The sequence below is a fragment of the Lepidochelys kempii genome, chromosome 1 (assembly GCF_965140265.1).
Source record: "Lepidochelys kempii isolate rLepKem1 chromosome 1, rLepKem1.hap2, whole genome shotgun sequence".
Lineage (NCBI taxonomy): Eukaryota > Metazoa > Chordata > Testudines > Cheloniidae > Lepidochelys > Lepidochelys kempii.
In genome coordinates this window covers 118,086,723-118,200,029 of record NC_133256.1, presented here as the reverse complement: position 1 = coordinate 118,200,029, position 113,307 = coordinate 118,086,723, and the positions used below count along the sequence as shown (strand labels likewise).

The 113,307-nt window shown below is 41.4% G+C and overlaps 1 protein-coding gene across 17 annotated transcripts; it reads right to left on the bottom strand.

Moving 5' to 3' along the window:
- Positions 1–2,079: 2,079 nt before the first annotated feature.
- On the bottom strand, positions 2,080–97,765 carry REV1 (REV1 DNA directed polymerase). 17 transcript variants are annotated; one of them, XM_073352291.1, is made up of 24 exons: positions 79,919–79,988; positions 78,422–78,557; positions 74,520–74,688; positions 69,100–69,252; positions 66,208–66,929; positions 64,400–64,507; positions 64,123–64,254; positions 62,231–62,347; positions 59,089–59,241; positions 57,253–57,382; positions 54,417–54,545; positions 53,515–53,669; positions 50,562–50,681; positions 47,739–47,959; positions 37,568–37,740; positions 35,345–35,447; positions 33,841–34,006; positions 33,012–33,214; positions 30,277–30,510; positions 18,061–18,181; positions 15,267–15,487; positions 14,836–14,992; positions 12,926–13,028; positions 2,080–2,512 (listed from the first exon to the last, which is right to left on the bottom strand). In XM_073352291.1, exons 1-24 carry the CDS (start codon positions 79,973–79,975, stop codon positions 2,401–2,403), a joined length of 4,095 nt encoding a protein of 1,364 aa, XP_073208392.1. In that variant the 5' UTR covers positions 79,976–79,988; the 3' UTR covers positions 2,080–2,400. The 17 variants fall into 17 exon arrangements, 16 of the variants coding, with proteins under 16 accessions (XP_073208392.1, XP_073208293.1, XP_073208283.1 ...); XM_073352192.1 differs by lacking the exons at positions 59,089–59,241; positions 64,123–64,254 and adding an exon at positions 97,524–97,765 and having other exon boundaries at positions 57,253–57,385; XM_073352182.1 differs by lacking the exons at positions 59,089–59,241; positions 64,123–64,254 and adding an exon at positions 97,524–97,765 and having other exon boundaries at positions 57,253–57,385; positions 79,919–79,985.
- Positions 97,766–113,307: the final 15,542 nt, after the last annotated feature.

Genomic DNA, 113,307 nt, shown 5'->3' with positions numbered 1-113,307 from the left:
GGGGCCCTCAGGGCAGGTGAGGCTGCCCCATTTGCACCCATGTAACCTGAAACCCAGGAGGAGGAATGTGACCATGGAAACAAGACAAAGAGATGGATGAGGAGCAACAGGGGTGTGGTGGGGGTCGGATGGCTGGAAGTCTGCGTGGGGGGGGGACTGGAAGGGGGAAGTCCAGGGCATCTGGCCCAGGACTCCCAAAAAGGACTTAGCACAGAAATCAGTGACTTTCTACCAACAAGTTCTGTCCTACGCTGTGTTCCCATCGACGAATAAACCTTCTGTTTTTACTGGCTGCCTGAGTCACATCTGACTGCGGAGTTGGGGTGCAGGACCCTCTGGCTTCCCTAGGAGCTCCGCCCAGGCAGACTCCCTGAGGAAGGCGCACGGTGTGGAAGGCCGAATGCTCCGAGGTCAGACCCAGGAGGGTCGAAGCTGTATAAGCTTCTTGCCCTCGAGACAGTCTGCTCAGGAGGCATGCTCCCCCCGAGTCCTGCCTGGCTTCATACGGAGTAGTTTCAGAGCACTCCATGACAGGGAGTGGGGAGGGCTGTGCTGCCCTTGACATTATTGTGCAGCAGTGGGCACATGCAACACCTGGCCAGATACCACTGAGGGAAAAATCTCCTATGCTAGCGTATCTTTTAGAAAGTTATATATACACTATCTCCAACAAAAGTTATGGGCTGGATGCAAAGATCTCCTAAAAGATATGCTCTAGGAACTATTTTGGGGAAGTTCTAGGACCTTTGTAATACAGGAGGTCAGCGTACATTATCACAATGGTTCCTTCTGGCTTTAGGGTTACTGAGTGAGGTTCTTTGGCCTGTGTTTCTGCAGGTGGTCAGACTAGACGATCATAATGGTCCCTTCATAATTTATGAAACTATGCTGCAGCAACTGAGCAAAAACAGTAGTAAACATTTACTAAGCACAATGCATCATATGATTGCAATTCAGGGCTGAAAACTAATACTGATATTCTTTCCCTTTAAATTGTTATTTGGGTCAGCTTCTATATAAAACATGTTTCAGAGTAGCAGCTGTGTTAGTCTGTATCCACAAAAAGAAAAGGAGGACTTGGGGCACTTTAGAGACGAACGAATTTATTTGAGCATAAGCTTTCCTGAGCTACAGCTCACTTCATCGGATGCAACTGATGCATCCGATGAAGTGAGCTGAAGCTCAGGAAAGCTTATGCTCCAATAAATTTGTTCGTCTCTAAGGTGCCCCAAGTCCTCCTGTTCTTTTTATATAAAACATGTTGTTTTAATTGCTGCAGTCAACTACCATTTTGTGCTCACTGCATGCCTTTCACTCCCCAAACAAAGGAAACATGCCACAGCTGTTTTAATGTAACATACTCCATAATATTGTAAATTTACTGAAACCCCACAGTGGGCACGTCCCACCTAATGAAAAACCCGAGAAGTGATCAGGGTGGGAGCGGAGCTTGACAGGAGCTCTCTGTGCTCTTCCAGTTTTTTTCTGAGCCACCCATGCATGCCTCACTCTTATCCTTCCCCATCATGGGAAAAGAAGCGTGCAGCAAGGTCCCCAGTACGCAAACCCTGGATTCTGCAAAATAGGTAACAATGTGAAATGTTAAAGGAAAAACATACATGCAAGTAATGTAAAACTTTGTGACCACCCATCACTACTGTAACAGAGATTTTCTGAATGGGGCCACAGAAATCACAACAGTTTTATGTTCAATGTAGTTAAGAGTGTGCTACAGAGTGTATGGGACTTATGCTTTCATACTTTGTGGATCTACAAATGTACAGAACACAGTTTATGCATTAGTTCAATGGGTACTGGCTTTATAATCCCAAAGGCAAGAAAGATAAATTATTCAACCCAAAGCACTGCCTGTAGTTTTAAGCTGTCACACTCAAATGTATTCTAGACTACTGTGTACAAACAGGTACAATGATTCAAGGATTTTTCTCACAGAAATTTTTTTGAGAGAGCTAAATAAGCGCTTACCACTGCAGAGATTAGTAAAATGACTCAAAGCTACAGCTTTAATAAAGGGTTAGCTATATTCAAACTGAAGCATTGACAAAACGGAATCAGTACAAAAATATACATACAGTTCTTTATTAAACAACTGTAAACACTTCACTGTAAAAATCCATAAAACTTTATAAACAAACATTTTGCAAATAGATTCTATACTACAATAAAAGAATTTTAACACAGTTATTTACATGCAATACTGACAAATTTGGCACTTTTTGAAAAGAAATGTACAAAACACTTTTTTGTTTAAAAAGAAATTGAAAATTATAAAAACTCAGAGCCTTACTATCATGCACTTTGCAAATACCTCACAAGCACTTATGGCACAGCTAGCAGAGAGCTCCAGGCTCCCACCAAGCTCTTTATTACAAGTTAAGTTCAGATAACTTTTAATGTGCTTCCATAAGTTTGTTGTAAAACCACCTGAACATTGTCAAGAATGAAGTCAAATGCCATATTCCAAACGGATTCCACAGACTGCTGCATTAACCTGGGGGGGGGGGGGGGGAGGGGGTGAAAAAAAGGAAGCCATGCTTAGAACAATAGAACAGTCATCCTTCCCAGGTCGATGTGTATTACAGTACAGGATGCTTTGGGAAGAATTTGTTTCCAATATCCAAAGTGAAAAAAAACCCACTAGAAATGAATCACAGCAGCGCAATATAAACAGTGTTTGGATTAGTTTTTAGTAAAACAACACACTAAAAATTATGATAAAGATTATTAAGAATTAAGAATTAATAATTATGCCAGAATTATGCCTCTACAACCTTAATTTGGCCCCTTTATGCATATGCATTACAATATATTCTTTAATTATATGATTGCTGAATTAAAGTTGCACAAACAACCTTAATTCTGGCATTTCCTAACTTTGGAGTTTACTACCTTAATAATGTTCTCCTAATGTAGTTTTTGTGTGTGTAATTTGCTGTGTTTTAAAAAAAGCAAAACCAACCAAGCCAACCCCCCCCGAAATTCCATGATGTGGCATCATACTGACATACCCCTGGGGCTCACCAACAGCAGTGAAACTTTTAGATTCATATAGACCTCTGCCACTGAGCTAACTGGATACCTGATGAGAGTGGCAGGTTGCTATCCTTTATGAGGCCCAGCAAGGAGAATGAGAGACCCTGCTAATGGGTTTCACAAATATTTGCTGAGACAGAGGAACGGTGACACTGATTCAGGGATCTTGTGTTCCATTCCAAACTCTAGGGGGGAGTGTACACTCTAATGGACATAGACTCTTCTGCCCATTTACCCCACACTTGACACCTTATGCACCATCCCTTCCAACCTGCCTCTATCCCGTCACTGACTCCTCGTCCCATTCCATTCTCCTCACCTAGTTAGTCCCAATCTCCACTCCCCAAGTTTCTGACCCAGTCTCCTTGCCCAGTAAGTCCCAGTCCCTCCCACTTCCCCGCTCAGCCAATTCCAGTTCCCTCCCCCACCTCCTGATCTCTCCCGCACTGAGCCTCCAGACTCCTGCCCCCCTCACCATTATGCATCCTAGTCTCCATCCCCAGCCTTCTCATTCAATCTCACTATCCTCATCTCCCTCTGCTCCTTGGCCCAGTGTTATTTGCTCAGTCAGTCTCAGTTCTCTCACTGTGCCCCAGCTCGTCAGATTTGTCTTCCTCCCGTCCACCTCCTTCAACCTGCCCCACCGGTTTCCAGCTCCAGCTTCCTCATTCAAGCTTCTTTGCTGCCATCCAGTCTTCTCACCCATTCCCCTCCTCAGCCCGAACTTCCCTGCCCAGCCAGTCGCAGCGCCCCATGCTTGCTTCCAGTCCCAGTCTCCACTCCCCATCTGTCTCAAACCCTCCAAACCCTCCCCTGCAATGCCAGACGTCAGTCTCTTATCCCCTCTGCATCTGAATCAGATGGCTTCCTCCTCCCTTCTGCCAACAGGGGGTCACTGAATGCCCAGAAGAGACAGTCTCAATGCTCTCAGTTCCAGTGCCCACTCTGGCCCAAAGCAGCCATTATGGAGAAAGTCCAGTTTTGGAGAGTCCCTAGTCTGGAGAGGGCTTACTCAGTTGCTCTGTGGGGCGACTCATGCACATTTTGATCACACACAGGAGCTGTAAGAGGCCCAAGCATGCTCAGTGAGGACGGAAGCCCCAGAGAACTTAGTTAAGCTCTAGCAAGTCTCTACTGAGCACCTGTGAACTCTGCTTTTTCAAAGGTTTATAAACTTGTCCTTATTTGGGCAGATTTTCACTAGAGCTTAAAAAAAAGTTGCCAGAATATTTTCAACACCGAAGAAAAACTTATTTTCCCCTAGCCTTGTTCTTGGAAACAGATGAACTGTTTTGGCTGAAATTTTCCAAAAAAATTCAGCCAGGGGCAGAATGGAAAATTTCAGCCTGAATGGTAAGTCTGTCGAAGTTATAAGCAACTGAAAACAGAGGTGCCACTAGTCCAGTCTATAATCAGTACAATCTTAGGTAATGCTCAGGCTGTTCTGAAGTTCAGAGGACTATATTTCTCCAAATATAAAGAACTTCCCAGCAACTTTTACAAATGTCAGTATTTTTACCATTAGGATTACAACATACAGATAAACAGGTTAACTGGTGACTCTCTCACAACCTTACCCCCAATAATGAAGGAATTTAAATGATAAATTTTTGGATTTTGACACTTCCCTCACACCAAGACATTTGGGCTGCATCTGTCTTCCTACAAGAATGCAATTCAGACATTTACACAGAGCTCTGGCATGTTACATTGGGTGCTTGGCTGGAGGCTGAAACATCAGTGCAAGGGCAGAAGAGGCATGTCCAAACCTAGAGATCCATGGACTTGTACCAGCTGCCTCTCTAGTATTTAAAATCCAGGAAGAAAGGTGTAAACAAAGGTTAGGACCCAGAAAACTGTCCAAAAATCAAACAGTGAGATTCTGTGCTGCATCTGTAAGAGGCGCTGCAAACAACTCAGAGCCTGGAGGAGGGAGCAGCCCCTACGTGACTAAAACTTTCTGATTCTGGGCTGCTACAGGGGTCAGAGTGACTTTCAGTGTAAACTTGGACAGCCCTGGAAGGCTGCCTAAATTACAGGTTGTATGTGGGCAAGCTGCGACTCTATCCCACACTTTCCCCACTCCCTGTCTTGCTCTGGTATACTCCCTATGCCAGGATTTGCGAAGAAGTCCTTTAGGACATCCTGACGCTGTCTTCCTCAGCTCCTCTGCAGATTAAGAATCAGGGCTCTTTATGTTGTTGTCTCCTTTACCTGGTGTACAGGGGCCAGAATGGGGGTGATAATGTCACCAGCTGTTTTTCCTTAAAAACTTAATGGGATTTTATGCCAGTTTAGTTCAGAATCTTACATAAAATACCCATCTGCTCTGTTAATTTCACAGTATGACTAATTATTTCTTATTAGTTTACAAAGGCCCAATGACATACAATAATGCATAGGCATAACTGAATAATATTTTGCATTTCTTTATGCCTATCTGATGATATCAACCCTGTGAAGTAGGTACTATTTCAATTTACAGGTGGAAAAGTTGAGGCACAATTAAGTGACTTGCTCAAATCACAGAGTTAATCAGTTGGAAATCCACTTCAGGTGACTCACAAGCAGTTCAATCCAGAGGTGGTTTAGAGTTCACCTGAAAAAAGATTCAAGGACATCAAATCTGAATCTGGCATTATCTCTAGAATGTTGAGATATGGCATAATGAGGTGCAAAGGCATGTACTGATGACCAAACTTGCAGCTCTGTGTAGGCACTTGAGCTAGAAAAAGCTGCAGAAGCCACCTGCAGTCTCGTCGACTGTGATACCACTCGGCTTAGTGGAGACACATTGGCAATGTCATGGCATAAACATATGCATCAGGAAATGCATGGCGAGATTTTGAATCGAGACTAGAAGATTCTTCATCCTGTCCGTAACGGTCATGAACAGTTTTGAGGATGACTTGAATGGTTTAGTCCTGTCCAAGTAAAAATAGAAGATTCTCTCTGCACATACAACGTATGGCATCTCACTTTATCCTTATGAGCATCAGGCTTGGGAAAGAAAGTTTGTAAGTATATTGCCTGATTGATGTGGAAAATGAGACACTTTAGTCAGAAATTTTGGATGTGATTGTAAGTATACTTTGTACTTATAAAAGACTGTATAAGGTGGGACAGTTACCAGGTCTCGCAATTCTCCCACTCTCCTCACAGAGATAATCACCACTAAAAAGGCTACTTTCATCAAAAGATGAAGCAATGAACAGGTAACCAGCAGTTCAAAGTGGGGACTCACAAACCTTGTTAACATCAGATTTAATCTTCAAGGGGGACAGGTTCCTTTACTTAGGGATATAACCTGTCCAGATCTTTCAAGAACCTGAGTGACATCAGATTGGAGAAAACTGAGTGATGAGCAACTAGAGGGTAGAAAGCAGAAACAGCCGCTAGCTGAACCCTGATGGAACTAATGGAAAGTCCTTGCTGTTTCAAGTGGAATAAATAATCCAGAACTTGTTGCATAGACGCCTGGATCAGTGAAACACCTTTGTGCTGAGACCATAAGAAGAACCATTTCCACTTCAACAGGTATGGGTACCTAGCATAAGGTTTTCTGCTATTCATGAGGATGTTTTGTAAATCCTTTGAACAGACCTCCTCCTCAGATGTTAACCATGGAGCATTCAGGCAGTAAGATGAAGAGCATCCAGGCTAGGATGAAGGAGATGTCCATGGTCCTGTGATTATGTATGGATATGTATTTCCCATACATATCCATACATAAAGGCTTGGGGGCGGGGGTCAGAGGTAAAGAAGGAGCTGAGGAATAGGGAAAATTGCTGGGGAGGAGCCTGGGTCTGAACTTGGAGGGCTGTTGGGTGTGGGTGGGAGAAGTATGGAACAGGGTTTTTGGGGGTGAAGGTGGGGCGGGAGGGGGAACTGTTAGGGAGCCTCTCCCATGCAGACCCTGGCTGATCACTAGCCTCTCTGTCAGGCACATTTGCCCCTGTCCCCATGTATCCCTATACCCTCCTCTGTCCCCATGTGGCCCTGTACCCCCACTCAGCCACCCCTCTCCCACCATACGTCTCTGCACCCTCCTGCTCCTGTGTTCCTGCACCCCCACTGCCATTCAGCCCCCGCCTCAGTCTGTCCCCTCCACTAGCCCTTCTGAAACGTATGTGATCCCCACAGAAACCCATGTACCCCACGCTGTCCATCCCCCCATAGCCTGTGCATCCTGACCTGGCCCAACAGGCAGGGCACTGTGAGGAACGCAGTCTCTTCACTTCCCTATCAGCAGCTGGGGCTGCTCCCACCTGGAAGCAGATGCTCTCTGTTCTGGTGCCACAGTAGCCCCTGGTGGGTGAAGGGCAAAAAGCGTAACTGCAGCACTGCTCCAGCAGAATGTATTTTCTGCAGAGAAAAAAAAATTCTGTACGGGACATGAATTCTGTACATGTGCAGCGGCACAGAATTCCCCCAGGAGAAAGCACTGTTCATAAGCACTCGTAAATTCTTTCCCCAATGTTGGTGAGGAAAGCCTGACAAGCTAGATGCATGGATCTCAACTCTCTCACATTTTTGTGGAGAGCTAAATCTTGGACAGACCAGAAAGCTTGAGTCATGGATTTCCCAGGTGAACCTAGAGAAGCATCTGTACTCAGAGTCAATGTGGGTTGTGGGGGGACAAAGGGAACTCCCTCACATATGTTGGCTGGGTTCATTCGCCAGTCCAAAATGGCTAGGACTCCTGTGGGCTCTTGAACTAGCATGTCCAGTGGGTGACAAATCAGAAGGTACATCAAGCTCACCCACATCTAAAACTTCCTGAGATGAAGTCTGGCATGCCAAACCACACATGTACATGAGGCCTGAGACAGATCCTTACAGTCATAGTGGGATGGACATTTAAGTCTAAGAAAATGGCTAACAGTCTGAAATCTGGTTTTTGTGGGAAGAAAACCCCGACTGCTGTAGAGTCCAGGACCACTAATATCTTCTGATCGGGGGAAGTGCTGACTTGTCCTTGTTGATTGGCTGCCCCAGAACTCTAAAGGACTAGATCATTGCAACACTGAATTTTACTTGGCTCTTGGACTGACCTCCCACCAACCAATTGTCCAGGTATGGAAATATTTGTACTCCTGTTTTCCTTAGGAATGCAGCCACAACCACATGCATTTTGTAAATACTTGCAGGGTCATGGACAGACTGAAAAGTAGGACTATAAACGGATAATGGGAGTCACTGACCATAAATCTTAGGAATTTTTCTGTGGCTTTGAGGATAGAAACACGAATCCTTCAAGTCGAGGGCAGTGTACCACCTGCCAGGATCCAGGGAATAGATTAGAAAGGCTCCGACGATCATGCGAAATTTTATTTTCTTTACATATTTGTTCAGCTCTCACAGGTCTAGTAAGGGCCTAAGACCTCATTTTGCCTTTGGAATTAGAGAGTAGCATGAATAAAACCCTTTCCCTCTGTATAAAGTAGGAATCTCTTCTACAGTTCCCAACGTGAGACTGGACCTCCAGAAGGAGGACCACTTTGTGAGAGTGGTCCCTGAAGACGGACTGGGAAGGGAGGGGAGGAAGGGTAGAAACACAACCTTCAGTTTATCCCAGTTCCACAGTGCTTAGGACCCACTACTCTATGGTAATATGGGTCCAAGCACATAGGAAGTGGAATAGCCTGTCAGAAAAAAACAGGGATAGGAGAAGCTGGCATAAGGCAAACTGGTAAGCTATCCTCAACAGGGCAGTCAAACAGACTGCTTGGTATATCCAGGCTGTCTCTAGATGAGCTCACTGTAGACAAAAAGTGATGAGGGGGTGGTCTTATATGACTCTTCCCTTTCCTCCTGGACTGGTCAAGTAGCCTAAATATAAAGGGCTGGTAACAGTGAAATGACTCAGGGCAGAATTGCTTTTTTCGTGTGGAGTGGAGTATAAAACCTCAAAAGACTTCAATGTAGCTCTGGAGTTCTTCAGACTGTGGAACTTATGAACATTCTTGGGAAAAGAGGGTCGGTATCTCAAAAGGGAGATCTTGCATATTCTGCTGGACCTCCTGTGGAAGACCTGATGATTGAAGCCACAAACATCTCTGCTCAGTCCTTTTGGCTGTTGGTGGCAGAGAAGATGGTTTTTGCCAACAAACCCTTCTGAGCTCTAGAATGACCTCATTTATAGGCAGAGCAACTCAGGAGGGCCTGGCTGAACACCAAAATTCCTCCAATCATAGAATATCAGGGTTGGAAGGGACCTCAGGAGGTCATCTAGTCCAATCCCCTGCTCAAAGCAAGACCAATCCCCAACTAAATCATCCCAGCCAGGGCTTTGACAAGCATGACCTTAAAAACCTTAAAGGAAGGAGATTCCACCACCTCTGTAGGTAACACATTCCATTGCTTCACCACTCTCCTAGTGAAAAAGTTTTTCCTAATATTCAACCTAAACCTCCCGCACTGCAACTTGAGACTATTACTCCTTGTTCTGTCATCTGGTACCACTGAGAACAGTCTAGATCCATCCTCTTTGGAACCCCCTTTCAGGTAGTTGAAAGTAGCTATCAAATCCCCCAGTCTTCTCTTCTGCAGACTAAATAATCCCAGTTCCCTCAGCCTCTCCTCATAAGTCATGTGTTCCAGCCAGCTAATTATTATTGTTGCCCTCCGCTGGACCCTTTCCAATTTTTCCACATCCTTCTTGTAGTGTAGGGACCAAAACTGGACACAGTACTCCAGATGAGGCCTCACCAATGTCAAATAGAGGGGAATGATCACGTCACTCGATCTGCTGGCAATGCCCCTACTTATACAGCCCAAAATGCCATTAGCCTTCTTGGTAACAAGGGCACACTGTTGACTCATATCCAGCTTCTCATCCACTGTAACCCCTAGGTCCTTTTCTGCAGAACTGCTGCCTAGCCACTCAGTCCCTAGTCTGTAGCAGTGCATGGGATTCTTCCGTCCTAAGTGCAGGACTCTGCACTTGTCCCTGTTGAACCTCATCACATTTCTTTTGGCCCAACCCTTTAATTTGTCTAGGTCCCTCTGTATCCTATCCCTACCCTCCAGCGTATCTACCATTCCTCCCAGTTTAGTGTCATCTGCAAACTTGCTGAAGGTGAAATCCACACCATCCTCTAGATCATTAATGAAGATATTGAACAAAACTGGCCCAAGGACCAACCCTTGGGCTCTCCGCTTGATACGGGCTGCCAACTAGACACGGAGCCATTGATCACTACCCCTTGAGCCCGACGATCTAGCCAGCTTTCTATCCACCTTATAGTTCATTCTTCCAGCCCATACTTCTTTAATTTGCTGGCAATCTGTGAGAGCTCTCCTGAACTACCTCCACTGTGTGTCCAGGGAGGAAGACACCCTCTTCAACAAGTCTTGATAGGACCTTATACAACCTGATGAAGTGAGGATACACCAGATATCACCACCTCATCAGGTGATGAGGAGGAGGAATACAAAGCAAGCTGCAGTGAAGCTTTCTGGAACTCCTCCAACGGAGGTCTTGCTGAGGCAGTTTACTCTTGCTCGGCACCCAACTTGGCACCCAGGGTAACTTCATGAGCCTCCTCATGTGAACTACCCCGGAATCTACTTGGAGATCTGGAGGAAGAAGGGTTTGCAGGGAGGATCTGGGTGTGGAAGGAAATCTCCACAGATTCCAATACGGCCACTGATAGGGCACTGGACCAAGGATCCATGTCCCTTGACGAACATGGAACCTCTGCTAGAAAACATTTTGATGACGGAGAGCAATGCCTCCTATCTCGAGATAGACACACATTAGCCAACTTCCAATTCTGAAAATGAGCCTGAGTCACCCAACCAGGTGCAGAAGAGCACTGGCAAGATTCCAGAGATGACAGTATTGAGATAAGCATACTGGGCTCACCTCAAAATAGCACTGGACAACAGTGTGCAGAAGGATCTAAAGCAGTCAACGGTATTGAAAGCTGACCTATATCTACAAGTAAGTACAATGCAGTCTATGGGGTTATTGGTACTGGACAAGATGTCTCCTATACTACTGGAGAGGCCAGTACCAAGAGACACAGGAGATCTCGTGCTGCCGTATATGCCTCCAATGTCATCAACATGGAGGGGTTCTCCTTATGCTGCTGCTGTTGCATTGAAGAGGTTGGTATTACAGCATCAGTCAATCGCAATGACACAGACACCAGTGCTGATGATCCCAATTTAGATGCTACTGGCACAGGTGAGTACCTCCTCTCCAGCACTCTACTCTACTTCCCAGCTTGTTTACTGGTTGACTGTGCCGGGGACCTTGATCTCTTGGAGGATGAGTCCTTTGCAGCACTATGCCAATGTTTTTTTCTCCGTACCAGGGAAGGAGAGCTGTGCCAAGACTCTGCAACGTGCAGAAGGGCATTTCTGACAGAAGTAGATATGCTTGGTAAGGCTCTAATGATAGATGCAGGGCAGCCTTTACTAGAAGGCGACAGAGCTTCACTGCCCTAAACTTTTTGGGGCTTAAGTCCCTGAAGATCTTGCACCTGTCCCAGACATGACCCTTGTCAAGGGACTTTAAACTCTGAGAAGGATGGTCACTCACCAACATGGATTTCCTGCAGTCAGTGCAAGGCTTAAAGCTCGGAGACAGAGGCATTTCCTGGTACCAGACATCAGCATCCAGAAGAATCAGGAAGCAACAGTTCACCAAAGTACAAAACAACTAAGAAATGTAACATACACTAACCTAACTATGAATGAGTACCAAACTATATATAAGAGTACCAAACTATATACATTGAAAAGGACAATACTTGTAGAAACAAGCTAATACAATGACTACAAAACAAGGGTGATAAGAAGGAACTGAGGAGGATTGTGGATGTCTCCGCCCTTTATACTAACAAGCAACAGCATGAGGCAGCAGAGGGCACATGTGGCACCCGACAGATACCACTAAGGGAAAAGTCTCGGACTCTGGTGCACTGGGCACGCACACCTCTGAAGTGGAACGGACATGTGCAATCACTCAGAAAGAAGTCCATCCTTTGTTCGAAAAGCATTCCGCTTTTTAGCTAATGCTACTGTCATAAATATAAAGGGAAGGGTAAACCCCTTTAAAATCCCTCCTGGCCAGAGGAAAAATCCTCTCACCTGTAAAGGGTTAAGAAGCTAAAGGTAACCTTGCTGGCACCTGACCAAAATGACCAATGAGGAGACAAGATACTTTCAAAAAGCTGGGAGGAGGGAGAGAAACAAAGGGTCTGTGTCTGTCTATATGCTGCTTTTGCTGGGGATAGAACAGGAATGGAGTCTTAGAACTTTTAGTAAGTAATCTAGCTAGATATGTGTTAGATTATGATTTCTTTAAATGGCTGAGAAAGGAACTGTGCTGAATAGAATGACTATTTCTGTCTGTGTGTCTTTTTTGTAACTTAAGGTTTTGCCTAGAGGGATTCTCTGTGTTTTGAATCTAATTACCCTGTAAGGTATCGACCATCCTGATCTTACAGAAGTGATTCCTTTACTTCTATTTCTATTAAAAGTCTTCTTGTAAGAAAACTGAATGCTTTTTCATTGTTCTCAGATCCAAGGGTTTGGGTCTGTGGTCCCCTATGCAAATTGGTGAGGATTTTTACCAAACCTTTCCCAGGAAGTGGGGTGCAAGGGTTGGGAGGATTTTGGGGGGAAAGACGTGTCCAAACTACGTTTCCCAGTAAACCCAGTTAGAGTTTGGTGGTGGCAGTGGATATTCCAAGGACATAGGATAAAATTAATTTGTACCCTGGGGAAGTTTTAACCTAAGCTGGTAAAAGTAAGCTTAGGAGGTTTTCATGCAGGTCCCCACATCTGTACCCTAGAGTTCGGAGTGGGGAAGGAACCTTGACAGCTACTATTAAGGTTGAGAATGAAATTAAGCTACCTTTTCATGTACTTGATGACCAGATCTAACTTTTCCAAATCCTTTTCTTCTATCAGATCAGTACAATACTTCACAACCTGTAGAATGTCTTCCTCCATGGGATCTGTAAGGAAAATATAGATACAGTAGGGAACTTTTCTTCAAGTATACTTGGAATCAAAGAAATTCTGCAGTGACTAATATTTCAGAGTCTGATCTTGCAGCCCTTGCATTTCCACATCTCCCACTGAAGTCATCTGAAGTTTTGCATATGCAAGGACTGCATGATCTTGAGAAATCTGGACAGCAGACTTGGTTTTTTCCTGCAAGAACAAGTGACAGCAAAGCTATTAAAAGAAAGGGAACAGACATATGCATTTATAATGGAATAGCTGTTTCAAAACTTTGGTAATGAAGGCAGTGATGTCCTGCAACATCAGAGAGACCAAAAAAACTGCAGTTCTAATTTTTCAGGACATCAAGGAGGCAATAATTGTCTCAAATTATGTTAAAGTACAATGCTGCCTTCAGGTTTTAACGATTGTTTTATACTTTTGTTCTTCTGTAATTTTATAAAAGAATTTTAATATATCTATTAAAAAACCTTTCAGTTCACCTTTCTGATAAAAATGCTTTCTATAGAAGATGGTTTCACTTCTGTTACTTTTAACTTTGGTAGCTGCAACATGTTGGACAGAAAGAAGACTAGCTACAGTAATTTAGCTTGTACTAAGGCATGAACAAGATATAGGACAGAAAAGGGTAGCTTTTAGAAATGTTATAAAAAGAGATGCAATAAAGTTTGGCAAAAGCATAGATGTGAGAAAGAATGAAAGTATCATAGAATCATATAACTGAAAGGGACCTCGAGAGGTCATCTAGTCCAGTCCCCTGAACTTGTGGCAAGACTAAGTATTATGACTATTCCTGAGAGGTGTTTGTCTAACTTGCTCTTAAAAATCTCCAATGATAGAGATTCCACAACCTCCCTAGGCAAATTTATTCCAGTGCTTAACCACCCTGACAGCCCAGAAGTTTTTCCTAATGTCCAACCTAAACTTCCCTTGCTGCAATTTAAGCCCATTGCTTCTTGTCCTACCCTCAGAGGTTAAGAAAAACCATTTTTCTTCCTCCTCCTTGTAACAATCTTTTACATACTTGAAAACTTATCATGTCCCATCTCAGTCTTCTCTTTTCCAGGATAAACAAACCCAATTTTCCCTCATAGGCCATGTTTTCCAGACCTTTAATCATTTTTGTTGCTCTTCTTTGGACCTTCTGCCATTTGTCCACATCCTTCCTGAAATGTGGCACCCAGAACTGTACTCCAGTTGAGGCCTAATCAGCGCAGAACAGAGTGGAAGAATTACTTCTCATCTCCTGCTTACAACACTCCTGCTACTACATCCCAGAATGATGTTCGCTTTTTTTTGCAATAGTGTTACACTGCTGACCTGTATTTGGCTTGTGATCCACTATGACCCCCAGATCCCTTTCCGCACTACTCCTTCCTAGGCGGTCACTTCTTATTTTGTGTGTGCGCAACTAATTGTTCCTTCCTAAATGGACTACTTTGCATTTGTCCTTACTGAATTCATCCTATTTACTTCAGACCATTTCTCCAGTTTGTCCAGATCATTTTGAATTTTAATCCTATCCTCCAAAGCACTTGCAGCCCCTCCCAGCTTGGTATTGTCCGCAAACTTTATAAGTATATTCTGTATGCCATTTTCTAAGTACTCCAATTATCCCAAGGTTGTGAGGAAGAGAGAGATCAGGACGACTGGAAAAGAAACCAGCAAGAGAAGCAGGAGTACACAGAAGATATGGTATAAAAAATTCAGTTTTTCCCATTTGGTTTTCCTTGTGATGTATGCAGAATCACCACGGGTATAATATTTGAAAATCAAATGATCTGAATTACAATTTACCTGAAATAGTCGTAATCCATTCTTTGAGCAAGGTCTTTACATCACTGAATTCAACAGCTCCAGCTAGATTTGGTACCCGTGATGTAATTGAGCCAGACTGTGCTGTCTGCAAAGCTGATGGGCCTGAAGTATTTGAGGTTGATGGAACTGGTTCCACCTATTCAGAAAAAAAATAATTGATATTGTTCATATGCTTCAATGTTTGTCAGACTGATTTTCAAATTTGTAACACCTATGTTTTCTGAGAAAAATACTGAAAAACAAGTCTTAATACTTTGAAAAACAAATACAAGAGGCAAGAAAAGCAGCGCAAGTCCTATTTAGTACATTAAGCAGCTACAATAACAACTGTGATTAAAGACTGATTCTAAGGAACAGTCATTAAAATAAAAAGATAATTTACTGAAAACTTTTAGTTTTGTTAAAATTACCTGAGATTTACCAGTGGCTGTACCTTCCTGATTTAAGAAACCATCTATTAGCTTCTGTGGGCTTCTGGAAGAAGCCACCATGTTTTTTGCAGGGCTATCCAAGAGTTTGTTTTTCAAAGGACTTTGAATCTTTTTCACTGGACTGATTTGATTTTTTTTCCTGTTTTTTTTCTTAGTTTTCACGGTTGCTTGCTTCAACTGTAATAAAGGATTCTTTGATACTGAAAAAGCAGGAATAATTAGTGGCCATTAACTTTCTAGTATTTTTTTCACTGAAAGCAAGAATCATAACACTTATGTGAAATCTAAGACCAATCATCCAATTTATCATAGACAAGACCCATTGTTTTTGGTTTTTACCAAAAAAATCCCCAGGTTTTACGAAAGTTATGATTTGTTTTTTCCTGATTTTCACCCTAACTTTGAACGACTCAAGTACATGAAAATAGTAATATTAAGACATCCTCTACATTACATGTAGTAGAGGTGGTAGTGGTTTTGAGTTCAATTTAATTCACATTAAATTTTGTTTGTTACAGTATCTTGGGGCTCCGATAGTGCCACTAGGCAGTACTGAACCTATGTATTAAGCAGCTAAACACAGTTCATTAAATGAACCACAGCATTAAATTGCTTTTACCTTCACTATCCTTACTTTTCCCTATTTGTTTCTTTTTTCTGTCCTCCCATTTCTCCAATATTAACCCCGATATTTACCCAGAAAACTGTGAATTTAATTTTTTGCACTGATTTTCACCCATTTTAAATTTTTTATAATGAATACAGATTAATTCCGGGAAATTATAAACAAAATAAAACACAAAAATGAAGAGCTTTATTCTTAGACAAGATAACTTATTTGTATCTGTCATTCCAGTCACTGACAATGTTTCAACAAAACTTTTTAAAGGATATTTTAATTAAGTTAGTGCATGGGGATGACACCCAGCTTAATATTCTTTTTAACAGCAAACATTCTAGTTCCTGAATGAGAATAACCTGTTGAACCTAAATCCAGTCAACACTATAGCAGTTTTAGTCAGGCACACTGCTTCACTATTCTCAAAGCCGCATGCAACCTAGAGAACTCGTGAACACTTATAATGCCCACCAGCTAGAAACAGCAGCAAAAAACTTCTTCCACCTTTGACTAGCCAACAAATTATACCCCATCCCATTAGATTCAAACCTATCTACAATGACCCATGAATTGTGAACTCCAAGTCTGATTATTATAATGTACTGTGTAATTTGGAATGAAACCAAAGACACACACAAAATTCCAACTGGAGCAAAATGCAGCAGACCAACCAATGGTCACCAACAGGGCGACAGAAGAACATCGCTCTGATGCTTTGGTCACTTTACTTGATCCCCACAGAATATTGGATCAATTTTAAGGTGATGGGGGGTGTAATCCAGACCCTACTGAAAGTCAATGGCAAAACTGCTATTGACTTTAATGGGGACAGAATTTCACCCCAGTCCAGATGATTTTACGTGAGATTTGAGCAAAGCATACCACAAGAAAAGGGAAGCGGACAAAAGAAGGGAAGGTGTCCAATCTCTAAATGAAAAGCTGGGAAAGGCATTTTTCAAAATTGAACTTCTAGATCCTTGTCTTTACTCTCAAATTCTAACTGGAAATGTATACACACGCATGTCTCATGGAAGAAATTGTATAAAACCCAAAACATTTGGTGGCATATGCCACAGAAGCAATGGAAATACTAAGTATTTTGTAGCAGTTTTCATCAGCAGATCTCAAAATGCCTTTTAAACCCATTAACCTCGTTTTAGAGAAGGGGGAAATGTGGGACAGAGAGCTGAAGTGACTTGTCCAAAATCATCCAGCAGGCCAGAGGCAGAGTCAGGGACAGAAGCTAGGTCTCCTGAGTCCAAGTCAGTGCTCTATCCACTAATAGGCACTGAACTGAACATTCAGCTTAAACTAAACAGTGAGTTCTATCTTCAAGTCATGGGAAATGCAAAGTTGACTCTTAAATTAGGGCCTCATTCTGCAAACACATTTGTAACTAGTCCCATGAAGTCAACTGACTAGCAAAATTACATGCATAAGTATTTGCAAAATGGTATATTAAATTTGGCAAAAACTGACAGCCTGCGAAAAGCAAAGGCAGTGATTCAACTGAAGATACAGTGGAACAGTGACAGTGTGAAAGTCACTTCTCACGATACAAACGACTGTCTTGACTACTCTGCTTTGTCCTCCAATTTGCTTCTTTGGGCACACTTTTTGGAGAAAGCTGGCTTGTTCTACCTAGTCACTTTGAGATCAGATAGAATAGTCCCTAACAAAATAGTTGGAATGTAGAACAGAAGTGACAGTCCTGTAGCAGCTCTTGGTTATCTCAGATTTTAGGCACACATATGCATTCAATCTATACCTATACCCACCCACTATTTTACCTTTGTATTGTCAGAAGACTAGATCAACCAATATAACAGAGCCATGCTCCTTGGAAGAACAGGGGAAGAGAGGATCTTTAAGTCACTTTTATGCTGCCTTGATCCTGGGACCATACAAAAAACAATAGAGTCCCTGGCATAATTTAGAGCATACTTATTCTTAAACCTATCCCCAGAACAACAAACCTGGATTGGACAACAGGACTGGGGCCAAAATGTGTAACAATGTTCTTAGACTGTGGTATTTTTAGATGCATTAGTTGTATTTTGCAATTTTCTTTAGGATTGCAGAAAGTCCCTTCAAATCTTAGAATACTCCAGATACAAGACTGACGTACATTTAAAAAAAATTTTTATGACTCACCAAAGGTGCTAATCGGTTGCTGATAAATTATGTTCTCTGACTCCTTTTGCCTTTGATCATATGCATCTTTAAGTTCCTCTTGCAGCTCAGGAGGTAGAGCAGCAAAAACCTCTGGGTCCACCTGAACAATGAGAAATAGTTCATTAGAGGTTTTTCTACTGGTGACAACAGTGTTTGATGTTTACTTTTTATTGTTTACCCACATGAGAAAGGGATTTGCGTTATGTGTCAATCATATTTAGATAAATTTAAAATATTGTAAGATATCTTCTGTTTGCATTTATATATTTATATACACACATATACACACACACATATCTGTCAACAAGTGAAAAGCTTAAATTATTTTCCTTTCAATATTTACATTTTAAATACAATTTATTTTACAACTAATTTGCTTAACAACATTTATAATAAATCAACTCGATTTAAATAACATGCTCAGAGGTGCCAAATCAACAATTGTTTTGATTATTTTCATAATATATTTAATACACACTTGCTGAATATTGTGGGCAAAGCTGTGCCTTTAAGACACACATACCCCTGTAATGGGAGCATGTGCAAAACAACTCCTTCCCAGGGAGAGGCACCCAGAAGCATTCCCTCTCCACCCTTATCCTCAAAGACAAGTAGGATTGACATCTGGCTCCTTCTAGTTCTTGCACCCAGCAATTTTTTTAGGCTGGTGCTTCCCGAATGGAGCATCTTGGAAGCAGCCTTGCACCTCCTTGAGTGCAGGGGCTACAAATCTAGTTAGATGAGTTATGCTGGATTTGGAGGGGAGTGGGGTGGATAGGAGCCTTCCTTCTTCCCTATGCTAGTACCCTTTGATTGTACAGATTTTCACTTTTGGATGAATAATCTTCTGTCATTCATCATCATCTTGACTGGGCCAGAGCTTGAGTACAGATATACAGTATACACACCTGATTATCCGAATAGAAAGGACGACTTGGATTTTATTTGGCTAATTGGGAGTTTATAACAGAGAGGGCAGAAGCAGCAGCGCAGCAAGACCTCTGCAACTCTGATGTCATGTCCCCAGTCACTTACTCCCATGACAGCAGGACTGCAGAAGGCTCCTTGCACTGCCACTCCTGCGCGTGCGTGTGTGTGTGTGGGGTTGTGCTCCTAGGGGGGCAGAAAGGATACTGCTTGGCCAGGATACTACTTTACTCTGCCAGGACCCTGCCTTCCCTGCACGTTGGGCTAGCAGGGATAGGGTGTCACCGGTCCCGCATCAGTACAAGGAGCCCTCTGCAGCTCTGCGGTCATAGGAGTGAGTGAGCAGGGCTATGGTGGGGGAGCTGCAGCGGGCTCCGTGTGTTGCCGCAGGAGCCATTCAGCAGCAGCGTGGCCTCACCATTGCTGGGGGTCTCTTGTCTATTATCTGAACCTCTGCATCTGTCCTCTATGGGAGACAAGGAAGGGATTCAGAAAACACAGAGATTCAGATAACAGGATTTCAGAAAATCAGGATTATACTGTAGTGTATTCTAGATTTTTCTGGAACATTCAGATGAAGTTTCATGAGCCAGTAGAAATACTGTATGTGATATTATTCTCTAGTTTTGAGTTGCTCAATGTTTTAAAAGTTTCAAATATTTGCCTTCTTAAGTTTTCAGTGCAAAAAAGTGAGTGAACTATTTACGCTAAGGGTGAAACGTATACTTTCCTCCATTATAAAAAAAATCTTGTGAACTTTCTGACATGCTCTAAAAGCTAAAATGGGTGAGTGCAGAAAGTAAATTTGGCAGGGAGACGGACTTTACTAAGAATTGTTTTTGAGTTTTCCAATGAAAATGGTTAGATTTTGGCAAAGTTATGAGGCGTTCAAAACCAACCCGTACATGACGATTACATGTTATTTATAGGCTTAGAGGGTTAGATTTTTATTGATAAATGTTGGTAAACCAGTGATTTCTCTGTACACACACACAAACTGACGAAATTATACTTCCATAGATAATAACAGAAACGTACAGATAGGAAAAGTAAGAAAAATGGTGCTTGAGAACTTATCGAAGTTTGATTTAAGCATATTAAGTGTGTATATTTTGACATGTGATGTTGACAATTTATTTTTTAACAATTATCAAGCTTTAAACTCTGAACAACATACTAATCCACAGAGACCTCCCTACCAACACTACAGAAAGAGGGATTCTAGGTGGACTCCTCCTGAAGGTCGAAACAGCAGACTGGACTTCTACATAGAGTGCTTCCGCCGACGTGCACGGGCTGAAATTGTGGAAAAGCAGCATCACTTGCCCCATAACCTCAGCCGTGCAGAACACAATGCGATCCACAGCCTCAGAAACAACTCTGACATCATAATCAAAAAGGCTGACAAAGGAGGTGCTGTTGTCATCATGAATAGGTCGGAATATGAACAAGAGGCTGCTCGGCAGCTCTCCAACACTAGTTTCTACAAGCCATTACCCTATGATCCCACTGAGAGTTACCAAAAGCAACTACAGCATTTGCTCAAGAAACTTCCTGAAAAAGCTCAAGATCAAATCCGCACAGACACACCCCTGGAACCCCGACCTGGGATATTCTATCTACTACCCAAGATCCATAAACCTGGAAATCCTGGGCACCCCATCATCTCAGGCATTGGCACCCTGACAGCAGGATTGTCTGGCTATGTAGACTCCCTCCTCAGGCCCTACACTACCAGCACTCCCAGCTACCTTCGAGACACCACTGACTTCCTGAGGAAACTACAATCCATCAGTGATCTTCCTGATAACACCATCCTGGCCACTATGGATGTAGAAGCCCTCTACACCAACATTCCACACAAAGATTGGCTACAAGCCGTCAGGAACACTATCCCCGATAATGGCACGGCTAACCTGGTGGCTGAACTTTGTGACTTTGTCCTTACCCATAACTATTTCACATTTGGGGACAATGTATACCTTCAGATCAGTGGCACTGCTATGGGTACCCGCATGGCCCCACAGTATGCCAACATTTTTATGGCTGATTTAGAACAACGCTTCCTCAGCTCTCGTCCCCTAAAGCCCCTACTCTACTTGCGCTATATTGATGACATCTTCATCATCTGGACCCATGGAAAAGAAGCCCTTGAGGAATTCCACCATGATTTCAACAATTTCCATCCCACCACCAACCTCAGCCTGGTCCAGTCCACACAAGAGATCCACTTCCTGGACACTACAGTGCTAATAAACAATGGTCACATAAACACCACCCTATACCGGAAGCCTACTGACCGCTATTCCTACCTGCATGCCTCCAGCTTTCACCCTGACCACACCACACGATCCATCGTCTACAGCCAAGCTCTGCGATACAACCGCATTTGCTCCAACCCCTCAGACAGAGACAAACACCTACAAGATCTCTGTCAAGCTTTCTTACAACTACAATACCCACCTGCAGAAGTAAAGAAACAGATTGATAGAGCCAGAAGAGTTCCCAGAAGTTACCTACTACAGGACAGGCCTAACAAAGAAAATAACAGAACGCCACTAGCCGTCACCTTCAGCCCCCAACTAAAACCCCTCCAACGCATTATTAAGGATCTACAACCTATCCTAAAGGATGACCCAACACTCTCACAAATCTTGGGAGACAGGCCAGTCCTTGCCTACAGACAGCCCCGCAACCTGAAGCAAATACTCACCAACAACCACATACCACACAACAGAACCACTAACCCAGGAACTTATCCTTGCAACAAAGCCCGTTGCCAATTGTGCCCACATATCCATTCAGGGGACACCATCACAGGGCCTAATAACATCAGCCACACTATCAGAGGCTCGTTCACCTGCACATCCACCAATGTGATATATGCCATCATGTGCCAGCAATGCCCCTCTGCCATGTACATTGGTCAAACTGGACAATCTCTACGTAAAAGAATAAATGGACACAAATCAGATGTCAAGAATTATAACATTCATAAACCAGTCGGAGAACACTTCAATCTCTCTGGTCACGCAATCACAGACATGAAGGTCGCTATCTTAAAACAAAAAAACTTCAAATCCAGACTCCAGCGAGAAACTGCTGAATTGGAATTCATTTGCAAATTGGATACTATTAATTTAGGCTTAAATAGAGACTGGGAGTGGCTAAGTCATTATGCAAGGTAGCCTATTTCCTCTTGTTTTTTCCTATCCCCCCCCCGATGTTCTGGTTTAACTTGGATTTAAACTTGGAGAGTGGTCAGTTTGGATGAGCTATTACCAGCAGGAGAGTGAGTTTGTGTGTGTATGGGGGTGGGGAGGATGTGAGAAAACCTGGATTTGTGCTGGAAATGGCCCACCTTAATTATGCACATTGTAGGGAGAATGGTCACTTTGGATGAGCTATTATCAGCAGGAGAGTGAGTTTGTGTGTGTGGTTTTTGGGAGGGGGATGAGAGAACCTGGATTTGTGCAGGAAATGGCCCAACTTTATTATCATGCACATTGTGTAAAGAGTTGTCACTTTGGATGGGCTATCACCAGCAGGAGAGTGAATTTGTGTGGGGGGGTGGAGGGTGAGAAAACCTGGATTTGTGCTGGAAATGGCCCACCTGATAATCACTTTAGATAAGCTATTACCAGCAGGACAGTGGGGTGGGAGGAGGTATTTTTTCATATTCTCTGTGTATATAAAGTCTGCTGCAGTTTCCACAGCATGCATCCGATGAAGTGAGCTGTAGCTCACGAAAGCTCATGCTCAAATAAATTGGTTAGTCTCTAAGGTGCCAAAAGTACTCCTTTTCTTTTTGCGAATACAGACTAACACGGCTGTTACTCTGAAACCTGTCATTAACTAATTATTGTCTGACTTCCCTCCATAATTTCCCACAATTGTGAAAATTTATAAATCAATAAAAATAGAAAAATGCTTAAAAATAAACACTGATAGCATTATCCATCAGATTATAAAAAAATAAAAACAGAATTCTGCCAAGCCTGGTAGTAGTTTTAACAACAATGGCATTTTTTTCTTCAATTGAGATCTACAAATATTTGTATGGAAGACAGGCTGCACAGTTCACACATACTAATTTACCTCTCTAATGAATACTCACTTCATATAAATTGTGCATCTGCTTACAAAGGTAAATCTTGATGCACCTGGCACAGATTTTTTCAGTTTTGAAAACTCTTCATGCCAAGCACAAAGTTTTCAACACATAAGACATGCAGTAAATAAGGTAAGTTTTGGACGGAGTCTGGCCCTACTGAATGCACACCTTGTATTTGATAGCACATTACAGTGGAATCAAGCCGAATATTTCCAGAACTTGGAATGATTTTTAAAAACACAGGTATTTCTATTAAAAATATATTTTTTTAAAAAGTTAAAGCTGAATGCTTAAGCACCCAAGAATCAGGAAATTTGCACATGCAGTATGAACTCGGTCCCTTTGTGTACATGCATTGCAACAGTCTAATTATATTCTCTCATAACTATTTCTCAAATAAAATCATATACAGAATATTTTATTTTTACCTGTGCGAGAGCACACCCACCCTCAATTGCTTAAAAGGTGCACTTTGTAAGTTGCACTAAGAGACAGTGATCCAAACTAAAGGTTGAATGTACAAAATTAACTAATTTCCTGACTCTTAAGTAATTATCTGTGCAACCATAATGTCTTACATGTAGCTTTAAAAAAAACTGAACAAAAAGTGAACCTTGTATATTTTACATAAATAGTTCTCAAACTTTCTGATGGTATTTATGCCTGTAATAAATTATTAATAAGGTGATTACAATATACGGCGCTTTCAGGCAAAACGAATCTATTGTGAAATTAAGAACTCATAAGTGACCTCTCCTTATTAACTCATCATACAAAACATCAGTTTTTTTATGTGCTGTTTACATTCTCAAAGTGATTTACCATTTGAAATCACAAAGTAGGAGGTGCAAATTTGCTAATGATAAAAAAAATGTTACTAACCTTTGTGTAACTGGTTTCAGAGTGGTAGCCTGTATCAGCAAAAAAAACCGAGGGGTACTTGTGGCACCTTAGAGACTAACAAATTAATTTGGGCATAAGCTTTCATGGGCTAAAACCCACTTCATCAGATGCATGCAGTGGAAAATACAATAGGAAGATATATATACTCAGAGAACATGAAAAAATGGGTGTTGCCATACTACTCATGACAAGACAAATTAATTAAAGGTGGGTTATCATCAGCAGGAGAAAAAAACATTTGTAGTGATAATCAGGATGGCCCATTTCAAATAAACAGTGACAAAAAGACGTTAGTAACAGTAGGGGGAAAAAATTAGCATGGGGAAATAGCTTTTACTTTGTGTAATAACCCATCCACTCCCAGTCTTTATTCAAGCCTAATATAATGGTGTCCAGTATGCAAATTAATTCCAATTCTGCAGTTTCTCGTTGGAGTCTGTTTTTGAAGGTTTTTTGTTGTTGGAGAATTGCAACTTTTAGGTCTGAAATTGAGTGACCAGGGAGGTTGAAGTGTTTTCCGACTGGTTTTTGAACGTTATAATTCTTGATGTCTGATTTGCGTCCATTTATTCTTTTGCGTAGAGATTGTCCGGTTTGGCCAATGTACATGGCAGGGGGCATTGCTGGTACATGATGGCATATATCACATTGGTAGATGTGCAGGTGAACGAGCCCCTTATGGTGTGGCTGATGTGATTAGGTCCTACGATGGTGTCCCTTGAATAGATATGTGGACAGAGTTGGCAACGGGCTTTATTGCAAGGATAGGTTCCTGGGCTAGTGTTTTTATTGTGTGGTTGCTGGTGAGTATTTGCTTCAGGTTGGGGGGCTGTCTGTAAGCGAGGACTGGTCTGTCTCCCATGATCTGCAAGAGTGAGGGACTGTCCTTCAGGATAGGTTGTAGATCCTTGATGATGCGCTGGAATTGGTCTTGTTACAGTTGGTATGGCAACACACATTTTTTCATGTTCTCTGTGTGTATATCTCTCTCTCCATATATATTATATCTATCTTCCTACTGTATTTTCCACTGCATGCATCCGATGAAGTGGGTTTTAGCCCACGAAAGCTTATGCCCAAATAAATTTGTTAGTCTCTAAGGCGCCACAAGTACTCCTCGTTTTCTTTGTGTAACTGTTGTTTTTCAAGATGTGTTGCTCACGTCCATTCCACGTTAGGTGTGTATGCGTCACGTGCACAGTTGCTTGAGATTTTTCTCTCAGTGGTATCCACTGGGCTAGCTCTAGTGCTCTCTGGTGCCATGCGCTCCTGTGCCAGTGTAAGGCGCCCAGCCGGCTCCACACCCTCTCAGTTCCTTCCTCCCAGCTAACTCTGGCAGAGGGGCAGGAGGGTGGGTCATGGAATGGACATGAGCAAGACATCTCGAAGAACAGTTATGGAAAGGTTAGTAATAGCTTTTTCTTCTTCGAGTGCTTGCTCATGTCCATTCCACATTAGGTGCCTCCCAAGGTGGGCTCGGAGTTCAGAGACATACAGATTGTAACACTGCTCTACCAAACTTGGCATCATCTCTAGCTTGCTGGGTGATGGCATAATGAGAGGAGAAGGTATGTATCGATGACCATGTCGCTGCTCTGCAGATGTCTTGGATCGGGACCTGGGCCAGAAACACCACTGATGAAGCCTGAGCTCTTGTTGAATGGACAGTCAAGATGGCAGGAAGCGGGACACCCACCTGCTCATAGCACATACAAAACCAGGAAGGGATCCAAGATGAAATTCTCCAGGCCGAAACTAGTAGGCCTTTCATTCTGGCTGCTACTGCCACAAAGAGCTGTGTGGATTTACGAAACAGCTTGGTCCTCTCAAGGTAGAAAGCCAGGGCATGTCTAATATCCAGCGTGTGGAAACGCTGCTCCTCCGATTTTGTGTGTGGTTTTGGGGAGAAAACCTGATTACTATGAAGCTGCGAGACCACCTTTGGGAGGAATGCTGGATGGGGGCACAGTTTAACCTTGTCCGTAAAAAACATTGTATACAGGGGTTGTGACGTAAGGGCCCTCATTTCTGATACCCCTCCTGGCTGAGATAATCACCATCAGGAAGGCAATATTCCAGGAGAGACACAACAGAGGGCATGATGCCAGTGGCTCAAAGGGAGGGCCCGTGATTCTGGACAGGGATGAGAGTTGACTTGCCCATTTATCAATACGCCCAGGGCTCAGAAGGTAGCTTGGACCAGACTGATGCTGGCTCTCACATGGGCCTCCGACCAGCTCTTGATCAGCCAGTTGTCGAGGTAAGGGTAGACTGATACGCACCGGGATCTGATGAAACATAGGTTGGGTACTGGTATTGGCCCCTTGATTGGGTGCTGACTTCACCTCTGATCTTGAGGACAAGTCAGTTTGGAGGGATTGTAGGGGGCTGGAACCCCTTGCCTCTGTCGGCCAGTGCCAAGGGTCCAGGGAACGGTGCTGGAGCAACAAATTCTTTGCTGACATCAGCAGGGTCAGTTTCCCTCTGGTTGGTACCAGTGGACTCAGTGCCGGATAGGAGCTCAAGACAACATGCTCCCTTCTGCTCGATGACCTCGTCGGTGCCAGAACTTGCTCTGCCAGAGTCGGCAGTACTAGGAGAGCCATTTGGTCCCTGGCCACTGCAAGTGTCTCCAGGGTGGACAGCACTGAGATCCTGCTGGTGCCATGATGACCTCCTGGTGTCGGTGGATGGTCCTGTACCAGACTCAGCGGCACCTGTAAGCAGGATGGAGTCGATGGTGTCACAAGCAGAGTGGGGGTAAAGGAGTGGCCAGACACAGGTTGCGCACTGCTGCACTCTCCATGTTTGTCCTTCCTCGATTCTGGGGAATGTCCCCTCTTGGATCGTTGTTTCTTGTGTTTTTTCCTCAGCACTGGTGAAGGGGAATGGAGCCAAGAGACCAGTGCCACTGGAGGAGCACTCCACACCAATGTCTGACCAGCTTGGCTTTGATACTGGTCTGAGCCTGGCTTCCATCAGGATAGAACTTAGCCTAACATTCCTGTCCTTTTTCATATGAGGCTTGAACTGGCAGTAGATCTGGCAATGCTCTCGAATGTGATCCTCCCTGAGACACTTCAGACAGCTGGAGTGCTGGTTGCCCACCGGCATGGGCTTGCCACAGGAGGCACAGGATTTGAAGTCCAAAGACTGGGGGCGGAGGATGCCCTTCTAAGCTAAATGTGGAAGGTTTAACTATATACACTACTACTAAAAGAAATATCTGTAAATACCTGTATTCTTTACTACTTAAATGCTCTGCTTTAAGCTTCAAATCTTGCTAACTTTTATAGCTTTTTCTCTATTCCAAATGATTACTACAGAGGCTAATTGAAATGAATTAAACCTATTTGGATTCTTACAATACGAACCTTAGAATTAACAAGTGAAACTTACCACAAATTTCCCAATGAACAAATCAGTCACCTTATTAACCAGGCACCCAACTCATATAAAAGCAATTCAGACAAAAGTGATGTAGAGTTGAAAAAAATTAACCTAATTAAGTAATAAGAAACTGCAGTGCGTAAATTGTGTAATAATTTACATCTGCTGAGTTGTTATAACTAAAATCCTTCACACTTGCAGCAGAATGACAGTAATATTTCAATTTATGGAGTGTACTACTGTACTAATTCATTAGTAGTTTCAAATATAAATAGCTTTTTTTTTTTTTTCACACACATATGGACAAATTGGAAAGGGTCCAGAGGAGAGCAATAAAAATGATAAAAGCTTTAGAAAATCTGATTTATGAGGAAAGGTTAAAAAAATTGGGCATGTTTAGTCCTGAGAAAAGAAGACTGAGGAGGGACCTGATAACTGTCTTCCAATATGTTAAGGGCTGTTAAAAGAGGACGATGATCAATTTTCTCCAAGTCCACTGAAGGTAGGACAAGAAGTAATGCACTTAATCTGCAGCAAGAGAGATTTTGGTTAGATATTAGAAAAAACTTTCTAATGGTAAGGGTATTTAAACTCTGGAAGAGGCTTCCAAGGGAGATTGTGGAGTCCCTGTTATTGGAAGCTTTTAAAAACAAGTTGGACAAACACGGTCAAGGATGGTCTAGGTTTACTTATTCTTTCAGTGGCAAAGGGGATTGGACTTGATGGCTTCTTGGGGTCCCTTCCAGCCCTACATTTTGTCTATGATATATTCTCCCATAATGATGTAGTTTATGACATGAAGACCTTAGGAAAAGACCATATATTGTTTTAAATTAAGCTACCACTTCAATAGTAACGGCTTTAAGATCTGTTGAACTCATGTTACTTTTAGTTTGAGAACTTAGACTTGGATCTACAAAGGGACTTTGCCACAATGCCTAACTTTTAGATGCATAGAAAAATCACTGGAATCCACAAAGCCTGAGTTAGGCACCTAAGAATGGGATACACAAAAGCCAGGCCTCTAGGCGGGGCCACCTAAGCTAGCCAATGGGAAATAGTGATGAGAGAAGTATGTCCTAAGCCCTGTTCCTCTCACAGATTTCAGCACCTAAATCCAGGCTATAGAGAGGCACCTACTTCTGTTTGCAATCCACAACCGGAAACCCATCTCCCCTTTCTTGGAGTTAGACAGCTTAGGTGGCTAAGCTGTTTTTGCAATTTCCCACAAAACAGCTGGGGGGATAGGCCTCTATTACAACCTTTAACCCAGTGGTTAGGGTACTCAGCCAGTGTGTGGGAGATCCCAGTTCAATTTCCTTCTCTGCCTAATAGGATGTTTAGTCGAGTATAGTGTCCTGAGAACATTGAATGGAGAATTAGCTCCCTGTTGCTGCGAATGAATTTTAAATGAAGTCTATAACAAGATCTTTCAGCATCCATCTCCAACATATCTGATCCGCTGAGACTGAAGAAAGGATGAACAGCCTTGGATGAATAGCATCCATCCACCACTTCAAGCCATCATGCTATAAACCAGAGGTGGAAAAACTACGGGCTGCGGGCCAAATCCGGCCTGTGGGACCGTCCTGCCTGGCTCCTGAGCTCCCAGCCAGGGAGGCTAGCCCCCGGCCCCTCCCCAGCTGTCCCCCCTACCCTGCAGCTTCAGCTTGCTGCACAGGCAGCATGGCTAGCGCACGCCCACTTCCTACGCTTTCCAATAAGCCTGTCCTGCCACTCTGAGTGGCATGGTAAGGGAGCGGCGGGGGTGGATAAGGGGCAGGAGGTCCTGTGGGGCAGTCACAGGACAGGGGCGGGGATGGGGCGGAGGTGGTCAGGAGACAGGGAGCAGGGAGGCTTGGATGGGGGTAGAGTCCAGGGGGTCCTGGGAGCAGGAGGGGTTGGATAGGGGGTGGGGTCCTGGGGGGACAGTTAGGGTTGGGGGTCCCGAGTGGGAGGCCTGTTGTGGGGCAGGGTGTGGACAGGGGGTGGGGTCCTGTGGGGCAGTTAGGGGCGGGGGGTCCTGGGAGGAGGCAGTCAGGGGACAAGGAGCAGGGGGGGTTGGATGAGACAGGGGTTCTGAGGGGGGCAGTCGGGGACAGGAAGTAGGAAGGGTCGGATGGGGGAGGGGGCCAGGCTGTTTGGGGAGGCACAGCCTTCCCTACCCTGCCCTCCATACCGTTTCGCAACCCCGATGTGGCCTTCGGGCCAAAAAGTTTGCCCACCCCTGCTATAAACCACTTTTGCATTCCCCGAATCCCGGTCCTGCTGTGCACCAGTTCAGTAGCCTCAAGCAACTAATATGGCATCTGGGAATTGCTGGGACCCATGGGAGCTCCTGTCATGCCTCCCCCGACAAACACACACTAAACTGGCAGGCACATGTGTGGCATGGGAGCTACCACGCTAGCTTTATGCCTTAAAAAGATTCATCTCTAATGGGGTGATTCTCCAGTGGCTAGCTAAGCTGATTTTAGGACTGCCTTGCACTGCTGGTGCAATGTAACAGAGCTGCAGTGCAAGGAAAAAACTGTTCATACATCTCATTTTATTACAAAACGAGGGATAAATGTAGAGCCTTTTCATCATCAACAACAAAAAATAACTTTTCAAGACACGGATGTAGAAATACTGGCAACTATAAATCTTTAACATGTATTATACTTTTGCTGAGTCCAGGATAAAAATTCTAAAGGTGCAGAGGCCAGTACTTAGTGGCCCATGGGTCGGATCTGACTGACTCACAAATTCTAATAATTTTGCCTGGACAAATGAAGTTGTTAACTATTTATTTCTACAGATTCAAAGCTCATATTTGTTGATACCACGTTAAAACCCACTTATTTTAGAGTAAACTCTACCTGCGAGAATGCTGGCAGGGCTATTACATTAATTCCTGCATCACTGTTTGGTTCTTGGAGGTCTGGTATTTGTAAGAGAACTGTTCCAACTGGCTGTGGCAGAAACTCATTGTTACACCCATTCATGGGCTCTTTTTTGCTATCACCATAAGTCTCTCCCTGTTGAATTGCGTACATTTGCTCTACTTGTTCTCTGAGATCAGATGGCAGTGCTTCCAAGACAGATTGATCTAACTGCAAATAAAATAAAATAAAAAGGTCATTAGATGTTTGGAGAACCAAGAACATAAGAACATAAAAACAGTTAAAGAGTCACAGTACTTATTTTACAAACTGAAATTAGAAGAAATTAAAACTCAACAATGGACATCCTAATTTGTATACACAAGCTGACTTGGGAATCTGACAGTACTGAATGTTGTAGCACAGTGGTTCTCAAACCTTTATACTGGTGACCCCTTTCACATAGCAAGCCTCTGAGTGCGACCCCCCCCTTATAAATTAAAAACACTTTTTAATATATTTAATATCATTATAAATGCTGGATGAAAAGCAGGGTTTCGGGTGGAGGCTGACAGCTCGTGACCCCCCCACGGGTCCTGACCCCCAGTTTGAGAACCCCTGTTGTAGCAGCTGTATTATGTAAAAGGCAAAATTAAGTTAGTACACATAAATGCTTAGTCTTGTATTTTTACAAATAATATTTAACATAGTAAATATAAATCCTATATAAACTTTCCTTCACATTCATCTAACCTTCATTATAATCCTAAATAACTAATATGAATAAAATATTGGCAACATATATATTGATTTGAACATAAGTCTTCTATCTGGTCTAAAGCAATTGACTGATCATTCAGCAATACAGCAACTGATGATCATTCAGTTTAGTACCAGGATATTTATATATATGCTCCAATTTACTTTGGTGTTACTAATCTGGTGTATTTACCGCAAGATGAGACTTCTCACTGCCATATTTGTAACATAGGTTTTGTTAGTACAGTCAGTAAATTTAGGATATGCTCTTCCCCCAAAACCATAAACACCATTCAATAATCAAGTCAGTTCTCAACAGTTGGTCCCAGGGGTAGATTTCCATAAAACATAAAATTACTAACATCAAACAAATGAAATGGTGCATCAGATTCCAAAAGCTGAAATATTTAATTGCAGCTCCCTGAGTGACAGAGAGTATGATTGATAATCACAATAGGAACATCTTAAATGTAGATTTGAATCCATGTTGCTCAAGATTATTATTACTGTAGCACCTAGGAGACCCAGACATGGACAAGGACTACACTGTTGTATTTGTAGGCCAGTGGTGGGCAACCTGTGGCCCATCAGGGTAATCTGCTGGCGGGCCAGGAGACAGTGTTTACATTGACCGTCGGCAGGCATGGCCGCCTGCAGCTCCCAGTGGCCACAGTTCACCGTTCCCAGCCAATGGGAGCTAGGGGAAGTGGTGCAGGCCATAGGGCCACTGGGAGCTGTGGACCGTCAAAGAAACACTGTCTCACGGCCCACCAGCAGATTATCCTGACGGGCCCTATGCGGCCCGCAGGTTGCCCACCACTGTTGTAGGCTCTGTACAAATACAGAACAAAAAGAAAGTCTCTAAAATGAAAGGCAAATAGCAATCTGTACAGAATGAAATACTGTATTTGCTGGTAAGTGTTGCAAATACAGGTTTCAGGGGAGTATTCCAGATGCTTTCTTCTACTGATTATCCTTAAGAGAAATTTTAAAATCTCATACCCAGGGCACAGCACAGGGGTATATAATTGCAGGATTTTAACAACAAAAGGAAATATAACATTAAATATAGGAACTTATTTTGTTAGGTCACTGTCTATTTTCTTCACCATAAATGAGGTTGGAAAGAATAAAAGGAGAGCAACATCTGCTTCTATGCTTTGGTTCATTGGGACAATTTTGAATTTCTGAATAATCTAACCACTTCTAAACATACTGAATTATAGTACAAGAAAAGGGGGCTTTTCAAATTCTATTACTTTTTTATTTTGTTTAATATAGTAAACAAAAACAACACGGCAAAATCTGAATTACATCATTTGAACCTTTTGAATTAGTTGTGTTACTAATTAATTAGTAAGGTAAAGTGTATCCTTGTGCGGAGCAGAATTCTTATTTAGCTCTAGTCAGGTATTAGGATGAGCAAGTGTAAATATCAGGACTATAATAAAAGGATAGTAACAGTGCTTAAGAGCGCTACCTTCATGAAAAACATAAATGGTACATTGTAAAAGTCCCCTTTAATAGTTCATTAGTAATTAGCCTATATGGAAAATAGTCCCTATTAATAACAATAATTAAAGCTCAGCACATACTATAGAATTAAAAAAATACATATTTAAATTCCTAACAGAGTATTGCTATTTTTATTATATAAGAGCATTAACACAAAAAAAGTGTCGTAACTCTGAGTTAAGTTTTTAGAACGTCATGATTTTTAAAACCAAGGTTTGTATTTCTTTAAAGAGCTTTAGAGTTGCTGGGTGAAGGGTAATCTATTCAATACTCTGAGATCAGAGTATCTTCTCCTTTTTAGTCCCAGTTCCGTTCTCTGACACTGTAAAAAGGAAGAAAAATACTGGAAGAATGACAGTTTTTCCTGTTGGGTATTTACCACCAAAAATAGGAACTGCATTCCTGTACAGTAATTACAAACAAATATGTATCAGAAGTTCCGTACCCCTCACATTTACCTGGGAAGGTGAAGGAACCTCAATACTTAAATTAAGTCTTGATTTTACGCTGATAGGAGTGTGTAAACCATTCCATTTGACTGCAGACTCAGCCTTGCTGGTAATGGGATTGAGACCAGATGTCAGATGGGTAGTGAGAGATGGCAGAAAAGTGCATGTTCTTGATGCAGACGATATTTCGAGATCCATAGCAGCCACAAATACTATAAATGTAGAAAACAATATACAGAAAAATTCTCTTAACAGTTCAAAAACAACTTACTTTTCACATGGTAGGAAACTTTAGTTACCCTATGCTTCTACTGAAAAACATTTGGTAGTTTGTGCAATAATGGGAATTGTTAGTGAGAACCTTTTTCTACTTTAAATATCTACCTTAATTATCCATCTATCTTTTCAAGATTTTGTAGAAGTTCCGATTCTAAACTAATTCATACATCCCTCTTTTTCAGGTGGGATGGAGCAGCAAAACATGCACACAAAGTCTGATTGCTTACATAACTTGAAATGAATTTCTGTTGAAAAATGTTCAGACGCAAAATCAAATTAAAATGAGTTGTGTCTTAAAGGAAGCCAATACGATCACAAACCCAAAATACAACTGACCATGGCAGTTTAAAGCATGCAGTGTTGTTGTCGCCGTGTCAATCCAGGACATTAGAGAGACAAGGTGGGTGAGGTAATATCTTTTCTTCGACCAACTTCTGTTGGTGAGAGAGACAAACTTTCCAGTTTATACAGAGCTCTTCTTCAGGTCTGGGAAATGTACTCAGAGCATCACAGTTAAATACAAGTTGAAACAGATTGTTTAGCAAAAGTAGTTACTGACCTTCTTTATGTTCTTCTTCTGAAGATTTCTTAGTTTTTTGAACATGTAGAAGATCGATAACTGAATGTGATCCCCCAGGTAAATGTCCAGATGGTACTGATGAGCGAGAGGAAACAGCTGAAGTGGTTTTATTGATGGGAACTAACTGATGCACCTGAATTCCAACCTCAAAACAAAAACACATTTTGTATCCTTATTTCTAATCACAAAGTCAAGAACAGTAACAAATAAGGGCAATTTAAACTGACAAATTTTATGGAGTTTTTTTTCTCTTTTTTCTTTTAAATATATAAACTCTCCCAACCCGCCTGACCAAAACCATCCACCTACTACTAGAGGAAAAATATTTTGCAGGCACTAAAAATAAAATCAGCCCCCCAAGTCAACAGCTAAGAAATTACAAAAGTGCCACCCTTCTTCATTTCTCTGGGGTAAAGTAAAGAAAAAGTGTGTGTCAACAGGATCATATGAACAATTTATATAACTGATATTGGTTTTACTAAATTATACAAACTCCCCAAACTCAAACAAGTATATATGTTGCAACCAGGATTAGAAATTTATACTAACTCAGAGAAGTACCCATGACAGCTGAAAGATGTATCGAGTGAGGGATACTATTTTTTTCTCCCAATTCACTGATCTAATCTATACTACACTTACCACTTCAGTATCTGAATATCAGACGAACAGTGAAGGTCCATGCCAAGTGCACAAGGGCAGGGTTTCCCCCAAAGTGCAATAGAAACAAACATACTTTCATTTTCTACCAGATACATTTCCTGCCCAGAAAAGCTTTCCTCACCTTTAATTTAGTCCAAAATCATATCCAAAACAAAACAGCAGAAGTATTTTTAAAAATTATTTTGCCCAATTCAATGGTGCACCTGGGTACCATTTGCAGGCTTATCTCCAACTTTCCTAAAATCTTGAACGGGAAATCCTGAGATAGAGTACAACAGGCCACACCAAGCATGAAATAAGCGGTGGGTGGATGGCTGCTAGGACTTTTTCTATGTTTATATAGCTAGGAAATTATTCACTGCCAATTAGTTTAGCTGAAACTGTGATATTAAACTGTGAAACCTCTCTCTATAAAAATGGCCTGTTTGGGCTTCCACATTTCTATTCTAAAAAGATTACTAAATTAAGTGTACTCAGTTTACAAATAGGCAAGTTGTACTTTATCATATGTAAAAGTGGCAAAGAGTTCTGTGGCACCTTATAGACTAACGGACGTACTGGACCATAAGCTTTCGTGGGCGACACACGAAAGCTTATCCTCCAATACGTCTGTTAGTCTATAAGGTGCCACAGGTCTCTTTGCTGCTTTTACAGATCCAGACTAACAAGGCTACCCGTCTGATACTTTATCATAAGTGAAACTATTACCCTGTTAATGTCAATCCAAATCTGTGCAGCCTAATAAAGTTAATAAAATATATCCATGTAGAGCAGGAAACGTAAAAAACAGAAACTTGAACTCTTTGTTTTATTAACTCACCCCTCGCATATCTGATATATTCAGTTTCATTGTGTGAAACATGTTTAGTGTTTCTTTCCCGATTACTTTTGCACTATCTGTTGCATGGTCAAGAGTTACAGTTCTGCAAAGAATAAAATACATTTAAAGAAAAGATACATTACAAAATTGCAAAGACTTTACATTATTAATTCCAGACATCATCTCAAAGAAAGATATACTACTTGATTCCATGGAGGAAAATAATTTCTAAGTCTACAAAATTGGATTAACAATTTTTAGGAAAACTAGGACAAATACACTATAGAAACATTGATTAAAATCAATACTTATGAGAGATGATTACCAGTCTAAGACAATTTTAAAAAATTCTGGATTATTAAGTTTATAGGGAGGAAGGGAGAAACATTTTTGTCCTCAATAATTAACTAATATTAATGATCTGATAGGTGAGAAACCAAGGTTTTACTGAAACCATCCGAATACCTATATAGCAGCCAGAGGTGTAGAGGAGTCTGTAACTACACTATTTCAGTTTCAGTCTTCTTTCCTTCAAACCCTGAAGGATGCACTGGTGGCATCAAGCTCATTCTTTCCCACTCCTGCTTCATCTAACACCTCCTATCTTCTCCCAATATTGTCTCATTGTTTCTGTTGCTTGGTCTGTATCTAGCTGTTGTCTTGTCTTATACTTAGATTGTAAGTTCTTTGGTGCGGTGACTATATTTTTATTTTCTATTTGTACAGCACTTAATACAATTGGTTGCTAGTCCAAGACTAAAGCTTGTAAGTGCTATAATAAAACATATAATAAACAACATGTCTCACAACTTTCTAACCTCTGAAGTATATTCTGTTCACCTTTCCTCTCCTTTTCTGTAAGTGCAGCTGTCATTTATTGTTTTTCATATTCCTTGTCCTTTCTTTCTAATTTGGACACATTTGGCTCCCCTTCCTTTCTCCTCCCATATTCTCCATTTTTATCCTGGATGAGTTCAGTTTTCAGACTGATGATTGATTCTGCTGCTTCTCACTTCTACTTTACTTCCTCCTCTAGCTCTAGATCTACTGCTCAATACACCTATGAAAGGGATCAGTACTAATACTTTTCTTATGGGACAAATCTAAGCAGTAATAATTGATTTGTGTAAAGCATTTGTACAGCATGCTATTTTACTTTACTTAACAGACTTAACAGAGACTATTAGCTTTGCAAAAACCCTATTGCATTCTATCTATATCAACAGTATTACATCAGATAGTTTTACTACATAAACAGGGTGCCAGAGCTTCTCTTAGATCTAATCTTATTTTCAGCATGATACAAAAAGGTGCATGTTCTCAAGGTCACCTTTTATAAAAAAATTAGTATTTATTCTGTGTATTCTTCTCCGAAATCAGTTTGAGAGTGTACTATCGTAGACTTAACCAAAAAAACAAACAAAAAAAAAAACCAATCATTTTTGGATTTGCTAAATTCAAGGAACCGTACACTTTAATAGATATGTGGCAGGCAATTAGTGCTACATACCGGAGTAGTGTGTCAGTAAGTATTACCAATTATTATTTTCTTGTTTCAAACAAGAAAAAAGCATAAAGCCTCACCAAGGCTATTTTTTTTTATGGTTTGTAATTAGCCTTCTGGAATCCCTGAAAAGATTTATTGGAAGCTGAACATCACATAAAGATTAGACTGGGGTGCTCTTCTGATTGGTGCTGCTGACTGTACCACAGTGCTGAAGAAAATTAACGCACAATTGTTAGAATTGTGTCAAGGTCAGTATTTGCAGCCAGCTGCTCTTCCAAAAGTGATTTTGACTGACAAAGCCTTTTCAGACCAAAAGGCTTTGCAGACCAAACCACCCCTGCTTATTTCAAGACCATCACAATGAAGTTCCTTTTCTACTTCTAAAGGAGACTGGAAGGACAGATATTAGTCTCTAAACTCCTCTAAGATTGTAAGAGGGACATGTATTTAAGACATTTTCCCATGAAAATCCTATAGTCATGTTTCTATAGGAAAACAAGAACACCTGGGACTATATTAAGCAAAATGTATAGGAAGTTTGAGAACACTACTGCAACTATTATATAGTTATAGATACTATATAAAGTCCAATTTTGCAAGGCAAAAAGCATCTTTAATGCCCTTTATGTTTTACTGGGAGTTCACAGGGCTCAGCATGCTGCAGAAGTGGGTCCATACCTACATAATGATAAGTTTTTAATTCTATGCAAGGTTACCTGGCAATGTTGTCACAGATTCCATGGCCTCCAAATTTTGCAGGTTCTACAGGGGCCCCAGCCTTTCTGACCATTATTTTAAGAGTTAATCGTTTACCCTTCATCCCAGCAGCTTCAAGTCTATGTTGGATCTCTTCTGAAAGACTCAGAAGGAAAGCTTCTGCTTCCTTAGGCTAAAAGGAAGAGAAAAAAAAAGCTCTTTATCACTCTCTGTCATGTATCTGATGTAGAGAGCTAAAATGTCTTTAAAAATTAAAAAAGTACTTTAGTTAATTTATTTCATGTAGTTTTGGCACTAACGGGTACACTATAAAGATTTTAAAAATAAAAAAGAGCACAGCCAACTGACTGCAGCAAGAAAACTCATAGGTAAAAGTGCCTCTTTTTTAACTTGCTCTGTTTTGCCTCTGAATAGAAGGAGAATTTTCATTGCATGCATACTGCTATACTAATGTATGACAAATCTGAGGATACAAATTTCATATAATTTTGTCATTTGTAGTCAGAGGAGCATGTTCTGGCAACATCTGAGGTAAATCACACACTTTTGAGATGTGGAACATTGAAAAATTAGTTTTATTTTTCTACAAAAAAGTGCAACTTCTTTGTAGAGTCATTTGAAGAACAGCCTGATGCACAAACTTCAAGTTGTTTTATTCAAGAGATTTTGATGACAACTAGTACGAACTCTGAAAAGAGGAAGTTACTCACCTTGTGCAATAATGATAGTTTTTCTAGATGTGTTTCCCTATGGGTGCTCCACTATAAGCTTATCTGCACCTCTAATCAGAGATTTTAGGTAGTGGTGTCAGTTCAGCCTGCACCTGTGCTCTCCCTCCCATGCTGCTTCAAGGCTATCTACATTGTCAGGGTGAACCCCCCCTCAGTTCCTTCTCTACACAGAGTCCCTTATAGGGAACACCGAAATAGAGGGGAGGAGGGCAGGTTATGGAGCACCCACAGGGACATACATCTCAAAGAACCATTGCACAAGGTGAGTAACTCCCTCTTCTTTGAGTAGTCCCACTGTAGGTGACTTCACAGCAATATCCTCCTTGGAAGGCTGAGGCTTTGGAGTGGAGGTGGTTACTATAGAGAGTACTATGGAGCCAAAGACGGCAGCGGAGGCTGAATCTCCAGTCATCGCATAATGATCTATGAATGTGTGGACAGAGGCCCAAGTTGCTGCTCTGCAGATTTACAAGATAGGGACATCTTTAAGGAATGTGACCAATGTAGAAATTGACCTCATGAAGTGTGTACGATTCCAGACAGAAGCAACAGGTTGAGCCCTTGATAAAAGTGATTAATGCAACTTGAGACCCATTTGGATAGAATCATAGAACTGGAAGGAACCTCAAGAGGCCATCTAGTCCAGTCCCTTGCACTCAAGGCAGGACTAAGTATTATCTAGACCATCCCTGACAGGTGTTTGTCCAACCTGCTCTTAAAAAATCCCCAGTGATGGAAATTTCACATCCTCCCTAGGCAATTTATTCCAGTGCTTAACCACTCGGATAGTCAAGAAATTTTTCCTAATGTCCAACCTAAAGAGGTTAAGAAGAACATTTTTTTCTCCCTCCTCCTGTCACAGCCTTTTACGTACTTGAAAACTGTTATGTCCCCTCTGTCGTCTCTTCTCCAGACTAAACAAACCCAATTTTTTCAATCTTCCCTCACAGACCTTTAATCATTTTTGTTGCTCTTCTCTGGACTTTCTGTAATTTGTCCACATCTTTCCTGAAATGTGGCGCCCAGAACTGGACACAATACTCCAGTTGAGGCCCAATCAGCGCAGAGTAGAGCGAAATAATTACTTCTCGTGTCTTGCTTACAATACTCCTGCTAATACATTCCAGAACGATGTTTGCTTTTTTTGCAACAGCGTTACACTGTTGACTCATATTTAGCTTGTGATCCACCATGATCCCCAGATCCCTTTCCGCAGTACTCCTTCCTAGGCAGTCATTTCCCATTTTGTACGTATCCCATTTTTGGATAGTCTTTGAGCTGATATGGTGGAGCCTTAGATTTTTCCGTGAATGAAAGGAAGAGTTTAGGTGACTTCCTGAAGTCCTTAGTCCTCTGCAAGTAGAATCCTAGTGCTCTTCTAATATCTAGCATATGCAGAATCACCTCCCTGTTGCCACAGTGTGATTTTGGGAAAAAACCAGGAGGATGGATCTGTTGATTCATATGGAAAGTGGAGGCAATTTTAGGGAGAACTTGGAATGCAGCCTTTAAAAAGCCTTTGTCTTTAAAAAACGACAGCATATGCTGGGTGTGCCATGAAGATCACTATTTCTCCTACGCTCCTAGCTGAAGTAATGGCAGTTAGAAATGCTGTCTTCATGGACAGGTGTAAGAGAGAGCAAGTTGCCATGGGATCAAAGGGAGGTCTAGTCAAAGCTCTGAGGTTAAGATCCTAGGTTGGAGAGGGTGGTCTCATATGTGGAAAGAGATTCCCAATGCCTTTAAGAAATCTATGAGTCAGCGGGTGAGTGAACACTGTGTAACCATCTACCAGATGGCAGAAAGCCGTTATGGCTGCAAGTTGTACTTTAAGGAAGCTCAGAGTTCTGACCTCTTGAGATCTAAAATGAGAGGGAGAGAAGACAAGGTTGGGTATTAGAGTAGCAGCCGTGTTAGTCTGTATCCACAAAAAGAAAAGGAATATACACAGAAAACATTAAATCTCCCCACGGTATTTTCCACTGAATGCATCCAATGAAGTGAGCTGTAGCTCACAAAAGCTTATGCTCAAATAAAGTTGTTAGTCTCTAAGGTGCCACAAGTACTCCTTTTCTTTTTGAGGTTGGGTATGTGTACTCAGAATGACACCAAACTTGGAATCATTTCCATTTTCGTAGGTAAGTATGTCGAGTGGTTGACTTTTGGCTGTGAAGCAACATGTCTTTCACCTAGTCAGAGCATTCTACCTCTAAGTCTTGGAACCAAGAAGGAGCCAAGACAGGAGGTGGAGGACCCACAGGTTGGGATGAAGAATTAGCCCGTTGCTTTGAGAGAGCAGGAGGGGAATGGGCTGAAGAGGAACCCGAGGAAGTATTGCCATCTGTGTCAGGTAAGGGAACCAGAATTGTCTTGGCCAGGAAGGGGCACTCAGAATAACTCTCACTTTGACTCTTTCAACAGAACCTTGGACAGAAGAGGAAATGGGGGAAAGGCATACAAGAGGTTCTTGTCCCATGGGAGGATGAGGGCATCTCCCAGTGAATGTTTCCCCAGGCCAGCCCTGGATCAGTAACAAGGACATTTCTTGTTCCGGTAAGTAGCAAAAAGATCTGTAATTGGGGTGCCCCAAAGGGCAAATATGTCTTGAAGCACCTCTGAATTCGGTTCCCATGTATGGTTATGAGAAAAGTTCCGACACACTGTGACCTGTCACGTTCTATATCCCTGGTAGATTGACAGCTGAGATGAACACGTTGTGGTGGATGCACCAATTCCAAAATTTGAGTGCTTCCGTGCAGAGGGAGGGAGATCTGGCACTCCCCTCTGGCGATTTATGTAACACATATAGGTCATATTGTCCATCATGACCTTTGAGTAGGTGTTCTTGATGAAAGCAGAAAGTGTGCACAGGGCCCTTAGCTCTAAAAGGCTGATATAGAAGGTTGCTTCTGTGGAAGACCACTTGCCTTGAACCTTATGGTCGTGTAGGTGAGCTCCCCAGCCTATTAGGGAGGCATCTGTTGTTAGAGTCAGCGTTGGTGGCGGCTGCACGAAGGGAATGCTTGCTCAGACATTGGATGGATCTCTCCACCAGTCAAGGGAGTGCTTTACTGCGGAGGGCAGTGATATCAGTTTGGTTAGTCTGTCCCTGTTTGGGGAATATACAGAAGTGAGCCACATCTCAAGACATGTCAACATCCAGCATTTGGGGTGACAAAGGTGCATGCTGCCATATGACCCAGCAGCTGCAGGCAGTTTCTGGCTGATGTCTGAGGGCTGGCCTGGACTGTTGCATGAGACTAGTCCGAGTGGTGAGTCTGTGTAGCAGAAGGAAGGCTCTCGCTTGTACTGCATTGAGGTCGGCGCTGATAAACTCCAGGTGTACCAGGGTCAGTGTCAATTTCTCTAAGTTGAGCTGTAGACCCAGCAGCATGAAAGTGCGCATGTCGTCTGGATGGCAAGTACAGCGTCTTGAAACAAGGGAGCCCTGAGGAGGCAGTTGTCTAGGTACAGTAACTCCTCAATTAAAGTTGTCCCGGTTAACATTTGTTTCATTGCTGATCAATTAGAGAACATGCTCGTTTAAAGTTGTGCAATGCTCCCTTATATCATCGTTTGGCAGCCACGTGCTTTGTTCACTGCTTGCAGGAAGAGCAGTCCATTGTAGCCAGCTGGTGGGGGCTTGGAACCAGGGTGGATCGGCAGCCCCCCCCATCAGCTCCCCGTTCCTCTAAGTTCTCTGTGCAGCAGCTGCCCAGAAGGCTATCAATTGCCGGCATTTCAGCTGTCCTTCCCCTCACTGCTGTGTGCTGCTCTTGCCCTCTGCCTTGGAGCTGCTCCCCGGAGCCTCCTGCTTGCTGTGAAGGGCAGGGGATGGGGGGAAAGAGGGGCTAATGTCAGGGTGTCCCCCTCCCCCATGCTCCCCGCTTAGGCTATTTCCATAGAGCATGGCAGGGCTCAGGACGGAGGGAGCTTCCTGGCAGCAGCTTCTGTCTCAACTTGCTGATCTACTTAAAAAGGCATTGTACTTAGAGTGGCATCAGTGTACTTAAAGGGGCCATGTGCATCTCTCTCTCTTACACAAACGGTGTGTGTCTCTGTCTGCCATGCTATTCCCCCACCCCCCACCCCCCATTTGTGCTGTCTTGTAGAGTGTGAGGCTACATTAAAAACAATGGGTTAACCCTTGAGGGCTCAGCTGATTGCTAGCTCATCATTTAGCAATAAGGCATTCCCTGGGAAATATCCCACCCTCTCACTTCACCAGGTCAACCAAGATTCATAATCATCATCCCTGTGTACCAGTATTAAATTGTTTGTTTAAAACTTGAGTGTGTGTGTGTGTGTTTTATATATATATATATATATATATAATTAGTCTTTTGTCTGGTGAAAAAAATTTCCCTGGAACCTAATCCCCCTTATTTATATTAATTTTTATGGGGAAATTGAATTCGCTTAACATTGTTTCGCTTAAAGTCGCATTTTTCAGGAACATAACTACAACATTAAGCAAGGAGTTACTGTACAGGTAAATCACATTGCCCAGCGTTCACAGGTGGGCCCCCTACAACGGAGAGAACCTTGGAGAATACTCTGGGTACAGATGAGAGGCAGAACTGGAGCACCCTGTACTAATAATGGTCCTGCTGGAAGTAAACCATAGGAATCTCCGGTGTGATGGTTGTATCAAGATGTGGAAGTAAGCATCTTGTAGGTCGAGGGCCAAAAACCAATTTTCTTGCTCTAGAGCTGGAATAATGTCTGCTAACATGACCATCTTGAACTTCTGAGCCTTCATGTATTAGTTTAATGCTTTTAGATCTAGAATGGGCCTTCAAACTCCCTTGACCATGGAGATCAGGAAATAAAGGGAGTAAAACCCTTTGCCCTTGAGTTGTGCTGGGACTGGTACTATGGCCCCTAAGTGTAACAGATGATCGATTTCCTGGCAAAGCAGGTTCTCATGAGAATGGTCCCTGAAGAGGGACAAGGAAGGAGGGTGGGAATTGGGGAGGGAAGTGAACTGAATGGCATAACCCTCTGAAATAATCTCCAAGACCCATCTGTTGCAGAGGATCCTCTCCCAACTGCTGGGAAAGAGGGCCAGGCAAATTCCAAAGGGGCATGACAGGTGTGTAGATGGCACCTGACATTGCGGTATAGTTGTTTGGGCCTTCGACCAACCCATCAAAAGTGCTTAGAAGAGGCAGTCTGAGAGGTCACAGATTGTGGTGCTGACTGCTTCTGATCCCTGAACCTCTTACGTTGTGGCTTGTAATAGTGCTGAGTGTGGTTACTGAGGAGGTCATGCCCTATGCTATGTCTGAGAACTATATCTTCTCTGTCCCGCAGAGTAGATTCCCAGGGAGCATAATGTGGCCTAGGAATCCTTCAAGGTGCAGAGAGAAGAGTATCTTCTCCGCAAAGAGCTTGGGCCCTTCAAATGGGAGATCTTCCACTGTAGTCTGCAGCTCTTTGGGCAACCCAGAAAAGTGTAGCCAATAAGACTCTCTCATTACCAGTGCCATAGAGACAGAACAGGCCATTGTATCGGCTGCGTCCAGTGCAGTCTGTAACACCGTTCTGGCTACTAACTGACCTTCTCTGACAATCGCCTGAAACTGTTCCTTTTGTGTCTCCAGTAAATGTTCCAGAAATGCATTGAGTTTCCCACAATTAATAAAATTATATTTGGCCATGGAAGCTTGGTAGTTTGAGACTCTAAACTGCAATGTCGCTGACAAATATGCCTTCCTCTCATAGAAAGGTAGCTTTTCCAATCACAACCATATGGGTCGACTTGGTGTGATGCTGCTTGCCTCATGCATTAACCACATCAACTACCCACGGAGTTGGGTTGTGGATGTTGAAACAGAAAGTTTGCCTGTTTGGGAGGGATGCAGAATTTTTTGTCGGCTCCCTTGCCAGTTGGTGTCTTCCAGATGGACTTTGGCAGGAACTAAAATAGACTCATTAATTGGGAGGGCAATTCTGGGCAAGTAGGAGTTGTGCAGAATATCCACCAGTTTGTGATGTGCATCTACTACCTCCTGTAGGGGAATCTGCAGCTGGTCCACCACCCTCTTAGTAAGGCCTTGCAAGTTCTTGAAATCATCAGCTAGTGATGGGGAAAGGGCATTAAAGCCTCACCTGGTGAAGATAGGGAGAAGTTTGCTGGAGCGAAACTTCCCCTTCAAGACTTTCCTCCTTTTCCTCCTCCTCTGGTTCAGGGGCTCTGGACAGTGATGCTCTAGGAGACCATCAGGCAGACTCTTTCTGAGAGACACTAAATGCCCGTGAATTATGGTATTTGTATGTTGCCTAAGGATCCCAATACGGCCCTGGGGAAGGGGGATGAGTGGTGGGAGTGCCCAAGGGGGCCCATAGATCAAGGTTAGTTTGATAGACTTGAGGAAGACCCATGATGGTGGGCCACGATGAGAGGCCAGGGAAATGACCTCCTCCTGGTCACTGTCAGACTTGTTATCAAGTAAGGGTGGCACTGGCTGGGGCATTTGTGGTACACAGCCTGGTGCTGAGGGCGAGTCTGGGTGCCAGGATGTGCTCGGTAGCAGAGTCCTGGTACCAAATAATGGGGATTGCGGTTCTTCCCCAACTGTCACATCTCTGGGATACTGGAACTCTTGTGGTACAATTGGCTCACTTGGTACCGTGGAGGAGTGTCCCTGGTACGTTGTCCGTACTGACAGTTGTGAAGGTGCAAAGCGTTCCCTAGACGGGAGCTTTGTCTCACCCAACTGAAGGTTTTCTCAGTGCTGCTCCTTTAGAGGTGGTAGAGTGTTGGTCTTTGTCCTTCGAGGGAAGTACCACAACCTGACAGCTTGAGCTCCAGGTGCATGTAGGTGGTGTGGCAGAGCTCATAGCAGAAGCACCCTGATGTTTCTAGGTACCGTGGTTCGGAGTAGCCAGTACCAAGGTGGCCACACTGGGGAACCCCTCTGACTGGCCAATGACTCAGTTTGGGGCCTCTGAGCCCTTTCTCTCGAAACTTTTCAGGAGGAATCTACTGGTCTTTTCGTGACTCTAACCCCTTTGAAGTTGAAGGCTCCAGGGATGATCCAGGGTCAGCACCGGAGTCCCCTGGATGGCTGAAATGTCTTCTCCATAAGGAGAAGTTTTAACTTCAGCTCCCTGTTCTTGCAAGACCTTGGCTTTAGCTAGAGGCAGAGGGAGCACTTCTAAGGGATATGGGACTCTCCCAGGCACTCAGAGGCAACTCTAGAAGCTGGGCATTCCCCTGGGGAGGGAGGTATCACCTTCTAGCAGTGAGGAATGCAGAAGAAAGTTCTTCTTTCTTCTCTTCTTTTATTTCCCCTGCCCTTCTTTTTTAACTGAAAGAATGTAGAGAGTTGTCTAAAGGTGCCTGGGGCAGGAAATATAAGCTAAAGTTCTTTTCTTTTTTTAATCCCAAGGGGATAAAATGGAAACACTTACTACTAAGGAGAACAAAAGAAACAAAAACAACTACTACTTATACTAAGGACACAGATAAGGAAGGGACAACTACTGGCTCCTTCAAGGCCAAAGGCAGTCAAGAAGGAACTGAGGGGGTTTCACCTGTGCAGTGCTAGACAGCCTCGAAGCAGACCACCAGGGAGGGAGAGTGCATGGGCAGGCTGAATGGACACTGCTACCTCAAATCTCCAATTAGAGGCACAGTGGAGCAGATACACCTGCAGCGGAGCACCCATAGGGGCAATACTTGAAGAAATTCAGAAGATAAGATTTTCCTTGACACACATGGGAGCCTAAGCTGTCAATTTCTAAGCAATTTGAGCGTTCATTTCTCTCTCTTATGATTGTGGCTCTAAACTTCCAAGTGAACTTCTGAAGCAGCTGCAGTACTTTTGCTGAGGATCATCGCCAAAGTTGTCTATACTCCTTTTGGCAAGCTGGACCTAAATTCAGTGGCTTTACTTAAGGATTCCTCAGTGACCACTGCTTCACAGTTTGGATCAAATAACCCCACACTGCATTTAGCAGCATTTCATCCCTTTTTCTTCATTTAATATTATGAAATTAAATGAAAAACTCCCAACTTTGATGCAAGAAAGTTTGAGAAATCAAGCACTCAAAAATCAGGAAATTACAAAAGGAAAAGTTTTCTATTGCACTCTTAGACCTTGGCCATGAGGCCGCTACCCATTTCATTTTCTGATTTCCAAGTGAAAAGTAATACATTAAGGTTTACTTAATATTAAATTTAATCTGTACTATAAATTATGAATGGTATGCAATGTGATCAAATTAGAATTTTGGTAGAAACATGGGTTCAAAGTTTCAAACTCTAGGTTCTGAAGTTAGGTTCCTAGGGATTGCCTAAACAAACATTTAGGTGTAAGTCTGTCACACACAAGTCTGCCATGCAGTAAGTGCCCATGCAGACTCTGTCATGCACTAGAAGTTCCCCAGTGTGCTTTAATGCAGTGGCTCTCAACCTTTCCAGACTACTATACACCTTGCAGGAATCTGATTTGTCTTGCGTACCCCCAAGTTTCACATCACTTAAAAACTACTTGCTTACAAATTCAGACATAAACATAAAAAAAAGTGTCACAGCACACTATACTGAAAAATTGCTTACTTTCTCATTTTTACCATATAATTATAAATAAATCAATTGGAATATAAATATTGTCCTTACATTTCAGTGTACAGTATATAGAGCAGTATAAACAAGTCATTGTCTGTATGAAATTTTAGTTTGTACTGACTTCACTAGTGCTTTTTATGCAGTCTGTTGTAAAACTAGGCAAGTATCTCGATGCACCCCTAAAAGACCTCTGCATACACCCAGGGGTACGTGTATCCCTGGTTGAGAACCACTGCTTTAATATACCCTCCTTTAAAATGGGAGTAGATTAAGAGCTTGTGTAGACAAACCCCTAGATTGTTGTTTTGATTCTAAAAATCAATGAAAAAGGCAGAGGCTCCCTCCCTCTCCAATATGGCATTTTGTTTAAGAACCTTAAACAATATGTTAAAGAGTCTAACTTTAGGCACCCAGGTATGAAAATGTTGGCCTTCATTTTTATAGTTTTCATATAGTATTTAATTTCTCACTCTTACCATTGCACTAACTTCCTTTATGAAAGTAATAATTTTAACATAGTTATAATTAATAAAAGATTTTAAAAATGCAGTATTTTAAAAGATAGAAATTGGTTAAAAATTTGCACTAGTCTAGATATGGTACTATGCATTGCCACATGAGTAACCTGCATTTGAATTTCAGTCTGGTGAATCGTTCCCGGGAATAGAATGTTATGTTGAGAATGATGGATTATCAATAAGACTGTTGTTATTGTGGCTGTAACAGAGCGATGTCTTAAAAAAAAGATTAAATGAGGGCATTCAGAATATCCATGGGAAACAAGGAGGATCTTCTGCTGTGGGAGGAAGTCTTTCAAATATAATATTTAATCCTCCAAAACGAAAGACAGTTTTAGTTTACCTGAGTAAACCTTATACCATAGTTGATCTCAGCTGAAACAGATTTTCTTTCCTTTTCTGTTCGAACAGGTCTATCATCCAAGCCACGACAGAATCTGTAGAGCATCTGTCCTGTTTTTGGACCAAATTCCTTCTGGAGTTTTGACATAGTAAGATATTGTAAGTCTCCACAAGTTTTAATTCCCAAAGATGCCAACTTGGATTCCATTGACCTACCAACTCCTAACAAGAGAATAAGTAATTTTGTTCTGTTAAGTCTACACAATCCAGACAAAGTTCATTATTTTTAAAGCACGACCATTCTCTTTCAATCCTAAAATGCCCGGTATCCAGTTCAAATTTTAAGGTGGGATTGGGGGAAAAAGCACATTGGCTGCATTACGATTGACCAGAAACTTTTGTATCGTGTACAGTATTTGTTTAGTTTGTACCAAATTTTACAGTTACTGATGTTTGTATGCTTGTTCCAATGTCAAGACTTGCTAACTTGTGCTTGCAAGACATTGCTTTTAACTTGTAACCCCATGGATAACAACAGTGTCTTCTACGCTTTGTACAACAACTGAGCACAAGGTCAGTATTAAGACAGTAGTCTGATTAATACATTTTATCAATCCAAAAAAGCTCTGAAGCCTTACATAATCAGAAACAAAATAAGTGAGATATATTTGCAACTGTACACAAAAGTGTTTGCACCTAAAAGGAAACCTGTAAAAATTCTAGCTATTTTCAATTGCTACTTGGTTGGAAACATGTTATTTCAGAGAGGAAAGACAGCTCAAATTATGAGTTACGAACCACCTGAAAATTGTAAGTATCCAAGTATGTTAATTTTATCTCTTTTTAGTGAAAATACTGATTTATAAAAAAAGTAATAATTTACAAATTAATCATAACTTACGCATTTACACTACTGTAGATAGCTAAAGTTAGAATACTCTGAATCAGATTCCATCTTTTAGGATCTCCATTTTACAATTTAAATGATGTACTAACACTGAAAACATTAAATGCAAGTGACATCAGAAAACTTTAAAGGACTTTTAAGTTAAAGCATACTACGTTATACTATAGAAAATTAAATTTAATTAGATAAAAATGGACAGATAGTACAGGTTAGATGAAGAGGCCAAACCAAAAAAAGTTATGTATCAAGAAAAAAATCAAGCTTCTAAAACCTAATTGCCTTGGCAATCTATAGTGAGCTACAGTCAGAAGTGAAATAGACAAATTAAGTATTATTCTAGATTTAGAATTATACATTGAGGAACATATGGATAATGATGCTATTTTCAAATATTTTATATGTCTACTACAATATCCTTCTGTTTTGTTTCCTTATATGAAAGAAATCTTTTTGGAACACATATTCCTAAAACAGCTGTGCATACAGTTTGAGCAAGATTAAGTACCCATTTATGCTCTGTATTTCAGTTATTCATTAATTTCAGGGTCTTCCCTCTCAAACTGTGTCAGGTGCATACAATATAAAGGCAACATGCTATCCTGTTACATACAAGAAAGCACTTTGGCTTACAATTGAATAAATACAGTTGCCACAATTGAGCAAATTTCTACTATTCTTCCAGGACACAATCCACACAGATTCCTGTACCTCAAGTTTAATGGTACAATAAATTAGAGATCTTTACATACAGTAATTCAATGAAAACAAATGTTGTCAGTCCTACTTCTATGTCCATTATGGCAAGATAATGTACACAGAAGTGTTAAGGTGTTGTAGTCCTATTGTAGTTTCCTTTTCCATTGTATTCTCCACTCACCATTCCATCCTTGCGTTGGCTAATTTCAAGGAATACTTCCTTCTTTCAACCCAAGAATGCTCAGGTTTTCCCGTATCTCCTCCTCTACATTCCACTCACTGACTTCTACTTCTCCACCTTCCTCATTTTTCTCCAACCCTTCTCTCACTGGGCATTACCTAATATCAACAAGTTTTAAGAAAACCATCCATCTTTTTACCCCCTTTCCTCTCCCATTTTTCAGTCATGTCTCTTTATCCTTAGTAACTCCCTTTTTCTGGTGCCTTCCCAAACTTCAAAATTCTGTCAGTGCACACGCCTTTCTAAAAAAATATTCCCTTTATCCTGACACCACCTACAATATGATTTTCAACCATTCATAACAGAGCCAACTAACCAATCAGGCAAGCACATTATACTAAGAGAAAAGGAGTACTTGTGGCACCTTAGAGACTAAAATTTATTTGAGCATAAGCTTTCGTGAGCTACCTAGCTTATGCTCAAATAAACTGGTTAGTCTCTAAGGTGCCACAAGTACTCCTTTTCTTTTTGCGGATACAGACTAATACGGCCGCTACTCTGAAACCTATACTAAGAGACTTTTTCATTACATTCCTAACAGTAACTACCCAAGTATAGTGACTCAGCATGAATTCTGCTGGAGATGTAACACCCAGAAATTAGCAATGCAAAAGTATTCAGGCTGCCTGAAATACTAAACTGAGTCCATCCCTTGCCAACTCACCATACTATATGGCTTTGTAAGGTCTTTAATAAGGAATTTATTTTTAAAGAAGATACAAAGAAAATAATGTAAAATAACAAGAGAAATGAGAAGGAGCATTCCAGTATTCAGCAGATAATCCTAAACATGAAATATCTTCATTTTCCAGATTACATAACCTTAAATAATGGCGAACCTCTTTTATGTGAAATTTGGGAAAAATAATTTGACCCTTGATTGATACTGGACACCAATTTGCAACATATAGCAAATTCTAATGTCAGCCTGAAAAATCCCTGTAAAAGAAGGACATCAATAATTCAATTTAAAAATGTACCTGGAAGATTGCTAACTAGCTGACCTCTAATAAAATCATCCACTTCCTCCGGTTTTAAGTGATATTGTCCATCTGGTTTTGCTTTGCGGGTTGCCATTCTGGCCAGCAGAATATTGGAACCTGTAAAAGTGAACAAATAATTAAAAGATGCCTATGCTGATTTCTGCCATCACAAACAGCATTTTCCTAGTCAGAGGATGAAGAGAAAGGTGTAGAGAGGTATAGCCACATTTTAATCCCTCTCCAAATACTGCTTTGGATTTTTTATTTAGTATTTGTTTCTGCAGTCCATGCTTCCACTCCACAATTGGTAGGGTTTGAGGGAAAAAGGGTATTTTTGCAACACTAACTTGTACTTGCTAAATTAAAATAAAAAACACCCACTACAAAATACTTTAATGTATTAGTCTCCAGTGAATGTTCTACACATGTAGAAATAGACATAACAGCTATCAAAATCGCTAAAAAGTAAAATTTCAGCATCTTTATACTGTAGATCAGAGATACTCAGACTGAGGCTCATGAGCCACCAGTGACTCTTTAATGTGTCTCCTGCAGCTCTTTGCAGCACATTATTAAAACAGTGTGATTTAATTATTTATCAATCTAAGTTACTATCCAATCAGGATACTTTTAATATGTAATTAACCAATTGTAGCTAATAAAAAAAATGTGGTCATTTTGCTGTGAGAATTATATAGTATATGAAACAATGAATTCTCACTACTGTGGCCCTTTTGGGTAATGGTGATCACTAATTTGGCTCCTGAACCCCTGAGCTCTGAGTATCACTGCTGAAGATCATTCTGAAAAAAGATGTTGCGTTCAACGTAAGTATAATAAACTGTCAATTACACTAATCATACTAATAGTGAATTATATGATAGAAATGGGTATTTCTCAGCCCCTTTACCTGCTAAAAAAGAATAAAATTCCATTAGTTTTACTATTAGAATGCCACATAAAAATCAGAGTGAGGGGGACATTTGGCACACTTTCAGAATTTTTTTTCTGCTTACAGGTTTCTTCATGTCCAGCCAGCTACCACTCCAATATGGTGTGCTAGCATGTCTCGTTCTGTGATATCATTGCTACCAAAAAAACCTTGCTGTAATATAGGGAAAACTACAAAAGGTTAGGTAAATGTCACCATTTACAATGTGTTGTTCCCTGTCTCTCCTGTTCTGCAAGGGTTACATTATTTAATGTCTTTTTGGTAAATAATGATGGTAATGCAGACATCATGGGCACCATGCTAGCAATTATATTTATGACACACTCAATAAAAAAAAGGAGTACTTGTGGCACCTTAGAGGCTAACAAATTTATTTGAGCATAAGCTTTCGTGAGGATTCCATGTCCAATTTTCCTTTGGTGTCCTATACTCTGCCTGTAATATGTCACTTCAGATTTCCACCAGTCTACCTATCTTAGGTATATGGCTCTCATTACTGTAGTATCAAAGTGACTCACAATTTTTACTGTATATATCCTCACAGCATTATGTGAAGTGGGAAATACTACTATACTCATTTTACAAGATGGGGAACTGAGGCACAGAAAAAGTAAGGCCTTGTCTACACACATTCACAGGTTTTAATTTAATTGGCTTAGATAAAATGACTTAGTTAAGCCAGTGAAATCTCTGACTGTGTGGATGCTCTTATTTCCATCTAACTTAAATCTGTTCCCAACTGACTTAAGCTAAGCCAAAATAATAAATAATAAAAATAATAACAATAAAAGACAGTTATCTCAGAGATAAGAGCACTCAACACAGAAGTTTTCACTGGTTGAGCTATATAATCAGTGAAATTCACATCTTCGGTTATATTGCTGCAACCTTCCCAAGGAGATAAATTACTTGCTCAAGGTCTCACAAAGTATGTGGCAGGCTAAAGAACTGAATCCAGGTCTCTTTCAAGTCACAGGCTTGTGTCTTAGCCACTGGGCCACACGTCCTTTGTTCCAAATCATTTTATCCTGGCCTAAGGTGATGTCCTTGTACTATTCCCATCATATGAAGTTTTAGAAAATCACTGGATACACAGTAATTGCAGACTGCTCTCTTTTTAAAAGTATTTGATATATACTTATTACTGGAACAAACATTTGACTGAAGGAATTGGTTCTTTCAACCAATAAAATGAAATTGAAATCAGAATATAAAAGGTATGCTCAGAAACTGTATTTTTTAAAACAAAGAATAAGCACATTAAGTAAGGCTATAAAAGGTTCCAAATATGTCTCAAGGCAAGGCATGACACAAACAGGAATCTGGTGAATTATATTTAAAGTTAATAACAATAATGAATAAGAGATAATGGGAGAAGTCTACTTCCAACGAGCTACAATAATGGATTTCAACTTAAATCAGAAGTGAATTTTAATTGTCTCAAAATATTTATTCCCAGATTCTCATTTCTATAATATGATTATGAACAGAGAGAAAGGGGGAGAGAGAGAGAGGGACAAGGAAAAAGAAAAAGCAAGCATGGAAAATTTTCAAAGATGTGAATTCACATACTGTACCTCCTACAAAACTGACTACCTCTACTTTTAGTGAACATGACCTATACCAAATCATGCCACTCTATAGCCCTTTATTACTTTCCCGTTTTATACTGGATGGTGACTGAATAGGTTTTATCCTGCTTTCATTTGTAAAATCTACTGGAAAAGATATCTTAATATTTATTTTTAAATGAACACAAAGTGTCCCAGAAGTGAAATTATACCACACTGTCAGTACTATAAAGGGAGCTGGTAGCAACCCCTAAAGTTAGGTTGCTTAACATTTTCCATCAAGGAATTTTTTTTAGTAAATTTATTTTAATGGCAATGTTTTGTGTATTTCATGAAAACTCACTGTTTTAGCAGTCCCTTATATTATTTTGATATACCCAAGGACGGCAAGTGACACTTGTAAGTAAATATGAAATAAAGTACTAACCCATCCCAACAGAGGCAGCACATTTAGTCTGGTCTTTGATTTCGGTGCGGATAGCACTTGCAAATTCATCAGGAGTCAGTCTGGTCTCTGCAAGGATTTCAGTGATATCTACTAGTGCTTCATCACAACTGACTGCTTCGATGTTATGAGTATAGCTAACAACACAAAGTAAAGGAGGTGAAACAGCAGCAACAGCTCACCATCTGTTAAAACAAATATGTAGCAAGTAAAGTCTTCCTTTTGTGGTGGTATTTCCCTAATTTTTATTCTCATTATCCCACACAACTTAGTTAAGCATTTAAAAGTATTACTAAAGCAAACTACGGTCTAGGATTAATTTCAGTATGCATCATGCTTTTAAAAGATTAGTTGGAGAAGGAAAGTTAAATATTTTATTCTTCACCTAAAAATAACTGACCCCTTTCCCCTCCCCCCAGTCAACTGAAATAAAGAAGTAAACTTTTTTTTAAATTTATTCCAAAAAAATTCAGTTCTTGAAAATGTGTGTCTAAAGAAATGTTGGTGTCTTGGAAGGGCAGCAGCACATACAACACTTGCCAATTGAAAGCCACAGTCTTCTCCCACTGAAGTCAGTGGAAGTTTTGACACTGACTTTTACAGGAGTCAGATGTTGATCATTTTGCAGGATTTGACCTAAAGATACAGAGCAACACAGGAGGCAGTCTCACTCTAAACTGACTACCCTCCATTACCGAGTCAAGATAAAAAGTTACTACAAAAGGAAGAACTGAGGTGGGAATGGTTTGAAAGGGGGAAAAAAATGGGGATAACAGACCCATGAAGATGAAAATCCTAGATCACATAATGGCATTTGGGAATGTAGCAAGTGAAAACATGCTTGATTGCTGCAAAAGATTATACAAATACATAATGCACTTTACCTGGCCAGTGTCTCATACACTGTCTGTGTAACTTCTTTGTATGCATGGAAGTCATATGGAACTGCTTGAAGACTTGGACATAGCTGTTTTGCTTGGCCAAAAAACATTCCATTCTTTATCCCAACTTGTCTAAAATCAAATAAAATCAAGTAAGTTATATAAATCTTCCCTTTTTCAAAAATCACATTTCAGATATTTACAAGGTAAAGAGTTTGTACAGCACCACCTAGCACAATGGATTTTCAGCCCATACCTAGGACTCCTAGATGCCACAGTAATACAAATAAATAATAATATTCATACTTTTCCGCACCACTACTCCAGGCAAAGAACAGATATACAGGAGTTTTCTCCACTCATGTAAATGGTCTAATTGATGCAAAAAGTGACTTGCACTATAGTAATGAAATCCAAAAATTATAGGATTTTGTGCTATGTGTCTCAAACAATGAACAGAAGTGGGGCTATTGAGAATATACATCGTAACTTATTTTAAAATTAAATATGTATTTTAGACAGAGCTTGCCATCTCCTGCTCCAAGCTATGAAAGAACATGAACTATGTAAAACAGTACAACTCTGCTAGAGCATGGAGAAGGAAAGAGGATCAATGTGGTTTATTTTATTATAATAGCACAACTGTGTAAAGTTACATATTGAACTATAAAATAATAAAATCTTTGCAAAACCAAGCCAAAAAAAAAAAAAAACAAACCACCAGCTCATCTGCCCTATAATACTCTAACGATGGTTCCATGGTGATAATAAATGCAAGGGTGTTATTTGCCATACGAACCAATTAGGCTGTTGACTAATCGCAGTTAACTCATGCAATTAACTCAAAAAAATTAATCGTGATTAATCACACTGTTAAATAATAGAATACCAATTGAAATTTATTAAATATTTTTGGATGTTTTCTACATTTTCAAATATAGTGATTTCAATTACAACACAGAATACGAAGTGTACAGTGCTCACTTTATATTATTTTTGATTACAAATATTTGCACTGTAAAAATTCACCTCATACAAGCACCATAGTGCAATCTCTTTATCATGAAAGTGCAACTTACAAATACAGATTTTGTTGTTGTTACATAACTGTACTCAAAAACAAAACAATGTAAAACTTAAGAGCCTACAAGTCCACTCAGTCCTACTTCTTGTTCAGCCAACCACTAAGACAAATAAGTTTGTTTACATCTCTGGGAGATAATGCTGTCCATTTCTTATTTACAACGTCACCTGAAATGAGAACAGGCATTCACATGGCACTTTTGTAGCCAGCACTGCATTTATATGCCAAATATGCTAAACATTTGTATGCCCCTTCATGCTTTGCCCACCATTCCCGAAGACATGCTTCCATGCTGATGATGCTCATTTAAAAAAAGCATTAATTAAATTTGTGACTGAACTCCTTGGGGGAGAATTGTATGTCCCCTGCTCTGTTTTATCTGCATTCTGCCATATATTTCATGTTATAGCAGTCTTGGATGATGACCCTGCACATGTTGTTCGTTTTAAGAACACTTTCACTGCAGATTTGACAAAACACAAAGAAGGTACCAATGTGAGATTTCTGAAGGTAGCTACAGCACTCGATCCAAGGTTTAAGAATCCGAAGTGCCTTCCAATCATTGGATCGTTATCGAGCAGAACCAGTCCTCGCCATGAACGCATGTCCTCTGGAATGGTGGTTGAAGTATGAAGGGAAATATGAATCTTTAGCACATATGGCACGTAACTATCTTGTGATGTCAGCTACAACAGTGCCATGAGAACACCTGTTCTCGCTTTCAGGTGACATTGTAAACAAGAAGCAGGCAGCATTATCTCCTGAAAATTTAAACAAACTTGTTTCTCTGAGCGATTGGCTGAAAAAGAAGTAGGACAGAGTGGACATATGGGCTCTAAAGTTTTGCATTGTGTTATTTCTGAATGCCTTTTTTAAATACATAATTCTACATTTGTGAGTTCAGCTTTCAGGATAAAGAGATTGCTCTACAGTACATGTATTAGGTTAATTGAAAAATATTATTTCTTTTGTTTTTTACAGTGCAAATATTTGTAATAAAAATAATATAAAGTTAGCACTGTACACTTTGTATTCTGTGTTGTATCAATATACTTGAAAATGTAGAAAATATCCAAAAATATTTAAATAAATAGTACTCTATTACTATTTAACAGTGTGATTAATCGGGATTAATTTTTTTTAAATCACACAATTAATTGGGATTATTTTTTTTAATTGCTTGACAGCCCTAAATATCAATATATTATATATCTTTGAGACTATATTTAAAACAAGTTACTGTAGGCGCTGGATGTTCCCCTCTTGACCAGGATATTTGGGGAATTCAGCACACAATTTGTGGGAAAATTACCGTTAGATTTGGTGATCACAAGCGATCAGGACTTTAATTTTATGCCTCATCTGTGCCTGACCTCCAATAGTACAACATTCCTAATGCAATGAAAAAACAGTGGTTCAGTTTCAGAGAGAAGGACGGCACCTATTAAATCAATCACTTTGTATGGAACCTCGGATTTTCTTTAGTGGCCTTGGCCCAACTGAAATATCTTAGCTTGTGAGAACTGATTAATACCATGTTTCGAGTTATGAGCTAAAGTAAAAAGGGAGAGGAAACACATTTTCCCTTCTTGTGCTGGTGCCTAGCATAATTTATTTAAATGTAATTTCTGAAACAAAGACTAAGTGTTCCATGTTTGGATGAAGTTAAGCAATGTAAATAGATATTTCACTAGCCATCTGTGAGCACTGTATGACAGAACTTTACAATCAAGATGACAAATAATTTCTATCTACCTGGCTTCATAACTACAAGATGCAATTTCAGCCATTGACAAACCAGAGATATCCAAGTCAGCTCCATTCATCTGTGCAGAATCTGGATTCTCCCCGATTGATGAGTCCAGTTTATCAGGAACTCTATTTTCTGCTTGGAAAAGAATATTTTACATTTTGTTCTTATATTATTGTCTTAATGGTTCAAAAGACTTATTTCATTCCAAATAATCAATGGATTTACAACTGAAATTTTTTCCAGCAGTTTCTGTGTTCATATTTTATGATGAGGAATTTCTTCACAATATATTGGTTTAAATCATCCAATAACCGATTAGGTCAACAAAGAACTTACCAATATATTAACACCCATCTATGGGGTTGATCTCTGGAGGACAGTAAAATATGATGCTACTGAAGAATGAATATACTTTCTTTTTTTCACATTATCTGAGACCAACATGTAGATGGCTAGTGGCCAATAAAATTCAGACTATAATAATACTGTGAGTTGAGAGAACCGTTAATACCCTTAACATGGTTGTAAAAACAGATTTAATTGCCAAACTCCTGAGGTTTCTTTAAGCTACAACCTATAAACTAAATGCAAGACACTCAAAGCTTATCAACCATTTGTCTGAACAAAAGAATGTCATTTACACCCCTTTTAAAAAAAAAGTAAGTTAAAAAGTACAAGAATATAGAATTTCAACTTAAAATGCAATTCTGCAGCTCAGCCTCCTTGTAACCTAGTACTGACATCTCTACTTTCTAGTAATTACTTAATCTAAACATCAAGTAACTTAATTTAGACACCTCAAATCAGAATTTTAAAAGTTAAACAAAATACCAAGAATATTTTCAGATCAGGAAATAAGCAAAAAAAATGTAAGCCTTGCTGGATACTTATATGTCCTTCACAACTTTCAGCTTTATTGTTAAATTCACAGATAACGTTTCAGTCACTGGCCTCTGATAATTCTCTTAGTGGGATTCAAAAGCACCTGATTTAGTATATCATTCCAAATGTCCGCTGGACCAAAATGATGCAACGCTAAATAAATACTCCAATCTCAGACTATTAAAGAAACGGATGAGACAGATCTTTAGCTAATTCTATAAAACCTACTTTGAATGAGCTAAGACAAAAAGACTTAAGAATCATTCAAGCCACCTGAGTACTACATACATATGCAGAAATGTATGGTAGAGAGATACAGCAAATTGGGGAAAAGTAAAGCATTCTCTATTCTATTCAGATTCTTATTCTCTGCACATCAATATGGTAGCTAAGTATCTCTAGATAAGCACACTGACTCTTAATTGTAGGTCAGCCAGAAAAATCAAGTAGCTGCAAAAAACCCAAAGCTCTGAAATCAAGAACTGAACTCTAAATGGTGAAATCTCAAAGGACAAAAAGCTACTGCTTGCTTTAAAGGAAAAGTATAATATACAATTTAGATTTGGTTTTCATTATTGCAGTCTATTTAATACAATACACCTTTGTAATATAATACAATATACAAGTTATAGCTGCACGTGCCCAATAATACTGTATGACAACAGCTTACAGATTAACATTTTTAGTTTGAAAAGAAGTATGTTGCTATCTCCACATAAAGGTGGTTATCAGACCAAAGAAAGTGTTGTAATGGGGGGCAGAATCTGACTCATGTGACTCATCTGCCTTTCTATAGAACGTCTAATTTACTTGTCTTTTTATTTCTTAAAAATTTGTTTTAATGTTTGATGGGCTCATTAAGTTACCTAAGATGTCGGAAGTTGCAAATTTATTAAGAGCAAAATTATGGCCCAAATAAAGATAAGAATGACAAGAACAACGTATTTAGTCTGTGCCTTCCTGTGCCCTGGCCTGAGATGTTGTTGTCATCTTGTCTATCTTCATTGGGCTCGTCGACCTTTTCCACAGCGTAGCAGAGCAGATCCCCCCATGAGCTGATGGAGTCACTTCATGTGAAATTCCGGGCAATGCAGAACACATTGTCCTCACTGGAAGGCAAGGTAGAGAATCTCTCATCAAAAGCTGGGAAACTAGACAAATGCATGGTGAATGTGGAGCAACAAATGGAGAAATCAGAGGCCAGGACCCTAAGTCTGTGAAAAAGAAATCGCTGAGAATAAATCTGTGAGTAATATGATAGTTACAACTGCTGCTCTTTAGAATGAAAACTGGAGATACAGGGGTGGAGGGAAAGAAAGACTAAAAATATCCACGTCTTGGACATCCTGGCTACGAAAAGAGACCCCAACCTCTGAATTGGGTGTGTATACTAATCCCTTAGTTTTCGGACATGAATGTTAAAGAAGATATCAACAGAGTGTAATTTCTACCACTCAGGAAACTGCTCCAAATTGACACACAGAGTGAGAAAGACAACAAATTTTAAATTTCAAAGTTATATAGTTTTGGATGAATCCAAAAAAGAAAAAAGAAGTATTTCATAAAGGATCCAAGATTCTACTGATCCTAGATATCTGTCCAGCAATCCAGACCAAAAAGCAGGAACCAGTATCACTGAAGAAGCAATTTGCAAAAGCAGTAGTTGAAGCTGAAGGAATCTGTATCTGGCCAAACTAAGTGAGTCAGAGGAATTTATGTATCTATTTTTTTCAATTTGGAACATTATTTCTAATAAGCAAGTTCTGGAGAAGGCAAGATCAGAGAACAGTTTGGATAGCATGAGGCATCAAACAAATGAAGTTTGCTCTATACAGGAGAATCGGTGTAAAAATGAATTTAAATAAAAAGAATACTCGGGCCCAATTTTCTTCTCATTTACACAAGTATATCCCCAACAGGTTGTACATGTTTAACAGAGCACAATTTGGCCCTTTGGGTTTTTGATATCTTTAGAAAATAGATTTAAGTTTGTTTCACATGGGCCTATATGCCTACTGGACCATATTTACATGCAGTGCACAGCATAGTTTGTTCCTGCTGTGAAGTGCTTCATGTACACTATCTAGGATGTAGCAAAGTTAGAGTTAGTTAGCAGTACCACCTTTTCAATTAATGCTAAAAAGTAATACTCAATCACTAAATTCATTTTGTTCTCCTCAAGACGACAATCTGATACTTTTAATGAAAATCTATAATAGTCTCTCTTGATATAAGTTTGCTAAGTTGAGATAAAATTAATAAAAAGAGACTTTTTAAAAATGTAATGAACCTGTAGTTAATAAGATACATACTTTAAAAAGAGTGCCAGGGAGGGAAAAAAACAAAACAAAACAAAACACCACACCTTTTGGCAAACTACAGGCTGCGCAGGAAGAAAGAAAGAGCTGCCTGCCAGCAAGGGAGGATGCTGAAGTAAAAGGTCTGAATGTGCGCACTTCCAGAAAAAGCTGCTGCAATAAAGAACAATGAGTTTGTAACATACTGAACCTGAGCTCCAGTGAAACCTTGCACACTGAATATCATAGAAGAGATACTGTGGAATTTGTGTATCATACATAGTATGTTATTCTTAGCTAATCTTCCTCAATTTTATTTAACTAGCTAGCTTTCCAAGACATTTCTAAATTGTAACAAATGACCTTCTTATCAAAATACACTGGCCTGGAAAATGTTGTAGAGTGCCTATGTTTAGAACTATGCTACCAACTGTTCATTGACAAACTGTGCAACAAGGCTAAATCCCTATAAGCAATAACTGCCCTTATTATAAACTACTCAGTCTTACACATGGCACTAGGAATCAATTTGATTAAGTTTGAACATCCTGAAAGGCACTAAGAAAAGGTGGAGCGACAATGGGTTCTATATTTTTTATTTTCTTCCTGTTTTAAACTGTGATTATGCTATTGCAAAACGACAAAGGGCATCTATTACGGAAGATATCTGCTTTCCATTTTTCTTCCAGGATCTGCTTAATTTATTGACATAGCCAACTTTTTACCGTTAATACTACAGAAACAACATAGTTGTGGAAAATCAAACTATTCTAGTCTACCTTGCACATCAACAAAATTACTAACTGTGGTATAAATTCTAATCCAACGCTATTCGTTGATTCTGCTGCTAATGTAAGAAGTGAAAAATAATCTGATTTCCAGAAATCAAGCTGAAATTAAATGATAGTGGTTAGAAACCTCTTTAAACTTCTAAACTGAGAAAAATTAATAAAATAACTGGGAAAATAAATATGAAAAGCTATTTATTTTTAGTGTGTCACTTTTTTCCATAGTAAACATACTTCAGATTGTATGAACACACCTAGTCTTAAATGCTGTCTTACAGTAATTTATTGTTGACACTTGTATATTGCTACTTCAGAACACAAAATGTAATAAAAACAGTTTCTAAAGTACTGTGGGAGAATGAGAAATCTTTAATAATCAACAACAGATGCCTGTCTTTAGAGGGAACAATCCTGATAGTGAGAGGACAGAATTCATTGAATTCTTCAGGGGCTTTCCAGCAACTGAAATATTCTAAAACGAAGCTACATTAAGTCTACAGGTTAAGACATATATAGCTCAAAGACGTATACCTATATCTTAGCAGCCAATTTCTCATCGGTAACATGCTGGTGTTTGTACAGTTCTCCTATGCTTTCTAATAAGTCCTTTTAGCAACCTTAACTTTTGATATTTTGTACTGGATCCTCTGTGATATACTGTTACTCAGGTGCAAATGATCACAGATGGTCTATGTTTATCTTATTTTTCAAACAGGACATACACATTTACCAAAGCACTATACTTTATTCCCAACCCTAACCAAAAAGGAAATAAAAAATAAGTTACCCTAAAATATATGTCCATTCTCAACAAAATTAATTAGCAGAATGTAATGATGGTAAACTATTACAGAAGCAATTTATATTGTTGTCAGAGACCACTATCCTGTCAAACATTAATCTCTCTCTCTAAAGTCAGCTCAGTGAAAAATATTTATCCTTAATTTTTTATAACTTTAAATGAGAGATTCTTCATCAGCACTGTGATTTTAAAATCAGACTCATTTTTGTACCTGCTTTGCCATTCAATATCTTATTCTGGTAATATTGCCATTCCATCTGTGGGTTTGCACCAGGGCGAAGTGGTGCCCTTCCAGCACCTCTGTTGCTTGTAACAGCCACTGGTTTTCCTGTGAAGAATAATTAAGTTAATTAAAGTTCTTATATAATAAATATTTACAACAATAGCACACCAAGGCAAAGTTTCTGACAATGTTTACTTTAATTTTGTTCGCTTCTTTCAACACCATTCTTTCAGTGTTATCTAATCTTCTAGCATTAAGGAAGCAGCAGTTAAGGAAGTGACATGCATTAGAAACAATAGTTTAGTTAACTGGTTACAATCTCATGTCAAAAGGAGGAGAAAAGAGAAATCCTTTGAAACAAACACTAAAAATCCAGCTATGCTAGTTTGCGTATAAGGACTTGCCTAAACAGAAGATGCACAGCCTAACTAGCTATCTGATATTGTACCAATTTAGTCGAACCATTGCAACCTCTATGCATTGCCATCTTACATCAATTTACTTTGCACCTGCCATTTAACTAAAGTAAGCTAATGTAAACGAGGTTTAAACTGGTATAAAACAGTCCACACACAAAGGTGTAACAGTTTAACTAAAATGGTGAAAGACTTGTTAAGTCAGTCATAACTCTATGTTTAGACCAGGTCTAACCACTGACCATTCTGGCCTAACCTTTCCCCATTTTAATCACCTCTGAACTTTTCCATGCTTGTCTCTTTCAGGCTGAATTTTTTTGGAACACTTCAGCACAAACAGTGCAACCACTTCCATGAACAGGTTTAAAGAACAGATTGTATTTTTTTATGTTTGCAAATCTATTTTTAATTTTATATGTATAAATAAAATATTAGAAGCTCTAGCCTCTCTTTCCATAACAGAGATTTGATATTTGGCAGGGAGATAGCCCTGGTGTCAGAGAGGCACCTGCATCCCTATGAAAATACATCCAGATCTGGCAGACTTATAAACTTACAACATTTGCCATTTGCACAGTAGAGCTAACCGGTAAAATCTCTGAACATTCCATCTGCATTGAGCATGCTCACCAGCCTCAGTGAGTATGCTCCCTTGCCTCAATGTCCCTCTGTATGCACTTTCTCCCAGACCCCATAGCAAAAGGTCTGGACAGGTATAGCAGTAGAATATCTTTTGGCCTATGGGAAAGCGTACTGAGCTAGGACCAAGGAGACAAAGAGTTATGTTCTTTCCTTTTCCACTTGACTGCTCTTATTAAGCAAAAGGCCACATATCGCTTACCTTAGAAAACAGGCAAGCATCATTCTGACTATTTACAAATGGGGTACAGAAACAAAAAACAAACAAAAAAATCACATTTGGTATCCACGCTGCCTTTCAAAATGCTTGTGCTAAATCTATATGATTATCTATGCTGTCTGTAACCATGTGACCACTTCCCCTTCCACAGCCAGGACTTAACCCAGGATTTCTGATCCTCAACATTCCTCTGCTCTCTGGCAAACAGTTGCATAAGACACTGGAAAAGATAACTGCATAGTATTACTACCAGTTACTCCTTTAGTTTATCAGGTAGGGATCTGTGCTGTGGATTTACATCTTCTGCAGTCATAGCCTGCTGATGACTCATGCAGGAGAGGTTCAAAATAGTTCCACATATAATTTCTGTTCTTCAAGTTAAGCCCCCCCCAAAGCCTAGGAAATTACATAGGAAAAAATGTTCAAAGACCATTAAGAGTTGCAAAATCAGGCACCCCTAAATTAGGAAATACCTGAATTCAGGTTGCCTATGCTTAATAATAATAAAAGATAAGTCATCCCAACAGGGTTCAGATATAGCCCAGCTCTCCCCCCATTTCTAGTTTTGGAGGGGTTATGTATCTCCGTTTTTCACCTTTTCACACCTTTGGCTGCTGAGAGTGGGGAAAGTATTTTCTTCTTTTCCTTGGTACTAAATGCTGGAAAGAAGGCAGCAAGAATTCCACTCTGTTTCTTCCACATGTATTCACTGAGTGTGGGGCACTGAGCAATATAACCTGGCAATATGAGCAGTGCTCTCATACCATCGGGCAAAGTTATTAGAAGAAAAGCACTCACCAAATCAACTTTCCTTGTTGTCAGCAAGTGCATTTTCAGTACTGTATAAGTGATTTTTGACATTTAAAAATATATGAAACTGACCTTTGAGATCAGGCCTATTTCGAATACCAACTGATACAAAGAAGCAATCCATATCCATGTGCATTATACAGCGCTGATGCTTGGATGAACTTAAGACAGAAACATTACCTGGTATAAACAAATACAAACAGAAATTTTGAAACCTAATTTACAATTTTTGCAGTATTCACGTTAGTCATCAAGGACTGATATAAGACGTTTCCAAACACACCGAAGTTATTTTTATAATATTCCCCACCCAACTATTAAACTGCCTTTAAGGAAAAAATAAATTGTATACTATTCAATGCACTAAAATAATAGAATGCAATATAACAACATTGTGGAAATGTAGCCGTAAGTCTACTAAGTGAGGCATCATACCCCATGATATCCTTTTTATGTTCTCAAAATTAAAATTCTTCACCTTGTTAAAACAAGTCTGTTTCCAGGAGTTTACTATATATACACACTAATAACTAAGTCTTAATATTCACCATGCTAAAATTCAATCTGCAATGGAATGCTTCTTCGGTTTTTGATCAAAGATCAGAGCAGTCATTATCTCTGCACAATCTTCTCTGTTCATTCAAAGTGTTGAATGATTTAAAAACCTTTTCTATAATGGGAATTTCAGTCATCAGTGTACCTACACAGGTGCAAAACCTAGCATAGGAAAGCAAAACAGCTATAAGCTGCAATTTACACTGATGCAGCTTACTCCTGCTTGAATCTGGGGTAAGCTCCATTAGATCAATTGTCACTTATAATAATTTCCCCATGTACACTATAGAATTTGAACTGGTGCAGTTACACTGGTGACTGGCCACCAACCACTGACATTGGAGCAAATCCCAAGTGTGGACAATACCTAACACTCCATCATGAAAAAGTATTTCAGATCAAGAAAACTGAATTGCTTCATTTGTCAAATGGCAAACAATGAGAGGAAATAAACTGTTTTTAAGGCCCTGTTTTCAAACATTTAATCATTTTATCTCATCTATCACCTGTCTTTTTATTTTTTTTAAAGAAAAGTATTGCTCAATATTATACAATTAGGGAAAACAAAGGAATACATAATGACAGTTTGATACCTTAAAGAAATAAAAATCTCTACTAGAAGTAATGGTCTGCCTTTCATCCTTAGTTAATTAGGAAGAATAGTTCTGCATGTTCAAGGAGATATTGCTAAAGATATAAGATGAAAAATAATATTTAGGCTACTACTATACTTTAAATATTTAAGTTCTGGTCATTTTGTTCTTTACATGAATAACTTCAGTATGGCATCTGCATGCACTGCAGCACACTTACAGAGCCAATTTTTGTTCTAGACCAGATGAAGAAGGGTCACAAAGATCCAAGAGCACGTAGCAGTCTTGCTAAAAAATTCTCATTTCGATTATAGATCATTTCCAACTGCTACTCAACTTAGAAATCTTCAGTATGAACTGTAAGAAGTAGCGAGTTAGATTTTCAAAGAAAAATGTAGACCAAATACCTCCTTTGTTTGTATAGATAAAAGTGTTTATCCTCAAGAACCCAAAATAGCTTGGCAATCTCTGGAAGAATTAATTAATAATTCTACAGAAAAGAATTGTATTTACAACTGAATTTCATATTAAGTCACAATTTGCTTTTAAAATTAAAAAATGAAGAAGGCCCTTCAGACGTTCATTTATCAAAATCACATAAGTAGCTATTTCATATAACCTCATAACCTTTTGAATATAGAAAGCTCACATGTTTAATCTTGATCAGCTGCCTATCATAAGACTGAAGAAATAGAGAATCTTTTTAAGTAAAACCGTCAAACAAGTATCTACCTGTGTCAGCTATCATAAGTGCAGACCTGCCCACTTTCAATTTTTTTAACTTTTCCCTTCCCGGAAAGACACCATTGTTTTTTCTCTGCAGGGTATTGACAAATTCTGTCAATTCACACTTCCATGTAGATATGTGATGCAGTCTTGAACGAGAGTAAAAGTCAGAAATAAAACTGCAGTCTAAAGGTTTGGACAATGATGAGGGAGTGGCCTTGCTATGAGTAGGTACTGAAGAAGTGCTTTTTGTGCTTAAAGGCCCCTGAACAGTGGAGTGGTGAGCACCATTTATTTTAGTATTACTGTGCAAAGATGAAGATGAGAATGAATTACTCGTAGTCCTATGTGGGTTCTTTAAAAGATCTGTGTTTTTGTTGCTTTCCTGCAACTGCTGCATAGTGCAGTCTCTAAAGTCAATGATGCCTTTTTCAGTCTTCCCCTTCTCTGGCACAGAGCCTGGAGATAACCTGCTTGCAACTCTATTGCCATAGGGCATCACGCAATCCTGTGTCTGTAAGGCACTGGTAGAATTATGAGCATGTCCATTAAAAATGGCAGTGCTGTCTCTGTGATGCTGAATTCCATTTTGTTTCCTTCCAGAAAAGACCTGCTCCAGCTCCATAAAGCCTAAATCTTCACTTTCTTCTTTCTCTTCCTCACTCCAGCTACTGATGCCATTGGCTTTGATCTCATTTTCAGTCTCATACTTTTTTATTACGCAATTTCTAGAACAGACAAGAAAATGTTATTTAATAACCTTACAAAAAACAAAGATACAGTTCATCAAGAAATAATTTTAAGTGTTTACATATACATATACAAATAACATAGATAATTTAGGGATTCTGAATGCTCACATGCAAACTCCTGCTAGGTTATTAGAGGTAGATGATTATATGACTTTATTACTAAGTTTGAACTATGATCTTTTACCATAAAAAGTCAGTATTTTCGGTACAAAAAGCTTTTGTAGATTCGCTATATTATTATTAATATAAGAGTTAAAGGTCACTCCTGCATTAATCATGCTCTCTCATTAGTAAGGCAACTTTCTCTGGATTTACAGTAAGCTATATTTGACGAAAAACCTTGAGCAACACAGTAATTTGGATTTTTTTTTTTTTGGAATCATAACCATACCTTGGACAGCACTAATAATGTAAGATTGCTGGAAGGGAATATCTTCCATTTTATCCCAAAGATGCAATTTTTACACTCTTTGTATAATAGAAAATGTTAATTGCAAAGATCAAAAACTTATTTCTCCTTTTTGGAGGAAGATTTAGGATAGTTTGTTGAAATCCATCTGGTTTTCTCCTAGCTAAAACTTGTTCCAGATCTATAAACTCAAAATAGTCACAGCTTTTGGAGATTTGTTTTCTTTAAGAAAAACTGTTTGCATGTTATGTATGTATAAAAATAAACAGTAAGTGTTGTCCAGTATATTAGCTGTTTACTTCTTCCTTGATACCGTGAAGACAAAACTTTTACCTCAAAGAGTAATACTATAATAATACCAGTGAATATAAGTGTGATTAAAATTAGACTTTTCAAGAGTTAAGTGGATTCTTGGTCTATAGAAAAACCTAAATACTCCCACAGAAAGCCATTTTAACAAACATTCAAAAGGTGACTGGTAATTAGCTATTTGACATGCAAGTAAAACCAGAAAGCTAATTAGCTGTGATAACAATTCTTCTAAGATTACTGCAATTATAAACTACATTAAACATATCAACAATATTTTGGAATAGCTATGTGTTTGGGAAGCTGTTTCCCAGTGGCACTGACTTAATATAGTCATAGTATACAGTAAGTTTTAAAATTCAGAATGGTTATGTTAGATACTTATGAAAGCCTGGATATTCTTTTCATCCCAAAATTATTACGAACGTAATATTAAACTAGGGTTTAGGTTACTATAATATCACCTACAGATGAATGTAAGCAAAAAAGAAATGTTTCGCATGTACATACAGTAGGAGCTCTTTCATCTGTCACCACTTAATCCTCCTTCAGCACCGCTATGCAGGATTAGATCTACAATCTACTAAAACAAGTATTAACTGACTTTTTTATGTGACATAGAGGAACATAAACTACCATTCTGAATCTGATCTGGGGCCCGTCTAATCCAATATCCTGTCTCAGACTATAGCCAATACCAGATGTGTCAGAGAATTCTGCGAGAGACATTAAAAATGGGCAACTGTGGAATAACCTGTCCATAGGGGGAAATTTTTTCCTAACCCCACTCACTCCCAAATCAGTTAGAGACTGACTTGTATCTACAAGTGGTAGGGTTTATTCCCCTTCCAATTTTGTTCTTTATATTTTTTAAATCCTTTGTAATATATTTCATTTTCCTTATCCATATAAATGTCCACCCTTTGAGTTTTGCTAAATTCTCAGACGGAAAAATGTCCACAGGCTAGTTATGCACTGCAACATTTTGAACTTATTTTTTTCAGCTATATTCATTTATACTTGCTCCAAAACCTTTACCAAAAGAATAATTATCTCAATTTATTATTCTTTTTAAACCAAAGACCTAATTTCAGTATCACTGGTCAGATCCTCTTAATGTGTGCAACACACACTGTTTCCATAGAGCTGTGTGCTATACGCATTGCGTCCTACAGTAGAAACATTATGGAAAAGTGTGGTTCAGGGGTCAAGGCACTGGACTCAAAAAGAGGATAACTATGGGACCCTAGACGACTTATTTCATATCTCTATGCCTCTGATTTTCCATCTGTAAAATGTGGATGACACAACCTCTTTTGTAAAATGCTTTGATAAGTGATATAATGCTATATAAGTATTATCATTTTAAACTGATTACAGCCGACCGATCAACAGCTTTGTCAGTATTAACAGACTGAAAACACTTACACCCTGTTGTTGAGCTCTTTAGCTATATTGCTAGGACCTGGCATAGGATCTTCAGGTTTGCATATGGTACTGAAGTTGAGACCTTTCTGAACACTTGACTGCTTTGTGTAAAGCTGATATGGAATATATGAGAGGAGATGTCCAGCTTTTATGCTGAAACAGAAAAGAAGCGAAAGTTTATCACTCAAGGCTTTCAGAAAAATATGTAAACTAACATTATCTTAGTTATAATAGGCTAATACTTTGATCATTACAATCTGCTGTCTTGCTATACGTGGTTTTGTCTGCAGTCCTTTAACTGTCCATATATTTCAGTTGTGTTATCTGAACCTTTAAAGAGTTGATGTATTGCACCTAAATGGGAAAAATTGTTTTAAATTTTAAAAAAAGTAAGAAGTGCAAGCTATGAAATGAGGATAGAATAAGTAGGATTACAAAAAAATTGATAAATACTTTACACACTCTGAACTGCTAAAAAGAATTTTAATGATTGTTCAAGAAATCTAGAAAGTAAGCATATAAGATGTGAAAGTCACTTTTTTTTATTTGAAGTATAATAGACCAAAATTAAGCACACTTACAATAACTGCTGTACAACTATAGCCAAAAAGGTGCAACAAATATTGATTCATCAGATTTAATCAAAAAAAGCAAGTAGCTTTAAAAGGGGTCAGAACATAAATTTTAGTTTATTGGTCTGATGGACATCAGTACTTCAGTTCCAAATTCTGGACTTTAGGTACTGCATATTCACAATATAATAGAAATGTTATCAATTAATTGTCTCAGATCAATGCTGTGCTGGGAAATCCATTTAACTCTGAACACTGTAACAGACAGATGCACTCCAGAAAAAAAAAAACAAAAAAACAAAAAACATAAAATCAGAGATGAGCATTTCACTAGGATCTGATTCAACTTTAAAGGGTTCCCTCAGCTTCTGCAATTCTACAGGCTCAACTGTCCCATCCTGTAAGGGAATATACTGGTAGGGAAGAGGAGAAAGCCTCCAGAGGTTCTTCTCATGAAGATTTGACATTGATCATTCCAGTTCCATGCTTCTGGTATGCCCTGTCTCTAACCCAATTGCACTGTTAGGCCTTGGAGAAGCTGGTAGCTTCCTCAGGAGCCCTTCTCCTTTAAAGTGGGATCCTGACAACAAAAACCCACCCAGAATGAGATTTTTATCTTTCCTTCCTGATCTCTTTTCGTGGTGGTGAAGGAGATGATGTGCTCCCTTCCTAACCACTACCCCCCACCCTGACCATAGGAAGAGATCTCCATACTGCACTTTGGAACAGAGGTGTTGCTGATGTGGAAGTCCTTTTTACCCCAGGGAGGGGTGAGATACATATGAGAATCAAGTAATCAGACTAGATTCAGAGCTTTTAAAGAGAGGACACACAGAGAGAGATGATTTATCAAAACTATTTATTAACACCTCAATACTTTTTTCTCCATGATATATTTCCTAACTAGCTGAGACTTGTACTCGATTAAGGAACTTGGCAGGGGAAAAAGTCTCTATTGGCTGTCATGTTACAATTAGGGAAGAATGTAAAGGGAGATCATGTTACCCAATTAGAGAAACAAACTAGTTAGCATTTTTAGAGAGAACTGGGAAGGTTTCTAGGGAAAGATGTAATCAAAGCAGCTACAATAGAGAAAGTCCCCGAAACACATGAATTAAATACATTTTGATATATTTATACCACTTAAATGATATTCCTTTATGAATACTGTGAATTAAATGACATTTCAAACCTTTCAGGTATAAAAAATGTTGGTGCAGCAACCAAGCATTTATACTCCTGAAGTATGAAAATTTTTTCATATCATCACATGAACCTGAATAACCCAAAGTGACAGTCACAAAATTATCCTGTCAACTTTGAATACAAACACAGTACTTAATACTGGTATTTTCTATGCTGAGATTTTAGCCATTGGTGTAGCTGCATCAGTCACACACCTATCATTAACACTATTATACTGCATTAACCGCTAAAATCCCAGTGTAGACAAGGCCCCAATGGGTATGTCTAGACTGGCATAAGTCTCAGAGCCCTTGTCTATAGACCTGGTCTCATACTATTGCGGTAAAAACAGCTGCATAGATGCTTGGGGTTGGGCTGAAGCTCAAAGGTCTACACAGATGTTTTTAAAGCCCTAAAGCGAGTCCAAGTCTATAAACCCAGGACCTGAAACTCTCTACCACAAGTTTTAAAATGCAGTCTAGACAGACATGCCAATGACCTCCTGGAGTAATGAATTCCATAGGCTGATTATATGCTTCATAAAACAGTATTTCCTTTTATTATTTCCAAATCAAACTTACAAAATTGCCATGAAAATGTATTGGCCTAGGGACAACATCTATTATCCCACCCTTTATTATTGGGGAATAAAGTGTCTTTTTATTAACTCATGGGGGAGAGGGGAAGGGAACAAACCGTACCTAGCTCTGGGGAAGAGAGGACCAGAATTTTGTGAGGCTATTCAATCCTTTTATTTCCAGTTTCTCCTCCTCCTTGTATTATAGAACGAGATTTAAAAAAAACATAGGACACGTTGTCAATTTCCACTGTGTCCCTAGTAAATATGAATACTGCAATTCCTCTCTAACTTCTCACTTCCAGATGAAATCTCAACTTTTACAATCTATTTTCATATTTAAAACCACTAATCATTTTTGTATCACCATATTCAGGATCTTTATAACCTCTGCTACATCTTTCTTTTGAGATGTTCTCCAGTTTTTCAGACGATGTACCATTAATTTTGTAAAACAAAATTTGTATTACAATACAACATCTATTTCAATGTGCTGAAACATCCTATTTCCTTCAACTGCTGAAATGTTTTGATAACTTCAGCTTGTGTATTGCTTTAAATTTATACCTGATATATTTCATCTGCAATGATGCTCCTCAATTCCTGTGTGTGTTAAAATCTACCTAGAATGTGTCACAACCCCCTGAAGATTTTACTAATCTAAACAATTAAGTTATCAAACTTCAGTTTTCTACTTACTTTCCCTGCCAATTAAGATTCTGATCTTTCAAGGTGCTGCATTCTCAATTCACACTGGAGTCACTAGGTGCCTCAAAGGATCAAGCCGTAATATATTAACAGTCTCAACACTTAATTTCAATGTACTATTAATTGGTCTTTACTATAAAGAACTGTTCATGTTGACTTTTTTTTTAAACACACAACTTAACCAATTTTTAAGCTCGCCATAATATTTCCTTTATCCCATCATTATTTTCTAAGTGTTTCTCATGAGAAGTCTTATTAAAAGCGGTAGAAAAGCCAAGTATATTATGTCCTTCTAGTCAGTATTTTCCATTTCATTACATTTTCCAAAGAACTAATATGTTGGAGAGACATAATATCTCTTAAAGAACTTGAACTGGTTTGACTACACCAGCTTATATTTATTCTAGTATTTTACTTTATGCTTAATTACAAAATAGGAGCAGAGGTTCCCCCTGGAAATTAGGTGAATCTCACCAGACTAATTTCTGGAATCTCTTGACAACATTTTTAAAGACATGTATCATGTTGGCAAATTTCCAACCTTTAAAAAGATGTGGTTAGAATCTCTCTTCTTAGGGGTCTTCACTATTTCCTTTAGAATGATCAGGTTGAATTAGGTTTAGGATTAACTCTGCTTACATCAGATCTTGGAGGCTCTGATCCAAACTGTCAGAGAACACTCACTGATATGTAGATTTGAAGACCAGAAGGGACTATTAGATTACCCAGCCTGACCTGTATATCAAAGGCCATTAAAGTTCATCCAGTTACCCCTGTATTTAAGCCTCATTACTTATTTGACTAAAGCATATTTTCCAGAAAGGCATTCTGTCTTGAAAATAGCAAGAGGTGGAAATGGTAGTTTATTCCACTGGTTAAATCACCCTCACCTGTTCCAAATTAACTACTTATTTCTAATTTGAATTGGTCTCTCTTCACCTTGCAGCCAATAGCTCTTGTTATGACTTTCTCTGCTCTCAGATTAAAGACCACTCCTGCACCCAGTATTTTCTCCTCCATGAAGGTGCCTATACATTAATCAAGTCATCTCTCAATCTTTTTGACAAGATAAACAGACTGAGCTCCTTCTCCAGCCCTTGAATAATTTTTGTGTGCTTTTCTGCATCCTCTCCAATTTTTCAACATACTTTTAAAAATGTGGACACCATAAACAGGGGAAGAGAGGGAAGGGAAGGAACAGGCTTGTCGGTCTGCTGGCCAGAAAATCTCCTGTTAATCTGTTGCCTCCCATCATCCTGTTGAGGGGGAGTCCTGAATCTATAGTCCTCCCAAGAAGTGAGAACATACAGTGAGAACTTCTTGCATAAAACAGGAACTACACAGGACTGAGCTCCCTTCCAGTTGGCATAATATCCAGGGGATTGGGGCTAGCCTCCTAATAGCTAAAGGAAGGCAGAAACAAAGATGGGGGAGGGGGCAAGTAGGCAGAAATAATGAAGCTGGAAGAAGGCGTAGGTCAGTAAAGCAAAATTAGAGTGTTTGGGTGTCCCTTCCACTTTCATCCACTGCACTGCCTGTTCCTCCCTGACTCCCAAGCCAGCGGATAATAGGGAGTGAGGAACCCCTTCCCTACCTTGCATGGGGTCCAAGGAAGATATATGGGACACCGCACTGGGGTTCTTCACTCCCCAGGACTACCTCCTCCATCTCTGAACCCTGACAAGCTTTAATGGGCACTTCAGTGTTCAACAAGCCTATAAGGCATGTCAGCCCAGATGAGCCTGACACACCATCGTACAGGCAGCAGTTGATTAAAAAACCTACTAAGGCTCATGGGTGGCACATCAGGGAGAGGGAACTTTCAGTCCTTATGAGTAAGGCTGCGACTCTTTCATGGAAGTCACGGATTCCGTGACTTTCCAGGACCTCCGTGACTTTGGCAGCTGCAGTGGCTGGTGTGGCTGACCTCAGGGCCGCCCAAGCAGCTGGGGCGGCCCTAGGGCCAGCGGCACCGGCTGCTGCTCCATCGGCCCCAGGCAACTGGTCCCAGGCGCTGCCTCTGAGCAGTGGTCCGGGACCGGCGGTAGCAAGGCCCCATGCCTCCCCCTACCTGGAGTGGTTGGGCCCCGGACTAGAGTGGTGGCAGCAGGGCCACAGGCCACCCCAAATCTGGAAATATTCAAGATTTTTTTTCAAAAATTGCAATTTTTCTAGTGTGTGGTCTGATCAAATAAAAAACAAATTGGATTGTAATAAAAATACAATACTCAATTAAAAATAAAACCATAAATCAATCCTAATACCTTTCAGAACGTAGTTTTTCTAGACATTTTCTTTTTTTAAAGGGAGAAGCCACTCACACTGAAGTGAACCAAATGCAAAATGAAACAGTCAGATCACTATCCTTCTAATTTTACCTTTCTATGATCCATTCTGGTCGAACCACCTTTTCCCCTTTCAGTTCTTTTATTTTGGCATTTGGAAGATTTGTGGCAATGATGTGCGTTGTTTTAGCTCTGGAATAGTACACATGGTATTGGCCACCATGCAACATTATTAACCTCCTTAATTCATCAGCTGAAGGATCTGTAAAATTAACAAAAATCCAACTGTAAAAGTATTCCTGCATGAGAACACTTATGGAACCATGGAAACTCAGAAATCTAAAACCATGGTTGATTACAATGCAAAGCAACGTTTTTCTGAAAATCCACTAATTTCTTGAGAGACTTAAGCCATTTCTTCAAAATACAAGTAAACAAAGCCACCGAAGTTTAGGTAAATTGTCGTTTCTGGAAAGACTGCTTCAAAAACAAAGATTTCATGATCAGGTTAATTTTAAAATGTTAAACAAGGCCCATTTTAAACAAGCATCAACACACAACAAAATCAGATGAATTTCGTCCACATCTTTTGATTGGTATTTTCCCATATGCATTTAATGAAATGCTGTATACAGCCTTGATGGAAAGCAGTTTATTCCTAGGAAGTAAGGAAAATTACTTGCTTATAACTCTTTTTGATATTATCACAGGATTCCTAATTTTGAGATTTCAAGCTCAGGTGGAAAACTCTCTCAAGCTCTTCAGCTTTTGGCTCTCTGAAATAGTAGTAGTTGAGGAAAAGCCCACTCTTTTCTTACATGCACTGACCAACTGCCAATACGTCAGTTCCAGTTAGAACCTGCCCAGTCAATTCCTGAATTGTATAGAAAGAAAGGGATTCCCTAAAAATTAAAAACCAATCATAAAAAACATAACATTTCAGAAATTAAAAGTAAAATTTTTCATGTGTGTAAAACAATAATTATTCTTAAGGAACAGTCAAAAATAAAAGGCTACTACCTCAAAAACATTTTAAAAACCCAAACTGAAACTTCTGAGTTGTAAGGGGAAGGGAGAGGAAGTCTACCTGAAGATATCTTAAAAGAAGAAGAATTATAGGTAATTTTTCCAATCTTTAAAGCAGTGGTTCTCAAGCCAGGGGGTACATCAACTCATCTAGATATTTGTCTAGTTTTACAACAGGCTATATAAAAAGCACTACCAAAGTCAGTACAAACTAAAATTTCATACGACTTGTTTCTACTGCTCTATATACTATACACTGAAATGAAAGTACAATATTTATATTCCAATTGATTTATTATGTAATTGTATGGTAAAAATGAGAAAGTAAGCAATTTTTCAGTAATAGCGTGCTATGACACTTTTGGATTTTTATGTCTGATTTTGTAAGCAAGTAGGTTTTAATAGAGGTGTAACTTAGGAGTATGCAAGACAAATCAGACTCCTGAAAGGGATACAGTTGCCTGGAAAGGTTGAGACCACCGTTTTAAAGAAAACACACACAAAATATTTCAACTAATTGGCCCCATCTACACTAAAAATTGAACCAGTGAGAGTGTACTAAGTGCCAGTGGTGCAGCATGGCCATGCCAGCCATGTTACTTTGATTTTCATTTCTGTTTCAGTTTTGCCTTGTGTAGACACTAGTGCTGCTCACCACTGCAGTTGTACTGTTGAATGGGTACCTATCCCATAATCCCCTGTACAGCTCCCTGAAACAGTGGCTTCTGGAAGATTTCAAAAAGGCTTCTGGATTTCTCTGTGGAACCCAGGAGAAATGTGTGCCTAATTCCTGTATATGAATCTTACAACCCTATTCCCCACAACACATTTACTAACCTAATCACAGACCATTTTATTTTAATAGCCCCTTAAAAGCAACATCTCTCTCTTATTCCTCCTTATTCAATTCATAAGCCACATTGTCTCAGCCATGATGCACTGAAGAGCCCACCCCATCCATCAAAATGTAAATCTGATCATCATACCCCAAGTATCTGCTACCTGACAGTGTGACTGGGATAGTTTGGAAATGCAAAGTTAGGATTATCCTGGGTGCAGAATTAAAAGCTCTTTAAACACTATATAAACATATTGGATTTCCGGATCCCTAAATTCAATTTCAATAATAATTCACATGATAGATGGAAAAACATTTACTGCCAATTATCACAGAATCATAGAAATGAAGGACCGGAAATGACCTCGAGGGTCATCTAGCCACTCCCACTGCGCTGAGGTAGGACCAAGTAAACCTGGACTATCCCTGACAGGTATTTGTTTAATCTGTTTTGAAAAACCTCCAATGACAGGAATTCTACAACCTCCCTTGTAACCTGTTCCACTCCTTAACTAGTCTTACAGTTAGAAAGTGTTTCCTAATATCTAACCTTGCCGCAGATTGAGCTGATTACATCTTTTCCTACCTTCAGTGGACATGGAGAACAACGGATCACAATTATCTTTATAGCAGCCTTTAACATATTTGAAGACTTATTGAATTCCCCCTCTGTCTTCTTTTCTCAAGACTAAATATGCCCTATTTTTTTAACCCTTCGTAGGCCAGGGGTGGGCAAACTATGGCCCAGGGGCCACATCCAGCCCTTCAGATGTTTTAATCCAGTCCTCGAGCTCCTGCTAGGGAACGGGGTCCAGCGTTTGCCCCACTCTATGCGTGCTGTGGCTCCGCATGGCTCCCGGAAGCAAAGGCATATCCCTGCTTCGCCTACTACATATAGGGGCAGCCAGGGAGCTCCGCATGTTGCCCCTGTCCTTCCCATTGGCTGGGAACCATGGCCAATGGGAGCTGCAGGGGCAGCACCTGTGGATGGGGCAGCATGCAGAGCCCCCTGGCCTCACCTCCCGTAGGAGCCAGAGAAGGGACATGCTGCTGCTTCCAGGAGCTGCTTGAGGTAAGTACCGCCCGGAGCCTGCACCCCAGACCCCGTCCCGCACCCCAATCCCCAGACCTGATCCCCCTCCCACCCTCTGAACCCCTCGGTTCCAGCCCAGAGCATCCTCCTGCACCCCCAACCCCTCATCCCTAGCCCCACCCCAGAGCCCCCACCCTCCCCACACACCCCAATGGGCTGCCCCAGCCCAGAGCCCCCTCCCGCTCTCTGAACTCCTCATTTCTGGCCCCACCCCAGAACATGCACCCCCAGCTAGAGCCCTCACCCCCTCCCACATCCCAACCCCCAGTTTCGTGAGCATTCATGGCCTGCCATACAATTTCCATATCCAAATGTGGCCCTCGGGCCAAAAAGTTTGCCCATCCCTGTCATAGGCCCTGTTTTTAAACCTTTTATCATTTTTCTTGCTCTCTTCTGGACTCTCTCCAATTCATCTTGCTTAATAACAATGTCAATACATATAATTAAATGGTGAAAAAATGCTTACATTTGGAACTGAAAAATAAAAACAGATGCCAATATGGAATGTTTCAGTAGCCATTCTGATTTGATGGCTGATGGATATCAATTTAAAGCATCTTTCTTTCTTAAGTAGAGAAAATTATTAGCCCTAAAACGACTAATCAAGTTTCAGTTTTTTTAAATTAAGCTTTCTGACTTGAGTGAAAAGACCCATCCAACTTAAGATTTCATTGGGAGTGTTCTGGTAACTCAAACTGTAAGACCAAATTCTGCCGAACTTAGGAAAAAACTCCAGTCTGAGACCCAAGCTTGTAAAAAAGTTTCAAGTGGAACAATATTTTTTGTCACATTATGACTAGTTGAAGAAAATGATTTTGTATAGAAAGCCACCTGAACCTTAACCATAATGTTCCAAGGAACATTTTACAATCATAACTAAAATTTTATTTATACTACTGCAGATTCTTATTCAGCTATACCTATTTAAGGCCTGATTCTCATTTACAATAAGGCTCCTTTACACCTCACCAGCAGTTAAGAGAGGCATTAGTATAAATGAGGATCACTTAATGTTTTGGAGAAAAATGAAAACCTCACCTGTAAAGCCATTGACATAGATGGCAACTCCACTAAAGATATTGGATGATGAAGTTCCATCCTTCTGATGCTGTATAGCCGCATCTGACTGGAATTGATCCTCCAGTTTCTGGACCTTTGCAGACATGTATCCTCCCTAGAATTTAAATAAAAGAGAAGTTTAAACATGAACCAAAGCAATGACGATTTTCACTTTCTGATGCCTAGCTACAAAACAGTCAGTCAGTTTCAACAAAACTGACAACTCAATCAGATATTCCCTCCTGAAAATAGTTGGTATAAATTTGGTTTTCCCTCCTGAAATACATTTTGGATGAACTGCAAAATTCATATGCGGTTTTTCCAAACCATGAGTAATACATTTAATCCAAACTCCTGCTGATTAAACAGTTGCACCATGCTAGCAACGTGGCAAGGCTCTTCATTTACTCACCCGGGTGGCAGGTGTTAGAATCCCACACAGAATGACTTTAGGTCTGCAGACCTGCTGTGAAGGTGTGGCTTGTTACCTCTACTCTGGCTGTAAAGGACATAGGAGTGGCTCTCTAAGGAAGAATGATCTAATTCAGAAGAAATTCTGGAGAAACCCTAGGGAAAGTCAAACTCAGGTAGGAAGCTTAGGCTGGGGTTTATGTTTTCTTATTGTTTGAGTTAGTAATATGTCAAATGAAAATTGTCAAATATGTCAAAGTCAAATGAAAATTAATAAAGCCACAGAGCGTGAGTCTGGATGATAATTCATGATCTATGTGCTCTAAGGATAGGGCAAAGACTCAAACGCATTAACCTTCAGAGATTCCAAGGCCAGAAGGGGCCATTGTGATCATCTAGTCTGACCTCCTGTAAATACAGGCCATAGAATTTTCCTGAAATAATTCATGAATCCTTTCTTCCTAAATGTACATGACACATGGTGGTGTGGTATACACTTATCTAAATTTGGGTGCCTTTGTTATCACATGTCCAACTGTAAAGGATTTAGATGAAGAGGAAAACTGTAACTTCAAATCTCTCAAAAATGGACCTATCATATAATCTCCCCAATGGCAAAAAAGCTTCTATTCCTACTTTGCAGGGCTAAAAAATATCGAATGGTCCATTTTTGGTGTAAAGTCAATCTATTATTTTTTCCAAGGGGAGGGGTGGAAAGAAAAGAGTGGAGAAAACATTAATTCTTTCAGTAGGTTGTTCTTTTGTTTTTAAACTGGAGACTGCTGAAAGTTGCTCAAGAGTTTGGAATGTTAAAATAAGACCCAATGAATATGGACTAGTAAATAAGTGCAATTTATTGGATGCCTTTGCTGAACACCTCTGAAAGTCAGGACGTGTTTTTTGGAATGATTTGGAATGACAGTCTCTTTCAAGTGGAGAAAATACATGTGTGTGTGTGTTGAGGCCCTTTACACATTAAATTTTTTTTAAAAAAAATCAAAAAAGCATCAAGAACATTGCATTTATTTACCCTTTCAATAAAAAGCCTTTTGGTTTTAAACATACCCATATCCCCCAGCCATCGTCATTACTGGCTCGTTTCCTCCATCCACCCCGCCTCATAGTGAAGCTTCTGCTTAGGAAACAAAAAACAAAGGGTTGGTTGGTTTGTTTTTTAGCAGCATCTCCAATTCCACTTCGGTGATGGCATGCAAACAGACTGTCTTCTTCAATAACATACTCATGCATGTAATCAGAAGCTAAAATAAATGTAGCAGTTGCAAATTCAATCCTAAGAAAAGTGAAATGTAAAACAACCCTTTATTTAGGAGCTGTGAGATGCTTACCAAAATTAGTCCTCAGGGTGCCTGCTACGTCCTGCACTAAATATAGTATTTTCCTCTTGCTACTACAACACAGCATTACAGTGTTAAGTATCTACAATAATTTACTAGACTTTTATTGTCCAACATACACCTTATATAGCACACCACTTCTAAGCGGTTTAAACAGGATTGCTACTATCCATGAACAATATTGCCAGTCAGCGATAATTATTTTTCGTATTTGATATCTAGTGCATCTTGGGATGCAGGTTCAATTTTCGTGGTATCAGGCACTGGTTAATTACACTAGTGGATTTACATCTAATCTCAAAGGCTGTTGATGCTTTTATGTAAAAACCAAAAAAGAACAAAAGTCACTTTTTGCTTAATGGAGTGCCTCTTGGTTAAAATGACAGTTGATTTACCCCCAGGTTTGTTCAGAAAAATCAATTTACAAACTAAGACCAAAATGTCCCTTTCTGTGAACAGCTTAATACTGGCATCTGAGCTATGCATAGCAATACGTCCAGGTATAGGAGGAGACAGAAATAGTGGTGAGGAGAGGGAATGTATTGGACTATGGCTCCTAAAAACACTGCATCCAAATAATCCACATTCACTAAAGCACTGATATTGATTCTGAAATATTGACGATTAGTGTGGTGTGATTGCCGGGTCACTACCTAGAATATCACATCTGAGATTCTCTCAACCCATAAAGTGACTTTGCCTCTTAGGGAATATGCCCGTACCCCTGGAGAGGTTAAATAGAACCAAATTTTGACTTCATACTTGAATATGGTGCAGTCTTGCAGAAATATTTTAAGTTACGCTGATCACCTGGTTCTTGAGAACATAAAAGGGTTTTCTATTAGATTGCGTGCCCTTTAGTGGCCTGCAGGGAGAATGCCAGACCCCTAAAAGGCCTAATGGTAACCAACACCTTCCTGAAAAAACTCCAACTCCCATGAAGTAGTAAAAAGCTGCGAGCAATCTTGTGCTCAGATACACTAGTGGTGGGTATTTTAGGTAGGTTCTTTTTGTACATAACGTTCCTATATATCAGCAAGGTGGAGACTAACCTTATTGACATGGTCTCATAAACCAGGGATTCTATTTCATGAGCTGACCCTTTAGAACAACTTTTCTGAAGTCTTGTGACACACTAGACTTTTGACTCAAGAGATGGGAAGGTAATCTTCTACCAAAGGCCAGCAGGTCAGAGTACTACTACAATCAGGGGCAATAAAAATCAGACTTATTTTGTCTACTTTTAGTTTCATCAGGACAAGTGATCAGAAAGACAGGTATACATTAGGTGAACTCAAGAGATGGGGAACATGATGTCTGTCACACAAAAGCCCTCCTTTTCCTGGATTGGCATTACTGATTGCTGCAGATCTGCAAGCATTGAGATAAGCGGTCATCAGAAAACTTCAGATACATTTCCAACTTCCCTGGCAGATGGGACTCAGCCACTTCACTTGAAGTCTGAACGCAGGCTAGGCAAGTGGTATTTCAATGATTATCAGATGTGTTGTGCCCAGCTTGTTCATTTGACATCAGTGCTGTGGTCTTCAGGTTACAAGTGATTAACAATCTTCCCATTTGCAGCTCAAGGAGTTTGATGAGGAACCAAGATCTCTGGGATGAGAAAGAATCCCCATCCAGTCTTGCACTTCTGGCAATGACAGCTCGCCCAAGAATCCAGCAAAGGCATGCACCCCCTGGAGAAATTCACTGGGCTTCCTCCAGCAGCGCTGGACTGCTAGAGCTAAGGTAATCTTTCCCTGCACACAGAATCTACTGAGCCAGAAAACTAGGTGAAGGAAGGGATGTACATGTTTACTGGTTCAAAGGATCAGAGCTATGAAAGATGACATGATGCTCATTACACAGAAGATCAGCTGGAATGGATGTGTATTTGACTTCCTAATCTGAGCTGCTACAAGAAATGCTTTATCAAGCTTCTCCTGGAAGGGGTGGGGCGGGAGGAGAAGACTCTAGGGCTTGAAGACTGATCATGGGTGGACATATTTCAGAGAGGGGGTTAATTTCCTGAGGTTTATAATAACCCCTTCTTCCAGAAGCTCTATTGACCCCTGAATGGCTCTCTAACCCTTCACAGACCAAATGCAAAGGCGGGACAGAATGTACCACATCTTCCTTTTGTGAAAAGACACCACCGCAACTACCATGAGCGTTAGAAAATGCTGCTACACAAACCACAAACAGAAACTAAGAATTATGATGCTCAGCACTCTTCTGGTCTCTCTCAAATACTTGTGTAACCCACTGGTAAAGCATGTGTTGTATGTCCCTGTATGAACTGGCTCACAGAGAGGATAACACTATACTTTCCCCCAACCAGTAACTCCTACCACTCAAAGGGAAAAGGTACGTGCTGTAGATCTGAAGGTTGTGGGTTCAAACCCTCCTGATTATCCATTTGAGGGGAGAGAATTTATGCATAAGTTAGTGTGAGAACTACAACTGAGCAGGAAACAGTTTTACCACCATATAGAACTCTGAGATTTCAAAAGTTTTCCCATTGTGCATCAGGATGAAACTGAGGCCATAAGTTTTTCACAAAAGGCAAGACAGAGCTGCCTCAGCCCCAGAACAGCCATCAGCCTGGTGGTTATGGCACTTACCTGAAATGTGGGAGACTGAGTTAGTTAGTTCCATGCTCAGCCTGATTTGGTGACTAGAGAGTCAATCTCTCTCCCTGGCCAAATGATTAATTAGTTATACAAGGGGGAAGAGCTCCAGCTGGAGACAGAGACTCTATACCCTGGTAGTTAGAACACACTGTCATAACTGGGACATGGGTAGTCTGACCTACTGGTTGGAACAGGAGCCAGGCTGGGTGAGATACCAAGAGATCAGACTGAGACAGGCCAGAGGGCAAAGCAGGAGTCAGCTGTCGGGAGGCAGGACCAGCAATTAGAAACAGGCAGAAGCAGCCATAAGCAGGGAAAAGCCAATTGCATAGATCATTTCCTGTTCCTGCACTTGGTTTAAATACAAGTAGGGAGACAATCAGACCCCAGGACTGCAGTTGTGGGCGGCAGGTATAATAGGGTCTGCCTCCCCTGGTGCTACTGCAGTCGTCGGACCCCAAGTTGCGGAGTTTGGTGGTGAAGTTTTTGCTTTATTATGCCCCATGCAGGTTCTGGGGCAGCTAAGGAGGCAGTATGTGCTATTCAGCTTCCTGGGTTCATCAGTAATCTCCCTGGACTGCAGAGAGATTACTGAGGAACCCAGGAAGTTGAGTAGCAAATACTGCCTCCTCAGCCACCCCGGAATCAGCATGCGGCATATCAAAAGTATCTCCGAAGAGACGCTTTTCCCTGGGGCGACGTGGGTCTGGGGAGGGGAGGAGAGGAGAGGAGAGGAGAGAAGAGGTGTGTCTGTGGCTGGCCCGAGGCTCTTTCGGGCAGGGGGGCCAGGGGACTGGGCTTTGACTGGCCCAGGGCTCCTCTGTGATCAGGACTGTAGCTGGTACGGGGTTCTTGCACTGAATGTGGGGGTGGGCAGAAGGGGCAGAGCTGGGGGCTAGCCTCCCCAAAGGGGGGCTCCACCCATTGCCCATGACTAGAGTGCTCTGTCAGAGTTCAGCTTCTAGTTTTGCCAACTGTTAGCAGCTCACTGGGTGGCAGGGTGAAACTGACTAGCTCCTACAAGCCCTTTGGGCCAGCATTCAAGAACTATGGTCCCCGACCCACTCATCTGGGATGTGGGACACCTCGGTCCAAGTCTCTGGTCTGAATCAGGCAGAGTTGGGACTTCAGCGCAAAGTCTCCCACAGGCTGAGTACCCTAACCATCAGGCTATTGGCTATCTTTGGTTGGTTGCATGTTTGCTCTCTCTCTGGTTTTGACTAGAAATTCCATCCTGGACCTACAAAAGTTTCACTGAAACTGGTATGTTCCCAGGAACTGTTTCAGTTTCAGTGAATTGGCGTTTTCCAACTAAAAAGGATTCATTAGAAAATTCATAACTAGCTCTAGTAAGGAGTCTGGAGTAATTGTTGGAATGATTTTATACTCCAATACAACGTATGCAGAAGTGAACTGGGTTTTGTGTTAATATTAAGGCTGTCGATTAATCACAGTTAACTCACGCGATTAACTCAAAAATATGAATCACAATTCATCACAGTTTTAATTGCACTGTTAAGCAATAGAATACCAATTGAAATTTATTTTTATTTTTGGATGTTTTTCTACATTTTCAAATATATTGTTTTAAATTACAACACAGAATAGAAAGCATACACTGCTCACTTTATATTATTTTTATTACAAATATTTGCACTGTAAAAAACAATAAAAAATGGTATTTTTCAATTCACCTCATCCATAATGCAATCTCTTTATGGTGAAGGTGCAACTTACAAATGTAGACTTTTTTTGTTACATAACTGCCCTCAGAAACAAACAATGTAAAACTTTAGAGCCTACAAGTCCACTCAGTCCTACTTCTTATTCAGCCAATCCCTAAAACAAACAAGTTTGTTTACATTTACGGGAGATAATGCTGCTGGCTTCTTATTTACAATGTCACCAGAAAGTGAGAATAGGTGTTTGCATGGCACTTTTGTAGCAGGCACTGTTAAGTATTTACATGCCAGATATGCTAAACATTCGTATGCCCCTTCATGCTTCAGCTCCCATTCCAGAGAACACGCTTCCATGCTGATGACTCTCATTTAAAAAAAAAAAAAAAAAATGAGTTAATTAAATTTTGACTGAACTTCCTGGGGTAGAATAGCATGTCTCCTGCTGTTTTACCCGAATTCTGCCATGTATTTCATATTATAGCTGTCTTGAATGATAACCCAGCACATATTGTTCATTTAAAGAACACTTTCACTGCAGATCTGACAAAACGCAAAGAAGGTACCAATGTGAGATTTCTAAAGATAGCTACAGCACTCAGCCCAAGGTTTAAGAATCTGAAGTGCCTTCCAAAATCTGAGAGCGATGAGATGTGGAGCATGCTTTCAGAAGTCTTAAAAGAGCAAAACTCTGATATGGAAACTATAGAACCCGAACCATCAAAAAAGAAAATCAATCTTCTGCTGGTGGCATCTGACTCAGATGATGAAAGTGAACATGCATTGCTCTGCGCTGCTTTGGATCGTTATCAAGCAGAACCCATCATAAGCATGGACGCATGTCCTCTGGAATGGTGGTTGAAGATGAAGGGATATATGACCTTCAGCACATCTGGCATGTAAATATCTTGCAATGCCGGCTACAACAGTGCCTTGTGAACGTCTGTTCTCACTTTCAGGTGACACTGTAAACGAGAAGCAGGCAGCATCATCTCCTGCAAATGTAAACAAACTTGTTTGGCTGAGTGACTGGCTGAATAAGTAGGACTGAGTGCACTTGTAGGCTCTAAAGTTTTACACTGTTTTGTTTCTGAATGCAGTTTTTTGTACATAATTCTACATTTGTAACTTCAATTTGCATTACAGTACTTGTATGAGGTGAATTGAAAAATATGGTTTCTTTTGTTTTTTAATGCACAAATATTTGTAAGCAAAAATATAAGGTGAGTGCTGTATACTTTGTATTGTGCTGTAACTGAAATCATTATATTTGAAAATGTAGAAAACACCCAAAAATATTTAAATAAATGGATTTCTATTGTTTAATCTCACGATCAATCACGATTAATTTTTTTAATTGCTTGATGGCCCTAGCCAATATTTGTTTTACTGTGGCATTTTTAGTATTTGTGTTTTGGTTAATGAGAGCTGTTCCTTTAAGAACAGGGTGCAGCACTTTATTATATTATGCGTTAAAGACTGAGAGCAACGTGTAGGAGATTGTCCGTTTGTCCACACTGGAAGACTGTGCCTGAGTAACTCCAAAAAGGTCACAATACATTTGGTAAATTTATTATTCTAGAATGCATGCCTCCTTTCTGAGGCTGTAACATTAGCACTTGTGGGAGACTGGATGCCTCGCGACATTGCTAATGAGCTACAGAACCTTTCATCTGTAGCTGACCACTTTGAATTCAGCTCAGCAAGGATTAAAAATTGTTTTCATCTAATGGATGTTTTGTGGCCCTATATGCGTTTCATGGCTCTCAGTTCCAGCTCCCACCTCACAAACCCATCACTGGCAAGCACACTGTCTTACGATGCATTTGTACAATGCCAAGCACAATGGAGTCTCATTCTTGGTTGTGTCTTCTAGCAAGAGCTCCTGCAGCAGGGGACTAAATTGTGTTACAATACATTTTTGAGTGTTAGTAACCCTAAAACATTGAGGGATGGGGCAACTGGAGTTTAAAATCAGCTTACACGCCAACATATAATGCGGGGAGGAGGGAGGAACGGGATGACACAGACAATTAAAAAAAACTTTTCAGGATGTTTGAAGTTCTTGGATTGACAATATCATTTTATAACAAAATGAACTCTAAACTTGATGACCTGATACTGTTAGAGTAGTTTGAGCTGATTTTAGGAGGGAATGACCTCTAATACCATTAGAGTCATTTGCAACTGCAAGCAGTTGCTGATGTCAGGGCCAGTCAGGCAATTTTAATCCAATCAATCCCTGACTACTAGTGTTTTAACCATATCTGTATAAAAATTACATGCCTAGAACTGGCTGACTAAAAAACATTGGAAAAGTTTCTGGACCATGAACTGCCACTTTCTGGGGGAGGGTGTGGAAGGGGAGAGAGAGTTTGGAGTAAGAAGGCCAACAAGCCTTAATCAAAAGATAAAACTGAAGACCCTCGATGAAGAATAAAGCATGTGACACAAAACAGTAAGCTAAGGAGTATGAGAAGTCAATAGTAAAACTCACTTTCCAGAATCTATGAAAAGCTGATCCATAGTCTTGTGTCAGAAAAGTGAAATGTTGTGTAATTTGCAAAAATCATGAGTAGTAAAGCCCTTTAAAATTAATTCCCTATATGTACATGACTGCTCATGTGAAATACACGGTAGCAGGAAATGTCATTTTGTCCCAAGAAACTCCTATTACTACATTGCTCCAGAAAATGCAACTTGAGGAGATACAGAAGTTCTACACAGTGTTGCTAAATATAATATCAATTTCTGAGATTTTGAAATTGTCTTCAGTTTGCAATCTGCAGGCCAAAATGGCCTTAATCTTGGATCAAACTAAGTTAACACCTAAGAAGTGAAAGATTTTTAGATACAAGTGTCACAGTTCATGACAACTGCACCTGTATTCTCCCCCTCCCCCCCGATGTCCAGCATGGGCACCCACTCTATGTTTCTCAGCTGTCACCTCTCTTGGGAGAAGGCCAATCTCTCTCTCCTTTCTGAACTGTGGTTGCACAGTTTCCTGCCTACACTGTGTTATTCCTAGCAAACCAACCTTAGTCAGCCCAGCCTCTGTGCTTTGTAACTCTTCAAAAAGTTATGAACAACATAACTGCAAACAGTTATGAGTTACCACACATTTATTCTTAAAATGAAAGGATTACAGACCAAACATATTAAAACCAATAAAAGAAACAATGCACATGCTAAAAAGCTTATCAGAGGTCACCCCAACTCCAAATGGTAGGTGTCAATCCCTCCAAGCCTTCCATAAGCACTTGGGGTCACCCCCTTAGACAGAACGTTCTGTCCATTTGCTGGATCAAAAAGACGACCCTGAGTCAGTTTAAACTCAATATATTATCTAAAAGGCCTCTCTTTACCAGATGGTCTCTGGAGACTCCAGTCTGAACTAGTATACAAGAGCCTCTCCAGCTAGAAGGTGTTGCAACCTGAGTGATTTTGCCTAATCACCCCCCACTGTTGTTGACTACAGGAGGGCTGTGGCCACGCTCCAACCCCTCATGGAAATACATAAAATCCCTGGCTCACAATGATACATACACTTAATACGGTAATATCTCCCAAAGATATTGTAGGAAATTGTCATATTTGTCACAGCAAGCAATTATAAAGTCTTACACAAGTGTCTCACACGAATACAGAAAGCTAGGTTTATTACTGTGTTTGCTGATGGAGCCATACACAGGTCTGTTGTTGAACAAGTATCTGTGTGCATCAGCATTGTACATTATGACAGCACATTTGGAATCTGGGACAACTGATTGTGATACACAAAGAATAAAAGCAACTTTAGGAATTGTGGGGATGAATACATAACAGCTCAAGTCAACATGAGTCAGGCTGAAAATAGATGGCGCAGCAGTGAATACAGGCTGCTCATATGTTGTGCAGGCCACGTTTAGACAAGATACTAATTTTATTGTTGTGCACTACATCCAACTCTTACATCCTCCAAAACACAAGCACGCCGGACTCATTCTAAGACCAACTGGCAATGTCTCACTGCCCTCTAGGAACAGTGTTTCTGATCATTGCTAGTCAATCAGCTTCGGAGCTCATCACAACTGTAGCTGTTTAACCAGCAGCAGCTTTCTTCTGTTCCTTGGGACATCAGCTTGAGTTTCAACAGAGTTTTGTTTTTTCCTCTATTCCCCTTGTTTCCCAGTCCCACAAGTGGCTCTTCCCAGCAATTCCTTTTAATACTTTTAGTTACTTGGCTCGATTAGTCTTTGAGTTGAAGAGTCAGCAGCTCCTTCAGGTAAGGACATGGCTTGCCACTGCCACAATTCATAGGCACAGAATTCAACATACTGTGGTTGATTAGCTTCATAATTTCCCTCATGTATTCATATTCTTTTGGGATTTAGCAATGTGATGGCCTCAAAGCTTTGCCAGAACTATTGCCTTCTCAGTACAGTGTGCCTCTATGCTTACTTTGAAGTGTTGCGTTCCCATCCTAACTTACTAGTTTCAGGACCTTCTCTCAGCACATGGAAATTATTTCTGTCTGATATTCTCTTCCAGATTCAACTGAAGTGATGTTCAGAGGCACCAAGTTCCTCGAGGTTATACAGTGGTCTCTGTCTTGGGGACACCACCTTATTCTCTTTGGAGAAAGCAGAGCTCCTCAGATCTCAAGGCCTCCAAATGACAGTCAAGTCTCAATCATTCGTGGCCTGGAGAGGTCTGAAGGTGTCTACCTTGAAGCAGATGCCTAAATCAGCATCCAGAGCACAGCCACATCTTTGCTTTGTGGAGATGGATGCAGGAAGGCCTTAAGTTAAAAGTAGCCTTCCTCTGGATAAAACACATGACTTACAGCTTTCCTGGGTGCCATCTTCAAGTATAACTTTTATGTATACTATTTCTCTTCTCCCACTCCTTCAACACCCTCTTCTCAAGCCATTCATACTTTTAAACAGTTTCTGATTTGCCTTCTCTTGATGGCAGACAGGTCCAAGCAAGTAGATTCGCTCCTGCCATTTTTTGTGTGAAGAAGGGAGGAATGTTTTAAGCCAGTGTGGCTGAATCCTTTCTCCTTTCTGTATGAGAAAGAAATATAAATGAGAGAACCTTTCTAAAATGATGACAGTTGACAGCTGCTGGTCATTCAACAGATTAAAAGGAGTGTGCACTACAACTTATTTTCAAATGGGGAACACATTGCTGAAGATCCTAAATTTAGCTCATCAGATCTGGAAGCCCAAATATAAAGATGGTGCATGTTGTATTTAAAGCATGGGAGGTTATGGTGTTTCTGCTTGCTTTTTACATTAGAGATAACAATAAATGGTCCTGGTTTTGCTTGAGGACTTTTTCCCCAGTTTATTTAATGTAGGCATTTAACAAAATTGTGTGTGACCAGTTTCACTGCTCTCCTCTCTAGTTAAGTTTCTCCTTTACAAGAAATCAGAAAAACATTTAAAATCACTTAAAATAATTTTTTAAAAGAAGTTTCATGGTGTCAGTAGAGGAGGTTTTTGAAACAAACTGATAAATCAAACAGTAATAAGTCACCAGAACCAGATGGTATTCACTCTTACATCTGAAGGAACTCTAAGATAATATTGCAAAACTACTAATTGTGGCATCCAACCTATTGCTTAAATCAGCCTCTGTACCATATAAGTGGAAGACACCTAATGTAACACCTATTTTTAAAAGGCGATCCAGGCAACTACAGGCCAGTAAGCCTAAGTTCAGTATCAGACAAACTGGTTTAAAACTATAGTAAAGAACAGAATTATCAGACACACAGATGAACACAATATGTTGGGGAAGAGTCAACACAGCTTTTGAAAAGGGAAATCATGCCTCACCAATCTATTACAATTATTTGGGTGGAGGAGGGTCAACAAATATGTGGACAAGGGTGATCAAATGGATACAGTGTACTTGAACTTTCAGAAAGCCTTTGACAAGGTCCCTCACCAAAGGCTCTTAAGCAAAGTAGACAGCCATGGGATAAGAAGGAAAGTCCTCTGATGGATCAGTACCTGGTTAAAAGACAAGAAATAAAGAGTAGGAATAAATGGCCAGTTTTTACAGTGGAGAGGGGTAAATAATAGGGTCCTCCAAGGATCTGTACTGGGTCTTGTGCTGTTCAGCATATTCATACATGATCTGGAAAAAGGGGTAAACCATGAGATGGGTAAGAGTTACAAAGGGATCTTACAAAACTATGCGACTGGGCAACAATGGCAGATGAAATTCAATATCGATAAGTGCAAAAAAGTGTACATTGGAAAAATAATCCCAACTATACATACAAAATGATGGGTGTAAGTTAGCTGTCACCACTCAAGAAAGATTTCAGAGTCATCGTGGATAGTTCTTGGAAAACATCTACTCAATGTGCAACAGCAGTCGAAAAAGCCAACAGAATGCTGGGAAACATTAGGAAAGGGTAGATATGATGACAAAAAATATCACAATATCATTACATAACTCCATGGTGTGCCCACACCTTGAATACTTTGTGCAGTTCTAGTCACCTCATCTCAAAAAATATCTATTAAAATTGGGAAAGTACAGAGAAGGGCAACAAAAATGACATGGGGTATGGAACAGCTTCCACGTGAGAAGAGGTTAAAAGGACTGGGACTGTTCAACTTAGAAAAAGAAATGACTAAGAGGGATGGGGGGATATAATACAGGTCTATAAAATCATGAATGGTGTAGAGAAAGTGAATAAGGAATTATTTACCCTTTCACATGACACAAGAACCAGTGGTCACCCAATGAAATTAACAGACAGCAGGTTTAAAACAAATACAAAGAAGTACAGTAGACATTTGTTTGCATCAACACCTTGTAAGAGCAACTTTTCACCTGGGAACACTTTCCCTACTGTGTATTGTCCACTTGGTAACAGCAACATAGTCACCACATAAGAGCAACACTTGTGACATTGTGACATCACCTCCAGGGGTACAGATTGGGGGGGGCTTTTAGGGTACCCCCAAATTGCATACTCCATCTCCATTCCCCTCCTGACCTGGACCTTCAGCACCATGCACACAGCCCCATCTACTTGCTCTGCCTGACAGAGCCTGTGTGGAGAGCATGTGTAGCAAGGAGTTTGAGGAGAGGGTCTGGAAGAGATTTTCAGGGTGGGGAGAAGCTGGGGTCAGGGGAGCAGCAGAGGTGCAGCTCAAAGGTTTCCTCCTCCCTTCCTCAGCATCTGGCTTGCAAGCAGCAATAGGCTGGGTTGTGTTTGCTATTTTGCAGTGGGGAGTATCAGGACCCCCCTCCCAACACTGACCAGTCCCCTCCATCTCGGTTGCCAGTGGCGGGGTGTGGCTGTGCTGTTTTGCAGTGGGTGGTCAGGGGACCTCGCTCCCCAGGGCACTTACCTGTCTCCTTCCCCACTCCCAACTCTGCTGTCCATGCTAGGAGCCACCCCCACCTTGCAGGCTGCACAGGGTGCCCTCCCCAGCCACCCTTCCCTCCCTCACCAGGGTGGAGCATGAAGCTGCCAGCAAGAGTATCCTCAGCCTGTTGGCAGCCTGGCTTGCTCAGCCATTCTTCCAACTGGGGGCTCCCCTGCCAAATCTGGGGTTCCCCTACCCCATACTCCTCAATTCCCTCCCACAACATGGCTGACCCACCCCTTCCAAAATGCTCTTAACTCTTCATAGGCCTTTGGTCAGATGACACTCCCCATAACAGCAACAGCTGCTTAGGAGCAACATAGAAAAAGGGCACCAATATGACAAGTGTTTACTGTATTTCTTCGCACAACAGGAACTCGTTGCTAGGGGATAGTGTGAAGGCCAAAAGCATAACTGGGTTCAAAAAAAGAATTAGATAAGTTCAAGGATAGGTCCATCAGTGGGTATTAGACAAAATGGTCAGTAGGGATGTAAAATACTAAATGGTTAAACAGTTAACCGGTAAGCATTAGTCTTACCCATTACCCAACCCTAACCGTTAGCTCCCAGCCCCGGCCGACCAGCCGACTCTCGCCCTTCTCTTTAATTGGTTAACTGTTTAAAATATATCATTTTAATTTTTTAAATGGATAACTTTTAAAATGGATATTTACACCCCTAATGGTCAGGAATGCAACCCCATGCTCTGGGTGTCCCTAAGCCTCTGACTGCCAGAATCTGGGACTAGATGATAAGGGAGGGATCACACAATAATTGCCTTGTTCTGTTCATTCTCTTTGAATCGTCTGGCACTGGCCACTGTCAGAAGACAGGATACTGAGCTAGATGGATCATTGGTCTGGCCCAATACTGCCATTCTTATAATATTTAAAGTCTGCTTTATTAGAAACAGTTTTTAAATTGGACAATTCCAGAAATGCAACTCAACAGCATCTCCTTAAATAGTCTGAATAAAAATGGCTTCTGCTCTCAATGTTTACTCTCAATATTTACTCATGTTTACTTCTGCTCTCAATGTTTACTAATGTTTTATCTGTCCGTCCTGTCCAGTCCAAGAAAACCACTGTGACTCAAATTTATAATGTAAAACACGAACAGATAAAACAAATCTTCCAGAACACTTTTTACATAATACAGCAGAAACAAACAAACACGCATCACACCCAAATGGCACAAAATGACCATTCATCTTTGCAGGGCATCTTTAAGGAGGACCTTGCAATCATCTGGCGCTATGAGGCATGCTGCCATCTGTGTATCTTATTCTTCCCAAAGTCTTCTAAGATGGAATAACAGTTTTGGTATCTCTGGGTTCAGTGCAAAGGACAGTCCACCTCTTCTGCCAACCCATCCAATAGGGTCCTAAGAGTTCAATTTTTAAGGGTTCAGGCAAATGAATTCCACAGAGTCGATGTGCAGAGATAGTACTAAGTGGCCCAGATCTGAGGAAGCCCTTTTCTTGGCAGGACTCCCAGGCTCTAGGGAAACTGACCTCATGGACCAACCCACATGCCCAAATGCTAGCAGAGCTCTCCCTCCTGGTACAGAGCCATGAGGAAGAAGTCAGTTGCACCCTTCCCAAATCCCAGAGTCTCTGGTGCTCTTTAGAAGAGGATATATGGAATGACCTTTCTTTTGTGCAAACCCTTTCAGTCTGTAAAGCCACTGCAGCTTTGGCATTATGATTTTCTGAGCCACATTAGTAGTTGGACAGTCCCCTTTAAAAGGAGACTTTCTTGAAACTGTATTTGACAGTCTCTTTCATTAAAAGAGATCATCTTTCTGTGCTCAATGGGAAAAAGACACGCACAACTCACAGTTCATAGCCAAGTGAAGTCACTGTTCATGACCACTTGAGGAAGGAAAACTGTGCGTGCAAGAAAAACATTTTTAGAGAAAGTTCATCTTCTTCTAAACTGGATCCAACACTGACAGCAACTAGAATATAATCCAAAGTTCTAAATTAATTCCCTTTCCTGTGCCCTGCAACAAAATCATTAATAATACAAGTTGCAGTAAGACCAAAAAAAAAAAAAAAAAAAAGTTAAAAAGGAAAGTTTTTGCTTTCGCTGAAATGTAAGAAAAGGAACTGGGGACCATTATGGAGCAGTGGTGCTGTTTATACCCTCAATCCCAGGCTGGGTAGAAGCTTGAGGGATGCGTGCATGTGCTTACAGGATCCATCAAATTCTGGGATCCAAGGCAGTCTCTCTCTGTTTCTGCTAAAATGGTCATGCTTGAATATGTGCCTGATGCAGTATTTTTTCATCTGCTATTAGTTTCCACATTGCCAGGATTACTGTAATCTCCTATCCTCCATAAATCAAGAAGGTAGCTGAATTCAGACAAGCCAGATAAGGAAGTACCCCTGGAGTTGTGATTTGACCAGATATCAATGGTTAGGGGACATGGTGAACATACAAAGACACAAAAACCCAAGTAGTGCAGTCAGCTCTCTTTTCTTATAGAGAAGCAGTCTGGTTTACAGTCTCAGGACTGTGGCATACATAAACTACCAAGTGGGAGACTCAAAACTTTAGAATAACAAGTAAGCACTGGTCTACAGTACAAACTTATTTCGATATAACTACATTGCTCAGCGCTTCTGGACAAAGTTACCACCTGATGAGGAGGTGGCGTACCTACACCCAACAGGAGAAGCTTTTCCATCAGGATAGGTAGCAATGCAGCTGTAAGTGCAGACAAGCCCTAAGTTTCACAAGTCACTATTTTTGAACCTCCTCAGAGTCAAATTTTGCAGTGACCACAATATGACCGTGGATTGCCTCAGCGAGTCAATTAGATCAGAAAGAGTGAAGCTCATCCAATTTATATACCAAGATCAAATAGCCACAATGTGCAACTCCAAAGCAGTGACACTCTTCAGTCAGTTTTGAGAACAGAGGCCTATAGTGGATGTGCTCCACAACCCATGGAATTTAAAGCTACCTTGTACATTCCCTGCTCCTGAAGAAGCTGGCAAGTGGAAAGACCAGTTCTCCCCCAGGCCCATACACTATTATTTTGGGTTTCTACGCGATGATTGCCAATGCACCATCCTTAAACATAGCTGGCAGCACATAACAAGAATCCTCCATTCCTGACAATATTAGTATTTACAATTGCAATATTGTCTGCTTTCCAAAATGGAGAAGACAGGCACAACGATGTACAGGAAGTGCTACGTAATTTTTTTTCAGTGAAAACGCTAGAGCAACTCATATAATGTATTTACATAGGGTCCCACAAAAGTCATCTTCCTTGCATGGTGCTCAGGCCATTTCTTTGCCCTCTTGCCTTCTCCATTCAAGTTGCTCTCCCTCACAGCCCTGAACAATTCATGGCAGTTCTCATTTTTTCTGCTCCCTTTCCTCTTATTCTGCTGCTCCGCCTGGAGAGCACAGAACTACCACCCGACTGGTCCCAATAGTATTCCGTTAATGGAAAAATTTCAGTATTATGAGATTTAGTTCCCTCCCTACACATCTACTACCCAAAACTACTGCTAATAGGAGTCAGGAGCTCTCAAAAAGGAAAATATATCTGTCATTAATTTTTTTTTTTGGCAAATATCTAATTCAAAGAGGGAAAAATATTCTCCTTCATAAAATTACTACTATTCAACAAAGATTAAATTGGGAAAACGTATGGTGGGATCAAGCACATTTATCTTTCACTAATTGCCGAGGACAAGTGAATTTAGGTTTTTTTGGGGGGGGGGGGGGCTCACTGTGGTAACTAAGTTTCTCTACCTGCTGCAAATCCTATTTTTATACTTATTGGCCTAACTCTTAATATTTGTTCCTTAGAGTAGCTGAAACAGTAGCCAGATGAAAAATCTGACATGACACTTCTCTAGACCAGTACCTTCTAGGTCAAGGGAGTCAGCAGCAAGATAGCCTGAAGCCCAGTGCCCAGAGACACAGTGTTATGCCCCACAATATATCTATATTTCATTGGTCAATGGGAAGGAAAAATTAAATAGACCATCCAGAAAGCCCTGATCACTACTATATTTGACCAATAATGCAGGGAATAGCGATCTACTGAATAACATTGAAGACAAAAGTTCTATCCGCAAGAAGACAGACATTTTACTACAAAGGCTCTAAATAAACCATTTTTTGTTACCTGAATTCTTACAGCTTAAAAACATACATGTGCAAAGTAGTTAAGAATCTTTAATTATTCACAAGCCAAGAACAAGGCAGGTACTGTAAGGAGTTTGTTTCCTAATGCTGCCCTACCAATGACCTCCAATTTGACAGGGAGGAATTATTCACTAACAAGTTAAGAGATTCAGTCAAATAAGCCAGTGAAAGAAAGGGATGGAACAAAAGACCAGTGTGATGTGGGGCCACTAACAACACACTTGAGACAAGATAGCAACGGAAGAGGTCTGCAGAGATTTTGCATTTGTATGTTAATTATCTTGACTCTTAATAGACTAGTCTCTGGAATAGTTCTATGTTAACTATGACCTCTGGCAGCTACTGGTAATTAAACCACCTCTACATGAGCTTATTTTTCTACACATTTTGGACAGCATAACTACTATCAATAGTCTCCTGCTTTTTTGTACTATGCAATTGAATTTTCACATTAGACCTGTCTCTTAAATCGACACACAAAGTAAAAAGGAAAGGAAAAGTGCTTCAAGAACAAACATCTGTATCTTATCTACAAACACACCCAAAGAATCTTATCTTTCATTATTTGGTAGTATTTTAGACATGCGCAGCAACACACTAAAAACGATGAAATCTTGCAGTGTCCGATTTATGTCAACAAACCTAGACGCTCAGCACTGACCACTCTTAGCTTCCACAACCCCCCCTCCCCATTTAAGAGTAACAATGCGCATTTTTTCTCATCAGCTGTTGCTTACTATCCTGGGTCGATTCACTGCTAAGGCGGTAGCAAAACAAGGCAGCACGGTGAGCGGGGGAGAGTGGCGTCAGGAAACACACCGAGCGCGTACGGACACACTGCGAGCCTGCATTCCCACAGGCAGACCCCTTCCTTCCAGCTATGCCACACTTACACAGGCTCATCGCCGGGACGGGCAGGCGGGGAAGCCGCGGACAGAGGCACGCTGCTCCCGCTCGGGGCCCGGACGCGTGGGTGCTGCGGAACGGGGGTGGCTAGCCCATGCCACGGGCTCTTCTCCTCCTCCTCCTCCCCGCACTGCCCCTGTGCTGGCATCCGGGCGCTAGCCGGGCTGCACCACTCCGGCTCTGCCCTGGCCAGTGTTGTGTCTGAGGCAGAGGCCCCATGTGACACGGACGGGTGCAAGGTGGGGGGTCTGCGTGACCCAGACAGGCAGGTTTAACAGCAGCAGCACGCCCGACCAAGTTGCAGCTCGCGCGCCCCTCCCCCGCCGACCCCTCCCCGCGCGGGCAACTGCGGGGCGGTTACGCGGCCCCGCACCCGCCTCCTGCAGCTGCTGCGGGCGGGCGCGCGCGCGCGCGGGCCGCGCCGGAGTCACTGGCAGTTGGGGGCAGGCCGCGGGCCCGGCCGCCTCTCCACGCGCTGGGCGCTCATGGGGCCGGAATGCACCGCGCGGGGAAGGGGCCCGCTCGCTCAGCCGCCCCGCGGCTCACCTGTCGCCGCGTCTGCCAGACGCGCATTCCCAGGCGGCGGCGCCTGCCCGGCCGGGCCGTGTAGGGGCTTCACATCGCGCTCCCCCTCCCGCCCGCTTCGCTTCGCTTCGCTCCTCTTCTCTCCTCTCAGACAAGCCCGGCCCGCGCCTCTCGGTGTCCCCAGCTCCTCCCGCCCACCCCGTTCTTCCTGTGAACGCGTCACACACGGCGCGAGAGAGTCTCGCGCCACCAACCGCCGCACGGTCAACAAGCCTCGCGCCGGCCACGCAGGGCTCCCCCTAGCGGCGCGCGCCCCTGAGAAGTCGCGTGCAGCGCAGCCGCCACCGCCGAGAGGACTCCTAGGCACGTGACCGTCTGGAAAGCGGGCCAAAAAAAAACAACCCACCTCGTGCCGCCCGGTCCTGCTTATCTGCCGCTCTCTCCCACGCTCGTTGGCTGCGCGGGCGGGGAAGGGGAGCCAGCGGCGCCCTCTAGCGGGGAGAGGGCTGCTCTGCAAGCACGAGGAGCGCCGCAGCCAAATGACAGGCAGGAATGGTGGGGGGAGGTAATGGCTGCGCCGAGTGACCCTAGCCAGCCAGGGCGCCGGAGCCCACGTGCGCTGCGGCTCCGCAGGTGGAGTCTGCTCCCCGCACGGAGCGCCCTGTGCACCCTGGCGAGCGGCAGCGGGGCCGGGGTGCACCCAGCGCTCCCCCGGCCTGCTGGCACGGGTCCGCCCTCAGCGCCTTGAGTGATTCCCGGGCGTGTGAAGAACCTGCCTTCACCCGCTCTAAGAAAAGGCTCTGACCCGGGTGTGCATGGCTCCCCCGCGCCCCAGCTCGACCATCCCGGGTGTGTGGTTAATGGGGGGGGGGTGGATTCTGCCCCATTGCACAGCAGGGAGTGGGGAAGCTGGGGGGGAGTTAAACTTTGGCATCACTAAAGCAGGTAAACATTTTTTCATACTCTTGATGAATTTTTCTTTTACATAAACAAGTTTCAGAGTACCAGCCGTGTTAGTCTGTATCCGCAAAAAGAAAAGGAGGACTTGTGGCACCTTAGAGACTAACCAATTTATTTGAGCATGAGCTTTCCTGAGCTACAGCTCACTTCGTCGGATGCATACCGTGGAATGAAGTGAGCTGTAGCTCACGAAAGCTCATGGTCAAATAAATTGGTTAGTCTCTAAGGTGCCACAAGTACTCCTTTTCTTTTTATAAACAAGGAGTCCGGTAGCATCTTAAAGACTAACAGATTTATTTGGGCATAAGCTTTCGTGGGTAAAAAAACACTTCTTCAGATGCATGGAGTGAAAATTACCCCACGTCTTCAGATAATTTTCATTCCATGCATCTGAAGGTTTTTTACCCACGAAAGCTTATATCCAAATAAATCTCTTAGTCTTTGAGGTGCCACCGGACTCCTTGTTGTTTTTGTGGATACAGACTAACACGGCTACCCCGATACTTTTCTTTTACATGTTTATTGATGAGCAGCTCTGCAGGATGAAGATTTGGGGAGGGGCTCCTCTCAGCGAGAGATCCCGTTTGCCCTTCGTGGGTTACCGTGTAGGTGGTCAAATACTAGGCTAGACTCTGAAGCCCTCCTGAACTAAGCTCAGTACTAGGGGAAAGTCAGAGATCAGAGGCAAATTACAGCTCCTCCAGGCACTGTCAGCCAGCCCCAGTGGAAGTTAAGATGTCTGAGTGGTCAGCTCACCCTTGGCTTTTCTCTGCCTTTTCAGACTACTGCACCCCTTTCAGGAGTCTGGTTTGTCTTGCACACACAAAGTTTCACCTTACTTAAAACCTACTTATTTACAAAATCAGACATAAAAGTACAAAAGTATCACAGCATACTGTTACTGATAAATTGCTTACTTTCTCTTTTTTACCCTATAATTATAAAATAAATCAACTGGAATGTAAATACATATTGTACTCACATTTCAGTGTATAGTATATAGAGCAGTATAAAGTCATCGTCTGTGTGAAATTTTAGTTTGTACTGACTTGGCTAGTGCTTTTTATGTAGTCTATTGTAAAACTAGATAAATATCTAGATGAATTGATTTACCCATAGGTGCCAACTCCGTGGGTGCTCCGGGGCTGGGACAAATTCTGCTCTCTGTTACAATAAAGTGCTAATCTCATATAATTCCTTGCAACATATACTTTAACGTGGTTTAAAGAGCCGGTTGAGGATTTTCTAGCATGGGGAAGTCCTCAGAGAATATAGCACTACAATAGAGGCTCCCATGCTACTCTTCTTACCAGGCTCAATATAGGGGACTTTGCCCAGCACCCTATGCTCTCTCTAGTGATTCCTGACTGCCAGAGTGTCTCTATGGACTGTTGTGAGCCAGCATAAATGTAGATATCTAACTATTCCCCCTTCCTGTCCTCCGACTACTCTACTTTATGTTGGAGTGACATGTAAAGCCAGCCCCTTCCTTGGCACAGCCAAGGATCTGTCCCCATATGAGTACCTATAGACTTCCCCTGATTCCCAGGGTTATTCATGTAATGAAAGGTTTCAGAGTAACAGCCGTGTTAGTCTGTATTCACAAAAAGAAAAGGAGTACTTGTGGCACCTTAGAGACTAACCAATTTATTTGAGCATGAGCTTCCGATGAAGTGAGCTGTAGCTCACGAAAGCTCATGCTCAAATAAATTGGCTAGTCTCTAAGGTGCCACAAGTACTCCTTTTCTTCATGTAATGAAAGACTTTCAATACATATGCAGAAAAAGTGGAATTATGGTTGCAAGGACATCTCTGCTGGCTGCCTGTTGCATCACAGAGGAAGGAGCATCGCTCTGACTGCTCCATTGTCCGCTTTCCTGCTGGACTGTGGAAGCCCCAAGACAAGCAAGATTGGAGATCATTTGGGTCTACTGAAGACAAGGGGAGCACTGCCTACAGTCACCCGGGGAGCCCAAGAGTGGAGAAGATGAGAACCAACAATCAGTTACAGCTCCCTGATTCTTCACGCCAGTCCAAGTTAGAGCAGTCCAGAGGCTGTTTTAACTTACGGCAGCTGGCAGCAGTTCCTTACAGACCATAAACCAGCTGGGGATAGCCAGAACACAACATGGTTTAGTTACTCCCCGTTCCTGTCCTCATGAAACCTGCATGCTGGTGGAATCCCTAGCATTGGACCTGCATGTATTTTCCACACAGGCAGCACCCAGGAGATGGAACAGTAGAGAGAATCTGCTCCTACGTACTGATTGTGGCCCACTGGTGTTTTTGAAATAATATGCTCAGCCCTCCCATGCAAAAGGTTGGACACCACAGATATAGCTTTATTCACTCACTTAGTATTTATATCTATATTTAGCCACAGTCTGCATGACACTATTTTACTGACACATTTATATACACCTCTACCTCGATATAACGCGATCCGATATAACACAAATTTGGATATAACACAGTAAAGCAAAAATGGTTTTCTGTCTCGTCTACAACATTGGTTCTCAAACTGGGGGTCACGACCCCTCGGGGGGTCGCAACCTGATTATGTGGGGGGTTGTGAGCCCTGACCCCAGCGCACGGCTGCAAGTTGCGAGCCCCGACCCCTGCGCTAGGCTGTGAGCCCCAACCGCGATGCATGGCTGCGAGCCCCAGCCACTGTGTGGAGGTGCAGGGCTATGAGCCCCAACTCTTGCACCGGGCTGTGAGCCCCGACCCGGACAGGGGCGGGTGGCTGCGAGCCCCAACCCTGGGCTTGATGTGAAGGATGACATCAGATGTACCCTTTCTCAAACAACACCAAAAATAAAACTTCTTGTGTCAAATACTGTATTAATAATGGAAATGCTCAAGGCCAAAGCAAGTTCGATATAACACGGTAAGATTTGTTTGGCTCCCGAGGACTGCGTTATATTGGGGTAGAGGTTCAGATTGAGTTCAGACTGCATGCAGCTGCAGGGACTCTTCAGGTTTATTAAATAAAACTGCTATTGATGTAAGGACAGACATGTAAGGAATGTTTAGCCATAACACTGCACTGACTAAATGTAACCCCCAGTCAGTTCTCATGGGAGAGGATCATTGCACAGACACGTCTAGCCAACGCTGTAACAACTTACACTCTGTGTCTCTTGCCGACAGCCCTGTGGCCATGTAACAGATATTCCTGTACAGAATTGACAGCAGCGACATCTAATGGGGAGATGAACACATTGCAAGGAGAGCGTACGCTGCACTAACTTGAAATCAATCTGGTCACATCTCTTAGAGACGGTGCTGCATTGCAGACAGCCCAAACGGTCTGCATGCAACAACTACAGATATCTCATCCTCTTAAGTGTTCTACTCTGCTTCCTCAGTACCATGCATTGCAGAACGATCTCAGCTATTTACCATGATGGCTCTGGTTAGAAATGGTTGCACTCTGGGATTAAAGTCCAAGGATAATTATGTTTTTAACAAGATGTAACTAAGTGAAATAAAGGATTGAGAGATTCCCCTACTGAAAGGAAGTGGCTTGTACTGACATCTAGTGGAGAGGGGAGATGCTGCAGGGATAGCCCATATTATGAATGGTTTAGTGAGCTGTAGCTCACGAAAGCTTATGCTCAAATAAATTGGTTAGTCTCTAAGGTGCCACAAGTACTCCTTTTCTTTTTTCCCAAACTAGTGTCTGAAAACGGTCTCACTTTCCTGGATCAAATCACCTGTAGATTAGCTCTCACCAAAACTGACGCACTGTATTTTATTATATTCCTTGGAAACATTGCAGGGCTATTTTAAACAGCACCAGAGATAGTAAAAAAAATAGCCATGGATGCACTAAAGGAACAGAAGCATATATGCTCATCTATAACAGTGAGATCTACAGCAGTGCTACTCAAAGTGGTGGTCCGCGGACCGGTGCCGGTCTGCGAGCCATCAGCTGCTGGTCTGCATGCACATTGGGGAAAAAAATTGCCGGTCCCCCACATCAGATAGCTTGAGAAGCACTGATCTACAGTACAGATCTGTCACATTACAATGACAGTAATTACACAGACATTTCAGAACCCATGCATTGCCATATTAGTACAGCCTACTATAGTGATGCCCTCATTAGACACATGATAGTCATAGGATTATTTCAGTGGTTTCCTTGATCTAACTGTTGTTTAGAGACAAACAACGAAAGTGTTATTGCATAGTCTGATCTCATAACCTACAACATAACTATATATGTGCATATCACCACTTGCACATATCCATCATCTTGGTTAGTTTGGTAGTTATTTTCTAAAACACCATAGTGTCAGGTTCTTAGAAGTAATGCAGGTTTTATGATTTTAGCAGCCCTGCTGGGAAATGCTACTTATTGGTCTTTTAAGAGCCAGAGAAGCTAACAGGGATTCCCATCCCTGGCTTTATTAACTCACAAGTAGCTGCTCTCCTAAGATAGTCAACATTCATTTTTGCATTCAGTTTTCATAATTTTTTTTAAAAAAAATCATGAAAATAGAAATATGTACAACATAATATACACTAAAGCAATGTAGGCATTCTGATTGTGGTATCTCTAATACAGAAAGGTGACTGAAGGAAGGAAGAGAGGAGAAGAGGTCAGCATTATGAGAGAGAATGGGAGTCAGCACTTGGGGCTTGGGTGAAGAGAGGGTCTTATATAAGAAAGGGAAAGGATCTGTTCAGAACACAGAAAGCCCTGCTTGGTGAATTGGGAAGACATGAAGGAGCTGGTTGCGGCTCTCTAATGCAGCATTAACCTGGTCTTGGCATAAGTAGAATAGCCAAGGAAGTACTGTGATTTACACCAGTGATGTAAGGGGCTTTACCTCAGTGAAGAACTGGCATAATGAAGATCCATTCAGCCTCAATTTGCCCCTCCCCTTCCTCTCCTGCCTTACCCTCTATGGTAGGGTAGGGTAGGGGCAAGGCAGCTGGTGGCTTTGCAGCTGGTGGCTTTGCACCAATGGGGAGTTTCTCAGCATTTGTACGTGGTGCAAAGTGGCCAGTGTGGACTAGGGAATCCAGCCCAAAGACAGTTAAGATTGTGTAAGGTAAATATAATTAAAGGGAAGCTCTTGTTGTATTAGCAAAAAATATACAAAGTGGAGTGGTCCATACTCCACTAGTTAGAATAGAACTAGTCAACTTAGTTGGCATCCAGACCAAATTACACAAATTTATTAACTGGACTATATAAAATAATTTCCTCCCCCCCCCATACGTTTGGAATGTTTTGCTTGTGTTAGCCATTATGGGAAAATGAGACCAATGAGCTAGCAGCAGCAGAGATCATATCACTGAACTTACCAAATGCCTCTTTGACCATCACAAGCATGAAGAAGTGCAGCCATGCAATAATCAGCTCTGTAATTCATTAAGCCTTGGAGGAAGGGTCTGGATATGTGTGTGTGTGTGTGTGTGTGTGTGTGTGTGTGACTAACATTACTAATTGATCAGACATTCAGAGCTAGAAGAAATAATTTTCTCAGCAGGGCAAGGTGGAAATAGCAGCACGAGCGTTTTTGATCTCACTGAACGATGGCACATGCCAGCACCATAACAAACCCGTGTGCTTGCACCAGGAGCCCTGGCTCCATTCTCAGCCTTACTCTGGCACTGACAATTCCACAAATCGCATTCACACTGCAGAGTAATAAAGAGCTTGCACAATACCTGAATGAGGCAGCTCCTTGTTCAGATCACTTCCTCAGTTTCATCTTCCCTCTCCTCCTCCACTGGCTCCTCAAATGCAACGTCCTTGCTGCTCACAAGATTAATGGGTTCAGTGGTCAGTGTGGATGTTAGCACCTGCTGTAGCTCCTTGAAATAGGGACAAGTGGTCCAACTATTGACAGAGACCTTATTTGAGTTCTTCACTCAATTGTATCTAACCTCCATAGACTTTATTTTCTCCTGTCACTGCCCAGCAGTTGCTTGGATTCCACTTTCCACAAGGTGATCAGAGATCTGGTGATTGCATTTGGCAGAACTCAACTGGCCTGAATATTCTTTTCTGTCCACGTGGCAATTAAAGTCTCAGTTGCCCTTTTGCACCAATCTACTGTCTTAGCTTTTCCATACTAAAGAAGTAGTGCATATGGTTGCTCTGCAGTTCTCCGTGTTCAGTAAATTGAACAGTGGTATGAGCACCACATCCAACAACAATAGTTTGAGAATTTTAGATCAACCTGCAATTTCTGGGTGTCAGAGCTAGGGAGAATCTCTAGGATAACTTATGCCTGGAGAACAGAGTCCTGTCATTTGCTCTGGCACATTTTCACATGGGCAAGTGCATCATGGGATCTGTAACTGCAAGGAGGTAAGGGAGGATGGAGGAACATGCGGAGAACTGCCACTGAAGTCAATTAAGTTATTTCATAGTGTAACAGTAACCAGTGAAATTAGTAGATACTGATCCGTGTGAGTGGGTCCAGAGCTGAAAAGTCAGTCTCTCCTATGCATTATGTCTAGTTGGAAGCCGGTATCAAGCAGAGTGCCCCAAGGGTCGGTCCTGGGGTCAGTTTTGTTCAATATCTTCATTAATGATCTGGAGGATGGTGTGGATTGCACCCTCAGCGAGTTTGCAGATGACAATAAACTGGGAGGAGTGGTAGATATGCTGGAGGGTAGGGATAGGATATAGAGGGACCTAGACAAATTAGATGATTGGGCCAAAAGAAATCTGATGAGGTTCAACAAGGACAAGTGCAGAGTCCTGCACTTAGGACGGAAGAATCCCATACACCACTACAGACCGGGGACTGAATGGCTCGGCAGCAGTTCTGCAGAAAAGGACCAAGAGGTTACAGTGGACAAGAAGCTGGACATGAGTCAACAGTGTGCCCTTGTTGCCAAGAAGGCTAATGGCATTTTGGGCTGTATAAGTAGGGGCATTGCCAGCAGATCGAGGGACGTGATCGTTCCCCACTATTCGGCACTGGTGAGGCCTCATCTGGAGTACTGGGTCCAGTTTTGTGCCCCACACTACAAGAAGGATGTGGAAAAATTGGAAGGAGTCCAGCGGAGGGCAACAAAAATGATTAGGGGACTGGAGCACGACTTATGAAGAGAGGCTGAGGGAACTGGGATTGTTTAGTCTGCAGAAGAGAAGAATGAGGGGGGATTTGATAGCTGCTTTCAACTACCTGAAGGGAGGTTCCAAAGAGGATGGATCTAGACTGTTCTCAGTGGTACCAGGCGACAGAACAAGGAGTAATGGTCTCAAGTTGCAGTGGGGGAGGTTTAGGTTGGATGTTAGGAAAAACTTTTTCACTAGGAGGGTGGTGAAGCAATGGAATGGGTTACCTGGGGAGGTGTTGGAATCGCCTTCCTTAGAGGTTTTCAAGGTCAGGCTTGACAAAGCCCTGGCTGGGATGATTTAGTTGGGGATTGGTCCTGCTTTGAGCAGGGGGTTGGACTAGATGACCTCCTGAGGTCCCTTCCAACCCTGATATTCTATGATTATACTCTTATTACATGGCGTTAGACCTTGGTATATGAAATCAGAATCTGGTTCTATCTTACCAGCAAATGAGGCAAGAAAAGTAGGGAGAAGGGGCAAGGGAGTTGGGCGCTGGAGAAGGAAAAGCGATTGTGCTTTCTACAAATGCTAGAAGCACATATCATAGAATGGCTGATTTATAAATGTACTAAGGGAGATACTTGTGATGTAGCTGAAGTGAGAAGCCAGTAGTTTAATCAAGACATTTACTTAAGGACCAATTCTGGACACTGCTGTGGCCCCTTTACACTGGCTCAGCCATTGTAAAAAGCCTGCAAAATTCAAACAGTCCAATGGAATAGGCTAGGGAAGGGGCGGAGTTGATGGCTTCCTCCCTTCCCACTTTGCAGCCCCTGGCTCAGAGGCATGCGAGGAACAGTAGGGGCTACTCTATGCTCTGGCTATTCTGGGTAGCAGAGCAGCCTGTTGGTAGCTGCTAAGTGAGAGCAGCTTCTGGAACTGCCCAAAATCACACTTTGGGCTTGGTTGGCCCGCAGACTAGCTCAGAGTCCCAGGGGTGCAAAGATGCAGCACACAATCTGGCCTGGAGGAATGGAACTCTAAGAGTATAAAGTATAAAATAAGCAAAAGTAGGAAAGTGGGTGAGAATATGGGACAGACTGAGCAGTGTGTCAGCAGGAAGAAGTGGCCTGAATGTTAGAGCTGACAGCAGCTACTAGTTGAAAACAATAAAGAAAGATGGCGTTGGGGGCTTGGGAGGTGGGACACGGTCCTGGGTGTTGTGGGACTAGAGGAGATGCTAGATCAAGAAACATTTTTTGCATGTGTAGGCAAAAAGCTTTGTGCAGCAGTCAGGGGGGTGGGATTTCAGCTGCCTCAGTACTACCTGAAGACACAGTAGTGGGATAACTGAGAAGGCTGCATGCTCACAGAGGGAATGTGGGATTGTTTCGTTATCCGGTACAATGACATTGGAGGCTCTTTTGCCAGCAGAGGGAGAGGCAAGGTGGGCATGTCAGGCTATGCCTGAATGTTATGCAAAGGAGGCTTTCAAGAGTTTCAGAGATTCAGATAATGTTTTACATGCTTATTCAAGCTACACCTTCTACAAGGACAGTGTAGGATGTGTATTGTTCATCATACGTATAGTAGGGGATTGTGCACTGCATAGCTTCTGTGGGCCGAGCTTATTGCAGACACCGGGGGCTGCTTGTCCCCATTGCCCGCACAAGCTCCATGTGTGCCACCCTTCCCCCTCTGTTTCAGGGACTGCCTGCAACCCTCACCCAATCTCCCTCTGGCAGAGATTCTGGGTGCCCCCTACTCCCTCTGCTTCCCATACCAGGTGCCCCCAAGCCAGTGGCTCTGTGTGTACCCCTATTCCCACTTCCCCCATGCCCTCCATTCCCTCCTTACCCCTGCAAGGCAGGGACTCCTCTTCCCCCCATTCCAACCTTCCTCCTCCTGCTAGGGGCTCTCTGTTTCACCTTTCCCCTATACCAGTGTCCTCCAGTAGCCCCCCATCCACTAGGGTTTCTGCGTGCTCCCATTCCCCGCCATACCAGTGTCCCCACCAGGCCTTTCTATAACCCCACACCTCTTCTCCCTATACCAGAGTCCCCCTACCCCCTTGCAGGGGTTCTGTTTGCCCCTCTCTATCCCATTCTCCACACCATGCCAGGAGCGCTGAGTATCTCTCCATCTCCTCACATAGTGCCTTCCTTCCTTCCTTCAGATTGCAAGGTAAGGGGGGATGGCTGGTGCCCTCTCCCCAGCCAGGAGCAGAATTTGAGGAGGCTGGAAGTTAGAAAGGAGGAAGGAATTAATGAAGCTTTTTCTCTCCTCTGCCTCTGGCTACCGCTGCTGGCTGAGTATCCACCCCACGGTTCCCAGCAAGGAGAACAATTTTTTTCTCTTCTCTCATTCAGGGTTTCAACATAGTAAATCTATATTAGGAGGATGACCAGGGGTATTGTTATGCTGCAAGGTGTTGATGGGGTCCATCGACAGATAATAGTGGCTCCATGGGTCCCACAGTTTCTATCTTTGGTGTTCCAGTTGTCCCCAAATTCAGTAAGGTTCAGACAATTGATGCCTAAGATGTTCCCTGAAATTTTGGAATTGGTTGGATGCAGTGTTCAAAAGTTATTGCATTTCAAACAGACAGACGGATGCTGGCAGTGGAGTGTAAGGCCTGACAAGCTTGGCCAGTGGTTTGGACAAGGGCATTCAAAACAGGATTGTTCAGTTTTATTTTTAAATGAAAGCCCTGGCATGTCTCTTCATTTTGTACTCTCTACTCAGGGGAAATGAAACTGAATAATGTCATGTCTGTAACTTGAAACTGTGAAAATCTGAGCCCAGGAGGAGAACTGTGGGAAGGATTTCCATCTATACCTGAAATGAACTTCTCCAGCTTAAGTGTAGTCATTAACAGAATAGTATCTCTAAGGATGAGCAATGATCTTCTGTATATGCCACTCTATCCTACAAGGGAGTTGATGTTAATAGGAACAGTGAATATGCAACATCTCTGAAAATCAAGCCCAAAGTCTCTTAATTTGGGCACTCAAAATGGAAGCACCTACAGTCAGATTTTTTTCAAGACATTGGCCTTGCTATTTGGTCTATGGGGACAGAGAATGATTCAAACATTGTCTTCTGTTAACTATAGAATCCTATTAAGACTCGGCTATGAAATACAATACATTGCTTTTCCCCATTTATGTGGAATTTGAGGAAATGGAAACACAGCTTGAAGAAATAAATTAGATATAATCCTAACAAAGGTTTTGAGCCATACCAGAAAGTAGCCTGTGATCGGGGACCATATTTAAATGAGTGGTCCCCATACAAAGTGGCTTCTTCCAGTTGCAAACCACAGGGCCTGATTCTCCATTGTCTTGCTCCTTGCATAGCCATGTTTCTAGTGAGCATAGAGCTATGTAAAATGTTATCATTTTGATTCAGTGGAGTTTTGCACCCCCTTTGTGCTTGCTTTGCACATAAATAAATGAACATACAGTGTGCAAGGCAGTGGAGAATGAGGCCTATAGTCTTCTGATTAATAGTTTTTTAATTCTTCTCTTACCTGCATGTACCACAGATATGATTCTAACAGCAGTAGATATTGTCTCAACAGATAAACCAAAAGATTGTTCACCTTTACATTATCCCAGACAATGCATTCCAATATCATTACAAAATGATACCACAAAAGAAAAGCCCCAAATTATATAATTCCTCTGAGGAATCCTCTGGTCAGATTTGCTGTTGCAAAGCGGATAGTTTCCCAAAGAAAACAGTGTGGAATACATATCAGCTAAATGAAACATGTGCCTCTTTTCAGCTTTAGTAGCACCAGTACCCACCGTGTACCATTCTTCCACAACTTGCACACAAAGACAGTGAAGAACAAAAGCTATACCCCATGCTGTTCATCCCACACATCTGAAGGGGATACTGCATTCATTGTATGAGTTTAGCCATGAAGATGAGTTTTTTAGATCTTGAAATTGCATTCTGGGGTCTGAGGAAAATGGATATGTTTACCTATGGACCAATCTGTTGCCATCCTCTGCATGGGTGGCTCAAGAGGAGTGAGGCACAAGGTTCTTTTATGTCCTGGTAGAAAGCAAGACACAACTGCAATCCTCGTACTCCCCTAGTTAGGTCCAATAACTATCCCAAAAGGGGCAGGGAAGAGGCAGGGTTGTGGCCCTGTGTGATGGGGTGCATCAACCGTGTACCGGGCCAGCTGGGCCTGACCAATCACTGTGGGCCCAGGAGACCATACCTCCTTACCCCTTCTGCACACGCTCCAGGTGGAAGGGACAGATAAAAGGAGGCAGCCCTGTTCAGTCTGGGCTGGCTGAGGAGGAGGAAGGATGTAGGATGTGTGCTGCAGGTGCCTGTGACTCTCCAAGTGGTAGGAATCGTGGACCTGAACTATATGGTGGATGAGCAGCTGACCGTGGAGACTGACTGGGACATCAAGCCCGTGCCAGCTGAGGAGATGCCCCCTTGCGGTAGAAAGTGACCCAGGGAATATATTAGAAGCCCATGTTTAAACCCTTAACAGGGAATTTCCTTTCTTCATAGGGCCCTGGGTCATAACCTGGTAAAGTAGGATGGGCTTGGGTTCCCTACCCCCAACACACTTGCCACTAGAAGTGGCTACTGTTTGTTTGCTCTGCCCCGGGGGTCAGAACCCCCAACTGCTATTGTCTGCCCCAGCCAGGAGGCTCAGGGGCCATAGACAGTTTGCTTTGCTCTGCCCGCCCAGGGGCTGCAGACTGTTTGCTCAGCCCTGCCAGGGGTCCCGTGCCCTTCTTATTGCAATTGCCTGATCCCACAGGGAGACCCTATGCTTGTGTGATGGGGAGTACGGACCCTGCACTGGGCGATTGGAGGCAGCCCTGCTTGACTTGTACTGTCCCCCATGACACCCTGTCCCTTCAGCGCCAGCTAGCAGAGCTGCCCAGCCAGTCAGGGAAGAGCATGCTGCACTCAGAGGTTGGCACACAGCAGCTGTACACCCTGGAAGCGCTAGCAGGCTATCCAGCCTATCCACTATTTTCACAATCCGCTGCTCTGCACCATCCCCAATGCAAGGCCGGGGCTTCAAGCCACAGTTTACCTCAAAACAGCATAAAGCGTATGTGAATTTAATAATATATGCCAAAACTGACAGTCTTCTTTATGAATGGCAGTAGGTATAGATCCAGTGAGAGATGATTTTAGTGTGCAAGAAAATTCTATGGATTCCCAGGCTCCTGCGACAAAAGTACATCAGCTGAGCTGCTTGTATGAAATCTGTACTGTTCTGATGGTAAAACAGAAGACAGAGAAAATAAGGAACAATGGAAGCATATTCAAAAGGGATTTGGATCATTTAGTTGATGAGCCAGCAGATGGCAAATGCTGCTCAGTGTAGAAAATGAAAAGTAATTAGTCTGAGAACAAAGAGCAAAAGCAGGGAGTGTGCGCTAAATACAGCACACTGATCAGAGAAAGAATTGGGGAATTATTGTGGGAAAAAATTGTAGAAACGGTCACTTCTGTGCACAGCTGCAATAAAAAAGGCAAACAAGATACTAGACTGATGGAGCAGTGAGCTATAATACAACACAAAATAGGCAATACCAGCACTTTGGAAGACAATTATTAGACTTCCCTAGAATGGGGTATGCAGTTTGGGTCACTGTCTCAGGAAGGTTGTATTTGGAGAAGGTGCAGCATAAGGCAGCTAAAATCGAATGGTTTGAATGATCTCAGTTTTAAGGTTAATGTTAGAGAGATTACTCGCACAGGTTGAAAAGAGACAATAGAAGTTTTCAAATGGAGAGTGATTACTATCCATAGACTATGTTTATATTGCTAAGGGGTTAAAAATTAGGAAAGTAGTACTGAATAGAGAACACAAATGGAGCTACTTCACAAAAAAGGTACTTAACATATGCCTTTATTGAATTATATCAGGGATGAATATAGCCCAGGGAACATGTTACTAGAGAGTCTATGAAGCAAAATTATATATGAGCTGGAGGCACAAGGATTCATTTCAGAAGAAGCAGGCCAATGAAGGACCTACAGATAAATGGTAAAGTGGTTTATGGGAGGGGAACCCTAACATTTCAGCTTCAGTAGTTTTTTTGTTTGTGCAGGGTCTTAGTTGTACAAGTTCATTACAGAGATCCCTCCTCAACATGAGACATGAAGGGCATAGGTTAGTCAGAGGGGGGAAAAGGACAGGAAGAAAGTGGATGGACACCCTGTGACTTAAAGAAGTTGGCCTTCTCTTGCAGTAGGCCATTTAGAGCAGATGGGAAACCTGCTACTATGCTTTCTTCTTAGTGCTCCCACAGTGAGCCTGCTTCTCCTCTGCTGCAATCTAGCTGCTGCTAATGAAAAAACAAATGAGCAATGGGGGATTGGTGGGGTGGCCAAAGCTGGTGGGGAAAGATGAGCAAGGCTGGGAGCACTTGGCCACCTGGAGGCAGGGTAGTGTGAACAGACATGGTGACAGAAAGGCTGACTGACAGTAGGAAGGACTGAGGAAAGCAGTCCATGCCAATCAGTTGCCTGCAGGCTGCAAGAAAGAGTAGAGGCACGAGGAGTGCTTAGAGCAAGCTGCAGGGTTACGAGAGGAGTCCGTGGTGGACCATGCGAGGTAAGTAAAGGAGCTGATCAGCATCTTCAGAATCTTTTAATTAAAAAAAAAGTTTCTAGCCTCTACATATCAAACCTGAATCAAGTGCAAACTGATGCTGTGCTACACTAGCAAACATCATTGCTACAATTCACCAGGCGTGTAGCTCCCTGCATGGAGGCAGCTCAGAGTTAGATGACTTACGTAAAAATGCCTTGTGCTGCTACACTACAGTTTCTGCCATGGCCACCTCCAATGGAGCTGCACTGGTACAGAAGTATTTCCTTTTATTGGCTTTGAATTCCCCACCTTTTAATTGAATTGAATGTTCCCTTGTTCTTGTGATCTGGGGCAGGTAGAATAGAAGTTCCTGATCTATTGTCTAGATCATTCATTATTGTATGTACGTTATGATGTCTCCTCTCAGACTTCTTTCTAAGGTAAACAATCCCCATCTTTTCAATCTCTCTTCATAGGATATGCTTTCCACAGGGCCAGCTCCAGGCACCAGCTTTCCAAGCAGGTGCTTGGGGCGGCATTCAGAATGGGGCAGCAGTCTGTGTCCCGCGGCAGCAATTCGGCGGCAGCTCCTCAGCGGCGACTGCTTGGGGCGGCAAAATTCATTGCCCCTGGCTTTCCATGCCCTTGATCATTCTTGTTGTCTTTGTCTGAACCCTACCTAGTTCTGCAATACCCTTTCTGAGATATGGTGACCAGTTCCGCATACAATATTGTAGATGAGACTGCACCATCGATTCATATAAAGGTGTTATAACAGGCTCTGTATTATTCATCATCTCATTCCTTACACAATCTGCCATCTAGTTAGCTTTTTTGACTGCAGCTGCACATTGAGCAGATGTCTTCATTGAGCTGGCTACAGTGAAGTTCAGGCAGTCAATACTTAGCTTGCCATCTCATGTCTTAATTATTGCAACCTCCTCCTCTCTGGCATCCTGGACGCACACATTGCCTTATTTTGTTCTGTACAAATTCTGCTACCAAAGAAGTCTTTATTACCCATCAGTCTGACCATATTCTCCCCTCTTTGAATACTGCTACTGGCTCTTTGCTCCACTACATCAAGTACAAACTTTATATCTTTGCTCTCAAGCCCCTACATAACTCTACCCCTCACTATTCATCTGCTTTTTTTTTTATACCATTCGAAACCCTCCTGAAGATCGACTTCTACCCTGACACCTACAGGTAACTCT

Excerpts from the sequence above, each read along its gene's own strand:
- REV1 (XM_073352291.1), bottom strand. The coding sequence starts at position 79,975 with ATGAGGCGGGGTGGATGGAGGAAACGAGCCAGTAATGACGATGGCTGG. Across the intron at positions 53,670-54,416 it reads GTGTATGAGACACTGGCCAG|CTATACTCATAACATCGAAG; the intron begins GTAAAGTGCATT and ends TTGTGTTGTTAG. Across the intron at positions 18,182-30,276 it reads CCCTGCCAGCATTCTCGCAG|GTGGACCCAGAGGTTTTTGC; the intron begins GTAGAGTTTACT and ends CTCATTGTTCAG.